We start from the raw sequence: 118,006 nt of genomic DNA, 5'->3' as shown, positions 1-118,006 counted from the left end.
GTTATTTTCCCAAAGGGTCAGATTAAAGGTTTAGTTGCCAGATTGAGACAAAAATTTTTTTTAATAATGTTTAAAACAGGCATTCATCATGCATTATTCTTGCTCATAATACATAGAGTATCGGTCACACAAGGAACAGGTTAACATCACATGAATGTACAGCTACCCTTGGGAAAACCTCTGCTTCTAATGTTTGGAGAACATTCATTTTTCAATTTTGTATAATTTGTAGCAATCTGAAAGCCATTATTGGCTCCGTTTCAGATTACATTGGCAACACAGTTTTGTTATATTTGATGCGAGACGTTTTGTAAATGTTCAGGTGTATCTAAATGTACAGAGCAGCTGGAAGCATGTGGCGAGGCAGCCTTCATATAAGTATTACACTCTCTAACCAACAGTGTTTTGGAGCTAAATTAAACTCTTTTATCTTCCACCTGTGGTTAGTTGGTCTCATCTCTCTGAAACAACAGGAATACATCAGACATAGGAATGAAAGGACATTAAAGAAACCGTATAACATCACTAACGTAAAAGGTTCCATTTTAGAACAGGCTGAGAATACATGACGTTCCAGTGTCCTGTTACCCAAGAAGGGAAAACTTGTTTTAACCTATGGACTAATTCGTTTTAGAGACACAGCCATGGATGCATTTACATCGAGAGCAGCCAATGTAAATAAATGGCTGTTATTAAAATATGGAACAGATAACAACTCTATTAATGTCACTGACCAACAGAGCAGTCTGAATGATAGATCTAAACTACAGGGGATGTCATCTATTTGACATCTCTCCACCTTTTCCTGTTTAGATTGATATCACATCCTGTTTAATGCCACACACGATGACCAGCTTCAACATTATTTGCCTTTCCACACTAAGAGCAAAATTCTGTCCAATGCAACCATTACAGAAAATACTTTATGCTTAATATAGAGTTTGCTCATGATTAAACATTTTGAAAAGATTTCGGTGGCTGTAAACAGAGATACATTTGAACACCCTGACTGCCCTTTGAAGAGGATCAGCAGTACACATCCTAAAGAAGTGAGTATTAGCAAGTGCTCTGCATGCAGCGAAACACTAAAAGGTGTTTTAAAGAGGAAACAAAATCCAATGCATTAAGAGTTTACTGTCTTCTTAAGAAATAAACGTGATAGCAGCCAGAAGCAGAGTTTTATTCATGCAGGGAAATGTTTGCTGAAGTATAATTTAACGCTTGTGTAAAAAAAGCTAGAAATGCATTGGTCTAGACAGGAAATAAGCTCTTGGAAGTTGATGGTATGGAAACAAAATAGATTATTGCCAAATCATGACTCTGTGTTCAATGAATCCCCGATAGACAGTCATCTGATCTGTTCTGCGAATACTCCATACAACATATGATCAGGGATTCTCCTGATGCCTGCTACAAAACTATTCTTATACTAATAGTGTATATCTTGAACAACCTTGAGGCTACATCAGGATGTAATAAACAGAATCTGGTAATGCAACAAAAAATGAGAGAAATCACCAAAGAGCAGCTTCAGTTGGAAAGTTTATTTCAGTAGTCCTTCATGGCAATTAAGACAAAACACTTAAACATCTGCAGTTCCAACATGCTAAACAATCATTTAACAAAAAAGACATAAAAGAAAGATACGAAAGAAAAAAAATAAAACCCCCAACAGAGAATCCGAAACCATATAAAAGTGCATTTTCATTCTTTAAAGTGCCCAACACTAGAGGGAGATTCAGTGTACAATTAACACTTAGACGAAATCAAGAACGACTTTTCCATTCAAGCATTCAGTCACTTTGACAGACAGGGTTTTAGAAAGCAACAGTCCAAGCCGTTAACCAACATCACCCCTCATATTTCCAGTGTTTGAGTCGAACGATGACCCACCAACACCAATGATCGGTCAAAAGCACACCTAAAGGAACTAAATGCACAGTAGCTATAAACATATTCGTTTCACGTTAAATAAAAGACTTTTCTGCTGGAATTAGAATAGTTACAGTGAGATCTGAAACTAAATAAAGAACATGTACAGTACATCCATCCAGAGAAATAAACTGCAACTGATATGAACTAGATAAGAGAATACTCATCACATAAAAGATAAAAGAGTGCATTGTGCAACATCTCTGGTCAAGCTTTAGCAGAGCTTCATACAAACCGAAACACACAGACCAGACATGTGACACACACCTGCTGATGTACAGGGCCATGCATCGCCATATAGCTCACAGTTAGTATACCTGGAGTCGTGCAGATGAACGCAACAAGCAGCAGCACACAACCGCACAACACAGAGGACGTCACACACGCATCCTCATTCAAGTCTCTCTTAATATAGTTCACCGGACGGGATCACGAACACTCACTCAGTCACACACGCATCCGAAACGCAGCTCGCATGCACATGCAGAGGACACACACTGCGCAGACGCACGATACAAAGCGTGCTCTCCCACAGGGAGAAAAAAACCAACGCACAAACTCCACCATCAGAAAAAGAAGCGTCAATAAGACCGCTGTAGTCACTTAAGCTCATGAACCACGACCAGTGTCTGAAGGGAACCACAAAAAAGAGGGACGACGTTTTCATTACAAAGCAGATCAGTCCAAAAAGTCACACTTACTCCAATATAAAAATACAAATTCACTAAATAACTACAGAGACAAAGTTGTATCGATACTGTGTGGGTCTGGCAAAATCCTCATTTCCTCCCCTATGCTAATGGCACTTGTGTTTGAGGGATAAACACTTGGTTCTAAACGTTATGGTGAACATCTGATCATCTAAAAGAGTTTCGCATGAGTCCCTTACGATGAGCTGAACACATAGATGTGGCCGAGGCTCGATGTGTGGCTTAGAAAGCTCTTGTCTGTGTAGCAGCCTGATACATCATTATTTTGGTCTAACGTGTAAGCGTGGTGTAACGCTGCCTAGCAAGAGTCTCCGAAATACTGTCTCGCTGGGGGAAAAAATCCTGTTAGGCACCTTTGTGATCACTGCAGCCGTGTAAGATGAGGAATGCAGAAACATGATCAAGAAAGCTGTTGAAATGTTCCCAAATTGTAAAAAAAAAAAGGTAGATACATGCAAGATATGACCTGAAGAATCAGGCGCGACAGACTGATCAAAACAAGCTGTTAAACGTAAATGAAAAACTTAAATTTAAATTCAACATAAATACCTAAATGCAATATATCCAGTAATGGCTGAAGACAGCAACAAATATAAGGCCTGGATACGTTAGAATTTAATATGAAAAATAATAAAATAAAAATCAAGGGAAAAGTTCTCAAATCAGTGCAGAACGCATCTGGTTAACACATAATTATTATTCCTAAACATTGTTTTTAAAATAGAGACCGCATTTATGCTCTTTGGATCTTCATTTCTGGTTATCTGGCATACGGCTCGTTTTCTGACGTAAATAAAATACATATGTAATATAAAAACAAAAGGGTTTTATGTGCCATTAATAATTAGGAAGTCACAGTCAAAGACCATTACCACAAATGTTTCTCAACACCTTTATCACCACCCTCATCATTTTTGGCTGTAACACTCATAGCCGAAGGAATGGCGGAGGAGAGAGGTATGCTGTTCTCCTCTGTTTGACAGATCAGAAACCATACTGACCGCAGACTGGGCAAAAACATGCTAGCACAGTGCTCGTGTCTGCTGCTGAACATACACAACTACAGCACAACTTGATTTTCTCTCTCTCTCTCTCTCTCTCTCACACAGTCCTTTGTTTTTCGTATCCGTTGTTGCCCAGGGTGCCCAAAGCTGGCCAAAGTTGACAGGCTTCAGCCCTCTGCCAGCCTTTAAAAAGTTGAGTGACCTCTGAGAGGGGGCGGGGCCCAGCGAGCCGGATCTCACCACTCACTGGTCCGTTGCTTGGTGGTGTCATAGGCTCTGATGACCTCAGACTGGGAGAGCACTCCGTTCTCATCCTGAGAGAATGCGTAGCCGTCTGTAAACAGGACCCAGAAAACATGCATCAGATAAATACACTCAACTAAACATTCTGCTGGCAAACCTACAAGACAAGTGATAAATTAAATCATATAAAAACATTAAGCAAATAAAATAAACAACATGCAGAGAGATGGGGAAAAAATGCTAATTTTGTTTCTCTAGTATGAGCCTTCCCTTAAATCATCACCAGGGTGTTCACTTTGGAAAATAAATAAAAGATTTCTTAAATCAGAAGGAAAATAATGTGTGCATACAAACAGAAGTAACCGCACCTTATGGTTGTCATTAAAAAATTACGCAAGGCCTTTACATTTCTAAATAATGTTAATTATATAAAATTATATTATTCATGTATTACAGAAATTATATATAACACTAATAATATAATAATTAATGAAGTAACAATAGACAATTATATTTGATTTATTATAAATACATATTTATGGCCATAAATAAATGTATATTTGCTCAGCAATAATAAATAAAAAATAAATAAATAATCTGGGTATATCGTCTGTAAACTCAAAAGAGGATTCAAGAGGACTGTCTGGATGATTCAGTTGTTGGGAATCTACAATGACCTGCAAACACTATTTGTAGTGTTCAATTAAAGCAGGTTTGTCTGCTGTCTGCAGAAAGATGAGGCAAAAAACCATCAGATGCACAACATCCTGACCGCCTGCTCCAGAAATAAACAAAAACATTCAAATCTGTCTCGGAGGGGACCTTGAGAAACCGGTTACGGCAATGTGGGTGGGCTGCCTGGGATGATCGGGGTGGTCAACAGTAATTATCTTGGCAGAATCTAAACGGAAGCTGGCAGGAAATAAGACACTGTGAGAGTCGTAAAACCAGATTATTGATTCTACCTGAAAAAAAAAAAAAAAATCAACTACTCTTTCTAAAAAAAAAAGAAGAAACGGGACTCATTCCATCAACTATAGTTATTCTTGTCCTTTTGGACGACGGCTATTCAGATTCTAGTTATTTTAATATGACAGATCTCACTCATGCAGGCACTATGGGCTCTACAGCACTGCACACTGGGATTGGCCCTTTGATCTATGACTCACCTTATGTCTCAACCGTCTCGACCTCTACCTGCTGGCCTGAGGGGGCACATGCAAGAGGCCGAAGAGGGCAATGCATTGTGGGAATGATAGCAGGATATTGAAATGATTAAATATGACTCTGCCTATCAATCAAAAACACAGCAGAATAGCAGCACATGCACTGGTGGGCAACGGGAAGGACATGACGGACAATGCAGGTTAAGTTATGGTGTTAATATGTATAGTGTCTTTAAGGCAACTGTTTAGCGGTATGAGCTAAGGGGTAAGAAAGCATATAACGTCAGACTATCACTGAACGTCCACCATCCTCACCTAAAAGCAAACAGAAAAAAATATACAGCAAATAAAGAGAGGTAACGAACAGAAAATAAAAAGAAATGTTAATGTAAAACTACAAAGAAATTAAAAGACAATGGTTCTCAACTGGTTATGCTTCAGGAGATTTGACAGTTTATTACACAAAAGCAAAAAAGAAATGGTTAAAAATTATATATATATATATATATATATATATATATATATATATATATATATATATATATATATATATATATATATATATATACACACACACACACACACACACACACACACACACACATACAAATACAAAACATTTAAATATAAAAAGGTAATTTTTACTAAAAAAAAATTTGTTTTTAATAAAATACACTTAATAAATATTATATTATTTTTATAAAGTGCACTGGAATTTTTTGAAAGTTTATAATTTTATTAATTTATATAAACAATGTATTCAAATTTATTTTGAAATATCTGTCTAAATAAATATTATTATAAAATATATAATCATTTATTATAAGCCTTATTCCTCTATCCTTACTGAGCATTTGCATACAGCAGACCTGTAGCTCACCAGTTGAAAACCACTGAAAGGAAGCACATGAAAAGTGGAAGTGTAGTATAACAGCATATCCAGGAAGGAAATGTTAGTCATTTGATAAGACTGTGTGCATGTGTGTATGTGTGTGAACTTTGTGACTGCACATATTATGACCTCATGAATGAGCTTCATTAATCAGTCAGATCTAGACTGTGATATCCTCAGCGAAATTCAAGTTGTGCAAGTTATTCCCTGATAAAACATGAGATTTGAGTTTTGGTGCCCAAATAACAGCTGCCTGAGAAGAAACTCTACGACTGGTGCCATCTCAGTCTATCCTGAACACTGTTAATGCAGCTGTTGATTTCAAGGAATATTATGACTACATTAGTTCCTATCCACAGCTGTCAAGAACAAACATCCTCACCTAATGTTCATGGGTTTTGGTTCAGATTTGTACATCTGTGAGTGTCTGCAGTTGCTCATCTATAAGCCCTTGCGTTTGAGCGTGAACCTGCATTTGGATGCTGCAGATGGGTATGGTAGAGTGTGTGTGCATCAGTGATTCTGCATGAGTCTGTCTGTGGTGTCTGCCTTGTGAAGAACATGTAGGTGTGTCTGCATCCATGTTCCTGTGGCTGGCAAAGCACATGTGTGTCGCTGACGTACGGAGTATATTCTGCTGTATGGAGTCAGACCGGTACAGACTGACGGTGCTCTTCTTAAAGACGTTCTTCAGGAGCTGGGCTCTCTCGGTCAAACTACAGGGAAGGACACAAAGAGGAACAGTACTGAGACACAGACATCATTATGTATCTTTTTTTCTTCCCACAGAAGAGCGATCGAATTAAAGACAAACTTCCTGCTGGACAGACGTGTCTCCAGTGAGAGGTTGAGGAGACAGAATGAGACCGGAGCCGGGAGAGCAGCCAGTAGGATCGTTTACACTTGGAGGTGATCCCTGCTGATCTGCTGTTTTAGTTTATTCTGTTTTATTATGAATTCACGAGGAATTGCCCTCACCTCTTCCCATGCACCACAGCTCCTGGATCTTTCGACAGTGCCTCCAACTCCTGCACCTCATCAACCAGGGTCTTAAAGTACACCTTTTTCATACTGAAACACAGAAAAAAATAAATAAAAAAAAGGTGAAACTGTGAGAACAATGAAAGAAAAAAACCCCCAGACTGTAACTGAAAATCCCCTATTCTACTCTATATAAAAAAAAATAAAAAAAAAATGCAGAAAATATTTTAACAAATCCAATGAAAAAAAAAAAACCATATTAAAAGCTGGATTTTTTAAATTTACAGCAATAACTGTTTGCAAAAGTAAACAAAAATATTGTTACAAATAATAAATATTTAAATTAATATAATATAGATTTTTTATTATGATTATTATTTTTTATTTTATTTACTTTAGTTTTGTCTCATATCTATGCATGATTATTTATTCGGTGCATTACAGTATTTGCCTTCAGCAAATTTTCCTTTATGCTATTCTCTTTTTTTAAACAATTCATTTTGATTTAACCCCAGTGTTTCAGGTTTCTCGTTCAAACACAATTGCATCATGTCAAACTGACTTGAAATGGTTACACTTTGGCTTTGCTCGATCATTTTGAAATAAATTGTTCAATTAAGTATCTGTATAGGTAGAGAAAATTGTGAAAAATAATTATATTTGATGCATTTTTTAGCAATATGAGAAAATAGGGAGACTTGTTAAATGCTCTGTTGTGAAAGCTTCTGTTATGTTGGCGTCAAGTGTGTTTGCGTTAAAAACCTGCTAACAAGATTTACTACTACTACTACTACTACTACTAACTACTACTAACTACTACTAACTACTACTAACTACTATATGTGTACAGAAAAGTTAGGTTAAACTTGCTATGTTATTATAACACTTTGGCTTAACTTCATTTAATCATGGATTTTCTACTCAAATACTTAATGTTCAATGGACTAAAGTTAACTGAGTAAACAATTAAAATTAGATATGTCCAAATATATTTTGTATCCAAATAACTTTATTTAAACGTGTCCAAATGAATGTAGCAAGCACTTTAAATGATACATCAATACTTTTAAAATGGTATACATGACAAAAAATGTAAACAAGGATCTCTCATAGAATGATCAGTTCAGGGTTTAATGACTTGTAATGAAGAAGAATCTCATCTTACACTTTGTAGGCCACATCAAACACCAGAGAGGTGATGGGAATGAAGATCAGACCCATCCAGAAGACTCCTGAACTGAACATCATGTCCGCCTGGTAATCAGACACACACACACACACACACACACACACACACACAAAGAGAGAGAGAGAGATGAGACAGAGCACCAAAGACAAACATTTTGTGACTGATTTCTGAACTTAACCAAATCATTTAACTGGACTCTTACAACATCAGTACTACAGAGAGCTCAGCTTTTAATCACCAAACTGACCAAAACTTAAAAGATGAAATCTAGTTAAGGGGGGGCTGGAATGTTTCTCATCCTGGTGCATTTTAAATGTGTGTGTGACAGACAGACAGACAAGAAGTGGTGAAATGAGAGACAGATGAGAGCGGCAGTCTGCTGGAGTAGGGATGCCAACTGTGAACTGCTAATGGTACTTCCCAGATCCCCTCTCTTAAACCCATGATCCCAAATGATGACCCTGACCTATCAGAATGCCTTCTTCATATGATACATGGGAGACAGTGGGGTAAGATGTTACCATATTTTAAAGAAGGGTCTATATCATTACACAGCTGTCTGTGCCTGTCAGAAACACACACACACACACGCACGCACTGATCTTTCTATTCATCAAATAATCTTGAAAAAAAAAATAGCAAAAAATATTAAGCAACTGTTTTCAATACAGACCATAATAAGAAATGTTGCTTGAGCAGCAAATCAGCATATTAGAAAGAGTACTGAGGGATCATGTGACACGTAAGACTGGAGGAATGATGCTGAAAATACAGCTTTGCCATCACAGGAATAAATTACATTTTAAACTATATTTTAATAGAAAACACTTTCTAAAAAACTTTTTTGTTTTATTTGTAATAATAAAATATGAAATCATTTAACAATTATTAAATTAAGCATTTAACATTAAAGCATATAACAGTGACTTAAAGTGTTCTAGATGCTATTTTTCTAGTTTATATTTGTACTTGCAATATAGTTACCATTAAAACACATTACAGTTAACCTCTAACATCACTAGACCACTTTTCAAATAATATTTATAATTATTATATAATAGTTTAAACGCTAATTCATATCTAGTAATCATTTCATACATGACCCTATGTTATAGAGCTTACTTTCACATTTAATTTCGCAGAAGAAATCCTGAAATATAATTAGGCATTTTAGTAAAAATAAATAAATAAAATCAATTAAAAATAAAAACTTCCTCCAATTTGCTAATATAATATGCATATGGAAAGTAAAGGAATACTGACCACTGCATTCACCTCAATGTCACCAACCCAAATAGTTACAAGTACCTAATGTTTCAGACAAGCTAATTTAACCTGGGATGAGATTAAGAAAAAGCTATGAGGGCCATTATTTGTGTCATATTTTAATGTGGAATAACTCATAACATGCATAAACAGCACTGTCTGTTATCACAGTCAAGATTACTGGATGTTACCAACAATCACTCTGAGAAAGCACTGCATGGTACCAAGTGCAAAACTTCATTACTTTACTGAACTTCTCAAATTTCCACAACCAAAACAGATGATTCCTAAAATGAGAGCCAAAGCAAGGTCAGTATCAGAACATCCATCTTCCAAAATACACTAATTAAATAAACAACCACAGGACAGATTAATCAGTCTTGAACTGTGTGATACTAAGACAATCAGTGATGTAATGATAAAGAAAACATACATTTCTCAGTTAATTATAATAGTTTGTGGAAAATGTGTCTTTTCAATACAAAGCATCTTAATCATAGCAGGCACATCCAAAGTGAAGAGTGTGAAAGTCTTTGAGGAAAGAAGGAAACTGGAGAGACAGAAAGAGAAAAGGAGAGAGAAACAGTAAAAGAAAGGGTTCTCTGTTGTTCCACAGGGTCTGATTCACAATACAGGGATATTCTGGCATGGGGTAGTGGGGTGTGAGATGCAGTTGTCTTTGCTTATCCTGTATTTTTTGGCTTAACTGTGTTGAAAATACCTGTCATTAAATGTCAAAGATCACAAAACCATTCAACATGCATGCTTGCACCAATTGTCTAAACTCGGCACTCAGAGACAAATCAACGTCCTGTAATCTAAAGCAGTAAAGGCCCCAGCATAAAGCCGAGAGGCACACCTGCCTGGAGCAATCTACCACAGCTTTCAGGTGTTCTAAATTAACTAATCTACTCACCATTACAGAAAAGTATACTTTGATGTCTAACAAAACAACAGGGAGGCAGGAAATCCCAAATGACTGGAAACTGAATGCCTTCCTCCACTCTGCTAATGTCATCTTTGACCCTGAATGAAACAAGTGTTGTGTGTTGCCAAGAGGAATTAGAGAAAATTGTGCATGGGTGAAAAGATATTCATGTTGTGCTGAAATTCGACAGTCCCAGAGGTAATGTAATTTTCTCTTAGATAATGGCAGTTAAATAATTTTCATTGGGGGCCAATGTATTGAACAATCAGACAGGACCAGAGGGGCTCAAAAACATTAAGTACGAATAAAACCAGTGGTGGGAATGTTAAATTGGAGTCAGTAACTATGAATGTACAACATCAGATTTTATTAATGTTTTCCTGCTAATTTGCATGTTATAAATACTCTTAAAAATCAATAAATAGGAATACTATGCTATGAATTAAGATGATAAAGGGAACATACAAAGTTTCATATAGTATGTTTTTCTAACATTTCTATGGATAGTTCTGGTGAAAAACAAAATCTAGCTGGCTTTTGGGAGCATGCATGCCATAGGTGTATTTTTATGGCAGAATAATAAACCACTATGGCCTCGTCTCGGCTGGCAATCAAGGGTGTCCGCATCAACTGTTTCGACAGGACATTGACTCCCTTTGTCTGCTGGACACATTCTCAAACAGATACACACACAATTAAGCTAGTAGCCAGCCACAATGTTCCAAAAACTATAGGATAAATTATAGGACTTTGGATTTGTTAATGGTTCTAGATGGTGTACCAATGGTCTACAGACACAGTTAATAGCTGAAGCTGATTTTTCTCCCCTCTCTTAGCATTAAAAACAACATGCAACATATTATGTAAATACCTAGAAAATAAATTGTGCAAAGATATGCACACATACACAAAGCACCCCATCCTTTGTCATAAGCAATCAAAGCACTGAATGTGTTCTCCAGAGCTGGCAAACTAAACTAGAGTTACCACTGAATAGAGGATAAGATGATCACATTTCCCTATTGGATTTGACCACATTGTACATGCAACTGGGATAAAAGCTGTTGCTAAATGGAAATATGACAAAAACACACTCTATATAAGTACACACTGTAAGCCCCAATAAGTTGACATGTACACAAACTTTCATGCACAAACTGTAATTAATCAAAATTACCATGCTGCTCAGTCAGAAGCACACACAGACCTCTTTCAAAACCTGAAAGTGAACGTTGACCGATTCTATTAGCGGCTAAACCAGGCAAACTGAGTCGGAGTGTTTATCATTTGATACCCACATGGTAACTTCCGCTGGTGATTGACAGGATGGATTAACTATGCCTGGGTGCACTAATCAGCGGTGCTGTGAAATAGCAGAGTTTGGCTGCTCATGCCTGCCAGTGATAATGTTGGCCCAAGTATGTTAATACCACCCATTGTGATGGTAAATATGAGATGAAAACAATTCAAATGTGGTCATTCACCCTTGCCTCTTCTCCCAAAATCTAAATATTCCACTTGCAATTAATTAAAATATGCTTTTATTTTGAGCCAAGTCAGTCTCTCAAAAATTCTAAATGGCAACTTGTGTATATAAACACCCTTATTGTAAACACTCAAAAGTTCCTCTAGTCATTTTGTGGTTTGAATGTGTAGAGCACAGAGATTCAAAGTCTTAATGGACGAGATGGTGAAATACAATTGGAGCCCCATCTAATGCCTGTTGTGTTTGAAAGAGAGCGAGAAATATAGAGGGAGAAGAAAAGCAAGAGAGACATCTAATTCCATCAGGGCCTGCAAATACAGCAATACTCAGCTGCTGTCATCTCGAGGCATGAGGGATGGAGGTATTCACAAAGCCTTTGAGTGTCCAGTATGGAAAACACATACTATAATATCCCATCAACCTCATGTTCCACTCTGAGCATGGAACATCTGCATGGATTGAGGAAAATTTAGGAAAAACTATCTGAAAACACAAAGAACTCAAATAAACGAACTTTGGCATACACTGTGTGTAGAAAATTAGTCACTCAGTTGGAGCAATAACACAATTTATTCACAACACACACATGCGCACGCACACACACACACACACACAAAAACAGAGTTTCCAGAATGTAGTCTTACAAAAGCAGCAGGAGGCTGTAGTTTTATCTGTTAATAGAGAGAGCGAGGCTCTAAAGGTGAAATCTTGTACATCAAAGAGAGTGGAACAAGATGAATGGTCTGTCTGACACAGATACCAGGTGCAGTTGAATACAACAGATCGGTCTGCTGCATTCAATGGAAGAATGGAGAGGAATGCACCACAGAACACAGCTAACAGTTACATCATGCCTCTGACAACTAAAGACCTTTTCTGCATTGTTGTAGAGCTTGTTTTATCCGCTTTGACTATCTTTAGAGTGTTATCTAAATTCTACATACGTTTGGATGCAGGATGTGATGTGCGTCTGTTCAAAGGGGCATTCATGACATGACTAGCTGAATGTGTGTATGCGTGTCTTTAACAGGTGTGTGAGGTGAGAAGGGTTTTGTAATGGCAGGTGAGGTGATAGTTGGATATTCAGCAGGCTCTTGATGTCAAACACAGCATCTCAAGTTGCCTTGAGTGGGACACGGTGTGATAAGACTGTCTGAACTAGTGCGGCAGACTACTAGATCAAAAGTACATTGTTATCATTCATTATTTAAGAGTACATAGCAACTCAACTTCAATAATTTAGCAGTTGTTCACTAGTCACTAACTCATTGACTAGTGAGCTACTAATGTTGTAAATGATTACAGAGTGCATCCCAGACACAAGATGACACCAATGATGTCATGACGTGCCTCATGCTTTCATGGTTTCGGTCCGCCTCTGAGCAACACCTGGTTAATTTAAGAGTTTTTTAAAGCAGTTCAGACCATCTCAAAGGTCTGTAGTTTTATTCTCTTGTAACATTACAAACTCTAGGTTCACTGTGTCACATTTGTGTGACACTACAAGTTAAATACGTAGCAGTCATAGGTTAAAAAGAGAGAAAAAAAAAACCTTTCTTGATGCATTTATGTGATTTACAACTAGTCCACTAAGGCCCTAAAACTAAAGCAATCAGCTAGTAGCGGTTTCTGAAAATTGTTCAGTTTGAGTGAAAACTTACATATGCATATCTAACACATGTCTCAGTACTCCAAAGCATTTGGCAGTCCAATTTGACTAAAAATAATGGAATTTAAAAAGTTAACCAGCCAAATTCAAGTTCAGTCCCCTTTTGCACTGCTAACGAAATGCTGCACCACTGAGCCACAGGAAACATTAGAGACATTTATAATTTGGCAAAATAAGTATATTTCAAATAAATGCTGTTCTTTAACTTTCCATTAAATAAAGAATCCTGAAAGAAATTGGAAAAAATATTGAGCAGCATGTTTTCAACACTGCTAATAAAAAGAAATGTTTCTTGAGCAGCAAAGCAGCATATTAGAATGATTTCAGAAAGATCATGTGACACTGAAGACTGGAGGAATGATGCTGAAAATATAGATTTGCCATCACAGGAATAAAATAAATGTTTTTGATCAAATAAATTAGGCATAAGAGACGTCTTTCAAAAACATTACAAAATCTTACCAATGATTAACACATTCATATGCCATGGTATTTTCATGGTTATCCAGGGAACATCAAAATAATTCCTACCATGCTATTATTTTGAAGTGCCTTGGATATGATTAGATAGAACTGTTGCATAATAAAGTAGATAAATAAAATATGATCCACAAGTAAATGCAGAGATTAACAACAATTAAACAATGACAAATAATAGAATCCACGCATACATCTTCACAAACATGTTTCACAAACAATTAAATTCAAATAAGAGATTTGCAAATAAAATCCATATTCACAAATATCTTTTAATGTTACAAACACAGCTTTGCCTGACTTTAATTTATGAATGGCTTTCTGTGGATGTGATGCATCCAAACCAAACGGAAATCATTCATCTAAGATCATTATGCTACAAATCCATTCATGGAGTACCATGAAAATGTCGTAGCAATTCAGCTAAATAGATTTAATGGTGGGGCATGTCTTTTAACTATTTTCATCATAATGGTTTTCCCCTTTCTCAGCTGTGGCAGCAGTCAGAGATCAGTGTGTGGTGGCCCGGAGGTGTGTTCAGGTGCGCTCTCTCTCAGGCGTCTTCCTCTCCTCTGATGTACTGCCGTTGGCTATGGTTCCCCTCGGCATTGGGTAACCCTGAGCCCCTGGGGTCTGATCTCTACTGCCCTACATGTAAATATAAATGAGCCCATTTGATTGGCCTTTCAGGCCGGGTGTGCAGGACACTCATGAGAGGAAGAGGCTACTGTTACACAATAACAGATGCTGGGATAAAAACCTTGGATGCTTTTGAGAGTATTTAGACAACGCCAACAAAGCATGTAAACAGAGCATTCTCATATTGGTGTACAGACAATATATCAATAAATAGCAAACATAAATGACGTTTTATTACATTTGACTGAACATTATACAAAACTATTATAAATACACAAGGATTCTGTCTAGACTCCAGGATAGCTCTGTTTGCACAGGCAGTTGCAGATGTTTTTAAGCTGCTCTTCCTGGCAGGTGACACAAATAGGGCCTATTAGGCCTCATTAGGAGATTATGAGGTGAGAAAAGAGCAGAGACCTGTGGTGCCCCGAGGCCTTACGGAGGCCCATGCTCACCCTAATGAACACACACAAACTCTTAATGCTCAGATTATGGCATAGACAGTGTAGAGCCCCAGGCAAGAAAAAAGATGGTCTCTGTGTGTTTTATATCACCTGACACATCCAGAGCCCCAAGGAGAAGGATGGGCTGTGTGTGCTTTTTTTTAGTAAAGTTTGAGGACAAATTTGCTTAAAAAAAAAAAACCAAGAGTTTATTCCTGTGAAGGCAAAGCTGAATTCACAGTCTTCAGTGTCACATTATTCCTCAGAAATCAGAAATCCTTAGAAAAGCTACAATCATTCAGCAGCAGAATACAGTATACAAGAGCGACACTCTGTGCTGCACATAGGCATGTCAAGGGAATGTTGTGTGTGTTCATGTGTGGTGTGTGCACAACAAATTCTCCACTCTCATTCGGGTATAAAAACAGCTGTTGGTTAATGAAGATCTGGTGGATAAACTCACACACTGATTAGACTTCTGTGTCAAATGTGACAATACTTTTCATTTTGAAGAACGTCACTATCTTACCATTTTACTTCTAGTACCTGTCGCTACGGTTTCAGGTGATAAACATGAACAGAACGAGCTTGACTCCTGTTGCATGCTCATAAAGACAGTATTTAAGACACTGCTGTAAGCTGCTATGAGAATAGGACATATCGAGCCCTGTGAGAAAATGAGTCTGTCAATCCCAAACACCGAGTGTGAACATAGACGAACACGCTGATTTAGTGCTCAAAAACAGATTCATATTTTTTTCAGAATTCTTTGATAGAACGACAGTTAGGATAGAAAGAAATGTATTCCTTTTTTTGTTTTTACATTATAAATATCTCTGCTCTCACTTCTTATCAATTTAATACTTTCTTAAAAAAACTGTGAAAAAACAGTAGTGTAAATAAGCATGTTTGTACTGTATGTTTTACCTGTCCTGACATATCCGGGGCCAGAGGAATCAGAGGCCATAGTGAGGAGTAGATGCCAAAGAAGACTACCCACAATCCAATGCTGCCCCAGATGGCAATGTGGCTGAACTATAAGCCAGAAAAGATGAGAGAAAACAGTGAGTTGAGGAGATTCATCATTCTGCTGATAATACTGGCAGCCTGACACTCAAACAGTACAAAAACTTGTCTGAAAGATGTATTATAATTTTAGGCTAGTGACATACATAACAATAACCCTTAACACACATGAATTTTACATGAACACAAGCTAAATCAGAAGTGTGCACATATGGGAGCATGTTACACACATGTGTTTTTGTTTAATCACATGAACAAGCATTTGAGGCATGAAATTTGCACATTATGTGATTTTGTGAAAATTAAACTTGCAAAAAAGTGCAGTGAGAAAGACTACATTTTTAACATGCACGAAATAAACTTTATGGCATACGTATATACAGTAGTGCGCGCGCACACACACACACACACGCACACACATATATATATATAATAGTCAATAATTTGGAATTATTATGATTTGAATGATTTTGAAAGATTTCTTATGCTCACTAATTCTGCATTTATTTGATTAAAAAATACAGTAATAGTGTGAACTTTTATTACAATTTTAAAAGAACTGTTTCAGTTTGAATAGATTTTAAATTGTAATTTATTCCTGTGATGGCAAAGCTGAATATTTAGCAGTCATTACCCCAGACTTCTAAATTACTATATTTTAACTAAAAGATAAAAGTTAAAAAAAAATTAAATTCAATATTAAATAAACAATGAATTAAAAAAAAAATTATTGCAATTTTTACTGCATTTTGATCAAATTTACAATGACATCATAACTGTTAATTACATTATAAAATTGAAGCAACACTGCACTACAATTGCATTTGTGAATAAATGCTTCGATTAACAATGCAAGCATGACATCATATTTGAATGCTCTGAACTTTTCCATGACATCAGCTGCAGAAGAAATGGGTGAGTGAGATGAGTGAGAGGGGTAGAGGAGCGTGTTTCTACTGATAGAGGAACAATAAACTCAAAGGAAATGTGACAGTGAAATGGGAGAGAAAAGAGAGAGGGATGGAAAAAGTCTTCCAAATGCTCACCATGGTCCAGGAAGATGTCTCCAGCCCAGCCTTCAGACAAACTGTGATCACCACAAACTGAGAGAGAGAGAGACATTCTTATGTTCTTATCTGAGCTGCATGTACACATAAACAGATTAGATTGTAAAGATTTAAGATCTAATGAGAGGCAGTCAGCAGACAGGAACTTCTAAACAGTTTCTGTTTGAAGTACAGTTTGAAATAGAGCAGATCAGCTTCATTTTCATTTCAGTACATAAAATGTTGGCAGAAAAGGGAGCGAAAATCCTCAGTTAGGCCAGACTCTGATCAGAAGGAACATTTCACAGCAGGACAACCGGGACAAAGTGTCAGGTGATGGGGAGGACACAGAGACGCTTTGTGAGGATCTGAGGACCCAAATGCACTTACTGTATAAACCATGTTGCCTAAGAGGAGATAGTCTGGTGTCTTTCCATTTCCGAAGACGGTATCTGTGAGGAGAATCAACAAGAAGGCTTTTAGAGTGAATGATCACATGCTAACACACACGTGTGCATACAAACACAGCTAAGTGAGACGGAGCTTAATACTCCATTAGGTTGCTGAGCTCAAAAGGGCTCTAATGCTCACATTTAAATGGACAAGAATACCAGAAAAGGACTGTTCACATACATGGTGCGTGAAATACAAATTACAATTTAGACTTGATATGATTTAGACTCAGATTTTCTAACATTAGAGGAAAAAAATTAGGTATTAAGTCAAAAATTTCACAAATGCTACTGACTGAGCGTAACCTATACTGAATAAGTGTAAAAAATGTTTAAACATTCTCTAGGACGTCCTGTTAGGGTCAGAACCATGGCCTAGTGGAGCTGTGGTGCTCATGTGGGTCATGCAAGTTTGCATCTGACCTCTTTACGAATTTCTACCCTTTCTTCACATTTCCCATCCTCAAGAAAGTGGTCAAAGGCCAAAAAAGCATTTACGCCTGTTTAATCTGAACCAACAAGCTTGTAACAAACTTATCCTCTTCTTATGACATGCCTGTGCTCCAATGGTCATGTGAATAAAAGGTAAGAGTGGGTGTAAAAGGAGCTGTTGACAGCTGTACAGAGAGGTCTGGAAAACAGATCCCCCTAAATCATTGAGGATTAACTGAGCATAGAGACAATCTGGGTTTTCTTGACTTTTCAGGATGATAGCTATTGGCTTGTGGTAATTGCTTCAGAAAACATATCTGATTAAATGGTAAAGGCTGCTTAAAATCTGGAAATGCCACACACAAAAGTGCACACATGGCGGAGGAATATTAGTCATTCTCCGATTGTAAGTGAGAGCGGATGATCCAAAACCATCAGCACTCTGGCACAGCAAAACACAACGGACACCACATGTGGATCAGGAAGGTATGTGTGTTTCAGTGTGTGTGTGGTGCTGACAGGCTGTCAGTCAGACAGTCACTGGTGCTTTGTTTAAAAAGCAGGTTTGATTCTGACTGTGTGGTCCTGAAGTCAGCCAGATAATTGTGCTGACACGCACACAATCTGTTCACATGCATTGCACACTCCTTTGTACATGCTTACGAATACATGTAAAGTGCAATTTATAGACCATAGACCAAAATTAAAACGGTAATTTACTGTAAAGCTCTGAGATGACCTCCATTACATGAGGAAAAGGTAAAAAATTTAGCTATTGACTGAAATTGGCTGTTTTAGCTCTCCATTACATGTTCATGAGAGAAATCATTATTATGAGCTGAATCTTTAAATAAATCAGTGGATCATGTTCACAAAACCCCATGATTGATTCGTTCACAAAGTTTAACTCACTAAATCTGAATAATCGTTTCACAAAGATTATCTGTGAAAGATTATCTGTAAACCATACATTTTCTTTAAATTTTTAAGTAAAATTAGGCTCATTTTGTCACACAAAGAAATCATATATCTTTGGAATAGATTTGGAATATAGATGATGATTTTACAGTGCATCTCTTGAAGCTTGACAGCCACAGTCCTCATTCACTTTCATTACAGTATATTAAAAAAAATATATTTTTAAAACATCTACTTTGTGTTTAATTGAAGAAAGTCATACAGGATTGGAAAGGCATGATCAATTATGAAAGTTTTCACTTTTGAATTAAATATTGCTTTAAATGAGTATGTGGAAATGGAGAAAAAGAGAGTGTGTGCTTGTGTGTATACGAGTAATCTTGAGATGTTCATGGTGGCCAATGAGAAGCCAGAGTAGACCCGTCTTTCAATATGACGCCCACGGACCTAACCCCCCCCCCAAAACTAAAAGTAGTGTGAGAGAGAGTGTGTATGTGTGCTTACCGTGCTGGAAGGCCTTGAGAGGAAACCAGAAGAGGATGACTGAGTGAAACAGACCATTCAGACAATGAGCCCAGAAGACCTGCAGCAGAGTGGAGGAGGGGAAAAAAAGGAGAAGAGAGGCATGAGAAAGACCATGGCCACCCTAACCCTGCTGGTGACCCTTGACCCCCAGGCCTTTATGTGTTCTCAGTGCTAGGCTAAGTGGAAGGTTTGTCAGGCCTCCATGCTCAATGTCCACCCCGCTGACAGACTCTTTGTATATCCTGTGAGTGAGGAGAGAGCAAGAAAGAGGGAGAGGGGAGGTGCGCCAACTATATGAGAGATGTCAGTGAGCAGTGTTTTTCTGCCATCGCTTCTCTTTTCTCTGGAGTTAGTTGCCTCATCGAATTTCCCCAACCATTTCTTTGTGAGTTGTGAAAAAACCCCAAATCCTTAATGGATACTTTTAGTACAAATACAGACAAGTTTAAGAAATTAAGATATATGAGTCTGTCGCAACAGTGCATGGTTATTTGGGAGCACGGAAAAACTATCGCTTACAAAGGTACGGTATAAAGTCTATGATTGTCTGTGACTGTATACAAGGGCATGTGGACTTTGGATGTGCCATTTAAACAAATATCCTCCTCCAAAAACTGCCTTGTTTTGAATTTACATTATACATGGACATGGCCAATCAAAACACTAATAAGCGATGTAGCATGAAACAGCCGTGAAATGAAATCAGGTCCGTCACGGGTCCAGTTTCCAAACCCCCCTTTTTTTCCCTTGGTGTTGATCTTTTCACCTCTGCAAAGTCTGAGACTGTTCACTGCCCAAAGACACAATAGATTAACCCAATATTTATAAGGAAAACAGCAAAATACTTGTGCTGAGAGACAGTCAACAGTATTAAAATGTCTTTTTTTTATTCACTAAATTAAATACAAATTTCTCAATATGAACAAATGTTAGAGGAATGAATCAGATTTAGAGTCTGCTAGAGAGATCCATTTTGTGAATCAAACTGGTTCAGGAATAGATCACCCAAAAATTAAGCTTCTATGCTAATTTATTATTATTTCTGTATTATTTCTATCAATAAGGACTTTATGGCAATAACTTCATAATATAGTTTTAAGTGAGGAGAAAATATAAATTTGTTTATTAAATTATCAACACAAATTGAATTTTCTTTAAAGATTCTCATAAAATGTAATAAAATATGTATTTTACAACAAGTGTTAAATGAGCCATGGTGTGGACGTATGGGAATGATTACACACAGTCATGCAAAAATGAATCAAATCTCTCGCTCTCACAAACACACACACACACACACACACACACACACCTCCCTTCACAATTTAGGGTCAGTACGTCTCTTATGCTACCAAGGCTGGATTTGATAAAAAATACAGTGCAATATTATTATATTTAAAACGGTTTTAACGGTTTGATATATTTTCAAAAGTCATTTATTTCTATGACGGCAGAGCTGTATTTTTTAGTAGCCATCACTCCAGTCTTCAGTGTCCCTTTTAATGAATTTAATGCATCCTACCTGAATACATTTATTAAATAAGTTAAAAAAATAAAAAAATCTTACTGACCCCAATAATGAATCTAACTTTACAAATAACTGTGTGGTGGCCATGAAACCTCTTGAAGTGGATGGGATGCAGAGAAATGAGAGGAGAATGAGAGAGTGAGAGAAAAGAGGAATATCCTGAGATTGTCTTGTTCTGTGTTGTTTCACAGAGGCCCTGTATGACCTCTCGGCCTCTTTGCCCTGACCCCCTCACCTCCGCTATCGGCAAAGCCAAAGAAAGCTCAGGGCTCCGGCCTACAGACAGTCGGCTCATCCTAAACCCACGAAACACACTGCAGAAGGGCACTATGACACAGCCCTCATATTCTTTGAAAAAGTGGTGTTTGCTAAGTTTATACTTAAAATGTTAATTTTTATAACCCATCCCCTACTAAGCTATGGACATTAATCCATCTACAGTAATTGCACTTGAGATTTTCATATAGAAGGCAAAAAATTCCAGACTTAAGGACTTTCATATCTATAGATAAGACATAAAGTGGTGGGATAGGTTGCTAAGAATGTAGGTGTGAATGGCTGTCTGTCCTGCCTGAAGAAAAGCACCGCAAGCTTAATTGCTTAAACAGCATGAAAGGATCAACTTTATTTTGTGCCAACTATTGCCAGACGCTGTAATAAGCCTTTTCAAACTATGTTGGGCAACAGATAAAGCCAGAAAGGGACAGAATAGAAGAGAGAAAGAGGCAGAAAAAGGGAGGGATACAGGCTGCAGTGTGTTAAATGAGTGTAATAACCACTATCCTGGTGTCTACTCGGGGCTTTCTAGTTATTAGGGAGACTTTAGTGTCAAAGCTATGTAATTAAATGTGAAAGGGGGACATGGTGGGTAAAGACCTAAATATTTCACACTCTTTGTTTCTCCCCCATCTAATGCATGATCTTTCACTCTCTGCTTCCACAAATAAAGTGTCTGTTCTGTACACAGATGACGTGTATAAATCTGAAACAGGGATGCAGCACATGTACAGCTGGTCCAATCAGCAAATAAAATCAGTAATGTCTCCAATAACATCTATACTAACATCAATTTTCATGTCAGATTTTTTACTTTGGTACAATAATCAATAAAATACATAAATAGGATGGAGGGAAGAGTTTTTTTTGCGTAGTTCAGAGTGACAAATCGTACCAGCATACTTTGAGGTCAAAATGCGTAGCCGCTACGCAAAATGAACTTCTCTGCCCATTTCAGACTGATTTGTAAACAAATAGTTTTGAACTGGTTTAACTGATTCAATAAAAAACGTTTTGTACAATAAGTTTATATATCAGACACTGCTATTCCTGAGATAATGGAGAAAAAAAAATTACATTTGGACTCAAAAGAATCTTTGATTCACAAATTGGACAACTCCATTCCACAGACTTCCCTCTCCACACATCCACTAACTATTTCTTTGCTTCCTTGTTTCCATGCAAATCTATCAATTATCATTTCATTATAGAAAAATAACAGAAAGCTGCCTATGATGATATATCTAATAATATATAGAATTCACCCTTTTCAATCCAGAAACTCTTCTGTTGTAAAAACGAAGGTGTTTGTGTTACAAATGGCCAGTAAATCGGTCTTTCCCTCTCTCTCTCTCTCTCCTGACCCCAGGGGTTGTGTTGTCTGTAATCTGTGTCAGTAGCCGTGTTTCCACTATCGAGCTAGGACCGGGCGTGCTAGTGCGTGCCAGGGCCAGTCGCGTTTCCACTGTCACTTCCGGGGCTTGATCGTGCCTCGCCGGGGCTTCCTCGGGGCCAACGGCCAGGTTTTTTCGGCCCGACGAAATCCTTGGGCCAAAGCGTGCCAGCTGGGGCTAGAGGAGGAGTTATGAACAAAGGCGGAGTTTCTCCGTGTCTAGAGAGCGTCAGCGCGGATCATTTCAGAAAGATAACAGCTTTAACACCAGCATTAAACACTTTTTTAAATAAGTTGAGCTCAAAACTCACTTTCAGTCAGCAGCGAGTGTTTGAAATAACTTGATCCAATGTGGATTATAATCACAATACAAGGCAGAAATATTTATAAGTGATGAAAAAGACCATGCACGCGGGCATTAACATGAAACATGGTAAATATGACTGCTTGAAGAAATCAGACGTCAGCTTCTTATTCTCTATCACAATCGTGTACTTATTTAGTAACTTATACTATCTGTCACAAGCCTCGTCTCGAGAGTTTAGCTCCACATAGCCTATCATAAAAATATAATAATGTTTTTGTTCGGGAGCCTTTATAAAAATAGAGATATTATGATTCATTATTAATGTGATGTATAGGCTACAAATAAACAGAAACAGACTTGTCTGAATAAGCAGGCTATTTTCATAAGCGTTAAAAATAAATAAATAAAATAGAAATAAGTGTATTTATGTGTGATTAATTTTGAGTCTTTTTAAATTAAATCAATATGATCAATGTATCACTTATTCTACAGTTAAAACATCGATGCTTTTGAATTTGAATATATAACAAAGCATGCAAACAAACTGCCGCTTTTATCATGTTGTTTTGTGATCGCGCATGTTCCAGTGACTTATTTCTTAGTTTTCTGATAACTTCTCTTTGATAGTGAAATAATGAGGTTACATGACGTTGTTCTGAGAGGCGTGTAAAGGGCGTGTTTTAGTGACGTGCAGCGGTGCTTCAAGCTCCACTGTGGAAACCCTGCGCTATTCTGGCCTCGTGCTACTGGCCCGAGGCTATGAGCCCCGCCCGGCCCGCTTTAAGCCCTGGCTCGCACTGGCCCGACAGTGGAAATGCGGCTATTGTGGTGGTAAATGGCTCTCCCCGCCTCAGGAGCAGGGCTGTGAGGTGACACCAGCACAGACACGCTGGAGCTGGAGACCACACAGCTTTATTAAAGTAAATGTACATAAAAGTAGGAAAGTCAAAAACCTTTGCCTTATTTATTCTTCATAGACAGCCATACATTATAAACTCAATTTATGTGCTCAATTTTTAAAAGACTAAATTAGGATTATCATATATATATATATATATATATATATATATAAGACATTGTGAACAAAGCTTCACATTCATACTGACCTGGAATAGTTTATGACCTTCTAAAAAAGGAGATGAACACTCAAAGACATCTCAGATAAGCAGAAAGGCTGACAGAGAGGGACAGTTTAATGGATGGCTATACCAACAAAGTCCTGCTGTTGACCTGCATCTTTACAATGTAGAGAGTTGGAACAGGATCTGTTTGTTCAGTGGGGTTTCAGCCTGAGTGCCAAACTTTTCACCAAACACAGGTCAGAAAAGTGTACTCCGCATGACCTGTCTACAGGGTCATCTTCATCATCATTAACGGAAATTCACTAAATAACTAGTTTATGGCATAAGTTTTAAGAATTTTGCATATTTTTAAGTTCATAAATATGTTCCATCTGCTGTTTAAATCATTCCTTAATCAGTGGGCTGTTCATCTCATCGGTGCAAACACTGATGGGAGTTTGAGCTAAACTTAGATTTAAACTGCATGTTTGCTTTTACCTTGGTGTTGAAGCCCATTGCATTCTGGGAGGTTTTGTAGAGTTCAGGGTATTTAAGCATGTTCTCTTTCCTGCAGGAGCGTTCGAAGATGCCCAGAGTCAGAGGAGGCAAAGCAGTGAAGAGCTGAATAAACATACAGATGAAAAAAAAAAAATACAGAAAATTAAACTGAAAGTCAAACTGTTATGCAGATAATATAATGTGTACTGAAAAATTTCTCAATTATAAAAATGCAACACAGAAGCACTAGTACTAGGACTTCACTTATAGATTTTTGGGCCCCACTGCAATGTCTTTCCCAAAGATATTATTTCAAGATATTATCCTAGTCCTCATTATAGAAATGACTCCGTGATTAACCGAGATGACAAACTGTTACGTAAACTAAAGAAAAGAAAATAAAAATAAATAAAACAGATGCCTTTAAATAAATCAATACCTAAAAATACATGGCAGTGTGAAGAAAACTATTTCCTAGCCTGAGCAGCAGACGTGTTCCCCTTGTCTGCTGTTTTCATTTGCTTGCTTGGTGAAGCTCAGTGAGCATGAAACTTTCTAGCATTTATCATATTTGCAGTCTCCCTCTGTTTGCAGAAATCATTCCAAAAGAACATCTGTCACTTTGCCTGCAGCTTGTTAGCAGATCGGCTGGATGCTTTCGTTTTTCTGCGGTGCTCTAACGTTTCTTCGTGTAGCAGCTGTTGAAAGCGAGAGGGGTGGTATTATGGTCCAGAGAGGGTAGTGGGGTCAGCCGTAAGTGTCTCTCACTGGCCCAGCTGAAGTTGCCTGTCTGTGGCTGAAACGGTCTCCTGGGCTTTTCCATTCAGGGGTTGTTTCGGCCTGTTGCATCCATCCTCTGGCACGGTGGAATCCATCCTCTCTCAGATAAAGAGAGAATGTGCCAGGCCAGAGTTATTACTGGCCTCACAATGCCAATTATCCATTATACAGGGCTGATGGGAAGCAGTGTTCAATTTTTTATTCTTTGTTCAGGTGTGAAGAAATCATTTCTGGGGATAATCAGTGAGTCGAGTGGCTCAGTCATTTTTCCTACTGCGTCTCTTCAGTTGTTTATGCAAAATGGAAACACGTACTCCACCCGGAGCATTTTTTTCCCGAATAACTTTCCTTCCTGTTGAAAACATGTTAATTAACAACATCAATTTCTATCACCAAGCCCTAAGGCAGCCCAGTTCACAGGACTCAACCCAAACGGCCGTGTGTGTGTGTGTGTGTTTAAATGTGTCTGGATTCAACCTGTCCCTTTCTCATCCACGGCTGACCTGTTTAACGCAGCTCTTTGAGGCACGAGCGTCTGTTGTTGCAGCACATTCAGGACATAGTTTGGACACGGAGGGAATAAGGACTGACAAGCGGTCATAAATAAGAGGGAGATTTTTCAGGATGGCGCTGACACGGGCTGCAGTAAAGGAGCCGTCTGGGGTGCCGCGGCTAATGAGTTTCTAGCCTGAGCTCAACAGGGGAGGCATTCTAACACATTCCCTCTCAAAGTAATGAAGAGGGGAGAGTAAATCACACCCAGACAGATGTGTGAACGCAAACACTCTTACCACGTTGTACAGGCCGATGCACCAGCGCTCGAACAGAATCTGACCGGAGAAGCCATTCACAAATGCAAACCAGATCTGAAAGACAAAAAGACAAGGGAACGGTAAACGACTCATCCATGTGATCATTTAAAACAGAGTTTAACATTAGACCCTATTAAGTAAAACACATGATTAAAATAAACAATTGAAATATATTAATAATTTAAATTTATAAATGTATAAATATTAATACAATTAAACTATTACATGAAATTAAATCATCATTCAAAAACAAGAAACAAAACAGTCTTTTAGTACATGTAATGAGATGCAGTGATAATAAAAAAAAAAAAAATTGCTTCCCAAGTTGTCCTAAAGGAAATGGTAACATATTAAAAGGGTGATGACGGGCCATATGATAATCATTACAAGGTAAATGTGTGACTAAAAGGTAAATGCATGCTATTGCTATCATTAATCATATATTCCCCACTTTGTGTGTGCTTAACTCTGGTTCCTAGCGGATTTTAATTTAGGTTGATCGATGGCTGTTGTTTTCTGTGGGGCCTCTCAGTGCTTGAAATGACCAGAGGGAGAGCGATCTCTCGTTAAACTGGCAGTGAACTGACCCCATCAGTCTTTTCTACAGTCTCATACACTGAATCACTGCAAAGAGTTTGTTCCAAGATCAGTCTTGGAGAATAAAGAAGCCAGATTTGGCTCACTTTTTCAGATACATAGTGGGGTCTAAAAGTCAGACCATAATTAAAAATTCTACCGTTGTGCGTTTTTAATGATATAATACTATTCTTCCGTTACAAAACAATTAGCAAGCAAACATGCAGAAAATGTATAATACAATTTTTAATTCAATGTATTTAAATAAATAAATAAATTATTATAAAAACATAACATTTTGATATTTTAGTGATGATACATAAAAAAAACAATAAACAAACAACCTACTCAAACAAACAACTCAAGTACAAATAACCTAAAAAAAAAAAAAAAAAAAAAAAAAATTATATATATATATATATATATATATATATATATATATATATATATATATTATATATTATATATATATATTATATTATATATATATATATATATATATATATATATATATATAAATAGTATTTTTAAAGTATTTTTAAAGTATTTTTATTTTGTTTTAAGATAATGGAAATGTTTTTTTTTTTAAATGACCTGCCCAGCCGCTAAAAGCCACAGTTTTAGATTATAGTGCATTTTGATAAAAAGAATAATAGTCCACTAATCAATAAGAACAGCTGTGAGAAGAGACACATAAAAACAGTTAAGCCCTGCTTTAGGAAACATATACTACATATACTGCCAAGGTTTTCAAAACATCTAAACATACTAGAGAAGCCCCACTATCTTGTCATGCGAAGCCATAACCTTGGCTTAACACATTATTACTCGGCAGACAACCAGGTGGGAATGAGAGAGGAAAGGTGTTTGTGCTGGAGGTGAGAGAGAGAGAGAGAGAGAGAGAGAGAGAGAGAGAGAGAGACTTCAACAGTTCCCATGACTTCAGCCTTGACTTCAAAATAAGTTGGAGACTGTACCAAAAAACAAAAACAAAACGCCGGTTCAGTGCAAAAGGACTAGATTTAACAATTTAAAGAACTGAAAGATGTGAGTTATTGCTTAAGAGTGGAACCAGGGAAAAGATCACAAATGTAAAGGAGAAGAGAGAATAATGTGTATGGAGTGTATATGCCATGGAGATGGAGTCCATCACTTAATATATCTTATTAGTTTGACTACTCTGGCACACAACTCTGTCATAGTCGTCTAGAAACCTGAAAAATGTGATCATATCAGACAGCAGCTGTAAGGGGGGGGTGGGGGTTGACAGTAATGGGCAAAAATGGGATGGGAAAATGAGAAAAGGGTTGTATGACTCCAAAATTTTAAATAGTTTCCCCCAAATTATGTAATTTAATACCAATTTGCAATCTATACTGTTCAAAAGTTAGAGACGGTGAGATTTTTCTTTTTCTTTAAACAGTAATATTAAATATATAAATTCTATGTATAAAAATATGTTTTCTATTGTAATATTTCAGCATCATTACTTCAGTCTTCAGTGTAACATGATCCTTCAGAAATCATTCTAATATGCTCCTTTTTCAGGACTCTTTAAAGAGAACACTATTTATTACAGTCATTTGGAGGAATTTTATGATACTTTTATGGTGCTTTTTCTAATTTTTGGAACTTGTGAGACCCTGGTCACCATTCACTTATATTGTATTGAAAAAAGCAGTGTGAACATACAACCAAACATCATCACATTTGATTTTGGTCTATAAAAAAAGAAAACAAACAGGTTTGGAATAATATCAGGAATTTATGAGTAAATTATGAACCAATTTATCTTTAAATGAATAAGAAATGCTTGAGTCAAAGTTCAGAACACAAGCAGCACGGTTCAATTTTTGCTAGCCTTAAATGCGGTGAGCTTCTCCGTTGTATTTTAGACTACAGTAATTGTGAACCTGAGAGGACCAAACATTCTTCAGTACGTGTGTGTGAGAGGCTCGACGTTTGAGCAGACACCACGTTACTGTGCAGTGCTGCAGCCAGGCGGACATTTCCTCGCTTCATTTAACTCCATTATGAAAGCGTGAACTGCTACAAATTTTGGGGGTTTTGACAGAACCCTCTCCAACTGTGGCCCCCGCCAGTCCTCACAAACACAGAGCACATCCACCAGCCTCTCTCTTTCAATAGAGTGAGCCAATGCGTAAAAATGTTCCCAAAACAAATGTCTGTCACCCCTCCCCTCCGGCATCGCTATAGAAAAAGAGAGAGAAAAGAAGAGAGGAGAAGTGACCCCCACGGCCACGCCCATCCATTCCAACTCACATTTTCCTTTCCATCAGGTGCATTCTACCATGATTTTGTTTTTAAAAGAGATCTGCTGCTTCTGAAACCCATTCGTACACACAAACGCGAATAAATTACAAATATTTCATCACGTTATGTTGTTTTCCTCCTCGCAAACAAATTCCCTCATGACAACAATTTGATCAAAAGCCACATGAAAATCCAAATAGCCATGGCCAGAGGCATGCTGGTAGTCAAACAGGTGGGTCAGAGAGCTGAATTAATGCGAGTCTGCCTCATTCAGGGGCTAAAGGCTGCAGGATATTGTTGTGCTAAGTCAAAATAAAGCCTCCATTCATGAGCAGCAGTACATGCATATGAGAGAGCGTTTTGGCCTGTGAGTACCCCTCTCTCCTGCTTCCATCAATGAGACAGATTCATTGATTTACTCATTAGGGGCCGAGGACATAGTGTGGAGGGCTCTCTCTTTCTTCTCCTCTTCTGGCTTATTCAGAGCCATTCGGCGTGGAGGTGTGACTGCCCTCTACCCTCTGCTGCACAATCTGAAAAAGCGAGGAGTGTGTGTGTGTGTGAGTGGGAGAGACAGACAGAGAGAGAGAGAGAGAGAGAGAGAGAGAGAGAGAGAGAGAGAGAGAGAGAGAGAGAACATGTGTCCCCATGAGACTCATCCTGAGGGGGTCTCAGCGTATTTTTCTCAACCCATTCTCGGTCTCCATGATGGGTAGGAAGAACCCGAAGGGAAAAGAAAAAAGAAAGATGGCACCACTTTGCTCCATGTCTCTGCTTGAGAATCCAGCCAAAACTGGCTTAGCTGTGTTCTGGAACATTGTCCAAGCTGGTTTAGGTGGTTGAGCAGCTGGACCAACTGGAGGGATCTGGCTGACCTTGGAATGGCAATAAACTAGCTACTATATCATAAAAAACAGCTTGACCCCCTTAATAGTAGGGCTCTAGATCAGTAGGTCACCCAAATATATAAATATGTATATTATAAAAGACATCAAAATTAAATAACTTTTCAAAGTAAAAAAAGGATATACAGTTCATTGCAATTGACCTGAAGATGTGACACTGAAGAAATAAATGACATTTAAAAAAAATATATAAAAATGTAAAATATTATTCCACAGAGTTCTTAATGCAGTCTTGGTGAGCACAAGAGGTTTCATTCCAAACATTCCAAGAAATCTTTCCAACTCTAAAATGTTCACCAGTAGCATAAAACAAAAAAAATGCTGGCAAGACGATGAGAAAGGGCCACTGAATTGCAAGTGTGAGTGACAGAAGAACCGAAAGAACCAGTTGGATGTTTCACAACGATGGCACCAGTGAGACTGCAGGGCCCAGGGCTTCCACTCAGGCCTGCAGTCTTTCTCTAAAACTGCTGCTCTGTTTGAATGAGGCCCTTGTAATTACCTCAGAAATGCTACTTGTCCGTCAGCCCTTCTGGTGCCTGCTGAAGAGCTGTCAATCAAGCTCTCAAGAGCCCAGCAGGATAATGACAGCAAGCACAGTAATTTGGTTGTAAGAATGGCTTTTTGCATGTCTCAAAGCAGCTAATCCAACCAAGTTTCTGAAAAGTTTTTTTTCTCCAACCCCGTTTCATTTTTGCTCATGCTGAAAGAATGCAAGACCACAAACCAAGGACTAAACAAACCAACATGACAAATGTTTACTGTAGGTTAACCCAAACTTATTTGTCTGACAATGTATGGAAGATCATGTGCTATGTGTTTACAGTTGGAAACAATAGTCTGAAACAACAGAAACCATTCTAAGGCTGCGGTCTATACAGGCAGCTGCCTTCTTAGAAAGAATATTAACTTCAGATGAAGCCAAGTAACTGATTTGAAAAGACTGAACACTCTTCAAAGGGAGCAGATGGCTACGAACATCCTTATTCCACTTCCTTGAGGTTAATGTCTGGAAAAATGAGATGAAGAAAAGCCTTCACGGACTCAAAGGTAAACCTATTAAGGCGACAAATGTTTTCCTTTAACAGACCCTTGGGAAACAAATGTCTTGAATGTCAAGCTCTTACAAAACAGAGGTGCTTTTGGTGTGAGGCAAGGAAACAGTAAAGCCTTGCCCTATTCTATTCGAAAGGCCCCTAATGGAGAGGGGGAATACATTTTCTGCTCATAACAAAAGATGGGCTGAGGAGGAGATACATTCAGCTCTAGGAGCTGGGGTGCGCTGGGTGCTTTTCAGTTCTTTTGGAGATTCAAAAGGAGAATTTAAAGAGAAAAAGACGAAATGAAATGTGGCTGGAAATATTTGGAGGGCGTGTTCGGGTAAGGCCATTTTCTGGATGTAGTTGTTCCAGTGCCGCCTCTTATGCAAAATAAAACGGAAAAAAAAAGGAAACCGATGCTTGTTTCTAGATTGATGAGAAAGTGTGAAATGTGATCACAGTTAGAAATGTTTGTGTTGAAGGGGAACTTTCACTGTGGAACAAAATACGACAACCCCACAGCAAAAGCCAAAAGAAAAATACATGAAAGCCACCCAACACGACTAGCACCGAAAATGTTTGAAATATCAAATTCATTGAGCAATAACTGCTCACAGCTACATGGCTCTAAGATTCTCACTGATTTAATCCACTGAATTTTCAAATTGAGGAAAAAAATCTTCATGATTTCACTATATTTATGTACACAACCACAGCAGCTTCCCATATCTAAACAGCACATTAGCATGTAAACAGGAAATATACATGAAAATGGGCTGAACTCATTCAAACTATACATTGCTTTATCATTCAGTGAGGGCAAAAGAAAACAACGGTCATCTGAAGTCCTGATTCATCTCCTCATCCTTGTTCTCACAATCTATAGCAGCACTGGATGCCAACAGAGTGAAATCTAAGGCGCTTTTCAGAGATTTAGCACAGCACATAAAACAAAATCAAGATGAAGGGAAAAAGGGTGCATAGGTCAAGTGGCACACAAGATCAAGAGGGCCGACGGGGAAAAGATGGATTTTTGAAGTGCTCGTGTTTCTACTGGGGTTGTACAGCTCATGAATACTGGTGTTTGGTCTGTTTTAAATTGTAGTGAGCTGCATATAGAAGGAACATTTTACACAAGAGAGATAAAATGAATAAAGCATGGATAAAACATCAATTACGAAGCTAATGTTCTTGCATTGGATGCATTAGAGATTAAAAGTGTTCTTGTCTTTGTCGGAAAGTGAAAAAGAGAAAGAAATATGAAATTCCATTTTAAACCAAAATTATATCATAATTCCGATTTACGAACATGCAAATCAAAACATCACTGGAATATTTAACATATGTTTAAATTTGGAAACACGCTTTATATTTTGTTCTACTGTAGCCCTAAACACATACTAGCACAAGGCTGGCGTGACCAAAGGTCCATTTCATGGATTTCAGAGACATTAAACAAAAGAGACTTAAATGGACTAATGTTGCTTTCAGACCATTAATCTGCTGCTAACTCTTCTTTCAGCTCTTGAGGGAACCTAAAGCTTGTCCCCAAGGTGTAACGTCTCCTAAACCATGTGTGTTGCAGATCAAAATGGCCAAACGCCCCTCATGATAAAGCTGGTGCTGATAGCAGCCCTTTAACTTGTCAGTTCAGGTCTCTGAACCGGCTATCAGCACCAGGTCTGGAAACTGTCAAATCCCATCACAGATGGATGGCCTGTGGCCTTCACATGGACAGACCTGCATTCCTAAAGCAGGATGGAGACTCCCGCTACCGACATGCATGCAATGCCAGTTAATTTCATTAAAGAGTGGTCATTCAATCTCCTTGAAAAGGACATTAATGGTTAATGCAATAACAGGCTTGGGTGCGGTCATCCATTCTGTATGTCCCATGAGTTTTGATAAGACACAAGAGTGAGTGAATGACAAAAATGTAATTTTTGGGTGAAAATATATATATTTTTTAATATTGCATGCACTGACTTTCTTACCTCAATAATATAAAGCACAATGTTCTTGTAGAAGCAATACAGGATGCACTTGGCAACACGGTTGTAATTCCAAGCTCCATGTACCAACAGAAGATTCTTCAAGTACTTGAACTGTGAGAGAGAAGGGAGGACAGAGATAAGTTCATTAAGGCCTATTTACACAAGATCTACAGTTCCCCAGCCAACAAAAAAGCAGTTTTGGATTTGAAAACAGAGACAATCTTATCCATGCTGAGCAACAGGAAGAATGGAGTTGCAGAGACAAGACAGACACTGTCTACCCCATATTCCTGAGAATTCCAGCTACAATCGGTCTTATTTTGTTGAAAAGCAAAGTGAGAAAACTTTTTGCAGTTGTACAAAGAAAAGAAAGTAATTTTTTTGCTTAGTACATTACATTCTGCTTTTAATAATGGCCTTATATTATGAAAAGTTTATCAGCTGGCCACTAAGAATAAGAATAAACCAGATTGTCATGAAAAATAATGAAGAAAATAATAATTCATCCAAATTGTACTTAATATACTCCAAACAGAACCTAACATCCAAATTGTAGATATAAACTGCTTAAGTCATCTGGATTCTGTCAGATTTACTGAATATAAAGTGCTGTTTGTGTTGCTGTCACTGTGTGTTTAACTTTCATCGTCAGACAGATGTCTTTTTCAAACAATCGATGAGTAGTTCCCTCCAGTTTATTATGCTGCTTCATACATGTGTATATTGCAAAGGATTGAGTTGATTAATATATTTACTAAACATTTTCACCATATTTTCTGCTGAGTTCAGCACACTACATGCCAAAAAGCAGGGTCAGTGCCAAAAGCTTCACAGCACAATGCTTAGGTGGACAGAGTGAACACTGAGTGATTTCACACACACACAACAATATGATGATAATTCATAAAATTGTGTTTTCTTAGACATCAAAATGTAAACAGAGGAGTGCTTCGCTCAGTAAATAAGCCCCAAAATGCTGATGAAAGTGTTTATCCAGATCAAATTCAGGATACTGACAATAAATTTATATGGATAGACAAAACTGTTTATTTAAACAGTTTATCAAAAAAAAAAAAAAAACTAAAGATAAAACAACTGACATGACCTTACATGTTATTAGTACAAAGTGTAACAGATAAAGTTTGTTTGTTTCACTGTAACCCATTTATATGGCCTCTGAAATAAATATGATTCAGCAAAACTGAAAGGATGATTGTGGCAGGAGGAGCAAACGACAGACACAGTGGGTATGGCCTTTTATTTACCAGAAAAAAAAGAAAAAAAAAAATGTCCAAAATGGGGAATAAGGTGTCCAAAGAGGATTGAGTGTCCAAAACAAATGGGTGAATCTGGTGTCCTCATTGTGCTGGGGAATTGTGAAGGAAGTAGTGGTCAGTCGTTGATTGATTCGTTCATTTTGAACGAATCTTTAACATGACTCGAGACAAACGTGTCACCTCGGTGAGTGATTCCGTCACGCATTTGCAACTTCCTATGGGTTCTGTACTGAAATTAGCTATGCTGTTTCGAGTCTTCGGGTTTTTTGAGTCTTTGTTCATCAAGTGAGAGCTCCATACTTAACCAACGCAGTCTTGAGCCGGAAAGAGAATTGATTAGTTCATCTATCGAGTCTTCGGGTTTTTCGAGTCTTTGCTCATCAAATGAAAGACTCATAAGCTTTAACCTATGAAGTCTGAGCCAGAAAGAGACTTAATAAATACCAACTCTTTATTACCTTTGTTACAACATTCAGTGTTATGGAAAAGAACCATCATGACAGAAATTCACATTTATAAACCGTAAGAGATAAAAAGCAAAACAATTTGCGACCAGAAACGCATCATCAAATAATACTAAGTAATAATAATAATAATAATAATAACAATGCACCCGTTTGTAAGGAAATTAATTTCTCAATCCAATGCGATCACATCACGTGACAAAAGAACGAATGATTCGAAAGACTCGAAAGATATACTAATCAATTCTCTTTCCGGCTCAGACAGCATAGGTTTAGTTTATGGGGCTGTCACGTGATGAATGAACCACTCAAGCCCGAAGACTTGTCAGATAAGTGTTGAGGTGAGCTAATCATAGGCTACGGACCCAGGTAAATAATGCATGAAATCTTTTCTGTTTCTTATAGCATTAGAGTTTTGTTATGTTTGTAGTGTGATCAACGTTTGCATAAGCAGTAGATGTGTTAGGGAAGTAACACGTAACATTTCAATTACATTTTGCTAAAATGAACAAAATTACTTGGGAACCTGGTGAAGGGCGGCATTTAAAAGGACGGAGGTGTTGATGATAATTAGGAGGCGGCAGCAGTTCCATCACAATGATCTGGAGATGCCATGTTTTATTTCCTATTAAGAGCATCCTGAATGTGACAGTGTTATAAACATTATTCCTCTAAAACAAACAGCGAATCACTCCTGTGAAGGCAGGAACATCAGGGTGGGATGTAAGGGGTATGGAGGGCCTTTGAGGGGCTCAAGGGCTGTTTGACCTTTGGATGTGAGGAGTGTGCGGTGATGACAGACAGACTTCAGTGGAGTCTAGATGTGGAGTACCTGTCTTAAAGTCTGCTGATCAGTGGAGGACCTTGTGTAGGGCTGAAGAACAGCAGCGTTCCCGTATACTGATTTATCCTTTCAGGTAAACAATTTAATAAAATCTCTAAAACAGGCCCCAAACTAAATTAAAAGACCTTGGGTTTAACACAAATGAACACAGCTGAGATGGTGCAGTCTGTGAAAGCCCTGTGCTGTTGGGAGATTAGCTTTAAATTAATTTCACACTTGGGCAGCACATGGGTCAGATATATACAGACACAACATCTGCTACCAATAGTAATACATATTAAAGTAGAATTAAATATATAATTAATAACTAACCTAAAAATATATCTATTATACCCTCATTTCATATTTTTTGTAAGAGTATGATTTAACCCTGTAAAGCCTAATATATGAAATAATAATAAGATAAATATAATTTGGTGAAATTATTTCTATGGCTAATATTTACACACATATACACTTAAACTCTATATGACACCATACAGTACATTTAAGATCTTCATCTAGTTTAACAGTTGATGAGAAGCAGCATTGTGAAAAGCCTTATAGTGCAAAACATCATGACTCTAGTCCAAGATGATTAATGCATACTAGCTGATGGTACTACATACTGAAGTTTGCTTTCTGATCCAGAACATATCATACAAGGCATTTTGCTGGAAGGCAGTTTGAGGCAAATTTCTATGAACCTGCCTGCATTCCCTACCACCTCCACTCGCCTCCAAATACAATATGATGAGGGCACTAAAGAAAAGAGCAGATGCTTTCTTGGGTAATCTGATGCATGAGGCCAGTGAAGAGACTGCTTGGGGCATTATAGAAAAACAAGTGTGAAGAGGGATGTTTCCACGAACTACACAAAACATTAAATGAAACTTGGGACAGAAATGGAGAGCGTTGTTGACAGCGATCGGTGACACTTGAGCTCTTCTTTTGTTAAGCGCACAATGAAGATTATGCTGTAACAAAATCGGTAATTTACAAAACATCTTCTTAATTAAGTTTACATAAGAGGAACAGGTCCCGTTTCACCGTCAGCAGGGGTTTGAGTAAGCAAACACTCCAGCTATGTAAACGGACCTGACCGATCCGCTTCGCGATCTCAGACTGCAGAATCTATGAGCCATGGGCTTTAACCCTTCACCCTAGATATATAATCTACAACCAGATTCATTTTCTGGGAGTCACACTGTAGTGACACAAGACAAAAGTGTTATTTTATATTGGGAACTGATATGTGCTTCAGGTTTAGAAGCAGATATTACATTTTATTTCTATAATAATCTAAAAATTTTAATTAATTTAAATTTCATTATGTCATTATTATTGACAAATTCAAGTATTTAATTTATTCACAATTGAAAACAGACGACTTCTTTCTTCCTGCAGGCATGTGTAATTTGATGGTTTCTCACCTGCGCAATAGAGTAGTCTGATGAGTTGGCAGCCTGCAGTCCTTCATTGCCAGAGATGCCAACACCCACATGGGCGGTCTGGATCATGCCCACATCATTGGCTCCATCACCAATGGCCAGTGTGATCACTTTCACCTGTTTTTTCACCATCTCAACCACCTCAGACTTCTGCAGAGGTGAAACCCTGAAAAAAGAAAATACTGAATTAATCAAAAACAAGTAAATATCTGCTTTGATGTGGAACATTGTTGTAACATTTGTTTTAAAGTTTCTCTACGGTTGAAACTGACATTTTATTTCTTTCCACAAGGATAGAGATTAGGGATTTACAACATAATTGTGGATTTGCAGTGGCGCCTTTACAGAGGGATCTGAGGCTATTTTTCATGTTGCCAATTACTAGTGTTGACAACCATTTGATTTCTTGGCCGTCTGTTGTGACCTCAACAGCTGTGGTTACATCTCAACTTCAGATGATGAATTTGTCTCTTCAAAAAGAGAGGTTAAAAGAGGACTCCAAACTTTCCCATGATTGTGTCTTTCCAAAGCAAATAAAACAACAACATCTAGCTAAATGTTTTTTTTTTTTTTTTTTTTAATGTATGCATTTTTAAATGTGATGTATTCCTGTGATGGCAAAGCTTAATTTTCAGCAGTAGTTTACCCAGTCTTCAGTGTCACATAATCCTACAGAAATCTAATCAGTGTTGGGGGTAACGCATTACAGTAATCAGATTACTTTTTGCAAGTAACTAGTAAAGTAACGGGTAAATATCATATCCATACTTGTAAATGAAAAAAAATTTAAACGATTCGGAGCTTCAAATGCTTCAAAAAACTTCATAGAAATTCTGAAAAGTTATGCTTCACTGTCAAAATATCTATTACATTAATATTTTCTTTTTTCTTCTGTATAATGTCTTCATCGACTACAACTTTGGTATCATCCTTGCTCCTTGTTGTTTTTTTGAGTATTTTTTTTTCTTTAAAGTAAACTCTGTGTTGTCTAAATGGACATGTCTTACATTGTTGGTTCCCTGTCTTATGTAAATAAAGCAAAAAAAAACAAACAAACAAAAAAAAGAACTAGTAAAAAAAAGTAACGCAATACTTTTTAATTTAAAACAAAATTAGATAACACAAATATGCTTTATGTATATAATTCAATTTTATTAACCAGTATCTTTGCTGCTGACCTTTGATGGTCAGCCATAATAATAAGCAAAAATGACTTTAGATAAACAACATTTACGTTTCTTTTCTTTTTTTTTTTTTCCTGAAGAGAAAAAAAAAAACATGCTTAAATATTTCTTCTTATAATTAATGTTAAAAACAGTTGTGCTGCTTTTGTGGAAATTATACATTTTCAGGATTCTTTTATGAATAAAAGTGAATCAAAGTTCATAAACACAGGATTTACATTACCGTATTTTTCGTAAAAGTCTTAACTGTAGTTTTTATTGTTTTAATGCATCCATGCTGAATAAAAGTATATGTCTTATTAACTAATTGTGAGTACAGAGTATATATACACGTTTAAAAATATCAAAATCAGACCAATTCAGAAAAAAAAAAAAAATCAAGAAAAATTGAAATATGTATCTATTTACAACAAAAAATTCCATGTTTTTTCATTAGCATGGCAAACCAACATACAGATACCCAAACTGGGCAAACCTGTGTTCCTGATGAAGCCCAACCTGAGCCCAGGATCCCTGACCTTTATTAAAAAAAAAAACATTTTGCAGCACATTATAGTACTGCATCATCCGTGTCAGTAAATTAAATTAAGGTCTTGTTTTTGGCTAGAAAAGCTCCTCCGGGGTTTAACGTTCACAGGTCATCCTGTAAGAAATAAACGTAGGGTGATGTAAGGCTCTCCAGTGAACCGGAGATTGCTGCCGATACAGCAGGAGACCACTAGAGTCAGTTTAACATTTATTCATCTGCAGGCACAAATCTGTTCTTCTCAGGACGCCGTGTGGCTGTTCATATGTGTGTGTGTGTGTTTAGTGAGCGAAAGCAGATTGAATTGATTACATCAAGCATTGCATAATGGCTATGGCACCTGTGGTGTGCGTTGTTTCTGGAAATTGACACTGATTTTTGGCAGTTCCTTGTCACGCTCAATTGCTTCCTCACATGTTTCTTTCGCTGTGTAGGATTTTTTGGAATGGTTCATTCTAGTCTGCTAACACACAGTTTGACTTCTTTTATAACTGACAGACATTCTTACTACAATCTATCTTTTATAAAAAATAACACTCATTAGTAAATTACTGCTTTGAGAGCTAGTATAATTATGTTTATTGGGTAGGTTGTGACCTAAAGTGAAGGTAATTTGGTCTTTAAACAGCACAGCCGCATTTCCCTGTAATTGTCTGCCAGTCACTTGATGTTTTTACAAAGTGCAGAAAAATGTCCAATGATGGCGTCAGTTTTCTGGAGGGAAAAAAGGTTATTGACCTGCAAAGACATATTTACATCCACCTGCAAAACAGTAACCATTCAAGGAGAGCATGAAATTGATTTAAAACTGCATCCGATTACAGTGAAAATTTGTAATAATTTGACTTTTCCCTCTACTTGGACACTGGAAAATAGAATTATTGCATTTGTAGCAATAGTTAAATTGGAAAATGTATTTGAATTGTGTTTTTTTCAAACTTTTTGACTGCAAAACTGAAAGTAGGCAGCTTGATATTTTCATGTTGACAGAACTATTCAGATTGTGTGAGAAAATAAAGCATTATATATATGGTTTTTGTTTCCAAAATTAAGTGAATAACTTTTATTCCTCACTCACTACAGCCAAATCAAACTGAAATAATGTCTGAATAATATTTACTTTCAACTACACAATTAAACAGTTTAGATTTGTTGCGAAAAAAAAAAAAAAAAAAAAAAAACTATTTTTCCCAAATTGTTCATGGATCCCCTTGCGTCCTATTTTGAAACCCCGGGCTCAATGAATCTTTGATGTTTGTTGTAATACTTTGTAAGGGTTTATGTTACTGTCATTAAGTTGTTCTTGCTGGTTTTCAGCACATTTTCCATGTATAGTCACATACCTGCAGCATATCACAGCCTTGCAGGAAAGAGCCAAGTCCAGGAAATACTGGCGTGCCCCGAAAGTGAGGGCATACTTCAGTGTCTTTCCATCTATGATGAGAGCAAAGTCGTTCTCCTTGTGCAGAGCATCTCCCAGCATGCTGCAGTGACGGCTAAGGGTCTCCCTGGTACCCTGCACACAAACATGTATAGAATAACGTGAAAAATTGATAAACATTTCATGCAAAATCACATTACTGCAATTGTGTAACTGACTAAATCAGTCGGTATGTAAATATTTCTCAGAAAAACGTGCAACTCAAAAGACTAAATTCATTATGATGGGGATTTGTAATGCAATAAATCATAAAACTGTTCACAGACGTCTGATGAGACACCACACATGAACACTGGGATAATTTCCTCCTTTTCTTTCAATGCCAAGGTAATCATTCCAAAGAATAACATGGGATTTCGCATGCAGAGCACCAGACACTTTTGCACATGGGGTTTACGTCTGTTTATTGTCAATGCACAGGGCATCAAAGTGAGAACATCCATATGGCACACTTCATTACGGAGAGAGCAAAGTCGAAGCTGGGTGTGATGGTTCGTTTGTTGGAACAAGGCCTTTCAATGGCCCTGACCAGGAAACACAGCAGCATGGGAATTTACCCTGTGCACTAGCAAAGCTGCAGACCTCAGTCTTCTCCCTCTCTCATTGTGTTCACGCAATCCAGTGAGCATACGTCTGGGTTTATGGGTTATTTCGGAGGAATGTCCTGTCCCAGCTGTATGGGCTCAAACTGGGAGCCAGGAATATTTCTGTGTGTTGATTAAACCTGCAAGATCTTAATCAAGACTGACTGGACCAGAGAAAAATTGGGATCTTTGACTTGATTTGACTGTTGTTTCATACTGAGTTTAATGGTGAAAATTGTACTGTCAGCAGAAAATACACCTTGTAGTAAGAGGCTGTTATTGTAAGGATTCGGTACGTGTGGGAGGACGCTTCGGTGTTTGGATTAGGAATGCTTCTGAACTCCATATAAAAATCACACAGCTCCTGTCTCTCATTTGCTGGAACGACAGGGTGCTCAGAAAATGATCCAAATCTTGATAGCTGAAGAAACACCACACACCAGCTCTCGGTTCTGCGAACAATTACTAAAAAAGCATAAAGAGTGCAAGAGTGGTCTCAACCATTTAACCTCTCAAAAGGTCTAAGAAAGATCGTGAATCATCACAGAAATTCCTCTTTCCTCAAAGAAGCTGGTATTCACAGCCTTAAAGTGCATGTCTCTATCTGCAGCTCCTGTTTCACAGCTGTCCAGCATGTTTTTGACTTTACATTCCAACATGACACAAACAAGCCCTTCTGTATCCAAGGGCTGAAATAATGACTAATAAAAGCAAGTATATGCAGAGCAGACAGGATTGAAGGCTGAAGAATTTTGGAAATCATGTTGTAGTAGTATTCAACAAGATTTCCAAATGGAGCAGGATGTCAGGGCCTTTTATGGGTAGATTTCTCTTTCAGGTCAGCTACTAGTGAATTAACATTAATTAAACTGTTGACTTTTTTTTTTTTTTTTTTTTTAAACCTAGCTATACAAATAACATCTTGACCAATACCAAAAATCTGACCAATACCAATTAGCTGATATAATATAATATAATGTATAATCGTTTGTAATAATAAGAATAATAATAAAAAGTGAAACATATATATAAAATAAAATAGAAACAAAACAAAAACAACAATGATGCATGACACATTATAATTATTTTACATGTCTTCCACCAAAAAGCTTCAGTAGAGATTATGCTGATAAGCACCACTAAATCTGAGACCGTGTGTGTGTGTGTGTGTGTTGAGGAAGGCAGATGCCTAAGGGTAGTGAGATTACACCTCAGGGACCAACCAACATCTCCTTGCATAACAGACTCTGAAACCCAAGCTCAAAGGAAATATTTACAGAGAGAAGCCTCAGGTTTCAAAGAAAGAGAGAGAAGTGCAGCTGTAAGAGCTTGTCTAATATGTGGCATCTATTCTCTAGGTGCCCTCGCGTGTATGTGTGTATATATAATAAGCAAGTCTGCCCCAGACAGTATAAGATCAGATAAGACCACTTCATGAAGACTAATAAGAGGACAATGTCTCCATTTCCTCACATGTCATAGTCATTTCCCAGTCTCCACTTGGGAAGCTGGGCTGTAACCCTCGCAGTCGTCCAAACAGGCCTCTGTGTTATGGCTGTGTGAGGAAACTGGACCATGATGACTCAAGAGTGTTTGCTCTGCAAGTGTTCGGAAGGCATCAGATATACAGTACATCAGCGCTTCCACACACTGCCAAGATTCAGCAGATAACAGCTGATTTGGGCGCTTTGAAAAAACCCTTTTACTGAGATGCCTGGACTCAAGCATGTGATAACGGACATTATAAACAAGGAGCGGAAGGATATAAAGCCGGGTTATATGTGTCATGCAATGAAGCAATGACGGATAGAAAACTGCAAGTGCAAACATAACTCTGAAATATATATAAATATGCCTAGATGGACACAAAAAACATCTTTTGTAAAGTTGAAATTACAATAAAATAAATGTGTTTTTTTTCATGTTGAGAAAAACCTCTTTTAAATGAGATTAAAATTTAAATTCCTTTCAACCAATGGCAGCCTAGATTCTACAAGCACATATTCTACGTGTGTCCATCTCCTAGCAACGAGAAGTAAGCAACTTCACCAATTAAAATGCTGTCAGCATAAACAAACTTGTAAAGGAGTGAAAATTTAATTACAGTGAAGAAAACTGAATTACAAAATGTTTTTGTTCATGAAACTCACTAACATTAAAAATATTATAATTGTTTTCCCTAAAGGGAAAATAAATGCTAAAAAGGCAAGAAAATGGCTCCTTTACATGAAATTAAATTAAAAGAGCGCACTGTGCTTTGCAGTATCTCTATTTTTGGCCCCATTTCTTACTGCCTTTGTACTCTTCTACAATCTCTCCATTCTCTGGCTTATCTGCACACTATAGCGCTCTTTCATCTGCAAGCAGCAGAAGGGACTGGGGTCTTCGGCATATATAATGTGATTGAGTTACTGTTCTTTGACCCGTCCCACAGCGCCTTGCATTTTCTTCCACTGAGATAATGAACCCCACTCAGACGTCCGGTGAAGACCTCAACCCATCTCTGGGCCGGATGATTAGGCTCCTTCATCCATCTTGATTTCCTTAATATGCTGAATTTGTTAAATGCAATAAAACAAGAGAAGGACCGAGGGGAAGGGATGCGCACTGTTACAGCATTTTCTCCTGCAATGTGAGAGCACGGCAAATCCCACCACTGCCGGACCTCCGAGCGCTCCGAGAATTCCTCCTTGTTTCCTTTTCTCGTGTTGTATAAGCATGTGCATATTCATAGGAGACCAGTTACTGACATTTTAAATGGCAGCAGTCTGCTTATTTCTGTCCTCTTTTTCTTTGGCTCCATCTATCATGCTAAATGGCTGTTTGACAGACTGAGAGATGTCCTTCATTGCCTAAACTCCACCCCCTCCCGACAGGACGATCTGGGGTTCCATTAAATGTGCGCTAACTGTGCAAAATGGTTTCTAGATCCCTTAACTTCAACAGACAACAGACAAGACCCTTCCTTCAAGGGCCAGCTGACCTTTAGGCTGTGAGTGTGTGCGTTTCAAATGGTTTCCTTCTTTTAAAGAGGATGGCTTTCAGTTTCATAGTCAACAGATTAGATTCTCCCATCAGGAAGTTATTGGCCTGTACCACGTGCATGTGTGTATATGAAAGAGGGTCCTAAACCCCTGTTTTAAGTCTACGACCCTTTCCCGCCTTTTAAAAAGCTCCATGTGAAGGAACCACATCTCCCTCTTTCCTATAAGTTTCATCTGAGAAACACATACAGTAAGATCCCAAAGTCTGTGTCCACATTTTAAAATACATGAATCCTGGAAATAACAATGTTTCAGAAAGTTGAACATAAAAAAAAAAAAAAAGAAAAGAAATGTTACGATATAAAATCAGTTGGAAAGATCCTGCAATATTTCAAGGCTGCTTATCAAAAAATAATTAAAATAATCATAATGCGAACGTGATCATGTGACTTCTTTCTACAGATGGTGAGATGTTCTCGCTTCCACCGAAGATCTAGATATTCTACTAGATATTCTACTGAAATATTACAATTTAAAATAAATCCTGTCGTGGAGTAATGTTTGGTACTCAAGTAACTTTTCTTTCTATCAATCAATGGCAATCAATGCATTAACCGCACACAGCTTAAGCTAAAGGAGATAAAACGTTTCGGCAATCTGCCTTCACCAGAATAACAATTCTTAGTTGCTCAATGATTAAACAGAAATGTTAAACATCAGGTGATCATAATCCACAGTCTCCAGTTGTTGTCTTTTTTTAATTGTGGGTACAATGTTTATAAACAGCATTTTTGCCTGATGTGTTATTATTCTGGTTCATTCGTTTCAGATGTGGAGTGGAGTCTGTGGATTGATTATTTGTTGTAATTTGTTGTTTTCTATATAATCATTTGAAACCAATTTTGTAGTTTATTAGCAATGTTGAAAACGGTTGTGCTGCTTAATAATTTAACATAATAATAATAACAATTTAATCCATTCTTACCAAATAAAATAATCAATTTCTTAAAGAAAAAAAAAAAGTTACTGACCCAGACTTTTGAACAGTAATGTAAAACAATACAAATGTATTAATAATAATAAAAAAAAATTGTATAAATGTAAAAATACAACATAACATTTTTAGAAGAGCTCCAATCTTTTGGGCCCAATTATAATCACCTTATTCCTTTCTTTCAGAGAAAAGTGTGAGAGCTATGACAGAAACTGGAGGGGAACGGTTTGGGTGAAAACTGTTCTGGAAGAGAGTGTTACATTGGGAATTGTGTCACATGCTTTCATGTACCGGGGCTGAAGCCATCCGTCGGCTGTCGTGTCTTTTCATCTATTATCTGAGCTTGCATTACAAATGGTGCCATCTAACATACACTTCTGCCTCAATACTCACATCCAGAGTGTCCTCATTTATCACCAGCATGCCCATGTTCTTCGTGAGCAGTTTGCAGGAGTGTCCTACAGGAAAAAAAAAGAAAACTCATTACTTTAAACTCTCATTAAGCCTGAAAACATATGGTATGTTTCTGGGGGGAAAAACGCTTTGGTTGGCATTTGAACAAATGACGAATGGTTAGCCGCGACATGGTATTTTAGCAATACATCAACATTACAAAAATATGTGATGTGTAACCACAGCAACGGATGAAAGAAATGACTAATTGAGGAGTGAAAAGCTAATTTTGTGATTAAAGTTTAAAGCAGACCTGAGTTTAAGACTCTCACGCCGCATTGGTTTTAAATAACGTGCCTTTCCTGTTCATATGATATCACAACTAGAAGGTTAACAGGGCTTTCTCAACCTGAAAAAAAAGCACAACATCCCATCATCCATCAGGATGTGTCTAAAAAACAAAGGATGGAACAAGCCCAAATGCTTTTTAATAGGTTACGACACCTCAGTATTTGAGGAGTGATGTCTTAACATTTAGCATATGATTCCATGCAAACAGTAACAGCACGATACTGCAAAAATAATTTCCAAAACAGGTTTCCCAAACCCTAAGGTCCCAAATTCAAGCCCTAGTAGTGGGACCATTCGGGAAGTCAACTTATGAATAGTAGCCTTGTAGCTAACTTTGCACATTTTAACAGAAAAAACAAAAAAAAAACAAAAAAAAAACAAGACGACACACTTCACCCTTAAGGAAATGTGACTGTGCCATTACAAAACTGTGACCAAATTCAACAAGAGCACGAATGAGTATGTTTTTGTGTGCCGGTGTCCTGTCCTGTCATTCCTGTTTAAACTGCTTCTGTTGATTTCAAACTTGCATATTCAGCTAAATTTCCTGTCTGTGTGGAAAACAGATTTGGTTTCCTGACAGTGACCCAAACCTTGACATATTTCCGCAGCTGCTGGCAATGTAATGTCACCTCATCCATCTTCAACTTGGTTAAACTAAAACACCCTTGGTAGAGACGATAGATTTACACTGTGACACCTGCATTACGCAGCATAACTCTGTATGAATCTGTAAAGGAGGCATTGAGGTTACAACCAGCGGTTGCATTGGCTCCGCTCTACTGCAGGGTGGGTTTCATTCAGTCTGTTGGCAGTGGCTGTGGGTTAGAAGAGGGCATGTTGAGTTGTTTGCGTTGGCTGCATGCTGTTTGTTTGGGCTTTAATCTCTGAGGCTTTACAGTGGCACCCAGTGGCCAGGAGCAACAGGCCAGCGGTAGCAGCACAGTGTGGATAGCTCGTCTGTCCTCAATCCAGCTTTCTGCTTAATGGTCTGATACATTAATAAGACTGTCAGAGGGCTAGTGTGGATTGAAGAACTGGAGCGGTTTTGTATACTATGTGAAAGAGGCGGCCAAACAACTCTAAGTGCCCGCTAACCTGAGATTAAACTGTGCTTGACTTCACAGTACTAGGGTTCATTTCACTTCTAATAGTTTTTCATGTGTTTATGGAGAATGCAAGTGTGGGAAATGAAGAACCCTTATATTTTTAAACATGCTGTGGTTTTAATGTATGCATTTCAAGTGATAAAAAAACAAAAACATAAAGGGGTCATGAACTGCCTTTGTTTTTTATTTTGTACTCTACTTGGGTTTTTTTTTTTTTTGACATCACAAAACATCATAATTTTAGCAGTAATAGGCTATTTTCTGTCCTGTTTTGAAGCCCTCATCAGAACGCTCTGTTTGAATAGAATAGGTGTGGTGGATTGTAGACTCAAAAGTAAACATCCACTGCTATGATTGGCTAACAGTTGTTTATACATGACAGCCTACATCCTTCACAGATGGACGCTGTTGTGATTTAGGTTAAAAATGCACCAATAATCAGAAAACAGTCAAAGCAATAGTGACGACACAAAAAAAACTGTTTAGTTCAGGGGTTTTAAAACGGTCTTATCACACATCTGTGATAAACTGAAAAAAACAACAATAAGTATGATTTATTTTTTTATATTCACATTCCACAAAAGTAAAATTTTACTTTACTTAAAGATAAATTGCATAGTGAAGCACTGTCTGTCTAGTAGAATAGTTAATAAGAAACTGAGGGGTAAAACGTCTAATAATAATAAATTACCATATTATTATAATGTCTTTTTAAGACTGGTAAAGTCAGTGTGCATAAATTAAATGAAACTATGCATTATGTATTTTTCTTTCTTTTTTTTACTTCTGCATTTAAGATACATGTCAATTTAATAAAAGTTTCATGTTTATTAATACAGTATAGCACATTTAAAAACAGCAAGCATGGCTGTCCAAAGTGCTGAACAAAACAAAACAAAAGCACAGGGTAAACCACACATTCATGAGAGAAGCTCACAACAAGTTGAAAGCCAAAGAACAAAAACAGGTTTGAAGATGCTGGCAAAGGATTCTGGGAGCCTAAACTATCTATTCTCTTTTCTCTTGTCATCCTCCATTTTCTCCAAATGATAAATGACAAAAAGCTAAATATATAAAGTAAACACAGACATGGATGTCTTTATTTTAGAGTGCACGCCGGCCAAGTGGAGGTCCAGTAAAAATCCCTTCCTATCCGAGCGTGTACATTTTCAAGCCGCGGCACAGCTGGCCGGTGGGCACAATGGGCTGATTCAGGATCAGTGTTGGTAGGTGGCCATAGACTGTGCTCTGTTAGGTTCTGTTTTTCTGACTGTAGCGTTTAACACGAAGCCTGTTGGAAAGCCACACTGGTAGTCGAGCAGCTGACTAATACGAAACGCCACATCTCAGGGAAACAGGAAGAGGGGCCGTGGTCTGTTTTGAGAGCTGGTGGTTTTTGTAGAGACAGATTAGAGTCGAGCAGGTCGAAGACACATGCGTTACATCAGCTTTCAGATGAGGAAAGAAACCAAACACCTTATACCTGAGCGACAGCTGGTCGGGGGAGCTATGTTTGTTTGAGTGAAAGAGCGAAAGAGGTCTGTGTAGGAATTTGTATGTTTTTGATCATTCAAATAAGGGTAAAAAAATTCTCACTGGTTAATTTCAATATATAAGGAAAAAAATCGAATGCATCTCATCTGTAATGCTGCGTTCACACTAAACGCGAATAGAGCATCTGGTCAATGTAAAGACACATTTACACGCGTCTGGAGGTCTCGTGGCATGAATGAGGCATTTAGCCCAATGCGCTAGACATGCAAATGACACGAACTGAACGTCTGGTGCATTACGCACAAATGGTGCTGTTTGTGCGCCTGACGCCCGAGTTTAAAATTTTGAACTTTGCCGTCAATTCGCGCCGCGTTAACCAATCAGGAGCCTGCTTGGTGCTGTGACGAAAGGTCCGCCCGGAGTCACTCATTCAACATGGAGGAACATCTGATATTGTTAAAGAGCAGTCACCCGGAGCTATATGACACAAGTTCATATTTCAATAGAGACAGGAATAAAAAGGACCTCGCTTGGAAGAGTGTGTTGTAAATACACATTTCACTTCTGAGTCACGAGTACATTTTTATCGACCCGCGGCCTTCCCGTTGTTTTTTACATCTATTTTCCCCCAATATACAGCTACTTTTCACTAACAAATGTGTTTATTCAGAGGATGTGTGCAGGAATAAGTGGAAAAGCCTCGAATGATCGGTCAGCATCAGCCATCGTGCAAACAGACAACCGCCTAGCACTTGCCCCTCCCACAAGAAGTAGATTTCACCTCTGACGCGTGTAAATTTCGCTTCAAACTTTTGCTTTTTACACATGTCTATTTCACTCTATACGTGCAAATGCATTCAAAATGTTCAAGCGGCAAACTAGACACGGTAGACGCGAATTTGATGCTCTATTCGCATTTGGTGTGAACGCAGAGCTAACATAAGAAAAATTAAGATAACGTGACTATGTTGCTATGTCACTCACGCTGTCCACTTCCCTTTCATCTCCACATCAAAGTGTATATCCATACAAACAATCTTTATATGTCTGACTCTCACCTATGTTGATGGCGGTCTCCTGTTTGTCTCCGGTCAGGATCCAGATCTTAATGTCGGCTTTCATGAGAGTCTCGATGGTTTCAGGTACTTTGTCTTGAAGTTTGTCTTCAATTGCAGTGGCCCCCAGCAACTGTAAATTCTGAAGAGAAACAGGCCAAACATGTTTTAATAATAATACAAATAAATAAACAAATAAGTTTATTATAAAATAAATGAGCACAGTCTTTTCCCAACTGATTCTTGTTTGCAAGCAGATTGAAGAAAGATATAATGCATAATCAGCCAGTCATTATTAGAAAATAAACCCAGACGGGGTGATCAGGATTTTGTTTCTCCCTGTTGTGGATTATTATGACACACTGATTTTACAATATTCCTTTCTTATCAGCTATTTTTCACAGCTACTTATCAAATAAAGACATATGAGCATGAAATATTTCAAACAGTGAGTTGAGAAAACTGTGAAGTGATATGAGAGACTAGTACAGCTCCAGGCAATCTCTTATAACCTATTGTACATTAAACTGCAAAAAAACAATAAATAAGTGTGCTGAGCTGCATTAACTCTTATTGGTGCTTTTCTACAGTCAGCTGAGTTATATGCTAATGTAGGACCAGAGGGGAATTTGAGAAAAATCATCTCATTCTTGGATCACAAAGACACATAGTTACTGTATGTGTGTATGAGAGAGACGAGAGAAGAGGAGAGAGAGAGAGAGAGAGAGAGAGAGAGAGAGAGAGAGAGAGAGAGAGAGAGAGAGAGAGAGAGAGAGAGCGTGTGGACTGTTAATGTGTTTTTCTCAGGAAGCCCCTGGCCCTTTGACCAGCCATGATCATATTTGAAGTGGACAGGATTTTGACAGGACCCCGTAGAGGAAAGTCAGCTGCACCAAAGAGAAAAAAAAAAGAGAGAGAGAAAGAAAAAGAAAGAGGGAGCAAATGGCCTCCTGTAAGCCAATCCGTAACATGGTGAAGCAGGGGCTCGGATGTGACACAACCTTTACTTAATATCACGCTCAAGTTCTTTTTTTTTTTTTAAGGGGACAAATCTGTTAAATCTGATAGAACTGAAATGTAAAATGAGAGCTGACACTCTTTTTGGCATTTGAAAAACGTCACATGAACAAGAATAATTCATTAATTTAATTATTTAAAGGGTAAGGCATTTGTAGAACTTTGGAAATAATGACCATAAAACTACTGACCTTTCTACAGGATTCTGTGTGCTTCGTTATGCTCAAAAACAAAAATGATCATTAGATCAAGACCCTCCAAAATCTCTCTCAAGTAATTTGATCATGAATGTGAATTCAACATACATACACTACCTTTCAAAAGTTTGGGGTGTATAAGAGTTTTTTTCTTTTATTTTATTATTATTATTATTATTTTTTTTTTTAAGATTCTTATTTGGCAAGAATACTTTAAAATAATCATGAGACAGTTAAGACGTTTATAATGTTATGCAAAATGCTTTCTATATTGTATTGAAGCTGTTTTTTTAACAGCACTAATAATAAGCTTGAAAAAAGGAAATGTTTCTTGAGCAGCAAATCAGCATATTAGAATGATTTCTGAAGATCATGTGACACTGAAGACTGGAGTAATGATGCTGAAACTTCAGCTTTGCATCACAGGAGTAATTCTTTTACAACATATTAAATACAAATACTTATCAAACAACTGTTTTTTTTATTTTTATATATATATGAAATGCTAATTCAATTGTAATATTGCACAATATTATTGTTTTTACTGTATATTTGAACAAACAAATGCATGATGGTGAGCATTAGCATTAGAAACTTAAAAAAAAACCATCGAAACAATTCTTACCAAAAGTATTTTGAGTGTGATGTGAATGTGATCCAATCATCTATTACTAAAGAGGTTTTTTTTTTTTTTACATTTGATGATAGGCAGTGTGTTTTTTTAACCTACTGACATTTTACCTATTATTTACATTTTACCTATTAAGAGTCAAGAGAGATTTAATGTCAGTTACATTCATATAAATATATACAGAAAGATGATGTTATGTTTTCTTGAGACCCATAGTGCTAAAATATAACTAATTTCTGATTATGCTCAGACCAGAACTGAGTTGTTTCAGAAGTATACAGTAACAGCTTGCTGGAACATCAGGAGCCACCGTTGCCACCTGCTGATGAAATGTTGTAATTACAAACAGCTACTTTTTTGTGAAATGATTGATTAGTTCCATTTGTCAGAAAAGTTGGCTGCTTCAGCCAGTGATTAACGATGGTGGTCAGCCATGTTTGACGAACACTTCCAGAGCCCAGCTTTCCACAGGTCCACCACTGTGCTTTCCTCAAGGCTTGGGCCTAATCGTTTCTACTTTTTCGGATGCTATGTGCGCAGAGAAAACCCAGCCCTCACTAATCAAACCAAAGCTATGGAACTGTTCTGGGATCTGCCAAACTAAACTTCTGTACAACCCAGAGACTGTCCTCAAAATCCCCACTGCTCTCAGAAGCATGTCATTTGTGAAGTATGGCTATGTTGACCTTTCCTCACACCGTCCCTCTTGTGAAGAAAAATTACCTCATGAAATTTCAGGATGATAAATCCAAATGAACATGGACTATGTTACTGATTTTAATCACTAATATAAAGAACTATGGCTTGTAGAAGGACAATTGTGGTAATAGCATGGTTCTGAATAATCATCATATTCATGAATATATATGCATTACCATTCAAAAGACTGGGGTCGGTAAGATTTTTATCTGGTTTCACCTGTGCACACTGGAAAAGCTATTTGTATAGCTCACCTTTTCAATCAGTTCATAGCTTTCCTCCATCTTGAGTGCCCTGTTTTGGACAGACGTCGAGGCACGATAATGATCCTCCAGCCACTGCTGATAGGATGACTCTGATATGTCCGCCACAGCGAAACACAGCGTGCGGAGACCTGCAAAAATGCACAAAGATACATGAGCTCCTCTTAGATATGCTAATTCTTCACATATTACCTTCCATAAATATCCCTTTCTTCTAATCTTCTTCAAGAAGAAAGCCATGATCTGTTTTTAGACTGATGCTAATACAGCTGAGTTTATGATCTCCAGTCAACATGAATTATTCATGCAGGATGCTTAAAAGACAAAGCAACTGATTGCTTGAGGTTCCTATTGAAAGCTTTCAGTCATGTGACCGGCTCGAAGACCTGGAGGGCAAAACATCCATAGAACTGCAGCACAAGCCTATCAAATATTTAGATCACCTCTCAAAAGAATAAAACAAAGGCATGGGAGCAAAAGGCAAGTTTTGGCCATTTGCAGTCTGTATTAAGCACGCGTGGCAATATTTCAATCATTAACAGTGCGTCAAATGTTGTAAAAACACTTAAAGTGCCTTAATATATTTAAAACAGTAATATTAAAAGATCAAATGCAGTAATCACTATATTAATGATGCATAGTTTACATAGGCAAGCAGATGAGGTCGGAATATGAATGCAATCCGCTTAACGGTCAGTGTTTTCTTTATAATGGTTTCAAATGGGAAACCATTTAACGTGAAACTTTGCACATTGTTTTCATATTCTGGGTTCATATGCATGTCTGTACAAAATACACATAATCAATAAGGTGTTTACTGAACCTCACCTTTTAATATCTGCGTTTTACTACATTACTAAATGTAAACTGTGTAAAAACTAGTCAGTGGAGCAGAGCTTTGTTTTACCCTCCAGGTGGGTGTTTCTATGAGTGTCTGACGTCACATGAAAACTATCAATTAGGCTGACATATCTCAGTTCTTCCATTAGGGGGCGCCATCCCCACAGGAGAGTGAAGCACTGCAGTATGCCAGTCCATTCACACCAACCTCTCCTCAGCTCTCATTAATCACAGTTTTGCTTTATGAAGATCTGGTAACCATCATCAATACCTACGCTGCTTTGATTGGATTGTGGGTGCAGAGCATTAGATGACGGTTAAACAGAAGAGAAACAGCAGATACTAAGCAGGTGTATATGTGTGTGCGAGTGTGTATCTCTCACCCTCCGTGGCAAACTGTTCCAGGTGTTTCAGGGTGATGTCCTTGTATCTAGAGCTGTCTGCTAATCGCTCATAGATCACTGTGTCCTGGGAGACAAAAACATGGGGTGTAATTTCTCTACTCTGCATCTTATGTGATCCATGAAGGCAGGTAAATAGAAAATAGAGACATTACATATATCTGACTAATTGTACATTGTTTATTTTCTTCATTAGCAATAGTATCATGTGAATATTTAATCCAGTTTAAATGCAATACTAAACAGCTGGGATGTGATGATGAGAGGATGAGAGAGGAAAAACATCTTCCCCATCATTCTGTCTGAGCACTGAAAGTGCTGTGAGCTTGTATTACAATAAACACATTCAAACACTCAGATTAGTCAATATGTGAAAAATGACTAATTGATATATAAATTGATGTATAACAGCATACATTCAAACATTTATATTTGTATAAGATTACTTAACTACCAAAATAACGCACAAAGGCAGCATGCTTTTCCCTTGTTCACAAAAGAAAACACTCGTGTGGATTTGGTTGCAAGCGCCTGATGGCTCTGTTTCCATAGCAACAGACAGATACTCACAGCTCCTTTGCAATAAAGGCGGATCTTTCCTGATGGAGTGCGTATGATGGCTGACATCCTCTTCCTGTTGCTGTTGGGTGGGGGAAGGAGAACACAGAATAACACCATCACCACTACTACCATAATCACTGACATCATCATCATCATCATCATCATCATCATCATCACTAAGAGTAAATATGGTGCTGAAATACAGCAAAACCATCGTGTTGTTCTCGTTTTCTCTCCAGCAAAACGAAAGGATACAGCTGAACAAATGACAATGAGAATGGAAATAAAAACATGAAATAAATATCTACTTTTGCTGCAATAATTTACCTTGTGAATTCCAAAATGTGCAGCAATTCATATTTCTCCTCCTTTCCACACTGTAAGAAAAAGATTTCACTATATTATAATAGATGTTTTACAATTGTATTTTCTTTACATTTACAGATAGCTTACAGGAAGCATATACAAACATTACATGTACAAATGAATAATTTAATACTAATAAATAATAAATGTCCAGAGAAACAATTTATTTCTGATTGGCACTGATTTTGTTGCATCATACATTTTTGGAATAAAATGACTTGTCACTGAAATCTTGTCGTGTTTGGTTATGACACATTACTCTCTTAGCTTATTGTGAAAGACTAAACATTTAAACTTTTAATTGCCTATTTTTTGGCCCCTGTGACTTTTAGACGCAAGCAGGATGATGAGGTGAATGGTGGGAGTTGTCTTGCACTGAAGGGCCAAAATTAGAGTGTGTTACAGTCTGGGGAGCACAAGACTCACTCTCTTCCCCTGGCGCTGCCATCAGATTAACCAATTATAGCTGCAAAGTGTGACTCCTTGCTCCCAGGTCTCAGAAAACAGCAGCGCTTTCTGTATCACTAATTAAATTTTCTCTAATCTTCACTCAGCAAGTTTCTATTAAGAGCTCTGTGCAGATATCTGCAGCACATCGGCCGGATCTCTCACTATCCCCTCCAGTGCTGCAAAATGTCTCACTTTTTTTTCTTTGCAACTACAGAAAAAGTGAGAAACAGAGGGGTGGGGGCGAAGTACTGCATGAAACTGCATCAAACCATCACGTTCCCCAGCTCTTCTCCATTGAGATGTTGTGTAGGGTGTGAAAATCATTTCCGATAATACTGTGAAACACAGCCTGAAAAATCTATAGAGCATCTCTCCTAATTGAAGCATTGATTTTAAACAAAAAGAACCCGAGGACAAGCTATGCTTTAATGATACAGTACAGCAGTTTCCTGCATAATTCTATTTGTGCAGTTGTCCTAAATACATATTAAACAAACATTAAAACTCTTTTGTGAGAACTTCAAGTTCTATAAGTATCCAGTAAGTAGGTCAGCTAATAATTTAAATAACTCTGTTAATTAACTGTTAACTAGGTTCAATCCAGTCTGCAAACTCACAATTTGGGTAAAATATAATTTACAATCACCTCATTTTTAATCTAAAACAACTTTTTTTTAATTCTAATGAATGTTAATTAACCATTAAATTATTATTTTTTTTAAAGTCTGTAATAGCAAATCTTTTTTCAGCAACTATTACTTGAATTAAGTTCTATTTTTTCAACTATAATCTAATTAATAAGCAATTTTTCAGGATTTTTCAGTTAAAAAGAACAGAATTTATTTGAAGTATATTTTTGTAGCAATGTAAAAATCTTTACAGTCTCTTTTGATCAATTTAACGCAATTTAACGTATTAATTTCTAGAAATGAATGAATAAAACCTTTTTGAGCGGTAATGAACATCTTTGAAATTTAAAGTCGTATGAATTTTATCGTAAATCATTACCAATTGATGTATTTTGCCGAAGATTCAGTAGTGTCACTGCCGACCAGCAGTGCAGATAACACTATTGCTGATCATCAAAGGCTTATCTGATTAAGAAAGGAAGAATGCTCGCTATTCATTGACTACATACATTATAATAAGGATCTGTTGAAAGTCTGTACAAATTGCCTGTAATAGATCTCCAGAGTGTAAAGTGTGAGTGAGCTATGTAGCATGACAGAGGGTAAGTCATGTTCCCAGTGCAACTCATCATCTATTCCCAGGACGTCTCTACTTACCGACTCCACAATAACACAGTCTGGAGTTCTCCCAGAAAACACGAAACCCAGGTTTTGTGCCGCCCGAACCAGAGCGCCTTCATCTGTAGAACAAGACAGCATGTGTTCGGGGCAGGTGGTGATTAAGTTGCATTGGATAAAAGCATCTGGTGTATGACTACTTGTTCACAACAGTTATGGCGCTTTTCCACTGCTTGATATGACTCTGCTCGGTACGGCTCAAGCCACCTTTCCACTAGTCTCAGCCTCAAATGTCATGCCCACAGACAACTGGCTAAACGTCTGATGCATATGGGACACAATTGTGGAAACACTTCAGAAGTGTTGAAGTCATCATGCATTGGTTGAATTCTACAGAGATGCATGAGTCGTGTTCTTAAATATTCTGCCTGGAAACAAAGATAAGTATGTTATAGTTCTAGTACTAAATTAGTTTTAATCGTTTAAGCACCACTGCGTCTTGTCTCTATTGGTAACACGCATGATCTGCGTCGATTCAGGTGACGTCGCAGGTAGCGGAGAGTGCAAGTGGCGATTGCAAGTGACTTCGTTATTTAGTTTCTTTTCTCTTGTCTTCACCACCGGGCTACAGTTGTGAGATTTAATCGAAAAGTGATCAATGCATAGAAAAAAATAAAAAAAAGACTGCAAGTGATGTCACTAGTGGAAGCGCAAGTGTCTGAGAGTGCAAGTCTGCAGCCAGACCTTCTTGAAAAAAAAACTACCAGGAACCATGTACTGTACCCAGTGGAAACCGAACCGTTCCGTGCTGTACCATGCAGTGGAAAAGCACCATAAGTAGACAAACTTTTTGAGTAGACTACTACCTTTTGTCCTCCAATCAGTCTCTACAATCATCACTTCTCACAGTACGCTGCCTTTAGCCTTTTATCTATCTCAAACACAGGTCTTGCTAATATTCAATGCACTGCTGCGCTGATGTGAAATTAAAATGAGTCACATAAACCCATCTCGCTAAGCCTCAAAGCCAGGGATAACTTCTGACAAATGCTAAAAAGATCAATTATGCATAAACATGAAGTGTCAAATGCAAAGCAGCAGAGAGTGAACCAGCATTAATGAACTCATCTGTTTCTTCATCTGCATTATATTCACTTTCATGAATGTCCTACACAAACAAATTGCACAGTAAATGTGGTGAGGCAATTTGATTAAATGTATTCAAACAGCTCCATGACACTGCTCTCAGTCTCCGCTCAACACTGATGTCTGCAAGAGATTCAGAACCATTACAATCAGAAACAGGAAATGAAGTGCATGCTGTGGCTTCCCTGTTCACTTCCTGTGTCCTATTTTCAACCTCTTACAGCTGCCTATCTTGTCAGAGAGCCTGCTTACATAGCGTCTAGTGTCTTTATCTATTGAACACATGCACTACCATTCAAAAGTTTTGGGTCGGTAAGATTTTTTTTAATGCTGTTGAAAGCTGAAAGACTTTTATGCATTATTTGATCCAAAATACAGTAAAACAGTAATGTTGTAAGAAAAAAAAAAGTTGTGTATTTTAATGTGTAATTCATTCCTGTCATTGCCATTTTGTATAGTAGTAGTTATTTATTTTTACTGCCTTGTCACCATCTAAGGTTTTCTTCATGGGAAAAACTTGGGAGTTGGGATAATACAGGAGTTAAATCAACACAAAATAAAAATAAAAACAAACACAAAAATCCAGCAATTATAATTACACAAGATTTTCTAAATTAACATATAAAAAACTAAAATCTTTTCTGGTTACATCTTACTAAACAAGTCCCTGAGTGATCGTTGAGAAAACTTCCCGTAAATTTTTTTAGGGACTTTACTGTCCTTTTTTTATCAATTTAATGCATCCTGGCTGAATAAAAGTAGTAATTTGATTAGTACAAAGTAAAGATTGTTGAACGGTTGTGTATTGTTAAGGGCTGTCAGTTAATGTGAACCTGATGTGAACATTTGTTCAGCAGTCTGACTGACCTGGGGATGCAGCCTGGTAGGTGATGATGTTGTCGATGCGTTCAGGGACGGCCGTGTGACAGATAGCCATCATGGTCATGAACTCCTGGATGACCGAAGCAGTGGGCTGTGTAGGAAAAAACAAGTAAAATACACTCAAACTCCACTTACATTTTTGCACAAAAGTTTGTGCTACAGACTTGAATGACACCTCAAATCATTCAATTTGTTGAGATGTCTGTGATGATTTTTCTAACTAGTAATTTTCACCCTGGCAGCCTAAAAGAAACAATCTCAGTCTTACACTGAAGAACGGATCCAAGCTATATCTAGGAACAAGAAACAGCACCTAAACACCTTAGCACCTGTGAAGCAGCTTGTTTAAAACCACCCACAATATCCAAGCATAATGTTGAGTTGTATTGAATGGGATTTCAAACTACATATGAATGTAGCTTGAAATGAATTAGCAAAAATTGGATTTCATGTAGTAAATTGACATTCAGACTAAATATGATCGGATTTCAATTGGATTTGGACTGACTGCCTGAACCAGGCTAAAGTGACAGAGATACTAAAGCATTCAGTTGAGGTTCTCTGACTAACCCCGGTCAATGCTTGTGACTGACGACCACAGATGCTTGATTGATTTCACTGGGCTGAAAGATCCCTTGCACAGACAGATCATCTCAATCAATAAAACACATGCATACAAACCAACAATGTTCATATAAATATCTTACTCTTGAGTAGCTGCATATGGGTCTAATTTTTATATAAAAAATAGGTAAAAGTTTCATTTCATTAAAGAATAAGTATTTTGATTGTTCTGCCCAACTGGCTCTTTATGAATAGTGTACAGAGCTAATATGAGCCCCAAAAACTGTGGTTAGACGGGAGGTGTGAACGTGTGGATATCAGGACCTTTGTGTAAATTTCAGGCTGGCTGGGCATGACTGAGCAGATATGATGTCATTAATGTACTTACATGATTACTTTGGAGGTTTTCCAGTAAGCTAGGGTCATTAAATCCAGCTTCCTCTGTAGACTGAGAGCTGTGACTGCATACAGAAAGAGAGATATGAAAGAAAGACAGATAAATACACAAACAGGTGCTCTCATCTAGAAACAAAAAGGAAATTTTTTCTCTCTTTACTGAAAAGTAAAATTCTCCATCGTTATTTAACAGCTAAGCGTCAGTCTGTTTGTTAGCACATGAAGTGCCATTTACACATTTGAGCCCTAGGGGATCTGCAATGACACTGCAGGGGGTCTGTCATTGTTCGATTTCAATCAAGTTTTGCATTAAACCAAATTGCTTTCATGAGTTAATGTTGACAAAAGCCACAATTAAGAAATGTTCAATGCACGTACATTTTAATTAAGTATAGCAAATAATGATTATTTATTATTTATTAACATTTATTATAACTGAATTGCAATTCAAGCATCAAACTAGAGCCGGTACATTACATTCATAAAATGGCAAGGCCAGTTATTTTCATAATTAAGAAAGCAATGTGCTGCCATTAATAAAACCTAACACAAAGAAACCACAAGAAGTGATTTTAAATATTAACATTACGAAAAAGAGAAGAGAAGCTGGAGTGTTTCAAGCATGTATTAACTAAAATTAAAATGTAATGTTCCAGTATGACCTGACTAAGCAAATAATGATTTTTTATTTATGATGGATTTGCAGTTTCAGCATCTTTAACTAGAAATGTTAAATAAATTCATAAAAAAAAATATTAATTTGTATTATATTTATATTTAATTTTTAAAAATGGCAAGGTAAATTCTTTTCATAATTAGGGGAATAATGTTTTCCTGTGAATCCAACCTAATGCAAAGGAACCATAAAAAGGTGATTAAAAAGGTATCACCAATATTAACAATATGCAAAAGAGCCCCTTCATCAGGGAAAGTGCTCCAATGCAAAACATTAATATTAATTCCCTCACGTGCCTTGCTCCAAACCTTTGACCCGAAGCACGCTGAATCCCACTTCAACAGTACTACCACATTATCAGACACTCTTGCGTTAAAAATAAAAACAATATCCTCTTACTATTCATGAAGCATCACTTTAGAGTAGATACAAACATCATGCGACCGCCCATTGACACTTCCACCAGTAGAGAGGTACACTGAATTTACACCTTGCAGACTATAGCAAATATTGATTAGCAGGTCTGTGATATAAAGGCCGTGGACGTATCTGTGGTCCTATGCTGAACATGACATTTTTAAAGAACCAAGTGCTGTACAAGCCTGTGTGGAAAACACTTGATCAGAGCAGAGCATCTCACTGCAGCAGCAATCTCAGAAATCAGCACCATATAAATCTGACAAAGACGAGGTTAGGACAGATTTTCAGCTTCTGGCAGGAGAGTATGGGGGGAAAATGTCATGGTTTCGTCACAGCATTGTTCACCTCACCAATGCATTTTAACAAACATGTCGTAGCTTATTCAAACGGTGGTTGGTGAGATTCATCTCTGAGACTGAGGGTCTCATGTTGTGATAAGGACCAAAATCACAGACAGGGGGGGAAAGGAGGAGGAGGATGAAATACAAATTCTTCACACTACGAGGAGCGCATAATGAAACCATACAGACACCAGCAAAATCCAATTTCCCGTCTCTCAGCACCTCACTTCGTGCAGGGATACGTGCAGACATGCTCGTCTCACCCACACACACACACACACACACACACACACACACACACACACACACACACACAGATTTCTAAACATGTTGAAATGCACTGGTCAAATATTAGTTTGAATGTGCAACAAGCAGAAAATGAAGCTTCTGAACATAAAGCAGCGCATCATGCAACATGGACACTCAGATCACTGCTGTCCTGTGCTTTCAGCAGATGCTAGGTTGCATATACACACTGACATAAAATAATACAGTACATTTACCAAATATCATCAATCAATAAATAAATGAACGTTTATAGCTTTTCATTTTAAAACTGTTGAATTCTTATGATTAAAGGTAGTAACGGGTATTAAAACTGGCTATTTTCAGAAAAACAGGATTTTTTCTTTTGTAAAGAAATTATTCAAAAAGGATGCATTGAACTTATCAAAAGTGACCGTAAAGACATCAGTAATGTCACAAATGATTTCGAGAAAATTCAGCTTTGCCATCACAGGAATAAACTGCTTTTTAAAATGCATTAAAAACTGTTATTTTAAATTGTAATATTTCACAATATTTTTATTGTATTTTGATCAAATAAATGCAGACTTGGTGAGCATAAGTGATTTCATTCAAACTGAATAAACTGCAACAATAATTATTAACTAGCTGCAATTTTTTACATCTTTACTAATTATTATTATTTTTGATCTGATCTGAATTTCTGATTCTATTTTCAAGATACCTCTGGCTGAATTAAACATGCAAGTAATAAGTAATGAGCTCATGTGACAATGAGGTTGTTAACACTGCATAATGCATATTGCTTCACGTGCTATTTATAGAAACAGTAAGCAGTATTCAGAGTTTACTGCACAGTAAGCAGCAAGCTAGTATTCCTTTCTGAACACAGCCTGTTATTGGTGATCCAAAGCCCAGCGGTGTAAACATTCATTCACTGTAGTTATCGGACCTTGATGGCCTGATTTTGTTCATTCATTCATATCCCTCTCGCAATCTACTGTAGTTTTGAATTATAATGGACTATAACAGATAAACACTTTATTTCTCTCTCTATCATGCACACTACACTGCCATTGCAGCATATTACAGCCCCACTGAGAGCTAAGCAGTTCACCATTGTTTAAATGTGTGTGTTTATGAGAGGGATTAAACAGTAAACAGCAGAGGCAAATTAAGTTACAATCCTGTCCAGAGGACCCGATGCTCAAAGCTCAGACAAAGACATCAACCGCATATATTTTTCAGTGCATTAGTTGATGATATTTTTAAAAAGCTTTTAGAAGTTTTCATATCTCGCTATAACAGGCAACCCAGTCCTTCCAGGAATCATTATGCAGGCTTTAAATTCTAGCTTGACGCATGCAACTTTTGCCTACACTCGAAAAAATAATGTTTCAATTAAAACTGCAGTTTGCAATTCATTTAAATTTGCAAAACCGAAGTTTACTTGAACCATTTGCATTAAGACTGCTGTCTTTGTGTCTATTATATTGTCCCCTTTTGCACTTATGTAAAATATACATTTCGTATTTCTGCTTATTTGGGGTGAAATTAGATCCAGACTGGATACCAGTAAGAGTTCATACTTCTCATATGCTCTGGGGAGAACATCTCCGCTGCTCTGAGAAATATTTCAGTAGTATCCAAGTGGGAAGTTACATTTTCAAGTTGGTGCTCCATTCATATTTTATCAGCGTTGTCTAAAATTAATGTGTCTTGAGTTTGGCTGTTCTAGTTACAAATTAAAGTGTGTCATGACATGGCATAGATGGTGTTGTAACCTAATGGTTCAGGATCTGGGCTGCTCACAGGTTATAAATTCATTCCCCTGCAACACTGACTCAGGAGTTGGAGACTGATCACAAATCTCCTTGAATTATCAGTGTCCTTTAATTAGATCTTTATACAGGTTACACAACTTGCCCAGCAACTAATAGTAGACACAAATCTGAAAAAGCTTGCTAAATTACATAAAATTACTTTAATATACAGTAAACGAGTTGGTGCTGAGAAATCAAAGAGAATCTGGCCTCACTCTACAACAGAAAATACCTGAAGCTGTTTATACCATACAGCCCAAAACAACAGATTAATCAGATTCAATCGAACAAGCACAGCACAGAAGACAACAGTTATTCACTAATTCACATTCAACATTCATCTGCTTCACACCAGTTTAGGGTCACACCGTGCTGACAAAGTCTACTAAACACAACCACATCACAAGAAAAGGGCTCAAACCACATTTCTCACAAGGCGTCATGGCAAGATCACATCACAGAAGCATAAAACAAATAGCCAATGGTGTTGGTCCTTACCAGTCCTCCTCCGCAAAACTACCATCCTCAACTTCAGCTGCATGACTGTTGGGTGGAGTGAAGAGAGTTACAGACAGAACAGAACAGAAATGACCATGTTTACCCGGCATTTCTGCCAGTGCAGATGGCTCTCAAGAAAATAAGAAAGGGATTTTTGAGTGATGTGTGAGTGCCGATCCAAAATAAGAAATTTAAAATACATTCTTATGTGAATATTTATCTGTAGCAATCAACCAACAATGTAGCAGATTTAATACAACTAATCTCACACATAAACTTGAAGGGTAAGGGAGTATGACTAGCAAAGCACAAATCCAAGTTAAGACATTTAATCAGGTGAATGCTGGAACAGCTACATTATTGTCTAGCCAATATAAAGACTAGTGAGAGAAGCCAGTGCTAGTAAAGGGGAAGAGAATGAACTGCTGGCTGCTAAACTGTGTCTGCTGGGATATGGAAACAGCAACCGCTGTAGGCTCGACAGCAGCAAATTATTCTCGCGTTTCTCTCTGGTCAACAGATTTGGGCGTTGAGGGCTTAGTTAATTGTAATACGAGTGGACACTGGCCTGATCGAGTGTTTAAGGACCAGACAGTGGTGAGAAAAGGAGCAAAATAAGCAATGTGTTTACTATGACACAAAGGGAGAATAGCACGCTAGGAAAATAAAAGAGTGGTAAATGAAGTTGGGTGTATTGTACGAATCATTTTGAAAAAAGTAATGTGCAAGTGAAACTAACAAAATGAGTGCCATGTGTCTAATGGTTGCCATTAAATGGGCTGCTAATGGGGATCCTAATAAAACAATAAAACAACAATAAAACAATAATGGTATTATTTGTGCCAGCCACAGTATCATGGTTTGTGAACATGTACCATATAAAGTTATTCTTTGAATTCCCCTTTGCGTGGAATACCACGAAAATACCATGGTACATGACTGTGGAAATGATCAAAAAACATTAGCATTGACCCTATTGCGTCATGCTTTATGTATCATATTTCAAACCTAAATTATGACTTGAGAAAAGCTACAAAAACAAAAAGGCAGGTTGACTGGCCATGCACATATCTGACTCTGTACCATCAGCCTCAGGGGGAAGAGAATTGTTTAGCACGCTGAAACAGAAGACCTGCATTATAGCAGGGGGGAACAGTGCATTTACGCTAATATAGGCCAAGACAAGTCCTGCAGGTATTAGACTCAACGACTTCTTCACCATCCAAACAAAAGAGATTTCTGCAGACGGGTGGTACTTGGCCTTTTAAAACAAACATGCTTTAAATCCGACAAATGCTAGCTGTGTCAGGCCATTTGGGTTGTTACTCAAAAAAACAGCTTTGACTAGAGAAATAAAAAGAAGATACTGTAGATGCAATAGGGTTCCTGAGAGAGTTGCATAAAAGGATCCTGCAGAACTGCACTACCTCAGCTCACTTCAAAGAGACTCTCTCAAAAGTATATTTAAAAAGTAGGTGCAGCCTAGTTGGTAAAGATCATGGCTGTTCATGTTGCAGAGTTGGTATCACGACCACACCCAAAATAGACCGAGGCCTAGATCCAGCTCCTTGAGTCACACACACGCACACAAACACACAAACACGCACACGCACACACACACACACACACACACACACACAAACACACAAACACACACACACACACAAAGAGTAATGAACTGAAATCAGTTGAAATCAATCCTTCTCCTTCCTTCTCAATCAGTCTATCCTTCTCAAACATCAGTGTATTGCCCTCCACAAGCTATCAGAATTTGATCTAACACTTTAGCCATTTAAATGAACGCAATAGCACCAAATTGCATATCTTTTGCTCTGTTCCATAAATCTGAAAACTGCTTTTCATGACTATGCCGTTCATACTCCATATTATATCATACTTTTTTTTTTATAAAAAAAAAAAAAAAAAAGTGTTTGATAATTGCAATTCAGTAGGATCATCTTAAGGCAGCCGTACACGGTGCGATTTTTGCTGTCGTACGAGTTTGCATGCGATTTTTTTCAATCGTGTGGAAATCGCGTATGCACGTATGGTCGCAGCTCGTATCATTTGCGATGAATTACGAGCCGAGCAGAGTGGCTTACGAGCACTTCCCGACTAAAAAGTTTGTGAGCTATCGGTTTGAATTCGTGCCATTTGTGCTGTTGAACGAGCCGATTTGTTGATTTATCTGAAGTTGACCAATCATGAACTAGGAAAACCACAGAAGAAGAAAGACGAAGACGGCAGCTGAAGTCTGACAGGAACAGCGAGCGCTGTATGATGTTTCTAGCAACGTATTCCAATGCCTTTTTAGTTCTCTCGCTCTCTCTCTCCCTCTCTCGCTCACACACGCATATGTAGTTTACAGGGACTCTCCATAAACGTAACAGTATTCTATACTGTATATCCCCATACACTACCTCTATCCATCACGAAAAATGCATGTTTAAAATTTCTATTAAACACCGTATAGTATTTTTTAAAGCCATTTGGTTTACGAGAGCACAGTAATTGTCCTCACAAACCATGTTTATATTTTAATACCCATTTCAGATATTTATAAACCATATACAAGAACACACACACAGGGTCACCAAACGTCCCGGTTTCCTATTGCTGAAAAATAACCTGTACGTGCAGGAAACAGTCACAGCTCGTATCAATATTTTATATGCAGTTATGAGAGAGGGAGAGCAGTTATATTAGGCGCGTTCCACTTGAGGCACCGCTGCACGCACAGAATGATCACCTGTATGACATCAAAGTACGGCGAGAGCGATTCGAATGCATTGGATATGTGTGCTGTCATATCGCTCTCGCGGTAATGTCATACAGTGATCCTTCTGTGCGTGCAGCGCTGCTTCAAGTCGAACGCGTCTATCAACTTCGTGCGATTGTTTCTGGAATTCGCAGGTTGTAAAATCGTGTCGTATATCATGTCGTCCGTACGATTTTCAGATAAACTCACTCGTGCCGTGTGTGTGGACATACGATCTTCCGACCATCCGAATTTGCACCGTGTACGCCCGCCTTTAGGCAATAGTCTTACGAAATATACATACAAATTCTTCATAAGAAATCTGACAATATGGAATCGTTGGAATCACCTAACCTAAATAGATAATGTTTATCACATTCATTAGTTGCTGTACCATGTACACAGATGAGACCACATCTAACCCATGAGATATTTGAGGGTGGGATGAGTAAAGCTGGATTTTTACACACAAAATGTACTAAAAAGCCACAAAAGCGGTGTAAAGAGCACTTTTGCTGCAGCACATTACCATCTTGTTTGTCAATCACCCAATGCTTCTGCCTGAGACTACACTCTATGTTGGAGACCCTGATGTAGGCCTACAAATAAGCGGAAGAAAATTTGAAGATTTGGCAAAGAAAAGGATGTGCAAATTACCATCCATAAAAAAATCTGCTCAGCTTTACAAGCTTAACACAGCCATTAAAGTACTAAATTTGTAATACCAAAAGCAAAAGAAATAATACATATCAGATAAAATAATTCCTCTAGTGCTGATGGCTGAAGAGCACATTGGCCATCATGTCTCAATGAAAGCTCATTCAATTAATTAACATCTTCACCCAAAGGGAATTCTTCATTAACTACTGTTCAATTGAATTAGTTGTGCAATGTAACACAAGTGGAAGGGATGAGAGGTCGGTGGGACGGGGTCAAGGAAAAACAAAACACATCACACCCTTTCATGAGAAAGTAAAATCGATGTTTTACACAAGACATATGACTATGTCTGAAATAAGACTATGAGCATAGAAAACAGTACATGCTTTGACAGAGACACCTACAGGTGCAAAAAGCATTCAAGTCTTTTGTACAGCATTTTTACAGTTAACGAACTAAAACTATTAAAATATTTTTGCTTACTGAAACAAAAGTGAAAAAAATAAAACTCAAATATTAGAAATGTTTCCATAGCACTTAACTGAATTAAAATAAGATTAGGTTGATTAGGATTGAGACTTGGAAATAAAATTGAAGAAATTGAAGAAATTCAACTTGGAAGTAACACAAATGACAAGATCTAGTGGAAAGACATCAGCTCGTCTCAGCATTAACAGCACAACTCCAGCATGCTACACTTGCAGCGTGTTGGTTTTTCCAGCCATACAAACATGTCAAGTCAAAAATCAAAGCTATATTCCACATCAAACTCTTCCTTTGGGCTTGCGCCAAGTTTCCCCACTCACTGTAAGAAAAGATGTCACGCTTCAGAAACATCAATGACTTCGTTCAGTGCTACACTCGCTCAGGAGAGGAGGAAGGATGCATCAGCAAACAGGACAAAGTTTATTTGAAGCTGATTAAAGATGGCATACATATTCATGAGGTGGAGTTCAAGGACTTGCTTCGGAAATATGGGCCAGTTTGCAAGACTAAACAGGTACCGCGCTGACTTCAAGTGATAAGCAGAGGGATTCCTCCTCTGCACGGACAGAAAGAAATGTCTTCAGGAATGATGGAATGGCACCATGAACAAAACCACCCCAGCTGCTATTTAAAACTAGCCCAATTATGCTTTTTTTTTGGGAAACACTAGCTCGTCTTGTATTTTACGCTGTAGCAAAGGTCAAGTTTGGCTTGACTAACCTGTGAACGCACACCAAAGAAGACGACGTATGACTAAAAGAGGAAATAAAACATCAGAGACTGATCTAATATAAAGAATTATAAACATCAAAACTGTTTTCATCACTTCAGCTGGATACTTCTAGGCTGCATGCTCAAACTCTAATGTGGCCTGAGGCAGCTGTAATACAGCGCTCAAAGTAACCCCCATCCTCACCAAAATAAAACTACTAATTAAACTTTAATGCTATTCTTTTGCTGCCTTGGAAGCACTAGTATTGGAAAGGCAAATCTAGTTCAACATAACTACTTCAATATTTCCAGTGAGTGTCTTTTCCTTTAAGTGTCACAGAGGAAGTGTCTCTTGAACCTCCTCATCTCAGAAGAGTTTTAATTGCGCTAATAGGATTAATGTTGCTCCTAATGCTGGAGAGCAGATCATTTAGATCCAGCTCTGATATTGCCACCATATGCTTTATTATCTGAATGCAGAACATAAAGAGACGCCATTAAACATGAATGTGAACATTAGGCTGTTTTTTGTGATGGCTGGCGTGTCTGTGATAAGATCTGAAGTCCTTGTAAACATCAAATAAGCTCAGTGCTGTGGCCTCGACGTGACCTCGTCCAAAGCGCCTCATCGTTCGTAAACTGCTTACCATAAACATCACTGTTGTCATGAAATCTATCCAGTGAGAAGGGGAAAAACACAGATACGGAAGAGAGCTAAGCCATCTTATATAGTTTCATCTGCCACACGCTGAGCACACTGATGAACATTTCTTCAAAAATACACTCACAGTGTCAGCTGCAGCACAGTGGGAATCTCACCTTTCATTAAACACTTTAGGCTTATGAATGCAACTGTTTCTAATAAAATGTTCTATCTAGTTTTAGAATACACATTCATATATTCATGCTCCATGAAAATGTCCCAAGTTAGACAAATAGGCAACCAGAAATGCAGTGTTTCCAAGCATGTAAAAAAAAAAAAGAGGAAGAAAACCTGCGAGTCCCCTTCTCTGATATTTATAGAATGTGTCTGGCTGTGCAGGGAAGCATCGAGGCAGCTGCTAACAAGGGAGCTGAGGACAAGACAGCTAGAGCCAGATGTACACTCTACGGATTATGAAAGCATTGTGAAACAGAGCCTTACCCGTAGGCCACGCCTGCAACTGTGCACTTCTTAAACTGCATGACATTGCAGGTCAGGGTGCCCGTCTTGTCTGAAAAGATGTACTTCACCTGGATTAAGGAAAGAGACAGCAATAAACTAGAATTAGGTAGTTAAACTTAAAGCAAATATTTTCAACCCATTTTACTTCCGTAATGCAACTTATTCTGCGTGAAACAGAATATTCTACACAAACAGGGAAGGACTTGATTTAATGCATTAGGAATAAACTAGTCTGTGATTATTCGGCCATAATTATTATTAACTTGGATCTACACATTTTGAGATCTGCTGCAGATTACCTTTAACAGTGTCATTCAAAACGTTTCAAACATTTGTGGTCAATACGAATATCTTTTTGAAAGAAGTCTCTTATGCTGACCAAGACCCTATTTATTTGATGAAAAAAAATCAATAACATAAAAGAACTGTTTTCTATTTTAATATAAGTTTAAATCTAATTTTTAAAGCAGCAATTTCTCCAGGCTTTAGTCTTACATGATCCTTCAGAAATTTGGTGGTCAAGAAACATTGCTGATTAACAATATTAAAATGTCAACTGAACAGTAGTTTATATTATGCATAATTGCATGAAATTTGATTTTACAAATATAAATCAAATGCCATTGTTTTTATTTGTTTCATTTTGTTTACTTCTGGATGTGAGGGTAAACAGTACCTGTCCTAACTCCTCATTCAGGTTTGATGTCCGGGCCATAGCTGGTGTGTTGGTGGCTTCATACAGCATGTCAGTGTCCTAAAATACAGCACGTCACCAGGCAGAATTAATATTAACAACCATTTTCTATTATTACCTTGCCATCTGGACTCCAAAACATAATTGTACACTTTAAACAACTCTTTTCATACTCCGTTTATCAAAACAAGTGGAATGAAACTCCTGCTCAAAGATCTTGCCATTCGATGGGAATTCACAAATCTCCACTGCATCTAAATGCAGTGTTCGGTTGTTTTAAGTGACCCTGCCCCAAATCCAGTTTTGGCATCTTCAAATGGGTTATTTTGATGAAGATCCACTTTCGTTTGGGCTGTGTAGTTTTCTGGGATGGGCCCTGGAGGTTTAGGCTGTCTGCATTTCAAAGACAGCAGATTCATGACACAGACAGAGCTCTTGGAGCTCAGCCTCACACTCACCCAGTTGATGAAGAAAGCCTGGATGAACTTGATGACCTCTAGAGTCACCAGAAGACTGATGGGAATCAGATTGTTGAAGAGGATGATGAACGTGAGGAAGTTCAGGCCAAAGTTGGCTGCTCCACCATCTGGAAAATTAAAAGCAAAGGGAGGAAGAGGAGAGAGAGGTAGTAAGGTGACAGACAGTTTTCTGAGCAATGAAAGCCATGATGGGATGGGGGGATTGGGGAAAAACGATGGAAGGACAATAATGCCACAAACTCATCTGGTCTAATCTGCAATGTTTCCACAATGCTGCACTAGTGTTGTGTGAGCGTTGTGCAAACACTATACTCTAAAGTTACACAGTACAACTCTTCCACCCAATCTCTCCAGTAAGTCTCTAACCTACAATGTACATTCAATTTTCAGATTAGGTCTCCATTAATCAGTAGCTAAACTGAGACTTGATTCTTTGATGTCATAATGGCAGCTTTGGCAATAGGGGTAAGATTTCAAGCAACATATTATCCCACAATGCACTGGGGGTGGGTGATTATGATTTCCAATCTTAATCAAAAAACAAATTTAACAAAGAGAGCAGCACAAAAAGAAAGAAAAGTGTAATCAATAAAACCAAGACCACAGACACAAGACCGTACACACATAGTGTTAAAGTCAACATGAAACAACATGAAACAACCCATTTTACTTTGTGACACATGCCCATGTTTAAAATGATTTTCAAGTAGAGAAATGCATTCAATTACTTTACTAACTACTAGCAAGATCTTAAAAACAACATCACCTACAACAGTAGCCTTAAACAAAAATACAATTCTAATTTGGGTAAATATGGGAGTCTCTGAATTGTATTTTACTCATAGAATAAAATGTTTGGATATTGGTTAACATTAAATACTGATGAAACATTCATAGTAAGAGCAAGATGGGTTCTTTTTTTACTTCATGTTGGCTTTAAGGACAAATAAAAAGCTTTACCTGTGGGGAGGGGGGGGGGGGGTCCACAGAATGCAATAACTCTCTTTCTGAGCAGTTAGGAGAGGGAGTGATTTTCTCGTAAAGAGTCATAGAACTAGAGAGGAAATACGACTGCTATTGGAACTGACTCACGGAGAGAGGAAGAGGATTTGGCTAGTGGTGGGAAGGAAGACAATCAGATTGGATGTTTCAATGTAAAGGAGGGAGACCAGTCTAAAGTACCTTCCCATCAAATGGAGCAGAACAGGGAGATGTGACATTTAGAGACTTTTCAATAATTCAGAAGGTCTGACACATGGTACAAGTAACCAAACAAAACTTGACCATCTCTTGCTTGTCGGTTGAAGACCTTTCCTGTTGCAAGATTTTTGAATGCAAACTACTAAATTCAAGGAAGAACTTATTTCCTGACTACTGAAAAATCATTCTAGTCTTGAAAGTGTAAAACTAAACCCAACAGAGACCAAGTTGGCAATAAAGCAGACCATTTCTCTGCATTTGACCGGCTACAGTAAACAAATGAAACTCTAATCGCATGTGCTCACACGATATACTGAAGCAGCAGAAGATGCAGCACCATCTCTCTCAGCTACTGCAGGTCCAGTGACATCAGTGAAGCAAGGAGTCGTGCTGTGGGGTCAGCACTTTTCAAGACACCAATTTGAGCAGCACAAAACCTACTACATGTTATTTCATGGTGGCGTGAATGCATAACAAATGACTGCTGCTCAAGTGCTCTGGAGGCCCACCTGCATACATCCATGTGCGTTTGTTGGGATACTGGGACGGAAGCAGAGTAAAATATCACAGGGATTCAAGGTCAAATTAATTATGTATGATGAAGAATTAATTACTCATCTGCCTGAAGTATGCAACACTCAGACTAATGAGTGGAAGGTGTGTATCTGTCACACTTAGTGTACGCCTATTAACCCAATCTAGAAACCTTCAAGCTCAGCTATAGCATTGCGTTTACCTCTAGCCTAGGAATGAATCATATGATATCCAGCAAAATAAATAAATAAATCCAAACAGGCCCAAATGGTCAAGAGATCGCTGGTTAGTGTGACTCTGTTAGCTACCTGATGTCAAAACTACACCATCTGGTTGTATAAAGCATTCTTCTCTATTGACAGCCATTCAGAATTCTGTATTCGGACTAATTTAAGTTTTGAAATGTTGTGCTTTATATTAGATCTGCCATTGAAATGAATAAAAACGCTACATTGATACACTAACATACAAAAATTTTAGGTCAGTAAGATTTTTTTTAATGCTCTTGAAAGAAGTGCCATACTGTAAATAACTTTTTTTTATTTTAATGTTTTAACATTTTATTTATTCCTGTTATGCAAAGTAGTTTTTTTAAGCATCAATTACTCCAGTCTTCAGTGTCATATGATCCTTTAGAAATCTTTGTAATATGCTAATTTGGTGCTCAAGAAACATTTCTTATTATTATCAAAACAGAAAACAGTTTTGCTGCTCTTTATTTGTGTGGAAATGTGATTCTTTTATATGTATTCTTTCATAAATACACTCTCAGAAAAAAAAGGTACAAAAGCTGTCAATATGTAGGTACTAATATGTTTAAAGGGTAAAGGTAGTTATATATATCTTTAAGGTACCAATATGGACTCTTTAGGTACAAAGTGCCTTTTGAAAAGGTACCGCCACAGTGACAGTGTTTGTACCTTCTTTTCCTGAGGGTAGAAAGCATTTACTTGAAATAGAAAACTTTTGTGACATTATAAGTTTACTTTAAATGCCTTTCTACCTTTCTAATTACAATTAATCATTTCTTTCCCCCAAAAAATAAATAAACTTTTGGTAGCATAGCTCCCTCCAGGGATTATTAACCCTATTATTAATCATCTTATTATGAATCACTGATTATACCACTGACTGAAAAGCAGGAAGTCTCTTTGGTTTATAAAGTAAATATGATCTGCAAAAGCATGTAAACGACAAATCAATGCCACCTCTCCCTTTTACAGCTCCACTTGGAGGGCAAATAACAAACATAAAAACAGAGTCTCCCTCCTTTAGAGGAATAATCAATTTCATGATGGATACCTGCTTTATGACCTCATGGCACCCATCCTTGTTAATTCCTTTCCAAATGACTGTGCTGGATATGAATGATTACACATGGAACCCAGAATCCAAGGTGGTGCATCTCAACATTTGACGACATTTTCAATAAACTCTCGGAGCATACCAAGAAGGGAACCATGTAGGCCATAAAACAAGCTGCGATCGATTCGGACACAAACAGCCCCTCCTATTTAAATCAAAAGTAATGATGGTGGTGACACGTTAATCAATTTGCCAGCATCTTCTGCCACAAATGTGACACATTTTTGCCTCTTGGTGGTGCAGAAAATGTATTATTTTTCTCTTTTTCAATTAACTGCAATGCTCAAGGCATGCAACAGATGTGTTCCCATCACTGCTCATTAAAAATTAAAGGCAGTGTTGCATTTCTTAATATCATACTTTTACAATCCAAACATTAAGCCTATTAGCATGGATTTGCGCATCTTCTCCAGAGCTGGGCCCTTTCTGCCTCGTCTGTCAGCACTGGTATAACAAACACCGCTGAACGAGGAGGAAGAGGAGGTGGGTAAAAGGAAATCACGGTTTGAAATCCAGGGCCTTCTGCTTCTGCACAGAAACACGTTTCAAACTCTTGCACTGACAGCGCCCGTGGGAAACTTGCTTCTGTCCACGAGTGTTTCTTTGGGTCCAAGGCTTACTGTCATGGCTCATTTGTTAGGCACGCGTGAAAGGACGCTGACGCGGTTGAAGCTGGAGCTTGCAAAGTATTTAACATGTCACCAAAATAAAGAAAGGGAAGGCACATTTTTGACATCAGGCATTAAGAGTCTATACAGTGTAGAGCTGGAAGGGAAAACCTATCATTGGACTCCTGGTGTGTGTGCGGTCCTCTGCAATTACCCTCTCAAAGTAGGGCAACCATATAAGTGGCTTCGGTAGCTTAGCAAAAGCTGAGCTTCAGTTAGGGGTTAGTAAGGAGGGGTCATTCACAGATGGCCAAGGGTTTTAAATGGTTGTTACCTGGAGCTGTTAAGAAAACGACAACAACAAAGAAACAAAAAACACAAACCAAACAATGTTAGAAAGGAAGCTGATAACAAAACCAACAAAAAAACTAAACAAAAGAAGTACAGCAGCGTTTGTGATATTCAACCATTTATACATTCACGTGTCTATGCATATTAGAACTAAAAGGAAAAAGTTCTCCTTTCCCTTTTTATTGACAAATATTCACATATGCAATGCATATTTGTTTACATAGAGGGAAGACGGAAATTACTGACGATTAAAAAAAAAAATGGAAGCACACAGATGCGCAAGCGGTCTAGCATGACAGAAGGAAAGGGGGACTGGTTCTTACAGTTGAGGTCCATGTACCAGGCGTCATTGCCATACTGGTACTTCCAGATGGTCTGCCCGATGGAGCAGACGAACGAAATGGCCAAGAGACAGCCGAAAAGCACGAGGATCTGGAAGTTGGTGATACGCTCAACATTGGAAAGCTTCAAAGGGGGGGACGTGGAGTTCTGGAGACACAAAACATGACGGTTTCTCAGAATGAAGCTCGATTTGGGATACGTCTGAAGCTGACTGAAGCAGACAAATGACCTGCATGAGTTTGGTGTCGTGTCCTGTGTAGACCACGATACCGTGGATCCACTGGGTGTTCCTGAGTTGTGCTCCTCTCAGCAAGATCTGATCAGGGCCGAGTGGTACAGTGCTAAATACGGAGCCAACACAACAATTGATGTGATTTGAACATTTTAAACAAAAAATACCACTTAAAAAATGTACCGTAGTTTTCGGACTGTAAGTCGCACCTGAGTATAAGTCGCATCAGTCCAAAAATAGGTCATGATGAGGGAAAAAACATATATAAGTCGCACCGGACTATAAGTCGCATTTATTTAGAGCCAAGAACCAAGAGAAAACATTACCGTCTACAGCCACGAGAGGGCGCTCTATGTTTTCAGTGTAGACTACAGGAGCATCTCTGGCAGCATAGAGCGCCCTCTCGCGGCTGTAGACGGTAATGTTTTCTCTTGGTTTATTTCTCTCAGTTCATGTCAAATTAATTTTGATAAATAAGTCGCACTTGACTATAAGTCGCAGACCCAGCCAAACAAAAAAAAAAGTGTGACTTATAGTCCGGAAAATATGGTAAGCATAAGAGCAGGAGAATGTTATCTTAGATATAGATAACTGCATAGGAGGTTTAATGAAAACACAACAAATTTGCAGTCTTATAAAGTATAAATATAGTATTTGTTCCTTCCAAAATATCAATACACTACTAAAACTGCCTTAAAGTATCAATGAGACATTTTCATTCATAAACTTCGATCGAATTCTTCCTGCAGAAATTAAACCATGCTCATCAGTATTTCAGACTAATGAAACACAAGCCTGAAGTCCACCTGAACATGTCGGTCATGGCTTCTGCTTTTCTTTCATTGACTTCAAGCCAAATTTAATTGTACACTTTATCACTCACACTCTGTCTGTCGATTTTCTCCTACCTGTGTCCATCCAGACGAATATTGCCCACAAACTCATAAAGGTGTCTGTTGGGAGTCTCACATTCCATCCGTCCAGAGAGACGCATTAGACTGTCAATGTCCTTGATGTCTGCAGTGATCTGTAGACCCTGGGTAACACAGAAAACTCGATGTAATAAAATCCACACCGATAAACCAGGCAGAATTGTAAAGAATCACTAATAGCAGCAGTTATGATATGGGGGAAAAAAAAGAAGCAAAAAAAAAAAAAATCACCTGTCTGATCTTGAGATTTGTTTCTCCATCTAGATTTGATGTCTCAATGTAGCACATTCCTTGAGGTTCACTACAATAAACAGCACCATTATGAAAAAAATTGATATTTTAATACACCATGAAGATATATGGCTCCCCCAGTAGAATACTTTACAGTTTACTGAAAAATATAAGAAATACAGTAATATGAACTTATACTTTTCAAAAGTCTGGGATCAGTAAGGTTTTTTTAAACAATTATTTAGCAAAGACATTAAATTGATCAAAGTGACAGCAAAGACATTAATAATGTTACAAAATATTTATATTTAATAAATGCTATTAATTTGTGCTTTCTATTCAAAGAATCCTGAAAAAATATTTTTCATAAAGATATAAAGCAGCACAATTTTTTAATCTGTGATTTTAATAAATGTTTCTTGAGCAGCAAATGAGTTCTGAAAAAAATATTTCAAGAATAAAAAAAATTGTACTGACCCCAAATTTTTGAACAATAGTGTATCTTAAAAGAAATTAGCACAACTAAGCCACTTTAATAAAACATGAAAATCATGTAAAACAGCTAAAAATTTGTATCTAATGTATTTCAAGTTTCATACATAATAACTAAAGAAAGTTTGTTTACATCGAATAAAACCACAGCTAAATGAAGCCCCATAATCAAAGATGCCTTATTTCCAGAGCTACCTCAGTTTTCTATTAAAATTGTATTGCTATTATTTACTTCACTGAGGGAAGTCCACTGGGCAGCATATTTCCCCCAAACTGCATAAAACATTTTAGTACTTGGTCTAAAGATTTTAACACATCTCTCTAATGGCTCTCATTCTTCGTTTTGCACACACATTAGGAAACCTTCACTCAATGCATCTTTGTTTATGGCCATACATTCTGCTGTTTTTATTTTTAGTGACATCTTCCACATACAACAAAGGAAAGATGGAGCACACCAGACAAATGAACATTGAGTGTTAATGCTGAGAAGAGCAAAAGCAGGACAGCGAGCTCACAGGGCCAAAGCTGTTACACACCTCCCTACTTTAATAAATGATAGCGGGCGTGATCAGAAAAGATGGTCCTCATACTTAAAATAAAATATATTAGAAAAGTATGCTATGCTTTGGGTCTATATAAAACAGAAATGGATGTCAATACTCATTTCTTGTATTTAGTTGTCAAAAATGTAACAAATCCTCACCAAAACACCTGTTTATCTTGGAGTGAAAAAAAAACCTTCCCATAGATTCAGTATTGAACAATGTGATTTACTATAAAAGGTTTATTACAATACTGTACATTGTGTTAATGTGACTGCATGCAGAGTCTGAGCTCTTGCTAAAGCCATGCACTGTTCCAACAGCTTTGACATTCACAGTCACTCAATGGTTCTTTTCTCCAGCTGTGTTAGAGAAGCGCTTTGTTTTTCCTATGTGTACAAGCTTAAGCATCTTCAGAACAAAGCATAGGTCTGTAATACATGACTCTACGGTTATAAAGAAGGGCTTCATCAGTATTTTCTGCTGGGAGTTAAACAGAGTTGTCCTCTGAGAAATTTGTCCACTGTCAACCCATTTTTAGTTTTCGAATATAAAAATCTCATGACAAAAGGATGGTCCAACAATAGTGCAAGAGAGGTATTAATCAAACTGGTCCTTTTACTGCACAATTATCAGACATACTGTATAGTGTGGCTGAGCAATTTGTTGAACAAGATATATTCAGGATCATTATGCTGGTGATACAAAATAAAACCACTTTGAATAAAACATTGATTTAAATGTGATTTAAAAAAATGTATTTAGCCATTACGTTTCTGGAAAATTCGTTTCCATATTAGTTCTAAAATTAGTTTTAGTATTTAAGTATGAGCCTTTAGAATTTTTAATTCGATTTTAATGAATCACTGACAACTTCAATAGCAAAATGGTATTAGAATTCGTAAGTTCAATTAATTTCACTGAATCAGTTTCAAAGGCTATAAGATGTTAATCTTAATGTTTTAATAACGTAATTTTTGAATGCAGACAAAAAAATGTGTATCACCCAGCGATATCTATCAGATCACAGCTAAAAAAATGGCATAACCAAGACTAAACATAGGATGCAAAAACACAAATGGAGAGATCGAAATATTAAAGTAACAGATTTGCTCCACCTGTGTACCCCCTGCCCCCTTCCCAACTAGCCCGCATGCAAACCGGAGCTGTTCCTGACCTGGACGACAGAATGATGAGGTCGGCCGGGAGGTGATCTCCATTGGCTGCTCGGACTACCTCCCCTACCGACACCTTAATTACCCAGCAGCCCCCACGCAAGGAGAATGACACGAGTGAAGTCGGGAGAAGGTTGTTCATCACATGATGTGGGAGGGGAGGGTGAAAGGTGGAGATGAGAGGAGGGAAAGGACATAAGATGGGTAGAGGAGGAAGAGCACACACAACAAGGGAAGAGAGACACAAACGTTTAATCTTCACAGAGGAAAAAACACAATGCCCACTGCTCAAAATCCACCCAAGCCAGGCTAAACCAAGAGTAAAGTAAATGCTTTCAGAATTAATATTTGATGACAAATTATTGAAATCTATGGCTGACATAAGCATCTGTAACATCCCAGAACTTTGGGACAACTTAAAGCCTGGCTGACAAATGAATTTTGACAGTGAAGAGTCAATATTAATCAATAAGCAAACATCCACTAAAGGAAGTGTTGATTTTGACTTTATTTCTATTAAAAAATAACTCGCATACAAATTAAACTTGTGCCATTTATTCACCTCCTTTCATAAAACCCCTATAAGGTTTGGGCTTTGAACAAAAAAAGGCGAGTAAACTACGGCAGAATTTTAAATTTTGGGTGAACTAGTCATTTAATCCTTCATCCTTTGTGGATTCAGATAACATTTATATTACTACAACCACTAACCGATACTATTTGTAACGTCACTGCATTGATTTGGGGCCTTGTTTCAGGGTTATTTGTTATAAGCCCGTTAATCATCACTTCCTTTGGGTGTTGAGTGTGAGTCAGGGGCAAAAGGATGGACAAGTTCCCTTCTGATGACGTAGATTCGTCTACCTGGACGACAGCAGTATAACATCTGCTGGTATGAAATCTTTGCCATTAACTTTAACTATGTCTCCAACCACAACCTGTAAAACACAAACTAGTTATCAGTTCCAAAACTTTATAGCAAACTAGCAGCCACTGGCGAGAATAGAGAAATAACATCTGGCTGACATTGCCCAGAACTATAAATTTCATATTAAGAAAGTACTTCGATCCATAAGCCTTCTTTTGAGACTAGCATTTAAAATGAGGCCATTTAATCAAAAGTATTATCTGTGATATCCACAAATAAACAATTTCTCTTTTTGGATTTGCATTTGTAATCATCTTATTAGCCATAATCCAGTAGAAGCGGGAGAGGCTGCTTCATAGTTGCTATTTTGAATCAAAGTGATGAGCTACTTAAATATGCAGGAGTTGATATACTATTTATAAGTATTGAAAATTAATTATTCATACTGTACAATATTTGCTTTTGCTTTCACCTTATAATAATGGACTGTATGTTTCTGTCAGGGTAATTAATGCTACTCTCTACTAAAACATTGAAAAGCTGCTCTGTGTCAAGCTTTATTAAGATCTCTATGAAGACTGCATGTTAGCTGCGGCCTGGTAAACAACTCTATCTTTACCTAAAGGATTGAGTCGGGAATCAAAAAAAGAAAAAGAGCTGCGAGGGAAGTACCCTCTTAAGACAACACCAAAGTATCTGTTTCAACCCAAACCTAGTGGGCAACACCAGTGGGCATCTTTTATGCATACTCATTTCTCACTCCATTTCTAAGAGTATGTCAACTTATTTTCATGCTGGAACTTGCACAAAGTATGAGAAACAGCATCTGCTGCAGTACCTTCTCCCAGTGGACAATCTCCCAAGCGCCGTTCCTCAACACTACAAGAGAGAGAAAGATCACCGTAACAGAGAAGATCCATAGACTAATCCACAGAATACAGAATAATACCCCATGATATAAAAATGCAGATATATACACACATTTAAAGTTGACTGTCTGCTTCTTGAAAGAGAAAGTTATGAAAGTGACTAATTACTAAATGCTGACTCATCCTGTGCTTATGGCTGTGTCCAATTTTTTGGCAAATCTAATTTAGAAGGGTAGCATCTAACAAGTAAATCACAGCCAAAAGCTGAATGACAAAATTCATGAGAGTTATTTAAGTCCCACCTCATCTTTGTTTCAACAAAAATACTCCAAATCAGGGAAGAAAATCTAATCAGACAAATGTATTGGTTTTATAAAGACAAACAGTGAACAAACAAAAATCTTACCTTGTGTCTCTTTCTTGTTAACAACACTATCAGCATTGTGACGTTTCTGAAAAAAATAAAAAAAATAAAAATATTAATCAAATGAGCCAAATTAATTAGATGGATGTACTTTATTTTATGGGTTGTATTACTTTCTTTCAGATGTGCACTATAGAAGAATATTGACACACATATGCACACATTAATATCAGAAAAATATAAATACCGCATGCACACAAAATAATTAGAGAGAAAAATCCTTTTAGTAAATAAAATACAATTTCTTTATATATGTGAGTGATGTTTTACATGTTTAATGACCAATAAAACTGTGCTTAATCAGATGTTTGTCTATTGAAGTACTCTTCTCTGTCCCAGACTACAAGAGCGGTTTGATCTGCTCTTATCGAGAACCATTTTGAGTGAGAGTGATCTGAAAACACTGATTAGCCTCTAAAAGCTCTAAATCTAAACCCATCTCTAGTGCTCTCTGGTTGCCTAATTATCCTCCCGGTTAACAGTAAAATATGTTCAAAGCACTTTTGTTTTTCCGGGACGAATGGTTTATGTGCTGTTAGGCACAATGGACATTCATAAGACAGCATGAGAGAAACCTGAATAACTTAAAATGATGATACTATGCTAAGAGTGCCATGAGCACCAGTTAAATAAATCCATATTATATGTATAAAATAAAGCAGTTTATTTGTTTACAGACAAAATGAAAAAGTGAAAAGTGACAAAGTGACGTGACATATAGCCAAGTATGGTGACTCATACTCAGAATTAGTGCTCTGGGGCTTTCGGTACGGTGCACGTGTGTACCGAATGACCGAATGCAATATTTTGTGTGCGGAACAAAGGTACATTTTTGTGTTTGCAAACGAACATATTAAGTGGCGGAAGTCTCCGCGTTCAGCGCAAATCCCGCCCTGCAGCTGATTCTAATAAGGCCGGTGACACCCTGGCTGCGTGGCGTGAGCGTGGCTTTCTGCTGTGTGTCATTTGCGTGATGGCTGCTTCGCATTTTCTGTGTCTTTACACACCAGAATCGTGCCTGACGCGGCGCTGGCGTGCTGCTGCTACTTTAGGTGACATAGAGGCAGGCTGCCGACAGACCAGGATCTTGTCTTAACGACAATAATATCTATACTTCATGTTGAGCATAAATATAAAACCTACTGATAAAGGAAACCGTCAACAGTATTGATGGCAAAATAGACTATGTTTGATAGGTGCAATATGCCAGTGTGTCACCGGCCTAAGGTTTTCAAAAGGCATCACGTGACTGTGAACATCACTACAACTAGGAAAAAAAAACAATTGTAATTCAAACGCAGCTCCCGTCAGCATTTAAACAGACCTTTGCTTCCAATCGGTCCAACACAATAACGAAATCTGAGCAGGTCTAAAAACTGAAACTGCTGATGCTGCACTTTACACTTTGTAAAAGTTATATATTTTTTTAAATATGAGCAGGCCTACAAGCTGGGATTGGTAATGCTGCACTGTAATCATAGTTATTTATTTATATTTTTCATTATATTTTATTATATGATATTGGTTTGAGACTGAGAGTATTTTATTTAGTGGAGAACTTTGCAGCTGTATTTTATTTCTTATTCCTTTTTTATTTTATATATATTTTATTAAGAAGTATTTTAAAAAAAGTGTAAACAAATTGTTAAAAAAAGTTTATAGCAATAAACAGCCTGCAGTTTAATGTTTGCATTTCTTTCCCTTACTGTACCGAAAATGAACCGAACAGTGACTTTAAAACCGAGGTACGTACCGAACCGTGATTTTTGCATACCGTTACACCCCTAGTAAACACACACACATACACACACACACACATACACACACACACACTGTGAACACACACCCGGAGCAGGGGGCAGCCATTTATGCTGCAGTGCCTGGGGAGCAGTTGGGGGTTTGGTGCCTTGCTCAAGGGCACCTCAGTCGTGGTATTGACGGCCTGAGACTCAAACCCACAACCTTAGGGTTAGGAGTCAAACTCTCTAACCACTAAGCCACGACTTCCCCTTTTTTTTTTTTTTTACGTTCTCTAATGAAGTTTTATGTAATGTTGCTACTGACTATGTCCAAATGTAATGTTTAAATATACACAATTTATAAAAAATATTGCCTATAAACTTTGCATCATAATGGGAAGTCGTGGCCTAATAGAGAGTTGGACTCCCAATCAAAGGGTTGTGAGGTCGAGTCTCGGGCCAGCAGGAATTATAGGTGGGGGGAGTGCATGTACAGTTCTCTCTCCACCTTCAATACCATGACTTAGGTGTCCTTGAGCAAGGCATCGAACCCCCAACTGCTCCCCGGGCGTCGCAGCATAAATGGCTGCCCACTGCTCCGGGTGTGTGTTCACAGTGTGTGTGTGTGTGTTCACTGCTCTGTGTGTGTGCACCTTGGATGGGTTAAATGCAGAGCATGAATTCTGAGTATGGGTCACCATACTTGGCTGAATGTCACGTCACTTTCACTTTCATAAAAAAACAAAAATAACTGCAGGCTCCCATAACATGGAGGTTGCATCTCTCCAGCCTTTCTATATAGTCTTTTTCCTCCTCCCATTTCTCTCAAATTGATATTGGATTAAAATAACATTAAATATGACAAACAGACACATTCATATTACTGGAGACCTTATTGAGCGGCCCATGTCACATGACCTCTGCAGGAGAAAGAAAAAGTTAGACCGCTCTCAGATCCCATTTATCATCCAAATCTCTCTTTCTCCTCACTCTCTCCTATCTCCTTCCTTTTTCCTTCACCTCAACATAAAGCAGAGATCAGGCTCTGTGGAGGGAAGTAATGATTTGATTACGCATCTAATCTAAACGATGGCTTGCCTGCAGTGAACATGGGAGCAAGAGGAAGGATGATATTTAACAGTACAAAACGGCCCCAAAGGTAAGAGGAGACAGTTGTTTGGATTTGTGGTAAGATGCAGCACCAAATCCCAGATGGATTAGTGGAATACAGTGGGGTGCAGCTGATAAGCAGGCCAATATGTGGAGAGCACTGGCACATCACCTCTTTGTTAGACTCTGTCTTTGTTGGGTGCTGGATTATGACGAGTTATGGATTATACTGAGCCTGCTGGCTTCTTTTGAAACTTACACACACACACACACACACACACACTAGTGGTCGACCGATTTGTGTTTTTTGATACATCAGTTAAATGGAAAAAAAAAGAAAAAAGTAGTGTGAACATTCAGCAAAATATCTGCTTTGTGTTTGAAAGCCAGTAATTCAGGTTTGAAACAACATGAGCGTGAGTAAATTAATTAAATTAGCTCATTTTCTGGTGAACTTCCTTTAAATACAAAAACAAGCCATCAAAGTCTAACAAAGAAAAGCTAACACTGAGTAACAAGAGAAGCCTTTCTCTCACCTCATGGGACGCCTCTAAAATTTGAGTTGGTTTTTACTTGAAGGGAAAAAAAAAGCCTCCACTCACAGTATGACCGTAGAGACGCGAGTTTATACATATGACCTTCACATCCAGGGCTAGACTTGCCTTTCAGACCTGAATAACACATCAGAAACCCATATAAAGTGCTGAGCCGGTCATTCTGACCACAGCATCCAGTGTGATGTGATCGGATGGCTGTCCAGAGGGAGCCGAGAGATCAGGCTCTGATTTCAGGGTCACAGCACTATGGTGGATCCATTTGGGCTGGCGGTTTTATCTCACTGTTCACTCCTCTATGTAAATTTCTATGTAAAAAGGTCTTGGAATTCATTTACATGGCAAATAAGATGAGATTCAGGTCAGGAAAAAGAGTGTCGGCTAATGGGAGTGAGATGCATTCTGCCGTGTACACGATCACCAGAGAGTGAGATTGAATTATCAGGAAGAGTAAAAGAGGTAAACGTGAACGCAGTCTAAAAACTGACTCAGATAATATAACAGCTGTGAAGGGCAAGAGAGGATAAAACCTACAGCAAACACGAATGCACTGCAAGAGAGTTCTCTCTCATTAATCACTCATTAAAAACCATCCCAACTGCCAATGATAAAAGAGTTAACTGAAAAATGCGAGTGATCTGCACAAAGTTCACATGCATTTAACTCTATAGTGTTGTCACGATACAAAAATCATGACTGCGATACGATAACGGACTAAAATATCTTGAAACTACTACTGAACAAAGCTAACTTTGCTTCCATTGCTCCTGTAAATAAAACTTGGTTCTCGTGAGACTTACTTTTTCTCACCTACATCATCCGATGTAACGTCACTCTTACATGTACGCACATACCAGTTAGCAGAAGCTAAAAAGCTAAAACCTCTGAATGGCATTAACTCGTGAAAGATCTGAATTCGTGATTGCATGCTGTCTGACAGAGGCGCGAGTACCGCACAAGCTCTTTTTCAAGGTTTATTGTACTTAACTAATTTTTTTTAAATCAAGTTTGCTTTTGCTCATTCATGCATGTTTCTTATCCACTTTTAAACTGCTTACGTTTTTAGCAGTCCTGTGTTGCACAGATATATAAAGTTTGGCACGGCCAGTGTTCATGCAGGGAATGAAAGCAGAACGCTGCATGCACACGGTCCTGCTCAGAAAATACGGCTCTATATAAAATACATTCTTAAAGTACCAGTACTAGTAAAATGCGGAATCAGGGTTTTGCAATACCTCTTTAGCACGATATACCATGCAACACTTATTTACTCTGTAAGCTACTAGAACAGATCACATATAGAAATGAATGCTCTCACCAGGTCTTCTATAACCTCCTTCACTGCTGCCACCAATAGGATGAAGAGTAACGGCACCAGCGTTGTCCACCGCCCTGTCGGTGACACATCAGGGATTTGCTGAAGAGAAAAAATATAGAAAAATAACAGAAGAGCAACATCAAACCAAGAACATCCAAACGTTACACAAATCTTGTCATCTAAAGGGCATGAATAAAAATACAAATTAATTAAAAGTCCAGCAGAGCATTTAAACATATGACCTCATGAAAAACACTCAGGGGGGTTGATAAACTGCTTTCGTTTTGTTTCCAAGCAATCATAACACAGCCTGAAGGTCTAGATCCCTGGTGGTGTTAGGATTTATCACCAGGAGGTCAAGAAAGCAACCTAAGGGAATGGCAATAACCATCAGAAAGTCAGCAGCAGTGACTCTGATGGATGTTTAGAAGTCGCCATGTGACATATCTGTCTACTGTGCTGAAGAGATCAGCTTAGACTAGCATAAATTTCCAAACTGGTTCAGGCTGGTTAGGTGCCGCTCCAGGTAGCGAAAGGGCCCTCAAGCTTATATGTAATTCACATTTACATTTAATATTTTATCCAAAGCGACTTCCAAATGAGAACAATAGAAGCAGTCAGGTCAACAAGAGAACAACAACAGTATAAAAGTGCCATGACAAGTCTCAGTGAGTCTAGTACAGAACGAATAGCCAGTGCTGGCGAAAAAGATGAGAAATTCACACCACTACTACTTGATTAAACTTCTAAAATTTCTCTCCTGATTCTGGCAAAACTCACAGAGCTTACATAATATCATGAAGTGGCTCGTCTTTGGAACGTGCCCCATCAGATAAAGTGTCAGAGCTGTGACAGGTTCAGACAGAGGCCAACAATGCAAAGACATACAATAGGAAACCCGAAACGGATTCCTTTTAACCTGATGCCAACACTTTCCCTTCTGTGTTACGTTTCACTTAAACAGGAGAGTATGCTCACAACCAAACCACAGTGGCATAGAAAACCAGAGCAGTCGATCAGAGGAACCTGGCTGTCAGCATCAAAACGTCTTGTTCACTATGACATCATATCCAGAGGCAGCACTCTGTTAGTGTGATGGAAGTGATATAAAAATCAGATGGTCACCTTGGCCCCCTTGATGCCTTAGCAAACCCAACCCTCCCGTTTTTCTCGTTCACAACATGACTGTGCATTTCTAGGTCACCTCATTGACGGTGGTGTAATGAAGATACACAGAACCTGTGCGTCGAAGCCACTTTACTCTCTCTGTTCTACTCTCCTGTAACACAGTTTCTCTTCATCTACCTTTCTCCCAGTCATCGATTGAGCTACATTAAAACAGAGGCGCTAATTGAATGTGCGGTGCATCCACAGGGTCACGCCGGGTTGCTCGGTGGTGGAGTAATTGTACCTTCTGTCTCTAAAAGAACAGCATGTTTATAACATCGGAAACCCTTGGTGACGGCAGCGTCTGGTAATTACACAGAAGCAGTGCAACCAAAATCTGTTTAAGGTTCAAAAGCAATATAAACAGTTCACAACTGTTCAAAAGTTTGGGGTCAATAAGATTTTTTAAATGTTTTTTGAAGAAGCTTCTTATGCTCACAAAAGGCAGCATTTATTTGATCATAAACAGTAAAAATTGAAATATTGCAGAATATTTTTATTTATTTGAATTGACTACTATTTTAACAATTTTTTTTCTAAATGTAATTTATTTCTGTAATGGCAAAGCTGAATTTTTAACAACCATAACACCAGTCTTCAGTGTCACATGATCCTTCAGAAATCAATCTAATATGCGGATTTGCTGCTCAAAAAACATTTCTTATTATTATTATTAATGCTGAAAACCGTTGTGCTGCTTAACATTTTTTGGGGAAACGGATACATGTTCACCACCACATTTGATTAATTTAATGCATCCTTTAAGAATAAGAAGTATTAAATTATTTCAAAAGACTCAAAACATTTGAAACTTCAGTACTCAAAGAGGGAATATGCTGACCTTGTGGAACAAAGTATCGTTTGTGTTTTCATACTTATGTAATACTGAGGTTTTCACACTTGGTTTGAATGACTTGTCTGAGTTTGATTCCACCCTACTCTGCTATCAGTCCTATCTACTTAAGAAACCTGGTATCGAGGTTCAGGGAATCCGCAGACAGATGTTTATCTGTGACCGTGAGAGCTGACAGTCCTAATCTCTTTAGCTTGTCATCAGTATTCCTGCCCTGGGGGAGGAAGGTTAGACACTGACACTGAAGACACTAACGTCTTACCTGCAGAAGTGCGATGAACAAGAAAAAGGAATTTGCTGCTCTTCTGAACTGAGAGTACAGGAACCGAGGCAGGAAGGTGAGGAAATTGTACTTTGCAGTGCTGCAGAGAAAAGAGGACCAGAAGTCAGAAATGTGGTTACATCAAGAATGACCACAATATAAATCCACCTGACATCATCTGCAAACTGGTCTGACTAAGTTTATCATCCATTTGTTTCTAAGTTTTCAAATGTTAGTTGGTCACTATAATAAAAAGTGATATTGAGAACCAGGAAGCATAACCATGATCACCAGCATGAATCAAACTTCCTCTCTCTTGCCACATTCAGTTCAAAGCCCCAGTGTCAGGCTCAGTGCCAGCCTGAGACTCAAGCACAAATGCACAGAGTGAGTGATGGAGAGAGGCAGTTAATGACCATAAAGAACAGCTATGTTTCAGGAAGAGAGAGAGACTGGGCTGCAAAGAGCTCTGAGTTTGAGTGAACTACGGTAGGAGCTTGCCAGAGCCTCCATCTCTCAAGACTGCCGACTGATTTACGCTCACATTAGGCCAAAGACAGCGAGGCCACTTCAGACTGAGATAAACGTCCCACCTGCCTCTTTATCCACCCACTTACCAAAAGAACAGCCAACCAAAAAAAACAAAAAACATTTATATCAGAATAGATTAATCTAGATTAAAATGGCTCATTCGAATTCTGCCGACGGCATTCAGAATATGTGTGTTACCCAAATAAAATTGACAAACAGTAAGTATTTGAGAAGGGGTTTATCAAGCTAGATGGTGCATAAGAAAAGGGGCTAATCTCCTGTTTCCAAAATGCACCACAAAGTGCTTGAAAAAGCTGTAAACTATTTACACAATGTTTAAGTTTTTTTCAAGTTTAAAGGTGTCAAGGTACAGATATATATATATCTATCAAAAAATATATCTGGTGTCTGAATAATTTTTGGTTTGACAGTTAAAACTAAGCAATTCAGTCAAGAGCAGTAAGTGATTTTCATTTTTTTTTGGATTAACATTACAGCAGCCAGTCGCTAAATTAGGCGCGGTCACTTTAAGAGACGATGAACGCATCCAATATAATACACATACCATTTTTTCCTCAACTGTTTACTTTCACTTAAGAAATAACTGACAGTTTTTTCGAGCATACTTTTATGTATGTATTTGTCGGCACAAGAGCAAAAATAAGGCTAAGGCTTAAAAAGACGTGAAAAAGATAAGCTTTCGTGACGATGCGCAGCAGTGGCCTGTCAACTGTCCTGATTATCTTTTTAGGCTGGCCTCAGCCAGTCGGTTATATAAAATATCAAGGTGAAAGTCATCATAGCTTGCTTAGTATAGACCCAGCTCCCAACACAACTTTGAGAATAGATTAACGGCGATATTTTTTTTTATCGCCCGATAAGAGTCTCGCGTTAACGCAGGACGTTAACGGCGATAACGGCCCACCACTAATTATAATATTATATAATAAATATACCAATACAATATTCACAGCTATCAAAAAAGCTTTTTAATCAGAATACATTCAAAAAAATCATTAAAGGAGCTATGTGGAGGTTTTTACTGAAAAAAATCTTTAAGATAGAGTTTTAATTTGTACATGTATGAGCCAACCATGATGTAAAAAAAAGAATGTCACCTCGACTGTCCACCACAGCTGCCTCTATCAGCCTGTAGGCTCAATTGTGTGTGGAGGAGTCGGGACCGAATTGGCGCGAAAATTCACTAAATGTGACGTCACGCGCGTTCTCGTCTACTTGGGCTTACAACCGTATGGCACGCCAGCCATTATAGTAAGCAGCGGCAATAGTGTTTTCAGATGGACTCTGTGGATGGAAAGGAGCGACCAGCCTCCGGCAGAACAATTCAGACACCCACGGACACTCCTCGTAAGTAAAAAAACAAAAACAAAAAACGTATCTAGTGTGGCAAAAAGAGAGAGCGACCGGCGTCAGTGGTTCCTGCGGCAACCCTGGTTGATGTGGTCATGCTCGTACGAGCGTGCACACTGAGAACGAGCATGAGACTGGCTGCAGTTCCTCTAACGGTTAGAAATTTCAGAACCTACACAATGCTCCTTTAATGACTAATGACTCATGTTAAAGTAAAATAAACTACAATATGTGCAATACAATGCACCACCCTGGAGAGACTGAGACAATCTGTGAAGGTTTTAACATGGAAAGTGATACGAGTCCTCTCACTGTCTCGATGTTTCACTGATCCAGTCTTCACAGAGATCCTTATCAAACCACGGCACACAGTAGCACAGCAATTATCAGCACAGAAAGTTCTGTCAGGAGCCTGTCGTTCTCACTTTTCTCCACTTTTGCTTGACTAGTTTTCAGCTTTTGTTCAGTGTAGGAGCGTGAGGTAGCTAACTGCAGCTAGCAGCTGCTCTTACGGTTCTTCAGATAAAGAAATGCATTTCCACGTTGCGAGTAAGAGTGAAATATGACATCTCCATCTGGCCTCATACTTATCTAGCACACATATTTTGACCTTTTTCCTAAATCTACAATAAAATGGGTACAAAAAAAAAATATCTCGGGGACAAATATAATAATAATAAAAAAACAACCACTAGCAGCAATCACAAATAACATTCTACCTTCATAGTAACATGCAAGCATCCACTCAAAACACCTTAGCAACTGCATAGCAATGGTACAGAGTTTTACTAAGTTTTGGACCATTAAGCACCATTCAAGTTTTCCAGTTTTAGAGCTATAGTTACATTTATAAAATGAATCATTATATTTCTTTAGAAATTTCTTTATTTAACATGGTTGGTAATGTAAAGCTCATTTAACAAGAATAATAAGTATTTTGATGGATGTTGCAAACACCACATGATGTGCTTTCTCATGGCGGTGCAGAGAGAGCTGACCTGCGTCTCTCCTTCCATTTCCTCTACACGACCCCAGAAACCAGATCTAGGTCTGCTTCTAGACCTCAGCTGGCTGCTTAACCCACACGCTCCACTCGTTTAGCACTACTTAGAGTCATCATGCTTTTAAACAAACATGTATCGCACACGAGGGCTTCGGGACGCTGGCTCATCAGGCAGTCAGTCACTGGGGTGACTAGTGTAAATGCTCATCAAAATGAACCTCAGGGTTCAGCCACGTACTGTTAATAATTTTAATGGAGAGACGGTTGTGGCATTGTTGGTGGTGGAATATTTACAAATGCATCAACAGCTGTTTTGTCTTCCGAAGGCACACAGTGTGAAGAGCAAACATGCTTTTTTTTGTTTTTTTGGTGTTAGGATATGTTAATAATATTTGTTTGCCTCAGGTGTAAATTTGTGTAATTTATTTTAACTTAGCATGCGCACTATTCCCAACTCTGCAATGTTGGGTTTGTTCAGATAAAGCAAATGTCAGTATTTTGTTCAAGTGATCCCTCTTCCTTGTAGACTGGTTTGCTAGTTCTGATTGTACAGTACAACGGCAATGCTATGGGTAGTTCGGTATCATCTCTGATAGGAAAGATCTACTGAGGGTAACAACTTGAAGTTGACCTACCGTTCATTTCAGCAACACAATGGACTATGTATATTAAAGGTGTACTAATCAATATTTGAAAAACACTTTGATGCTTTCAGTGTTGGACTGAGTCCTGAAACGTACTCGCTGCCAATCAGCAGTAAGGGGCGTGTCTAGTAACGATAGGGAGAAGAGAGTGCTCAGTGAGTGCACAGGATGGGTATTAGCAGATCGACTACAGTCATTTAAAAAAAAGGAATATTTTGGAGGAACAAAACATTAAAAAGAAGGTCAGGCAATAGGAAGGACCTTAATCTAACACACACAGCTCTCAAAACACTCCATTATATAGTATTTGGCAATAAAGAAGTTAAATGTACCATATAGACATTATTTATCATGCATGACACAAATCATGGTCACTTATGAAAACTACAGTCAATGTTGGTGACCTGTTTTGGCAGCTTAATGGCACAACCACAAGCACATGAACATACAGTACAACTGATGTTTACATAACACAACAGAAAAAAAATCCTTTCAAAATTAAATGTAGAGTTAATAACAGTGGGGGTTATTTTGAATTGTAATAATATTTCAGAAATGTACTGCTGTTTTTACTGTATTTTTTACTGTTTTTACTGTGTTTTTACTGTATTTTAATACATTTAATATTCCAGAAGCAAGGCTACAGAGAAATAGGTGTTCACAGTTGCAGTCGGTATTAACCATAATGGCATGACCTGATAAATGACAAATGTCAACTAAGGCAGTATGTGGAGGTTATCCCATTTACATACAGATATCTATAGAGTAGCAAAACGAGTGGGGAATTCTCATACAAAACTAAATAAATCGATTTTTGAACGTGACTGAAACCCATTACAGCTAAAGCCTGTTTTTTTCTCATGGCAGTTCACGTCTTAAAATATAAACATATAAAAGCAAGCACTCCCAGACTCTCAGACTGTAGGAATGCAAACATTAAACTAAAAGCACAGTCCAGACTTGAGACAGCATGTTGTTCCTCCCTGAATTAATCAGAGGACGGCATTATTAGTGAGTAATTATGCTCCTGTCAGACTGCAGTGGCGGTTATGATCACTAGATGGAACTATCAAATAGATGCTTTTGGGTTTCAGTACTGAAGATCTGCAGTCTGAGTGACATGACACCTGGATGAATGCTCTCTCACTGCAGGGTGGAAGAAAAACCACCAAGAATCACATCAGATTCAATTCACAAACAATACTAAAATGTGTGTCGGTTAAAATCAGTTCAGTTCCCTGATCTTTTTAGGTTGAGTAAATAATTACACAAAAATCCTCCTTAAAGGTAATTCAGAGTGTGATTGAGCAGATATCAGATATTAACTGTATATTAACACCTTCTCTCTGCCTGCCATACATCACTATGAGTCCACGTGTAACTTGGACACAGTGAGACTTTGTGGCAACTGGAACACAGCAACACTTTTTCAAAACCATTTTCATCTATTCATGCAGTACAGTCTGCTCAACAGATTTGTGTTTTAACAGTTTCACTTTTGTTTTTGTGACTTTAGACATGAGTTCTGTTCTGAATCCATCTGAATTGCTGCCTGAGCTACAGTTTGAAAAGTTTGAGGACCGTAAGATTTTTTAAATGCTTTTAAAAAGAAGTGTCTTATGCACACCAAGGCTGCATTTATTTGATAAAACAGCAAAACTGTGAAATAATATTACAATTCAAAATAACTGTTCTCCATTTAAATATATTTTAGGATGCAATTTATTGTTGTGAAGGCAAAGCCGAATCAGCAGCCATAACACCAGTGTCAGTGTCTTACATTCACATGATTTTTCAGAAATCATTCTATTATGCTGATTTGAAGCACAAGAAACATGTTAAAAATAGTTATGCTGCTTAATATTTTAATGAAAACCATGATACATTATTTTTTCAGGATTCTTTAAATGATAATAAAAAGAAAAGAAAAAAAAACTAATCAAAAGAACAGCATGTATTTGAAACCGATTAATTTTTTTTGTAATTCTGTAAAGTTCATAATAAATAAATCAATTCATTGCACTCTTGCTAAATAAAAGTATTAATCATGAGTAGAGCTGCAACAACGCGTCGACGTCATCGATTACGTCGACTACAAAAATACGTCGACGTGCGTGAAATGCGTCGAAGCGTCACACTGTTTGTTTACATCTCGCGTAATGGCATACTGGGAATGGAGAAAGTTGCATTCTATCACAAAAACAGAGACCATTGTTATCAAAAGTATGTGAATACTTTAAACACAGGACAAATAAAATGGCCCTTTGTTCCCTTTGTAAAACCGATATGGTGAACCACGGCAGCACAACTTCGATGCGCGAGCACCTCAGAGGAAAACATCTTGGCGCTCTCCGGTGTTATGGTTTAAATGGTTACCGTGTGATCTGGTGACCAACTTCCTGGTTCAGGTCTGATATTCTTGCACTTGCGGCATTCTGAAAAGTTGAGATGTTTTTAACTCTATGCGGTGCGGACGCACCTTGAAAAAACGAGCGCGTTGCGAGCTCGCTTCCATTATGAGCGCGCTTATCGCGCGTGCCTACATTTGGAAATAACGAACTTGAGCGCGCAATAGATGTGATATGTGAACGGCCCCTTAAAAGACAGCACGCCGCGAGACAACAGTCACAAACCACCGAGCCACCCCGAATCAGCTCCAGATCTCTGGAAACCATGCTAAAGCATAGCAGAACCCTGACTACATTTTATATGGTTTGTGATGCTAAAGAACATTTCATGACGTCTCAGACAACTGTAAATTTATGGCTACTGTGGTTTAATTATAAATGCTATCATAAGCTCATATTTAACATAGTAAAATAATTTTCTTTGCCTCTTATTTATTTTATACTGTAAAAACTTCAACCACATAAGTTGAAAATGAATAAAGGTTGAAATATTATATTAGAAGTTGTACTTATATTTTTTTTGGGTAAAGTTTTATCAATAAATCTCAGTTTTAAATATGTTTTTGTAATCAGTATTTCGCCTGCTTTATCCACCATCTTGGAGTTCATCATCGCTGTGGCCATCATGAAAGTCTGTTCAGCTCTTGTTTGATATTTACTCAATACAAAAAGCACAGGACACGTACCTGACATGATTACTGCAGAACTTGGTAAACTGGGGCTGATTGATAAAAATGAGTCTGGAAACTTCTTGGTCGGCTAGAGAAGTCTTTTCTGATGTGTCTTCTGTCTTTTCATAACCTGAGACAAGAAAAAAAGGGAGAGACAGGGAGGAATAAAGCCAAATGCAATATAAAGCAATAAAAGCATGCAAAAAGAGATCATTTCAATATTATGAAATATCAGCTTTTGCTTTATAAAAGCAACAGCTATCTATAACATACAGATCAGATCTCCCAGCCACTGAAAACAAATGGCCTTTAATAAGATTAGATTAATGATCATCTTTAACAAGTGTCAGACACCGAGGAGCTAAAGACTTGACCTATAACCACTAGAAGCTTTTCTGCAGCATACAGTCAGTAGCTTAGCCCCCAAACACTCAAATTAAAGAAAAACTATTCAATACTCTACAAATAACCAATGTATAACTAAATCAAAAATCTATCTTATTAAATAATAATAATAATAATAATAATAAAAAAACACATAAATCTTGTAAATCTAAATGTTAATATATATATCCTGTTCCCTAGAGTTCAGATCTCCAGGTAGATTAAGTCATTATTTGAGCTGGTGACAGTCAGTGGAAAAAGAAATGTGAGATATTACAGGCACACTGAGCCCAAGGGAACAGATGAGGGAAAGCAGGAGATCTCAAAAAGATTCACCTGCAGGCACACACACACACACACACACACACACACACAGTCTATTACAGGCCACGCTTTAACTGGCTTAAGGTAATACAGTTTGCAACAACCATACAACTTAGAAACTTCCAACAAATACTTATTCACATTAAATTAGTCCAATTAATCCAAATTAATTAACCATGACTGAAAAAAGTTGATTGTCCAACAATTTGAAAAATTCTAATAAAAATGGTGGTCAAATAAATACAGCTATCAATCCAAACCAAAAGTGAAAATTTCAAATCATTATTGTTTAAATCATCACTATCGTCATTTATGGGTGAACTATTCCTTTACAAAAAAGAAAAAGAAAAGAAGAAACAGAAACACCCTTATCCCTGCTTGTTTTATCAGAACAATCTGGGCAAGGTGAGAGTGCACGCTGTAAAATGATCATCAGTGAAGGGCGTGCTGGTGAAACATAACTTGACAACAGACATGTTTCACCTAAACAGAACAGACTAATTGTTGAAGAAGATTAACAACATCCTACCTGAAGGGAGTTTCCCTTTACAAAGCTGGTTTACCGGTTCCTCGTATTTAACATTTGCACTAACACAACAAGGCCAAAGCTGTGAGACTGAATGCTTCACCTTCTGAACATTTCTGTGGCATACTAAACAAAGAGGTCAAGGCTAAAAGCTTGAACATATTTTTAAAGGTTTTTTTGTGTGAGCAAGCAAAAAATAAATGAATAAATAGCGAAAAAGGAAGTAAGATCTAGACACTATAGAGGTTAAACATAACCTCAATGCTGGAAGTGATGAGGACACTGAGGAAGTGAGACCTGCAAGTGTAGCTGTATGTGAGATAGAGGGTGGGTTTACTTCACTAGACTTTGGAGAGGAAACTGAGGATTTTTTTTCTGTAATCTTTTGGTTTACATTTTGTTTTCAGTTGATATGTGAACTAAACTTTACTAAACTTTTTTAATGCAAGCTTACCATCCGATAATCAAATATGTGTGTAGCTATTTTTATATGAAAATCCCAGCTTTCAAATTCTGATAACGTGATCACTAAATCAAACAATATACTATTATATAAACCAGTATAAATACATAAAACATACACAGAGTCACATATATAAAAAAGTAAATGAAACCTTCTCCCTTGTGCATGCAAGCTTAAGAATAAGATCCAGCTTGAGTGCATCTAGATCCACACAATGCCCTTCTCAGTGAAATGACTCTCCATGTGTAAACACAACAGCCCCATTCATGACCGAGCTCGATAAATAATTTATAGTTGCACTGATAAATAATGCAGATGGCACATGGTGAATTGGCTACACTCATCTGAGGAACACTGTTATTAAAACAACAGCAGGAAGCAATAGGAGAATGAGAAAACCAAAAGATTAAACATTTAAAACTGAGCACCTATCAGAAAATGATGCGCTGTCAGTGCCCCCCTTTACTTTGGACTTCTTGATTCAATTAAAATCAAATGACCATAAAACTCTGTTGTTAGGCCTAAATCCAATTTACTAGCCTGAGGATGCAGAACCCAAAACCATGAATGCACTGTTTGTTTTTAACAGCCGGAAGTGTGACATGAGCACATATTCATCGTCAATGAGCAATTCAACGAATTTGGGGAGTTAACCTCTGTTTCTTTAAAGGCAAAAAATTGCTAAATTTTTTGAGCATGCTGGCTCAATCAGTGGTATGAGTCACAGGAACCATGGAATACAAGAGGAGTGTTCGAAAGAAAAATGTTTGCAAGTTCATGTTGAAAATTCTTCACATTTATCTTTAAGTAACTGTCAGAGTCTGAGCCGCTATCTTCTGATTTAAAGATTTTCTGAGATGTTGTCTTGCAAACACAAGTGTGTTGTTGTGTGCAGCCATCTGCAGTGATGCAGTGCACCCAATGACACGTTACAGGAAGTAAGCATACACAAAAAGACACGACAAGACAAAACAAACAAGTTTTTCAGGAACAAATATACCCACTCCACTAGATAACATCAATTCTGCTTTATAATGGAATGCTGAGTGGTATATCCAAAAATCGTAAAAAAAAAAATATATATATATATATATTATATACATATATACATACACACACATAAAAATGCATATCATCATTTCTTAATTTTAAACCAAACTTATATTGGGATTTAAGACCTTTGACCTTTGTCTGAGCTCTAAACCGAAATCTGCAGTGACTGATCGGCTCAACGGCGCAGCCCTCATTGCTGCACAGACAACAGGTGAAGCAGGCACCACAGAAATAAATAAACAGTCATGCAGACTCCATGCTTTTGGGGGTTACTACCGAGCCGCAACCCCATACCCCCCCCCCCCCCCCCCTTCGTGAAGCCAACAAGGAAGTGACTAAAACTTCAATTCATCGACTGGCCGTTTGAGGCTGGCTACAAAAGGGAGTCCATCCCATACACTCCCCATGTTAAAATTTCCAACTTTATAGCAGAAAAAAACATGTTTACAGCCTTGTGCAAAAAATGATTTTGGTCTATATAGCTAATTTTGCCGTTCATGACAACTGTGAGGGGAGTGAATTTTTTTTATAACTGCCGTCAGCAACCAGCTCACACCTTTTTGCTCATTTTCGATTTTCCAGAAGTGACGTGTGGTGACCCGCTGCCAAGATGGCGATGGCCCACTCTGCACACTTTGAGCTTCAGAAACGCTCTACAGGATTCTACGGATGACGTCACGGACAATACGTCCATGTTTTTATACAGTCTATGGTTACTACACATTTACCCAGCTTATTAGAGACATGCAAGACTCAGATGATATGAAAACATTCATCCTCATGCTTTAGTGCATCCTTTGTTGCTCTGCGATTCTGAGTCAACTGATATGTCATATTTCCAACCATGAGAATGAATAAAAAAATAAATAAAAAAAAACACTGATAGGAAGACAAGGAGAGAAAAATCACAGACATGAATCATTCATCTAAGAGCCATGATTCACAATATGTGTAATGACGTGCTGAGGGCAGCAGCTGATGGGGGAGGCTGTAGTGATCAAGGCCAAGGGTTTTCAATTAAGCAAGATTTAAGGGATTATTAACACAATTCTGTTTGCTCTTTAGGGCTGAAAGAGTCTGGCTCAAACTGGAGGGATTTCCCTGCTGAGACAGAGGGCGTAGTACAGTGGGCAGTGGGGCGGAAAGGATGGAGAGCTGAGGAGATACATGACATACAGCAGCAGAGACGAAAACGTGAAAAGAGGAATCCCGAATGGCACGGACACACGTGTGGTATGAGTCAGGAGGCTAACGGGTGACCAGAGGCTCAGATCTCAATGCTCTCTCACATTTGGAGTTTGATGTTACAGAGTTAAATGAGAAGGGAGGTCCAAGACTAAGAAAATGCCAGAAGTTGGCACATTTTGGTCAAACTGTCATGAAAAATAAATTAAATGAAAATTGTGTTTTTAAGATCTTTTTTTTCTTGACATATTGCTACCAGCAATACCCTAGCGGAAACTTGAATTCTCATATAACAAACACAGCTTCCAGATATTGCAGTTTACTTAGGAAACAACTGTCCTGCATCTTGAATAACAAACTGAAGACGGAGATTTGATAAGAAGCTTTCAAAGGCTCTTTGCCAGTAAGTTTGTGCACTCCTAGTATTGAGGGTCAACACACTAGAAATTAGATAAAAAGGAAACACATCTGCTTACATCAATATCCACAAGCTCCAGCACAACTCTGAATGGCTCTGAAGAACCTTTGACACACCGAGCACTTAAATCTCAGTGTAGTGCTAGGATTTGACTGCATAACCAGTGTTATTTTAAGTAATACTAAAGCTACAACAACAACAAAAAAATTCTCCCAAATTAAAATAAAGCTGTAATAAAATCTAAATTTGATAACAAAAAAAAACTAAATATATTTAGAAATTAAATTAAAATTAACTGAAATAAAAAGCTGAAATATTAAAATTACTAAAACAAACAAAAATAAATCTAAATAGAAAATAGCTAGATTAAAAAATAAAAAAAATAAAAAACGCAAAAGCAAATATTACAACAAATTAAAATAAACTGAAAATATAAGAAGCCCATTCAAAATTAATAAATACTATAATAGCATTTAAATATTAGTAAAGTAACACTGGCCCTAACAAATGTAATCCCAAGTGGAACTTAACATTACCAAACGCAAGCTCTATGCTGAAACAGGAAAGCACTGGCAGGGTGGCTGCTTAATTAAAACCACAACGAGAAAAAACTGTCACGAGAAGCTTTAAGAGGAACCCAGTATGAAAACAGCCCACTTGTTATGTTGCAGGACCCCTTTGTCCACCCCCTCGCCAACTTTCCTGGAATCACTTTTCTATCATTTCTCAAGCTAAAAATAGTCCCCTTAACCTCCCCCACAATGTTTTGATCAACAAGCCACCACCCATTACATGTCCGGCTATCCCACACAAGTTACGCAATGGGCCACCCAAATAACGGCGCAAGATGAAAGGCTTATTGGATTCCCTGAGGCTCAAGAGGAACTTTCCAATAGTACAGGCTTATATAGGTAACCCAGCTGGAGCCTGAACTTTAGCTGACGTGACACTGATGCTAATCCTTCTAGTGCTCTAGAGGTTCTGGTTCTAGGAGGCATGACTGGCCACTAAACAGCAGCAGATGCTAGCTTCAACAGCGCTAATGTAAACCAATCGTGGGAATGAAAAGGGACCAAATTATACACACTGTTGCTATTTAGGCTATGGCTAATAGACACCATGACAACAACAGCAGCGAACATTAGAGTGGCTCATATACATTTCACAGGCATCTTCAACAGGTGTCCTCTGAAACTCCAAGTCTTAAGGGCTTCCCCCGTTTTACTGTCTATTCTTGGCGAGATGAGTGGTAAATAAGCCATGAGGTGCTGCAGGGGCATAATTTAGGTCCAATCATTAAAGTAAAAACTTCAAATCACCATCTTTGTTTGCATAGGCAGAAAAGTGAAAGATAATGCAGTGCAGGAGAAATGTACTGTATGAGCTGGAAATGTTTGGCATCTCTTGGCAGGGGCAGAGCAGCTGGGGTCAAGGGCCAGCCTGAACCCGAGCAGAGACAGCTGGCCCGGCAAATATGACAGCAGGAACTGGAGGAGAGACTCCAGACATATGTCTCTATAGCAAGTTTCAACAGCAATAATAAGAAAACGTAGAAAGTACTTTACATTTTTTACAAAAATGAACAGGTAACATGGCAGACACCTTTGGGAACAACAGGGGTTTCCCTTTTTTTTTACCACTTACACTACCACTCAACAAATGTTTGGCGTTTGCAAATGTATTTTTTAGGAAATTATTTTTATTTAGCAAAAATACATCAATACAGTAAAGATATTTACATTCTTACAAAAATTATATTTCAAATAAATACATTAAATTCATAAAAATGAATACGGTTTAAACAAAAAAAAATTATTATTATTATTATTATTATTATTATATTATGTGACAATGTAGTAAAATTATGCTTTCCCATCACAGGAATAAACTGCAAATATCTTTGTACAAATATATTTTGGCAACACAAATGAAATAATAAAAAAATGGATGTTGGCAAAAAATGGTGAAACCTGACTATAATTAGGTGCCAGTTTTGACAACACACTGGAACTGGAAGGTCATGGCAACCTCATTGCATTATGGGTTCCAGGGTGTCATCTGGCTATTCCATGCAGACAAAAAAAATTAGCATATTGTGCCCAGTATACTATTTCCTGCAGGAATTCTCAGAATGTTTGCATGCTATGCTATTCAAGGTTCATTGTACTAACTTTAAATTGACTGACAACAATGTTTCTTGTCAAAGATTTTTCAAAGAATTATGAACATGATTTTATAAAATTTACAGAGGACTTTTTTAATATCTTTGCCTGTAAAACCAACAACAAATTAAGTCTGTAGATTAAGAGGGCTTTTCATCTGATCCAATACTCTCCACATTAAGGACAAGAACTTGTATAATTAATGACTGCAGAAGGAGTTGAGAGAAAGGAGGGTCACAGGCTCGGAGTGAGGAGACAGTGACTGATGCAGTTACTCTGTTACTTCACACCCCTACTGAGATACACACCGGAAAATTAAGTAAAGGACAATGATGTCATGGATACACCACTAAAAATCAACCTAAATGAGCCCAAGCACCTCAATGCAGCAGTTATTTTCTCATAAACCACAAAACCTTCCTGTTGATCAAAAATGGAAAAAGAGGATATTGTGAATTCAATGGTGTAAGAAGTCTAAGCAAACATTTCTACACATTTAACCAGTGTTAGGAAAGCTGGACTGGTAAACTACATTTACTACTCTGTAATTATCTGTAAAATTACAGTAGCTATGAAAAAGTATAGCTTGCACTGATCTTGTTGATCAAATACAATTAAGTAACATTGTGAATATTGCAAGGATTGTAATGCACTTTTTATTTGGCCATTGCATTTAAAAAAAAAAAAAAAGTGTCAAATTTTTTATAGCATTTACATTTTTGCAACAAAACCAGTCAAGTTGGATTGCTTTCCATTAATTACTTCAAAATGTCTAATTCAATCGATTCAAAACTCAAATTCAACAATTTGTCATCACTCAAAAATGTTGATCAAGTCTGGCATGCAATTAAATTTAACATGTTTTAGTAAAAAAAAAAAAAAAAACTTGCCATTTCTTACAGTGTACTGTTGCACTGGATAAATTACAATGATTAAATACTCGTTCACACAAGTTCATTAAGTCTAGAACAAAGTTGAAAACAGTGATCATTTCAAAATAGATTTTACATCACTTAAATTGCTTTAGGGACTTTGGTCCAAATAACTGCTACCTCTGAACCCTTTTAAGGTATTTCTGATATAAGAGGACATTATAGGAAAGCATGTTTTTGGCATTCGCTCATCTGGCTGTATAGCTGCTTGCTTAATACAAAACAAAACAATAAAACTGGCACGTCAGGGGGAAAAATTATCAATTTTCTGTATGTGTGTTTTATTATTAATGCAGAGTAATCACAACTGAGCAGAATCAAAATCTTTTTGTTGAATCTGTAATCTTGCACTTAATGCAGTGAGTGGCTTTCATTGTGCTCCTTCAATTTCATATCCCTTTTCCTCTAGAGACAGTGACGTTCAGACTCAGGGTGTACTCACATTGGTGATCTGATCCGTGCCCAAGGGCATTTGACTCCCAAAGCCAGGTTGATTTGACTAATGTGACTGCTCTGTACTGTGCCCGGTTGCAGTTTGTTTGGCTGTCCCTGACTCACTTGGAAGAGGTGGGCCAGAGCACAGTTCAGTTGGGCTCAGGCCATACCGGAGCAGCTACTATTTTGTGTTGGTAACTGCATGGCTCCAGACTAACATTTGAGAGCAATGGCACCAGTGCCACCAAGTTCTACAGATGGTGGTGCCAGGAGCAGATTTGGTAGCGCTGGGGGTGGTGTGGGGGGGTGTTCATAATAAAGAACATTTAATCGTAAAATTACTATTGTTTTGCATTAATAAGTGCAGTTACTAATATTTCATTTAAATTTCTTGTTTATTTTTCTTTTGTTTATTGTTTATACAGAGTTGACAGTAAAACACTAAGTTTGAATTAAGATGCACACAAAATTTACTTAACATCAGAATCTACTTTTTATATACATAAAATGTATATATTCCACTCTTATAAAATTTACTATTATGTTTCTAGCATATAGAACTGACCAACTTCAGTGAATGTGTGTGATTTACTAAGAAATTGAAGAAATGTTTACTTAGACTTATTTTACTTCATACACAAAGTGTATAATTCTGAGAAAATCTGATTTCTTGCTGATTTCTTTCTCTGCCAAGATGAAGGAACAGCTGATCATAGCTGTATATGGATTGCCATTTTGAAATAAATTCAGTAGCAGAGCTACTGAAAGCGATTTTTTTTGTGCTGCAAATCCATTTATCCTTTGCTGAAATTTCTGCGTCTTCATGGAGAGAGCGCATCATTGTTGCTTAGCAACGGCAGATGCCTCAGGAGCGATTCTGCCCGAGCACTTTGGAAAGAAGGAGAAAGCGGCGCAACTAGTGTTTTCCACGTGTTTTTAGACGTGATATGTGAACGGCCCCTTATTCATTCATTAATTATTTTTTGCTTGCATACATTTTCAAATATGCCGTGGAGAATCACAGAAAGTGACCAAATTAGGTTTTATTGTGAATTTTTTTTTGTGCAAAATTCGAATATCATTTTTATTTATCGAATAATTAGAGCAGAACGAATATTCGAATGTTCGACTATCCGTGCACACCCCTATTTAATATTGTTTTGTATTAGCCTTAGAGTAAGGGGAGTACAACTCAGGAAACGAGAGTATCCAAGGAGCTTACCATGGTGTACATGATCAGGATGGTATCACCTCCACCTCATTTTGAGCCAGGAAAAATTCTGCTTAAATAGCCTAGTACAAGAAAAGTTAATTATAATTTCAAGAGATCTTACATTTGGGGATGGAAAGAAAAGAATTGAAATATGGCTTAATGTGATGATTAAGGCTATAATTTAATTTAATAAATGTGAGCTGCACGTTCCAAAGTCAAAACGCAGTGTGAGTGTTTTGAATGTACCTCTGAGGGCAACTGACTCTCTTCAGAAAAGCTTTGATGGCTTTTTCATTTCAGAAATAATGCCTGAATCTGATAATGTAGCATTTATTAGGACAGCCCTGCCTTGTGTACACATTTTTTTAAATATCACAGAATAGTATATGTAGAATATCGGATTTGGATCAGTGTCGTCTGGTGATACCTGACCGAAATGGCAGTATCGGAGCGATACTGATCCTGAATATCGGATTGACACACCCCTAGTATTCATAATATCATCCAGCCCTACATTAGCCTACTCACAGGTCTGCTTTGAAGGTCACAGCCTATGGCCAACATAAACATAACCAAAGGGAAGAGAGAAAGAGAACAGGTGTGCCGACTGAGTCACCACTCTCTGAAAGAAAAAGGAAGGAGAAACAACAGGAAAAAGAGAGATATGAAAAACCGTAATAGCATGTGAAAAAGGAAGCTGATGGGGAAGCACAGTGAGAGAGGAACAGAGAGTGTGTTAAAAGAGAGCGCGAGAGGGAAATGACACCATAGGGAATGCCTCTAGGGGCAGGATCAATGGTGGCAGGAGCTGTAATGAGGTTGGAGGGAGGCCAGATTTCAAGATTATTGCTTGTGTCAGCCAACAGACAGGCAGCCAGAACAATGGCACTGGGGTCACACAATCCAGAGGGGTGCCCGCTAGAGGAAGAGGGGCATAGAGGCCCTGTTCTGGACTTGGCACTCTCTGATATTGCCTGAAAGACTGTTTGTGAGTGTAAGAGACTGGCCAAATGCAGTGGGATACAAAGACAGCAAAAGAGAGACAAAATGTGTGTCATTCTTCATTCTTCCGGCTCGGTGTTCATCTTCAGTTCTCTCTTCACAGCAGTTCAGTCAGTGTACTGTTTGAGTAAATGAATTACCCTTTAATATCCTAATGATTTTTGACATAAAAGAAAAATCTATAATTTTGACCCAAACTATGTATTTTTTGCTATAGCTACAAATATACCCCAGCTACTGAAGATTAGTTTTGTGGTCCAGGGTTACATTTGGTGATCAAAGTAAAATTTGTACACATTTTCTTAACAGGTGCTGCTTAATATTTTTGTGGATGCTGTAATACTTCTTTAAAGAATAGAAAGCTCAATTTAAACTGTTATAGAGTTGGATTATCATGCTAAACATGGCCAAGGTTCCAATAGGTTTTCAAGGTTTTCAGTATGGCCCTGTATGACATCATAAAGGGTGGAATTCCTTCTCCAGGAAGAGCGCAAACAGCTCAACCAGAGCGAGAGCAAGAGCACGCCCAACAACGTGCTTCTCTCTGATTATAGTAGTCGTCAGCACTCATCTGCGCTGCTCAAGAAGGATTAAAAAAACTATTTTAAATCACAAAATCAACAATGTGTAACTGAAAGATGACTTTGTTCAGCTTTCCAAAGAACCCAGCATTAAAGGAACAGCGTATGCATTGTTTCTCTGTGTAAGAAACAGAGTTGTGCAAGTGTGCTTGTTTATTCCTGGGTTGTCTGTGATGAATGTTTTATAAACGAATGAAATAAAATTTAAGTCAATAAACTTTTTGTTCTGGTTTTATTTATGTCAATATCACAGCTTGCACACGATCGCAATGCAAAAGCTTTGCGTGCTCGTGACTCTTTAGCTTCACCCACTGCACACCTCTAGGAGTTTGACTGTTTTTGACTGTTTTGACAGAGAAGTGTAAGCTAATAATTTTTTTTTTTAATAAAATTACTGAACCCAAACTTTTGAACCGTGGTATATTTTAACTTTAAACAAACACACATTATTAATAATTTTTACTATGTGAATTTGGTTGCAATAAATAAGCCATTCAGGTAAGCACCCAGAAGAACAGTGACAGCTATATTGAGCTGTAGTGCGTACGTGGCCTGAGTCACTTTAGACTTGGTATGAAGTAGCCTTTAATCTTCTGGTCTGCTGCTGTAAAGGTCAAAAGGCTGGTGAGCAGCAGGACACATGCTGAAGGCACCAGGTGAAGCAGTCCTTACTGAAACACTGCTTCTTTGACATTTCACCAAACAGTAGGAATGAGACTGAAGCCACTACAGCTTGATCAGCCATTTGGTTTGCAACAGGAGGTTGAAATGCAGATACGTGGCTAATGCCAGGTAATACTGGGTTCCCCTGGCTTAAAGTTAATCGGAGTAGAGGACACTAAGACACTGAGGGCTGCTTAATTTTTTAAAAAGACTGTGATTTGTTTTCCCAAGAAACAGGAATGCTGTAATGAGGAAATATGAGTCCCAATGAGTGACATTTATTTTCATCTATGTGCATTAGTTCCAAATCCAAAAACACAATATTGTTATCATGGACACTTCAGAATTCTAGGGCTGGTCTGAATACCATTTTTTTAGCTTCAAAGCTTCGATAGTAATCAACATTGAATATTCAAAGCTTCGGAGGGAGGGGCTGAACATATTCTTCTCTCGAATAAAGAATATAAATTTTTATTATGTCGAGAACTGTTCATCCAGTAGACTTCACGTGTGGTGGGTGTATTGCTGCGGACCCAAGGGAGTGCAGTGTTGCATTTTGGTGTAATATGGACACGCGACAGAACAGCGCGAGCCAGAAGCAGCACGCCTCACGCGGGCAGGGTTTATACGCTCTGAGAACGAACACTACTCTAGTGATACAAAACACACAGGTCTGTTAAAAGCAATACTTTTAATATAGACACATTTTTATTAGGATGGGCTACTGTATGTTTTTTATTTTTTTATGGCTGCCGTACTCGCAAGTATTTTCCAAGAAAATTATGTGCTAAAATATGATAAAAAATTTTGTTTTTAGCATATGTAAAATTACTGATTAACATGGAGGATAAAAGCAGCTTGTTTTTTACACAAACAATATACTATAGGCATACTACTTACAGAATTAATTGCTGTTTGTGCTGTTGTGGTAGGCCAGTTGTTCCGTGACTGTCCATATTGAAAGTGAAAAGTGAAAGTGAAGTGACATTCAGCCAAGTTCGTGCTCTGCATTTAACCCATCCGAAGTGCACACACAGAGAGCAGTAAACACACACACACTGTGAACACACATCCGGAGCAGTGGGCAGCCATTTATGCTGCGGCGCCCGGGGAGCAGTTGGGGGTTCGATGCCTTGCTCAAGGACACCTAAGTCATGGTATTGGGGGTGGAGAGAGCACTGTACATGCACTGCCCCCACCTACAATTCCTGCTGGGCCGAGACTCGAACTCACAACCTTTCGATTCCGAGTCTGACTCTCTAACCATTAGGCCAATCATAGCGCTGTATGCGTCAAGAACAGAGTTGACCGGTTATTCGGTACCACCGGTACTTAAAGAAACCTGCTACAGTCACACATTTCTTTTTTTTTGTACCGACTTGGTACCAAAGTACCGGGTCTTTTGACAACACTATATTATAAGGTGTTAACCATTGGTCTATTGTTTTGCAATTTAATCTATGTGAAATTATTTACTTTATACATTTTAGTATTTAAATGTTCAGTATTTTTTGTTATAAGAAAAAAGTTTTTAAACCTGTTATACTTTAATGACAAAACGTTTTTTTTTGCAACCAAATTTCACTATCGTGATAATACCATATACCGTGATAAAAGCATAAGCAATTAATCGCAACATGAAAAATTGATATGGTCACATGCCTAGGATAAACAGGTTAAAAAGTCATATGTATAGTATGGGTGGGTGCAAATGTGTGCATGCTTCAAGCATTAATAGCATTAATAAATTCATATGACTGAATCAAATAAGGCATCTCCCACCATCTGCATCATTTATCTAGGGTGAATTAATATTTCAGCACACGCTATAATATGCATTCATGAAGCCACATCCTTGTCTTGAGAGGATTTAACTCTTCCATGAACAGAGATAATGAATACATTAGATAGAAACAGCTTATTATGAGCATCTACAGATGAATTAACTAGAGTCGTAGCAGAAATGAAGATTCGGCTTCCACACCCATCCTAAACCAGCAGGAGCAAGGCAAAGGAATAATTATTAAGACCCAGAATGCCTCTCCCCACTCACTCACTCCCTTGAGGCTGAGCTGAAACTAACTAGGACTGTCTGAGGGAAGGGAGGAGGGGCGGAAAAATGAAGGATTAACAGGGTGATCAGTAAAGACAGTAAAGAGAGAGGGAAAGACACTAGGCTGATTTCATGCACCATGTGTATGATCCATTCATTAAAAACAACAACAACAACAGACTGGATTCTGTTCACACCAAATCTCAAATAACTGTTCCGCTCTTAGCCATTATTACTACTATTATTATAATTTGAACACCTAAAATTCATTTTCAAAACCAAATTGTTTATATGGCAATAAATCAAATAATCATTTATTTCTTGCCATCACAGGAATAAATTACATTTTAAAATATATTAAAATAGTAAACTAATAATATTTCATAATATTGAAGTTTTTACAGTATTTCTCAGCAAATAAATAGTTGCACGCACTTTTCACGGTATGTGTTCAGCAGAAGACAGTAATTTATTACAATCAACTTGCTTTTGGGAAAGGACAAATTTAACTGAACTGATAGAGGTTTGGAACAAGATGAGACCAAGTAAATTATGACAGAATGTCAGATTTTGGGTGAACTTTCAATTTAAGTACTTAATGTTTCTACTAATTAAACAATGTCAATGTAATTCAGAAGCCTAACAAAACTTGTCTTGATCACTTCAAAGTTGCAAATATTTTTACTGCTAAAAAAGGAAAGCAAGATTTTCTAAATTTAGCTATAATGAGAAAGCACGGTAGGTGGTAATGGTTAAAATGCCCCTATAATGCCATTTCCAGTATTGCCTTTCATGCAGTGTGTAAAGTTGCTGTACATAAATGTAAAAGACTTGCATAGTTGTAAAGCTGAAAGTGCGCAATAAAGTTATTGTCTCCCAAAATAAAGAATTGACTCTGTACAGCCTAGACGAGTCGTTAGTAATTCGAAAACCACTTCTGTGACGAATACACGTCACGGGGTAACACATTTGCATAATGCACGCCTATGTTCTACATTGGCCAGCCGCGAACAACTTGACTCAGCCCACAAACACGTAATTCTACTGTTAAATACTTCTTTGGGAGTTCAACACAGGATTCCTAAAACGCTTGCTGTTGAAAGATGGATCAGTATCCTGTTTATTTGAAACAGCTGCTTCACTGAATAACAACATGTAAGATAAATAAAATATGTTTTTTTTTTTTTCTAGAAAGCATTCAAAATACAGAACTACTGAAACAGGCGTATTGTTTCCGACACCGCTGTACGCCGTAGACCAATCACAACAGACTGGGCCATCTGACCAATCAGACCAGAGCAGGCTCACGAAAAGGAGGGGTTTATAGGGACGGAATCTTTGAACTGCTTTGAACAAATCATTTGAGAATCATCGGAAAATTAGGTGATATTAAATGCAAATGTTCATCAGTTCATCATATAGCACCAACTCATCTGTGGCTAATGAAAACGTAACACTCCGTCTTCCACAATGACTTGCAAACCCATTAAGCAATCACATTTGAGACAACAAACCCTAAAAGTCAGTGATCACAGTATGTGCCCATTTCAAATAGAGTGACAGACAGCTTTCATTGCTCTGAGTGTAAATTGTCAATACGCTGTGGCTATTTCAGGCCTCTCCAATGAGGGATCACTAGAGGTACTGACAGATCGGACACATCCATCTTCAAAAGTGTCAGGGTAAAAATAGCAAACCAGCATCATCGCGAAACACACTCTGCAGGGCACGGAAGATGAAACTGTCTGACACCAACTCTACAGCCAATATCTACACAAATGATGGGCAAAGAGGCTAAAGAGGCTGTGTTTCCACATCTTCCGGATGTTTGCATCACTATAAAAAGTTTAATTTTAAAATCTTTACAGCTGGTCAACTGGTCATTCAAATTAGAATAGGAAATTTAATTACTTTTGAATGAAAGATGCTTAACGGTAAAACAATGTGCTGGTTACTTTTCCTTAAAAGGCTGCTGGACCATAAAATGTATTTCACTGTTTTAGAAGGGTGATATGCTTGACTGCTGATCCATCATATAAAGTGAGATCAATCATCATCTGAACAATCCCAGATGCTTTAATAATCTAAACCGGTTAGATTAACTAATAGTTCCAATGAGAGACAGAGAGAGATACATTCAGGAGGTTAGACATGATACTCTCTGTACACTATACAGTAGATTTAACACTGCTAAGCATTACTACGCCAATAAAACGGAAAAAAAGCGGATCCTTCTATGAGCAGCAGATATATTATACTGATAGACACGGCTTTTTAACACTCCTGTGTGTATCTGTGTAAGCACTCGGTGTCATTGTAGCCAATCAAAGACATATCTGTTGAGAGCGTGAACACAATATCTTTGTTTCACATGGAACACGTTACTGTTGTGGTGCCTAAATCCATGTGTAGCAGTTTCAATTATTTATTTTAAAAATCGGCCATTTACCGGTGATAAAATTAAAATAATGATCAGTCCATCAGTATCAGCCAAGGATTTTAATATCGTAATCCCTAGTTAAATTGCACATACAGTTATACAGTTATCCAGTTATCTGGAAAGGTCCAACCAAATAAATAAATGTAAAAAATAAAAATAAAAGAATTCCTGAGGTCTTGACTCTTCAGCAGGTCTGTCCCCTCAGTCGGTGCGGGCTTCACTCTGTGATCTTTGCCTTCAATCTGAGAATCGTACCACCTCCGCTTACCAACTGCCACGCAAATAAGGCTGCTTTGGCATCCTCCCCAGCCTGATCTGGCAAGTGCTCTGACGTACCCAATGAAAAGAGAAACATGGGGGCTGAGGAGGAGTTGAAGATGGAGTAGGTGGTAGGGTGAAGCTGGGAGATGTTAAGACAGGGTATGAGTGGATTAGGTCGACATTTAGCCAAGGTCCCGCCCTGCCCTGTCACGTTCCAGCCTGATGCACTGCAGTGATTACAAAAAGACAACATATTGTACCGCACAGCAAGGTCTGTGAAAAAAATAGAACTGGCGCGAGCACAAGTAGCAATAAATAATTCATTTCAAAACAGGTCTCTTGCTTTCATTCAGATTGGTACAGTGTAGGTCATGGGCCTGATTGGACATGTAGGATTATTGATCGCTCAATGCTGGGAAGTGCTTGCACTGACGAACAGGATACTTTTCAAACACGGTAAATGTGGCGGCAGGAGGCACGGAGGGCTCCCAAACCAAGGTTAAAACCAGCCAGACACATTTTCAACTGAAAAACAGCAAGATGAGAGCTGGACTGGTTTACTGACAGACTGTATTTGCACAAGCACTTGTGAATAGAGTCCAATCAGTCCTAGATAGAACCTCTTAAATTATTAAAGTGAACTGTATTTCATCTTCTTCAAACTAGTGACCACACAAGACTATCACAAACCCAGCATCATACGCTGCATACTCTTTCCCAACCTAATCTCCCCCCAGTATCAATAAGTCAATAGTAGGAGGAAGTAAAATTGTTCAAATATGTTTATATTTCAAATGGTATACACTATTTCTAGTCAGCTTTTTGACTGCAAAACAAACTCAAACACATGCAAGCAGTCTGATTCTTAACAAGGAAGGTCACTGGAAACATGACATTTTATCCAGGATGCAGACAGACAATCATGAGAGACATAGAGCAAGTCTGATCAATATCCATCAGACTCAGACCAGATGCCCTTACACATCTATATACACACACAATAATAAATAAATAAAAACAAATTAAACAAATACATGCAAGAAAGTCTCTGCCATACCCAAATACTGCAGGTGAAGCACATCGGAGGAAGCAATCTGCTGATGCCGATTCATATTCCGTTCACTTCAGTCTTTCCCTTTCAAAGTGCGAGACCACTGACCTGTCTTGGAAGACTGGTTAAAACACGAACCAATAGCATTCGAGCTCAAGCTATGAAGGTACATCTCATTGGCTGGCCCTACTGAATAGACACGCCCCCTCATTGAACAAGTCTGTTTTTCTATCTGAACAGACTCTGAGCTTTACCGATCGAGACATTCGTTACGTGGGTCATTCCTGTTGTACAGTGACTTATGTCTCAATGATTTATTTACTCATTTTCTCTAAAATGAGTCACATATTTAAAAGATATGGCTTAAATTGTATATTTAGGTCTTCTTTATCACTTAAAAAGAGATAATAGACATTATATATACCGTTTGTATTTTACTCACCTTTTTATTAATATATGCATTAAATTTTGTTATGTCCTCAGTGCAAAGTACCGGTAATCAAACTCCACAAGAAATATAAACCATGAAATGATAAAAAACTCAAAATATGTTTTAATTATGAATAGACTAGGCTAGTCTATGCCTCTAATCATACATATAAATCATGTGAAAATATATATATATATATATATATATATATATATATATATATATATATATATTTTATAATTTTCTGCAATTACTGTGTCCCTGAAGTCATCTACCACCCTGTTTGTACATACTTTCTCGCCTTCCAAAAAACGACTGCAATTTCATTGAGACCATTTACAAGAAGTTACATTTATTTTTCCCACTGGAATTCAACTGTACAAACAGAGTTAAGCTCCAACTCTTTTTTTTTTTTTTTTTTGAAATCTTATCCTGCTTGTCCCACCCTTAAAGTTCCACCCTGTTAGGCTATATTATGGACAATGTTTGTCCTATCAAAAAAATGTAAAAACAAGTCTGACATAGTTATAAAAATTATGTTAGTCTGTAGAAGATTAGTGAGCTAAATGTTGATCACTCAATGAGCTATGGCTACTTTAGCTCAAAATTTTCCGCCACAGGGAATAAATAGTATTTAGTGTATATAGCAAATTTCTGTGTATATTAAAAGTGAAAGTGAAAGTCGTGACATTTGCCAAGTATGCAAACCCACATTCGGAATTGGTGCTCTGCATTTAACCCATCCAAGTGTGCACATACACAAACACACACACACACACACACACACACACACACACACAGCAGTGAGAAGTGAACAAACACCCAGAGCAGTGGGCAGCTATATATCCAGCGCCCCCGGGAGAAACTGGGGGTTCAGTCATGAGTATTGTGAAGAGAGCGCTGTTCATTCACTCCCTCCCACCAACAACTCCTGCCAGCACCGAGACTTAAACCGGCAACCTTCTGGTAACCAGTCCAACTCTCTAACCATTAGGCCCCTAAATATTAGCCTAGTGGGTGGTTTTTGTTTTTGTTTAGTTTTTTACCTCCAACTCGAGTTCTCTATCAGTGACCTGGGAGCTTATGGGTTCTGCACAGTATCTTATTTATGTGTGTGTGTGTACGATACTGTGCAGAATTACTTTTATTATTATAATTGGAAACCATGCAGGACAATGACGGAAAGCTTGTCCACCGTCAGAACCTGTTCATGTTCTAGCCTGTTATACTCTGTTCCACCTTGTTATGCTCCTTTCCAACCTGTTAGACAAGTCATTTAAAAAAATTAATTTGACGTCATCGTTAAATGTTGGGAACACTTTTGTCTAATTTTGTGAGCTGAGGAGCACTAACAACATATAAAAAAATATATATTTATCACCCTATTGGTAAAAAAAAAAGTTACACAAAGTACCTTTTCTTAATAATATAATAATGTCAGTGTGAGTGATCTAATAATAATAAAAGCTCATTATTGTTTAATATTTGATAAAATAGAGGGAATTATATATCTCTGTGTGTGTGTGTGTTTTATTGTCATTTGTAGGGTAACTCTTAGGATGCATAAACACTATTTCTGGAGTCAGATTTAGCACATTTAAAAACATGACATAATGAATATGACGATAAGAGTTGTTTGTGAATGACTCGGTGTTTATAACGAATCGGTTGAGTGAACGATTCAGTAATTCAGTTACAATACAAAAAAAAGCAGAACTTAACTCCATCTACTGGCGTAACGTAACCCTACTGGTTTATATACATATAATTACCGGTGCCTAAACACTGCAGAAAGGGTCACAAGAGATTCAAAAGCTTCGAATAACCGAATTTTATTTTTATTTTATTAGTTTAGGACTCAAAAGATTCGAAACACTGAGAAAAATCAAAATTCAATTCACCGCCACCTGCGTTTATTTAAATGCATATGAGTTATTGATATTGTGAAGACATTATTATATGACAAGGAGAGCAAGGAAATAGCTCATGATAACAAAAGAACTAACGTTAGTTTGACATATAGGCACATGATAGATCACATGATAGGTCAAATTTGTATCCACTGTAAGTCGCTTTGGATAGCGTCTGCTAAATGCATTAATTAAATTATATATATATATATATATATATATATATATATATATATATATATATATATATATATATATATATATATATACATACACATACATACATAACGTTACATACATACATACACACACACACACACACACACACACACACACACATACATACATACATACCGTAAGAAGTGAATAAATAATGAAAGCTTGTTACAGTCTAAATATGGAATTAATATATGTGTAAATGTCCTATCGGGAACATTTATGCATCAAATGCTACGCACTGTCTGAACTGCTACTGTGAAACAACTTTGCGAGCTGGAATCAGACAATGAAGCCCAATGCAATCTAAGTGCTCTCGCAACAGTTGTCGAGCACGAGAAAGACATGTCCAGATGTAACGGAACTCAAGATGACAGGTACAGTTTGTCACAAATCCGAGCTACAAACGTGTCTTACCTTCAGCACGAGTCCGGAGATCCGACATAGTTCTCTGAACGGGCGGCATAGGTCCACCTGTCAAACTTAATGCATAAAACTCCGCGTTGCGTTTCTCTCTTCACCCGTCTAGAGATTTTGAGCGCCGGTGACCGTCACCAAAGTAGCTTTCCCCCACTTCCCGTGACCGGTAACCATTTATTTAGCGTTAGCATTCATGTTGTTGTTGATGAACACCGATAGTTCCGCCCTCATAAGCTCGCTCCTGCATCAGCGCGCGGAGCTGAACGCCAAATCTCCGCAGCATGCGCAAGAATCAAGAAGCGGTTGAAACGCGGAATGTGAACGAGCTCTGCCGCTTCACAAATTGGACCGTACCAACTAAGAGCTTAGAGGGGGGTCTAGTCCCAATATATCACATAGAATCTGGTCGTTCACACTCTAAAAAACATACATTTCTTATAGAAATAATATTTCTATAATTTCAAATAAAATCAGATCTCCAGGTATACAAAGTATTATTTGTCCTCTGCTAAATAAAAACTAAGCCAAAATATTTTCCCCTAATATGATCTCGGCGTTAAAAAGGTCTGCTGGAGATTCCCTCGCTGCAGTTATTGTTTCGAAGGGGGATTGCATTGCAGAGACAATGACAACCCACTATTTCTTTATTTTAGGCCCTGAAGCAGTCACGACTCTGCAATTGCCTTTCGTTTTACCCTTCAGCCGGAAAACATTATGGCTTTGCTGATATGCTGATTGTTTGCTCTCAGCAATCCACATGTTGATGGACGATATTATCCATGCCTGTTTCACGTTCCTCTTCTTCAGGCCAACTGCTATTAATATTTTTGATGTTATTATAATTAGACAAATTACTAAAATAAAATAAAATCATTTAGATGGTCACCTTTTTTATGGACATATTGACATATTTTCGGCCTTTATTTTGTAACTGGATAAGTCTGAATACTGCACACACATACATTTTTAATGTTATCTTAATATCTTTCATTATATTATATTAATAGTATTAGATATATGAAATTGTAACCCACAAATAATAAAATTTACTGGTTTTCTTTCCCTGCACGGTTGCTCTGCTCCTGAGGTTGCCTAGCAACAGTGACAAGATGCCTGAGTCTTTGATTACGTGCGCAGCGCTTTTATGTTTGAGCACATATCAGTCTAAATAATGACTCATTCTCTCAATACACACACAGACACGCGCGCTCTCATTCACAGACAGATATAAATAGATCAATATTGTTATTTGAATTCTGTCGAACACACATTAATGTCCAGCCTTGTTCTCATCCTCCATCTGTGCTGATCACAAATAATAAGACGAACATCTGGTATAAATGCTGCATATAATATCCTATCTAAAAATGTGTATTAAAACTGTACATTTATATAAATTATATAAAATAAATAATCTAAAAGGAACCCAAATGCTACTTCCCATTTCAAAATTCCTCTTCTTAAATTGATATTTCACCTGAAAATTAAAAGGTGGCCATTATGTAGCCTACTTTAACTCCTAAAATGTTATGTGTTTCTTCAGAAGGCTTGGAATAGAGCATGATCTATATAGGTGACGCCTATTACTTATAATGCTTATGTTTATAATGCTTTTACATCCTTTTCGAGTAAATGATGACAGAATTGCCATTTTGGAGTGACATATTTGTTGTAGGATTCTTTTTAGTTCATATGCATACTATTTATTTATTTGCCTAAATTCCATATCCATAAATGTAAATTCTCAGGAAATAAAGCTTTTAGTATTTTATATTAAAAAAAAAACTATTAAGACTGCACCGGCTTCATCTTTCATGCCTTGTTTATTTTCCCCTATAATATATTGTTTATATGTTTGTAATTCAGTAAAAAAAAATACTGTTCAACACATCAGAATATCATGACTGATTCATATCTCTTGCATGCACAAAAGTTCAATCCTTTTTGCTACAAAGCAACAGAGTGACATCTCACTCTCCACTTAAAAGGGCAGAGAATCTTCTTCGCTCCAAGCAGTGGTCAGAGGCCATCTCTGTGATAAATGAGCCGGCCGCTCATCAGAACACTTAGGCCACACAAGATCTGCACTGGCTGCAGGCTATGACGGTGATCTACTTATTGACAGATTAGATTCACTGCATGTGGTTGGAACCATGAAATATTCAACAATGCCCTATGCATGTATTTATAAGCAGCATGTTGATTCTTTTGGGAAGAATATTTGCGATTGAGATTATAGATCAGCCAATATGATCAGAAAGACCCCTTAGAATTGTTGGATCTGCTTACAATAGCAGAGGATTCTGGGAAGCTATAACATGGGTAAAAAAAAAGACAGTAGGCTTAATAGATATTGCCTGAGGAATATAATTAAAACTATGCATGTTTGTCTGAACATATTGCACAGGGACATGTATGGGTCCAAAATAGACTGTATAAATAAAATAAAGCAAATAAATATATTTTATGTAATAAATACAGTCATTAAATTGCTTATGAGTGCTGGTCAATATTGCTGCAGTCTTGGAGTTAAACTTTAAAAAATTGTACTCTGCTACTGTTAGAGTTATTTCTACTTCAAAATTAGTTTTTTTTTTTTTTTGTATAAATAAATTTTTGTTGATTTAGTTAGTGCACTTGAGGATACAGATCTGATCTGAACAGTAGAGATTGTTGCAAGTCATTGATCAGTAAAATCAGACTCTGCCCTCTGCTGGAGTACGACTATCAGTGAAACCCTCACATTTTGAATTGCCTGAGAACACCTTTTCAATTATAGTAATATTAAACCATATTTACCACTTCTTTATCAGTCATACAGTCCTCCATAATCCTCTTATAAAGTGCTGATGTATAAACCATATGTATAAATCACCTGAAACACCTGAAACACTCTCATGGGATTTAAGCCAAATTAATTCCTTAAGTCACTGTAAACAAAATTGAATTATATTAATCTTCTTTGTTCTTTATATGATGGGATGGTTGGGTCGATAATCTCCATGACTCATGGTGATCACTGACTTAATATTTATGAATCATGCATGAATATTCCTTTCTTGGAGATTATTATTTTCTAAAATGCTTGGTGTGATGGTAGCGACAGCAGTGCAGAGAACAGAGATCAATATAAAAATGGAATTTAAAATAATTAATTCACATAATTGATATATTTTAAGTTGTAGGTTATAGTAAATCAAATAAAAGCAGTTTTTCTTTCAAACCATTCTTGCTGAAGTATCCTCCATAAAAAAGAGCTCTTAGAAGCTAAATGTATTTTGTCAAGTATACGTTCTTATGTCAGTGTCCTTTGTTGATCCTAGAGCAACATTTCTGTCAAACAATCATATGCCAACCCGGATTCTAATCACAACCAGCCTGACTGGTTCATTAGCTTTGTTGTGTCATGCCAACAAGGATGTTGACCCAGGAATATTAAGAACAGACACGATCAGCCTTGAGCACTGATCACTCACACTGACAATCACAAGCTCTGACGTGACATCATTTAGTGAAAGATCAAACTGAAAAAGCCCTGGAATAAAACAGACACCGCCGTCTGAGTAGATTGGCATGCGGCTAGAAACAGATGATTTGTTGAACTTCAAAGAGAAATGTAGCCCAATATTCATCAGGCTCAATGGATGCAAACATGCAGGATGATTTGCAGCATCTAAATTATGCAGAGTCTTTGTGTTAAGCCATTTGGTTCTTCTCATGCTACTGTTTAAAATGCAAAGAGCATCTGATGTGACTGCATGTTTAACTCAGATAACTCCTTTAGGGGAATGACTGAGAGAAGAACTGACAGATCAGCATGATAAGTGAGAAGGCACAAAGACGCCATTGCAAGATGTTTGTCTGGTATATTTGCCATTTTGTAATGAAACTGTCATTTTGTGACGCTTCAGAAAAAAATATGGAGTTAAAAAAAACTGTAATTAGCACTTAAGATGAAAATGGTTGAGGAGTGCAGCTTTCTTTCCTGTGTTGTTGTACTTCAGAATGAAAGAGGAAGTTTGGGTGGGATGTTTTGTCTTTGAAAAGTCCTTACATCACAGCCACAGACCATAATTTATTCAGTTGCATACATACACTCCTGTTCAAAAGAATTGTATTTATTACACACACACACACACACACACAAATTGCAGCAACTGTTTACAGCATTGATAATAATAAGAGGAAATATATCTGGCATTTTTGTTTTCTGTAAGAATGCTCACTCAAAAAGATCCTTTCTCTAGTACAGACTATGCAAACAGAAAGTGACAGACACCTGCCTTAAGGCTTAGTTCCAATTAATTTATAATATAGGCCTATTCCATTTCCATCAACTGAGCCGGCATGCATTATGACTTCTGCAGGGCCATTGTAGTCACAGAACAGCTGCAGTGCTACCTGCTGGCGGCACTGGAGGGCGGATGGGTGCAAATACCAGCCAATGAGAGTTGAACTCCATTTCCCCTC

General features: G+C 37.7%; 1 protein-coding gene across 6 annotated transcripts; it reads right to left on the bottom strand.

The window, feature by feature from the left end:
* Positions 1-1,529: 1,529 nt before the first annotated feature.
* Positions 1,530-113,856, bottom strand: LOC113091123 (probable phospholipid-transporting ATPase IA). Of its 6 annotated transcripts, none has more exons than XM_026256558.1 (38): positions 113,534-113,856; positions 93,430-93,544; positions 86,787-86,886; positions 84,505-84,603; positions 79,766-79,811; positions 79,329-79,369; positions 78,487-78,560; positions 75,411-75,480; positions 75,156-75,283; positions 74,245-74,356; positions 73,997-74,162; positions 73,657-73,662; positions 69,595-69,722; positions 69,119-69,196; positions 68,422-68,510; positions 62,663-62,707; positions 58,651-58,723; positions 57,684-57,789; positions 55,710-55,792; positions 53,935-53,984; positions 53,617-53,686; positions 53,029-53,113; positions 51,797-51,936; positions 49,002-49,140; positions 44,990-45,054; positions 39,937-40,109; positions 36,866-37,049; positions 32,869-32,979; positions 26,059-26,133; positions 24,488-24,610; positions 19,404-19,482; positions 17,488-17,549; positions 17,098-17,154; positions 15,953-16,060; positions 8,094-8,182; positions 6,926-7,018; positions 6,572-6,663; positions 1,530-3,980 (listed from the first exon to the last, which is right to left on the bottom strand). In XM_026256558.1, the coding sequence occupies exons 1-38, from the start codon at positions 113,580-113,582 to the stop codon at positions 3,883-3,885; spliced, it is 3,501 nt and encodes a 1,166-aa protein (XP_026112343.1). In that variant the 5' UTR covers positions 113,583-113,856; the 3' UTR covers positions 1,530-3,882. The 6 variants fall into 6 exon arrangements, with proteins under 6 accessions (XP_026112343.1, XP_026112342.1, XP_026112345.1 ...); XM_026256557.1 differs by lacking the exon at positions 78,487-78,560 and adding an exon at positions 77,625-77,698; XM_026256560.1 differs by lacking the exon at positions 73,657-73,662.
* Between the last annotated feature and the right edge of the window lie 4,150 nt (positions 113,857-118,006).

This window comes from Carassius auratus, unplaced genomic scaffold (assembly GCF_003368295.1).
Source record: "Carassius auratus strain Wakin unplaced genomic scaffold, ASM336829v1 scaf_tig00214077, whole genome shotgun sequence".
In the NCBI taxonomy this organism is placed as follows: domain Eukaryota; kingdom Metazoa; phylum Chordata; class Actinopteri; order Cypriniformes; family Cyprinidae; genus Carassius; species Carassius auratus.
The sequence above is the reverse complement of the archived record's forward strand: the minus strand, read 5'-3'. Positions and strand labels throughout refer to the sequence as shown.

Coding starts and splice junctions, on each gene's coding strand:
- LOC113091123 (XM_026256558.1), bottom strand. CDS start 113,582: ATGCCGCCCGTTCAGAGAACTATGTCGGATCTCCGGACTCGTGCTGAA. Junction 86,887..93,429: donor TTCTGCAGTAATCATGTCAG/GTACGTGTCCTG, acceptor TTTTCTCTGCAG/CACTGCAAAGTACAATTTCC. Junction 53,985..55,709: donor ACTGTGTTATTGTGGAGTCG/GTAAGTAGAGAC, acceptor TTTTTCTTACAG/TGTGGAAAGGAGGAGAAATA.